At 42.0% G+C, this 133,395-nt stretch overlaps 3 protein-coding genes across 7 annotated transcripts in view; 1 reads left to right on the plus strand and 2 right to left on the minus strand.

Moving 5' to 3' along the window:
- The first annotated feature begins 494 nt into the window (after positions 1–494).
- On the plus strand, positions 495–39,756 carry LOC118393421 (golgin subfamily A member 7-like). Of its 3 annotated transcripts, XM_035786076.2 has the most exons (7): positions 495–513; positions 637–759; positions 11,085–11,210; positions 22,080–22,232; positions 32,964–33,065; positions 34,207–34,264; positions 36,019–39,756. In XM_035786076.2, exons 2-6 carry the CDS (start codon positions 751–753, stop codon positions 34,246–34,248), a joined length of 432 nt encoding a protein of 143 aa, XP_035641969.1. In that variant the 5' UTR covers positions 495–513; positions 637–750; the 3' UTR covers positions 34,249–34,264; positions 36,019–39,756. The 3 variants fall into 3 exon arrangements, with proteins under 3 accessions (XP_035641969.1, XP_035641968.1, XP_035641967.1); XM_035786075.2 differs by lacking the exons at positions 495–513; positions 637–759 and adding an exon at positions 1,593–1,708; XM_035786074.2 differs by lacking the exons at positions 495–513; positions 637–759 and adding an exon at positions 1,987–2,123.
- A 9,951-nt stretch (positions 39,757–49,707) lies between these two features.
- Positions 49,708–114,749, minus strand: loxl2b (lysyl oxidase-like 2b). 2 transcript variants are annotated; one of them, XM_035786079.2, is made up of 14 exons: positions 114,563–114,749; positions 105,837–106,205; positions 105,206–105,381; positions 92,451–92,662; positions 78,120–78,336; positions 64,392–64,575; positions 61,259–61,410; positions 59,297–59,464; positions 58,049–58,214; positions 57,493–57,733; positions 56,740–56,855; positions 56,193–56,329; positions 55,758–55,869; positions 49,708–51,821 (listed from the first exon to the last, which is right to left on the minus strand). In XM_035786079.2, exons 2-14 carry the CDS (start codon positions 106,195–106,197, stop codon positions 51,751–51,753), a joined length of 2,313 nt encoding a protein of 770 aa, XP_035641972.1. In that variant the 5' UTR covers positions 106,198–106,205; positions 114,563–114,749; the 3' UTR covers positions 49,708–51,750. The 2 variants fall into 2 exon arrangements, with proteins under 2 accessions (XP_035641972.1, XP_035641971.1); XM_035786078.2 differs by having other exon boundaries at positions 105,837–106,238.
- An 11,551-nt stretch (positions 114,750–126,300) lies between these two features.
- Positions 126,301–133,395, minus strand: part of hdr (hematopoietic death receptor) — an 8,674-nt gene continuing 1,579 nt past the window's right edge. The window contains exons 2-10 of one of the 2 annotated variants that reach the window (XM_035787466.2): positions 133,074–133,239; positions 132,747–132,875; positions 132,464–132,575; positions 132,152–132,243; positions 131,797–131,889; positions 131,498–131,538; positions 130,551–130,805; positions 129,174–129,210; positions 126,301–129,018 (exon numbers count right to left, since the gene is read on the minus strand). In XM_035787466.2, coding sequence (XP_035643359.1) covers positions 128,729–129,018; positions 129,174–129,210; positions 130,551–130,805; positions 131,498–131,538; positions 131,797–131,889; positions 132,152–132,243; positions 132,464–132,575; positions 132,747–132,875; positions 133,074–133,239 — 1,215 coding nt within the window. In that variant the 3' untranslated portion in view covers positions 126,301–128,728. Of the gene's footprint in view, positions 129,019–129,173; positions 129,211–130,550; positions 130,806–131,497; positions 131,539–131,796; positions 131,890–132,139; positions 132,244–132,463; positions 132,576–132,746; positions 132,876–133,073; positions 133,240–133,395 lie in introns of both variants that reach the window. The other variant, XM_035787465.2, reaches the window with a different exon arrangement.

Consider the following 133,395-nt stretch of genomic DNA (forward strand, 5'->3'; position numbering starts at 1 on the left):
CACAGCCTGGTAAAGGGTGCAATAAAATGTGTAATGGTGGGGGTAGGTAATGTTAAGGCAATATTTTTCACACCTTCACATGGTTGTATTGGCACAAAAAGCTGTAACACTAATCCACCATGAAAATTCTTCATGCCTATCAGATAAAAAAAATAACTTGCTAATGACTAGAATGAGTCCTCAATTTTCTCATCATAGACTAAAAGCCCCATGCTCCTAATCTCTCGAATTTGATTGTGTCTATTAGATTAGAGTTGAGAGACATCGCTATTTGGTTATACAGACAAATAAGCACAGCGGTTTTTTACTGTCTACATTCGTTTTTTAACATTTTTTTGTTTTACAGACGTCTACTGGGCAGTGCCAATATGGGCGACCGATGGCTTCAAACCCTCTCAATGACCAAGAATGAGCATCAAGATCAGGGTTTAGGCCTATATACATCGTTGGTTTGAGAGTAGCTCTGGTGTAGGGCGTAGTTCGCGATGCCATGGACCAGAGCTAGTTGGAAAAGTAGAAAATTAACTCAACATCTGTTTCATTTATCCAATAATGGGCACTGTATATATAAGATTCATAAATTCTATCTATAAGTGTGATAGCAAATTAAAGATTTTTTGTTCGTTATTCCTACAGAGTGCATTGCAGTTTGCTGCTACGGAACCTCGTGAATTGGACAACTTGTATCCGGACACATTAGTTGCTGTACTCAGTTTAGAGCTAGCGGAAGGTAAACAGAGAGCTGTCAACATGGCTGAGGTAAGGGATTTTGTGATCAGTTTTAATCATAAATACCCCCCAGCAGTCTGTAACAATACACTTTCGTCATCTGAATAGTATAATCGTTACACATTTGCTAATTCAAATGGATATCGTCTTTACCCCTGACTAACTGTTAACTAGCTTGTTAGCTAACTCGGCTAAGTTAGTATTTAAGGTTAGCTAGCAAGCCTGTCGATAATAGCTAATATTATACAGCTAAAGAATGGTGGGTTGTCTGTCTTTGATATGATTAAACTTAGCATTGTAATTGTATTAAATTATATTAGCCAACTCGTGTTTGGTGTTATTTTTCTAACGAATGTGTGAAGCAGATTGAGAAACGTCGATTTGCTTCTGAGTTAACGTTAGATAGATAATGACATTGCTAGTGCTTCTTTACAGTGGAACTGACAGCGTTTAACTACTTTGTACAAACCAATTGTATAAGATGTTTCAAAAATAGGTTATATTTGACAAAATTCCATGACGTACAGTAAGGCATTGTTGGCAGAATAGCTGGATAGATGGATGCAATTCAATGGATGATTCACGTAATTCACCAATTCATTTCTTGGTAGTCCAAAATTGTTTGCTATCAGGTTTTAAATCACAGCTGGGCTGTTAGATTTTTTACTGCCTACACCCATTCGGGATGCACTGTTTCAATAAAAAATGTACTCAATATTTTGAGTAACAAAAACGGTCCACTGTCACTAAGGCTAGGAATGTCAATACAATCAAACTAGCAAGAGCAATGATCACAAGTCAGTCATAACGTGGCTAATAGTCTAGCACATGTGTCAAACACAAGGCCAACCGGCCGAATAGGACCCTTAAGCGACACACAACCTGCTACAAATCACCGTGTAAAGGAGAAACGTGTAGGCTATTTAACTACAATACATTTTGAGTGCACAATACAGCAAATATGCATTCAACCGCACAGGTGAACATGTTTTAAGTGTACGTGTTACAATAACCTATAGCTCGTTTTTTATTTTTGTATTTAAAGTTATTAAATCCTTTTTGATTAGGGTCGCAGCACCGTATGCACATTGCATGCAAAGCAGCAAGCGAAGGCTGGACAAATATTGACCTATTTTGTTTTAATATGTTAAATTGCTATATACAGCTTCCTATGTACATAAGTGGACATTATAAATTGAATTTTTTTCTACTAAAACAATGGCCCGTTTAGGTTGCATGTTTAAAAAACAACAAGTAGGCTATATATGGCCAGTGTGCTGATTGAGTTCGACACTTCTGAGCTAGCGTGTCTACTTATGTGGCTAGTTATTTATTTAGCAAGTTAGAAACACGTTAGCTAGCTATCAGCTGGGAGGATGTCATTGGAGGAGTGGGTGAGTGACTGACCCTTTCCCCTCGTCGTTTTTTGGTGGCTACAGCTAGAGATGCAGGTGTCGTTTGGTTAGCTAGCAAGACATGTGAATTTAATTGCTTTGCTAGCTAGCTATGCTGAACTTGAACAACTGTTATCCACAGTTAGCATATCTCTTAGTTGTAAATCAAATGTATTTGTCATTTATCAAATGAGCGGACAGGCAGGCAAGTTCCTATTCAGTTGTGAAAACGTGGGTTGGGGCAGGCAAGCTGCAGAAGGACGAGCAGGCTACTATTCCCCGTCGTTTATCATTGCAATTTTGACGGCCAACTGAAAAAGTTTGAAAGGGCTTATCTAATGTTCCCTTGTTCGATTTTTAGCTCAACTTGCTCTGGCTAGAATTAGTTGTTGATCTTGTTGTTGATGTGCGTAGGCAACTGAGGGGTAGAGAGCCTACTTGTTCATATACATATATGTATATACATATTTGCAGAAGTCCATTCAGGTGTATTTTGTGGCTTTTGACGAATTAGTTCTAGTTATTTAAAGTCACACTATTGCTACTCCCTGTAAACACACAGTCCAATTCAATGTGAATGATGGCAGGGCCGTGTGGCAAATGGTATACTTGCATATAAACCTACTTTAGCTCTGATTGGGTATGGCTCACCGGTCTGCATAGACTTCAACCCTTGACAAGACGGATGTTTTTTATTACGTTTTATTTACTTTATTTATTTATTTACTGCAGTGTCTATTAATTGTCCAAATGCACTGCCGCTTTCCCACTGTGTATTGCTATAACATTTTCACAAATGCCTTACTATACGTTATTCTGAAACATTCTATGAAAAATGTGAAAATGACCATATCTAAGTACTCGCTTGTCAGATAATGTAACAAAAATACCAAATAATTAATATTCTTCCTGGGGGTATATATGAACAGATTTAATAAAAATGTGTTGTTGCTAAAACATTGTCAGTTCCACTTTTAAATCAGATCCAACAATAACACATTTCCTCATTCCAGTCTTTTTTATCTGGAAGTTGAATAAGTTTCCCCCTCATAACTATTATAACTAATGGCTAATATTATAACTCTTAATGTAATATAACTAACGCTAGTCACTTATTACAATGCAATGGCAGTAACTTATTGGCCCACCTTGTGTAGATGGTTGTAGGGTAGACAAGTCAGCATATGAGAGTAGAAATGTAATTGTGGATTTGATTGTGTTCACTTACTTTAGCTTAGCTATCAAAACTCTAAGAAGGAGTTATTAAATGTCCCTTATCTGTCTGTGTACTTCACAATAACACTATTCAGATAGCTATGCTAGCTAATTAGTTAAGTATTTCATGAGAGTGAGACTGTTTTCAGAATGCAATGTTGAAAAAAACAAAAAAGAAACATCCTAAGCTATTGGTGCTGGTTATTTAAAATGTTAGGAGAGAGAGAGAGCGCGAGAGAGAGAGGGATGGACGGACCGACCGACCGACCATGGGACTATTAGCCAATAGGTGTAACTATTTACATTTTAGTCATTTAGCAGACGATCTTATCCAGAGCGACTTGCAGTAGTGAGTGCATACATTCTTTTACTCTTCTCTGGCATGTTATGTGAATAGATTTTTCCTTCAGACAAAAATAACCCTGAAATGGCTAAAGCTCCTATACTCTCCCACCAATTAGAACATCATTGCTTAGATAAATTCCGGTAACCTAGCTAGATAAACATGTCAGATTAGAGTTGATGATATATTTTAGTGTTGTCTGGGAAGCAGCCAGAGACCACTGTTAAAACAGCTTGGCGTAATGATGGATTATGCATCTAATAGCTGTAAAATATTAAACATGGTGACCAAGTTTTTAAAATTAGTTTTGTCATTTTTTTGTTGGAGTGTGACAGGTACAACATTCATACCAATTCATATATTCAGTTCATATAACATGCTCCTGTGTGCTGCCACTCAAAAGAAAAATAAAAGTAAAAAAGAATACAGAGAAATTATCATATTGATCACATAGGATTTGTGATAATAAACTTGGTGCGTAAAGAAAAATAAACAAAAAGGGCCACCACCCTCAGCTCCCCCCAGAAACCATGTTTTTCACCCCTTCCCCCCACCTAGCAAAACAGGTTGGTTGTCTTGTCATTCCCTACTCCCCCATATATCTCCCCCCCACTTAGATTCCACATCCAACCCCCCCAGTGACTACAGAAAACCCAACCCATACCACCCCTTCCCCGTGGGCCTGAATGCATAGAAAGTACAAAATATATAAATGGATATGCATACTTTTTCTTTCCACTGTTTATATGTATGTATGTGAACCCTTTGGAATTACCTGGTTTCCTTCATAAATTTGTCATCAAATTTGATCTGATCTTCATCTAAGTCACAACAATAGACAAACATAGTGTGCTTCAACTAATAACACACAAATGGTTGTATTTTTCTAGTCTATATTGAATAAATCAATTAAACATCCACAGTGAAGGTTGGAAAAAGTATGTGAACCCCTAGGCTAATGACTTTTCCAAAAGCTAATTGGAGTCGAATCAATGAGACGAGATTAGAGATGTTGGTTAGAGCTGCTTTGCCCTATAAAAAACACTCTCAAAATGTGAGTTTGCTATTCACAAGAAGCATTGCCTGATGTGAACCATGCCTTGAACAAAACAGATGTCAGAAGACCTAAGATTAAGAATTGTTGACTTGCATAAAGCTGTAAAAGTTTACAAAAGTATCTCTAAAAGCCTTGATGTTCATCAGTCCACGGTAAGACAAATTGTCTATAAATGGACAAAGTTCAGCACTGTTGCTACTCTCCCTAGGAGTGGCCGTCCTGCAAAGAGTACTGCAAGAGCACAGCGCAGAATGCTCAATGAGGTTAAGAATCCTAGAGTGTCAGCTAAAGATTTACAGAAATCTCTGGAACATGCTAACATCTCTGTTGACGAGTCTACGATACATAGTTTTGACGTCTTCACTATTATTCTACAATGTAGAAAATAGTAAAAATAAAGAAAAACCCTTGAATGAGTAGGTGTTCTAAAACTTTTGACCAGCAGTCTTTGATATATACAGTGGGGCAAAAAAGTATTGTCAGCCACCAATTGTGCAAGTTCTCCCACTTAAAAAGATGAGGCCTGTAATTTTCATCATAGGTACACTTCAACTATGACTGACAAAATGAGAGAAAAAAAATCCAGAAAATCACATTGTAGGATTTTTAATGAATTTATTTGCAAATTATGGTGGAAAATAAGTATTTGTTCACCTACAAACAAGCAAGATTTCTGGCTCTCACAGACCTGTAAGATACTTACAGACTTACTTCTTCTTTAAGAGGCTCCTCTGTCCTCCACTCGTTACCTGTATTAATGGCACCTGTTTGAACTTGTTATCAGTATAAAAGACACCTGTCCACAACCTCAAACAGTCACACTCCAAACTCCACTATGGCCAAGACCAAAGAGCTGTCAAAGGACACCAGAAACAAAATTGTAGACCTGCACCAGGCTGGGAAGACTGAACCTGCAATAGGTAAGCAGCTTGGTTTGAAGAAATCAACTGTGGGAGCAATTATTAGGAAATGGAAGACATACAAAACCACTGATCATCTCCCTCGATCTGGGGCTCCACGCAAGATCTCACCCCGTGGGGTCAAAATGATCACAAGAACGGTGAGCAAAAATCCCAGAACCACACAGGGGGACCTAGTGAATGACCTGCAGAGAGTTGGGACCAAAGTAACAAAGCCTACCATCAGTAACACACTACGCCATCAGGGACTCAAATCCTGCAGTGCCGGACTTGTCCCCCTGCTTAATCCAGTACATGTCCAGGCCCGTCTGAAGTTTGCTAGAGAGCATTTGGATGATCCAGAAGAAGATTGGGAGAATGTCAGATGAAACCAAAATATACATTTTTGGTAAAAACTCAACTCGTTGTGTTTGGAGGACAAAGAATGCTGAGTTCCATCCAAAGAACACCATACCTACTGTGAAGCATGGGGGTGGAAACATCATGCTTTGGGGCTGTTTTCTGCAAAGGGACCACGACGACTGATCCGTGTAAAGGAAAGAATGAATTGGGCCATGTATCATGAGATTTTGAGTGAAAACCTCCTTCCATCAGCAAGGGCATTGAAGATGAAACGTGGCTGGGTCTTTCAGCATGACAATGATCCCAAACACACCGCCCGGGCAATGAAGGAGTGGCTTCGTAAGAAGCATTTCAAGGTCCTGGAGTGGCCGAGCCAGTCTCCAGATCTCAACCCCATAGAAAATCTTTGGAGGGAGTTGAAAGTCTGTGTTGCCCAGCAACAGCCCCAAAACATCACTGCTCTAGAGGAGATCTGCATGGAGGAATGGGCCAAAATACCAGCAACAGCGTGTGAAAACCTTTTGAAGACTTACAAAAAACATTTGACCTCTGTCATTGCCAACAAAGGGTATATAACAAAGTATTGAGAAACTTTTGTTATTGACCAAATACTTATTTTCCACCATAATTTGCAAATACATTTATAAAAAATCCTACAATGTGATTTTCTGGATTTTTTTTTAGTAGTTGATGTGTACATATGATGAAAATTACAGGCCTCATCTTTTTAAGTGGGAGAACTTCCACAATTGGTGGCTGACTAAATACTTTTTTGCCCCACTGTATGTATATGTATATATACATATATGTTTGTGTTTGGCTTTATCTGAGATTATTCTTTACACAGTAAGTGTATTTGTCTAGGCCTCAATTGTTCCTTGACTTACTCCATTCATTATCGTTGTCGTTAATTCTGTTATGACTTCTAATAGTTACTGTATCCACTGGCGAATTGGGAGAGAGTGAGCCAACATTTCTTTTTGCGGCAGTGCTGCCTGACAGCAGTAATCACCTCTGATTGACTGAGAGATTGAGGAAGCTGTCAGCGTTAAGTAATATTGTAGATGCAAAGCATTAAATATTTACATTCATGCTCCTTAACATTTATTATGTAACTTTGTCCAAGCAGCATTTAAATGCAGGGCGCTCACACATCATATGAAGTATGTAATTTTGAGGACATTTCATCAGTACAAAACAAAGTTGTAGTGAGTGTAGGGCAATTCCACGTTAACAAATTGTCGCTCATACTCAGGTTTTTTACTTTAAAAGTATGCCAAACAAAACCATTGATTACAAAGTTAAACCATACAACCATATGCACAAGGACTACTTTTAACAAGTTCCACTGACAATTTCACAAAAACACATTCTAAGAACAATGCAGATATCAAGTTTGGTAACTAAATGACTGGAAATAACTCCCTCAGTTTTTTATGTGATCACATATTCCAGAAACGGTTAATTTATTAAATCTTCAAATTAATTACTTAATTAATACTCAGAATTAAGATTGAAAGATGTCTGCAGAAAGGATGGGGTGTCAGCTATTATATGACACCTTGAGTTTGAAACCTCTATTTTGTTTAATGGAACTACAGTAAATAAAGTGGATCAACACCTGGTAACAGAATGATGGTAACATCATGGGTCCCTGATCTGTACTATAGAGAAATGCATAATTATGAATGTCATCCTCTTCATAGTGATATATCCTGAATAGGTAGAAGAATGTAATATCCTCCTTTGCATGTTTGGTTGTTATTCCACACAATGGCTATTATTCTAATGAGCACTGCCCCAAACAAGACCAAATTTGATGGGACTGGACCAAATCTGTACCAATAATAGACGTCAGTATTTCACAAGTTTGGACATCACAGCAGAGTTCAGTACAGTAAAATGCAGTAGAGTACAATACAATAAATGATACTTTATTCTACTCTGTACAGCATAGTGTTGCCCGGTATACCGAAACTTCTGTACTTTTTCGATACTAGAACCTAAAAAACAGTTCGGTACTTCTGTCAAATGTGTCTCACGCCATCTACTGATTGAAATAGGATCAAGTCTGTCTATCAGCGCAGCCGATGTCGCCTTGTAGCGCGAGACCACCGTGCTTGCTCCACTTACCTATTGCTAGCTCTAGCCTGTCCTGAGGAACCACTTCACTCACTGGGAGTCTGGGCTGCATCACACTTGAATAATGCAAAACAGCATATAGAAATGTTGCAACTGTTCATAACTGTTCACAAGACAATGTCCATCACAGGCTAGACCACTTTACAATGCAAGAAGATACCGGTTGGCTTCCAGCTTTGTAGGCTAACTTTCCTTGCTAGCTTACAGCTGAAGCTAACATCAATTCAATACTCTAGTACTTTGTTAACACAAAATATTGCTCATTTCAAAATATTGCTGATTTCAAAGCTGATCGTCACCATAAACTTTATTTATTCACTTCTTCTTCCCACCTCATGTCTCTCCCAGTCAAGATCCTCTTTGCTCAATCCTCAAACAGAGAGAAATAGTAATGACGTCTTTTTGTAGGCAATAACTGCTATGGTTCGTTGGTCAAAGCCTATAGGAAAATGAATGCCATTTTTGCATGCACACACTCCTATTAAATATGCATTCACCTGTATTGTGAATAGACCTAGGCTACATTTTGATTTACCCAGTTTATCAATAGACTAGAGATTTACCTTTTAAATAAATGATTACCATTATGATATGTAGTTAGGTTGATAAAAAGCCTAAGTCAAATTGATTGTATGATTTGTACAATTGATTCATTCATGCATACATTCATAAATAAAAAATGACTAACGTAGTTATATTGAACTCAAAAGATCCGTCTGGATCAAGTGCCATTCTGTGAATTTAGCTAATACGCCTTATTTTTTTCCACGGTACTACATTTTGGTATTGAGTATCGTGATACTAAATATGGTATCGGTATCGAAGTCAAAATTCTGATATTGTGTCAACGCTAGTACTGTATTGTACTGACCTCTACTCAACTTTACTCAACTTTTCTTTACTGAACTGTGCTGTCCAAAGGTGTGAAACAGATGTTTATGGTTGGTTCAGATTTGGATTGGCCAAATTTCAACAACATTTCAACGTCCGTGAACATCCGGCTTCAGTCTGTGCTCAGTGGGTGAGAGGGCTGTTACAGTAAATGGAAAGAGCGGGGACTCATGGAGAGGTGACATTAACTGGAGAGAAGAGAGACTGGGTGAGAGAGAGGGAGGGGTTGTTCAGACTGTTTTTATACTCCTGCTTTAACCACATCTTGATTGAAAGAGAAAGCAAACCGTTATGAGCTGAACATGACAGTATACAAGTGGAAGGGAGGACAGTAGCAGGTGACCCAACGGTGGATTGTCACTACTATGAATTCCCATTGTTGCCGATTCAGTTGCAGTCATTCTGTTGCATCTTTTTGGGGGGTGGGGGTCATTCTGTTAGCGATTTGGTAACAGAATGATGTGTTTCAACCACTTAACAATCTGGTTTATGATTTATTATCAGTAAAAACCCTACTACTAATTGGTAGGCTACCTTAGTACTTCTGTGAACTTTCATTATCCTCCCTTGTCATGAGGGAGAGATTAGAAAATATCTTCAAGATATGTGGGTTTTTGGTAACAGAATGACAAGACATTAGGCCATATTTCTTGAACTTACAGAAGGCACTTTTTTTCTGCAAAACAAAATAAAAATGTTGGCATGGTCTTTACTTCAACACACTATTGTGTCTTGATGTATTGCTAATACCTTTTAAAGCCCCTTTTCTGCTAGCCATTTGTTTTAAGCCCCATTTTTCATCGGTTTGAACAGAAATCAAAGCAGTTGCCATTTCTAATATTTAGGATGGAAAATGCTTGAGAAATATTTATATGCCTCTATCTAAAAAATATAGACTTTTAGCTTTCATTTGACACAATCTGACGTGTTCCTCTGAACTTCACATGTTACTGGTCAAGTTTTTAAAACTTAAATTTTTTTTTTTTTTTTTTTTACATAGAAATGCCTTTATGCTACAGTAGTCTGAGACACTACTGAAGCTACAGTGTGGTTTATGAAGGACCTCACAAAGTATATCATTTTAGCACAGCACACTGTAGGCTAATCATTATTCCGAGTCTTTGTCCCAAATGGCACCCCATTCCCTATGAAGTGCACTACTTTTTATCATGATCCATTGGGCTCTGGTCAAAAGCAGGCACTATAAAGGAAATAGGGTGCCAGTTGGAATGCAAGCCATCCCTCCCACTCCGCTGGGGGTCATTTAGGTTGATGGTCTCCCAGTCTGGTTGTGGTTTCCATTATGAAACATGTTAAAGTTATGAATGATTAACGTTAGCCGTCCTAATTCATTGCCTTCTTGTTGGATCAGATAATAGGGTGGTATTCCATGTCATTTGTTTCCTTATACTGGTGTTTAAGCATTGCCAAGTCTAATTTGTGATTAATAGGTTACACGTTTTGTTTTCAACAGTCCTCCATTTGTCAGCATTCATTATCTATCAGTATTCCTGTCTAATATAAAACAAGCTGCAGGGCAGCCATAGCGTCCACTCCCTACTGCAATCTGTTTTTCAGTAAAATGGCAGCCATTTTATATTATTTACAAATCAATCAAATTGTATTTGTCACATGAGTTAAAAAGTAAGGGGGAGGGGAAAGGTAAATAGTAACACAATCAAATAACAGTAATGAGGCTATATACAAGGAGTACTGGTACCAAGTCAATATGCAGGGGTACAAGGTAATTGAGGTAATATGGACATGTAGGTAGGGGTAAAAGTTACAGAATAGGGCTCTCGGTTAAACAAATGAATTATGCTTGTTGATATGGTAGTTTGTTCTAGCTACTTCATGCCAACAGATGTTGAATAGATTTGGCTAATAGGCAAAAAAAAAATTGTCGTAGAAATTCAAATTGTCTGGTGTGCACATCTTGGCTATGTCATCTATGTATGCGATCTAGGCCTAAACATTAATACATTTTTTGTTAAATCCTCATTGAGCTCTTCAACTAGCCTAAAGCCCATTTTCCCTCTCCTTCCTTCCAGACTCACAGCTTGCAGGATATGAGGCAGCAGGCGGCTATCGCTGCCAAAGTGTTCATCCAGAGAGACTACACCAATGGCACTGTCTGCCAGTTTCAGACCAAGTTCCCTTCTGAACTGGAGACCAGGGTATGCTAAAGCACTCTGATAACACTGATCTGAGCATATATGCATAGTGTCTCAGAGTAGGAGTGCAGATTTAGGATCTGTTTGTCCTTTTTTAGATAACAATGAATAAGATTGCATGGATAGGCAGTACCTGATCCTAAATCAGCACTCTCCCTTATCTGCAAAGCCTTCTTGCGAGATCTATTTGATAGATCAGACCGACATCAGGGCTCTACAGTGTGACAATTTTACTCGCATATGCACCAAAATAATTTGTTGTACTGATCTAATTTGCTGTGCTGATCTTGCTATTTAGGAGCACCAGTGCGCCTAGAAAAAGTAAGGATTTTATCTTCAATACCTCATTGTGCTCCAAATTTATTTGTGTGCGCCTACATTTTTCAATATAGGCGCATACGTGCACCTTGTAAAAACGGTCAGCGTAGAGCCCTGGAAGTATAACATGATTATTTCCCGTGTCCAGCTCCTGCAGATATACTGTGCATTTGGAAGGTATTCAGACCTCTTGACTTTTTCCACATTTTGTTACATTACAGCCTTATTCTAAAATGTATTAAATTGTTTGTTTTTCTCATCAATCTACACACAATACCCCATAATGACAAAGCAAATGTATTAAAAATAAAAAACTGCTATCACATTTACATAGGTATTGTCAGCAGCAATTACAGCCTCGAGTCTTCTCTGGTATGACGCTACAAGCTTAGCACACCTGTATTTGGGGAGTTTCTCCCATTCATCTCTGCAGATCCCCTCAAGCTCTGTCAGTTTGGATGGGGAGAGTCACTGTAAAGATATTTTAGTTCTCTCCAGAGATGTTCGATCCGGTTCATGTCCGGGCTTTGGCTTGGCCACTCAAGGACTTGTCCCAAAGCCACTCCTGCGTTGTCTTGGCTGTGTGCTTAGGGTCGTTGTCCTGTTGGAAAGTGAACCTTCCCCCTAGTCTGAGGTCCTTGTCTTGGCTGTGTGCTTAGGGTCGTTGTCCTGTTGGATAGTGAACCTTCCCCCTAGTCTGAGGTCCTGAGCGCTTTGGAGCAAGTTTTCATCAAGGATCTCGCTGTACTTTGCTCTGTTCATCTTTCCCTCAATTCTGACTAGTCTCCCAATCCCTGCCGCTGAAAAACATCTCCACAGCATGATGCTGCCACCACCATGCTTCACTGTAGGGATGGTGCCAGGTTTCCTCCAGAAGTGACACTTGGCATTCACTCCGAAGGAGTTCAATATTGTTTTCATCAGACCAGAGAATCTTGTTTCTCAAGGTCTGAGATTCCTTTAGGTGCTTTTTGTCAAGCTCCAAGCTGGCTATCATGTGCCTTTTACTGAGGAGTGGCTTCCGTCTGGTCACTCTACCATAAAGGCCTATTTGGGGAGTGCTGCAGAGATGGTTGTCCTTCTTGAAGGTTCTCCCATCTCCACAGAGGAACTCTGAAGCTCTATCAGAGTGACCATTGGGTTCTTGGTCACCTCCCTGACAAAGACCCTTCTCTCCTTATTGCTCAGTGGTGCCGGGCCGACAGCTATTGGGGAGTCTCTGTGTTTTCAAACGTCTTCCATTTTAGAATGATGGAGGCCACTCTATTCTTGGGGATCTTCACTGCTGCAGAATTTTGTTGGTACCCTTCCCCAGATCTGTGCCTCGACAAAATTCCTTCGACTTCATGGCTTGGCTTTTGCTCTGACATGCACTATAAATAGACAGGTGTGTGCCTTTCCAAGTTATGTCCAATTAATTGAATTTATCACAAGTGGACCCCAATCAAGTTGTAGAAACATGTCAAGGATGATCAATGGAAACAGGATGCACCTGAGCTCAATTTCTAATCTCATTGCAAAGGGTCTGAATGCTTTCTTATTTTTAATACATTTGTTAAAATGTTTAAAAACCTGTTTTCGCTTTGTCGTTATTGCGTGTTGTGGGATTGACGAGGGGGGTAAATGATGTAATCCATTTTAGAATAATGCTGAAAATGTGGAAAAAGTCAAGGGGTCTGAATTCTTTCAGAATCTCTCATCTCCTTTCAGTTAGAGCCGTGTGGGGTTAGCAGAAGGCTAGGAGCAGAAAACATCAAGTGCAGCTGATGACTCCAATACACTTTCACTGATCTAGTATTTACCCTTTATCCTGTTATGCTTGAGAGCAGTGACTGGTTTAAAAAACAGTGTTTGGTAATGATCCAGGGAATGGAATGAAGCAGGTCCATGAGGAAAACTGTCTCCACCTGTTCCATGCCCACATAAAAAATGTGCTGCTAGCAAAATGGGGGGGTTGACATTCATGTGTCACATGAAAAGAGTAGTTTTACAACACAGCTTTTGGGTTTAATGGCACTTCCCTCTTGATTGGGTGGTCTCTCTTTGGCACACTTGTTTTCCTGTAGGATTCACTACACATACCACTGCTGAAGAAATACATCATACTACTCCTCAGGGAGTCCATCCACAGCTACAGTGCCTCATCATAAAAAACCTTTCCAACATTTCTCCCATCCCCTTGCTCGAATAGTATATCATAGACAATGTACTGCCAAACATTTTAAGTGAGCTTGTTCTTTTTTATACAGTCATATTTATTTCACCTTGTCAAGATTTTATTTTCTTTCTTTTTCAAATCTCAGGAGTGACAAAATACCTCGTTCATCAATTTAATAAAATACTTAATTTTATTCAACTTTGGATTCATGTTGCTCTTTAGCTGGAATAGATCATGGGGCAGCACATTGTGTTGACGATTTTTACCTCTATTTAAGGTTATTTAATTGTTGTTATTATACATTTTTACATGTTCTTTTTCTATCTTAAGTTTAGGGAGAAGAAAATGTCTGGAAAATTGTTCATTGTATTTGGCAGATAGCTAGCCAGACCTGCCAGGGACAGTGAAATAAATTGATAATGCTGTCAAATTTCCTCCACTTCCAATTTGCACATGTTGACCTTTCCCTTTTTTTTCCCCCTTCTTCGAATTCACAGATCTACAGTAGATCGCTTGATGCAAAGTAGGCTAAATAAGTTGTTTAAGATGGTATCTGGGTCATTCCATCACAAAAAGCACAAGAAAGAGGATTTTGACACCCACCATCTCAAAATCTTCTGAAATCGTTTCTGTAGTTATTTTGTTGAAATATAGTTTGATCTCTGATTACATTAAGCTAATTGATGGCACCCAAATCGGTCATTTTAGGATTCACATAATATTAAATGATGGGCTCCCGAGTGGCACAGTGGTCTAAGCCACTGCATCTCAGTGCTATAGGCGTCATTACAGACACCCTGGTTTGAATCCAGGCTGTATCACAACCGGCCGTGATTGGGAGTCCCATAGGGCTTTGGCTGGTGTAGGCCGTCATAGTTAAGAAGAAATTCTTATTTACAGACTTGCCTAGTTAAACAAAGGTTACATTTAAAAAATATATATGTATACAATATCATTACATTATGTTTGACAAGTAGTATGAAGCAGCGGCTTGGAGGATTGTTTATTCATAATATGTAATGTATTCTCAGTGAATTTGAAGTAGCTTTCATTTCCCCCCATAAATAAGTGTGAAAGTACCAGTACCAGTTTTGCCCCCTCTAGATGCCGCTGTTCCTGCTATTGCCACACCGTTTTATCTACACTGATCAAAAATATAAACGCATCATGTTAAGCATTGGTCCCATGTTTGATGAGCTGAAATAAAAGATCCCAGAAATGTTCCATACGCACAAAAAGCTTATTTATCTAATTTTGTGCACAAGTTTGTTTACCTCTAACCACCACAAACATCCTATGGCTTTCTGCATTAGCATCGAACAGCCCCCGTGATATGCAACTTTTCAGGGAAGCTAGAATCCAATATACACAGGCAGTTAGCTTTTTCAAGCAGAAATTTGCTTCCTGCAACACAAACTCAAAAAAGTTCTGAAACACTGTAAAGTCCATGGAGAATAAGAACACCTCCTCCCAGCTGCCCACTGCACTGAAGATAGGAAACACTTACCACCGATAAATCCACTATAATTGAGAATTTCAAGAAGCATTTTTCTACGGCTGGCCATGCTTTCCACCTGGCTACCTCTACCCCGGTCAACAGCACTGAACCCCCCCCACAGCAACTCGCCCAAGCCTTCCCCATTTCTCCTTCTCCCAAATCCTGTCAGCTGATGTTCTGAAAGAGCTGCAAAATCTGGACCCCTACAAATCAGCCGGGCTAGACAATCTGGACCTTTTCTTTCTAAAATGATCTGCCGAAATTGTTGCCACCCCTATTACTAGCCTGTTCAACCTCTTTCGTGTCGTCTGAGATTCCCAAAGATTGGAAAGCAGCTGTGGTCATCCCCCTCTTCAAAGGGGGGACACTCTTGACCCAAACTGCTACAGACCTATATCTATCCTACCCTGCATTTTCTAAAAGCCAAGTCAACAAACAGATTACTGACCATTTCGAATCCCACCATACCTTCTCCGCTATGCAATCTGGTTTCAGAGCTGGTCATGGTTGCAAACGGCCAGCTCCTCAGTCTCAGTTGCTAATATATGCATATTTTTTTGTATTGGATAGAAAACACTTTAAAGTTTCCAAAACTGTAAAAATATTGTCTGTGAGTATAACAGAACTGATATTGCAGGCGAAACCCTGAGGAAAATCAAAACAGGAAGTGGCTTCTATTTTGAAAACTCCATGTTCCATAGCCTCCCTTTGCTGGATTTAAAGGGATATGAACCAGATTCCTTTTCCTATCACTTCCTCAAGGTGTCAACAGTCTTCAGCATAGTTTCAGGCTTTTATTTTGAAAAATGAGCCAGAACGATAACATCGCGTCAAGTGGTCACATGAGTTTTGCTCGCGCAACAGAGTTTGGATAGGTATTGCTTTTCCCTCTCCTACTGTGAAAGACATTTGCGGTTGATATATTATTGATTATATATTTTAAAAAGAACCTGAGGATTGATTATAAGAAACTTTGACATGTTTCTGTGGACATTATGGAAACTTTGGAATTTTCGTCTGCATTGTCGTTCTGCATTGACCGCTCTTTCCTGTGGATTTCTGAACATAATGCGACAAACAAATGGAGGTATTTTGGATATAAAAATTATCTTTATAGAACAAAAGGAACATTTGTTGTGCAACAGTCTCGTGAGTGAAAACATCTGAAGATCATCAAAGGTAAACGATTAATTTGATCGCTTTTCTGATTTTCGTGACCAAGCTTCCTGATGCTAAGTGTACTTAATGTTTTGTCGTGCGATCGCTAAATCTACACAACCGCTTGGATTGCTTTCGATGTAGAGCATAATTTAAAAATCTGACACGACAGGTGGATTAACAAAAGGCTAAGCTGTGTTTTCCTATATTGCACTTGTGATTTCATGAATATTAATATTTGTAATAATATTTATTGAATGTAGCGCTATGCTATTCAGCGGTTGTTGATGACACTTATCCCGTTAGTGGGATTGCAGCCATAACAAGTTAACAACCCTCCAGGCGAGCTTCAATGCCATTACAACTCTCCTTCCGTGGCCTCCAATTGCTCTTAAATACAAGTCAAACTAAATGCATGCTCTTCAACCGATCGCTTCCTGCACCTGCCCGCCCGTCCAGCATCAGTACTCTACTGGATGGTTCTGACTTAGAATATGTGGACAACTACAAATACCTAGGTGTCTGGTTAGACTGTAAACTCTCCTTCCAGACTCACATCAAACATCTCCAATCCAAAGTTAAATATATATATGCCATTTAGCAGACGCTTTTATCCACAGCGACTTACAGTCATGTGTGCATACATTCTACGTATGGGTGGTCCCGGGAATCGAACCCACTACCAACTGTGCTACAGAAGGACCAAATCTAGAATTGGCTTCCTATTTCGCAACAAAGCATCCTTCACTCATGCTGCAAACATACCCTTGTAAAACTGACAATCCTACCGAACATCAACTTTGGCGATGTCATTTACAAAATAGCCTGCAATACCCTACTCAATAAATTGGATGCAGTCTATCACAGTGCCATCCGTTTTGTCACCAAAGCCCCATATACTACCCACCACTGCAACCTGTACGCTCTCTTTGGCTGGCCCTCGCTTCATACTCGTTGCCAAACCCACTGGCTCCAGGTCATCTACAAGACCCTGCTAGGTAAAGTCCCCCCTTATCTCAGCTCGCTGGTCACCATAGCAGCACCCACCTGTAGCACGCACTCCAGCAGGTATATCTCTCTGGTCAAAACCAATTCTTCATTTGGCCGCCTCTCCTTCCAGTTCTCTGCTGCCAATGACTGGAACAAACTACAAAAATCTCTGAAACTGGAAACACTTATCTTCCTCACTAGCTTTAAGCACCAGCTGTCAGAGCAGCTCACAGATTACTGCACCTGTACATAGCCCATCTATAATTTCGCCCAAACAAACTACATCTCCCCCTACTGTATTTATTTATTTTGCTCCTTTGCACCCCATGTCTTTCTATCTCTACCTTGCACATTCTTCCACTGCAAATCTACCATTCCAGTGTTTTACTTGCTATAGTGTATATACTTTGCCACCATGGCCTTTTTTTTGCCTTTTCCTCTCTTATCTCACCTCATTTGCTCACATTGTATATAGACTTATTTTTCTACTGTATTATTGACTGTATGTGTGTTTTACTCCATGTGTAACTCTGTGTTGTTGTATGTGTCAAACTGCTTTGGCCAGGTAGAAATTGTAAATGAGAACTTGTTCTCAACTTGCCTACCTGGTTAAATAAAGGTGAAATATAAAAAATATAAAAACCTCTGTTAGTGAGCATTTCTCCTTTGCCAAAATAATCCAGCCAGGTGTGGAATATCAAGAAGCTGATTAAACAACATGCACCTTGTGCTGGGGACAAGTTTTGAGGGAGTGTGCAATTGGCATGCTGACTGCAGGAATGTAAACCAGAGCTGTTGCCAGAGAATTTAATGTTAATTTCTCTACCATAAGACGCTATAAGTGTTGTTTTAGAGAATTTGGCAGTACATCCAACTGGCCTCACATCCTCAGACCAACTGTAACCACGCTAGCCCAGGACCTCCACATCCAGCTTCTTCACCTGTGGGATCTTCTGAGACCAAACACCAGGACAGCTAATGAAACTGTGGGTTTGCACAACCGAATAACTTCTGCACAACTGTCAGAAACCATCTCAGCGAAGCTCATCTGCGTGCTCCTCATCCTCACCAGGGTCTTTACCTGACTGCAGTTCGGCACCATAACCGACTTCAGTGGCAAATGCTCACCTCCAATGGCCTCTGGCACGCTGGAGAAGTTTGCTCTTTACGGATTAATCTTGGTTTCAACTGTACCGAGCAGATGGAAGACAGAGTGTATTGTCTTGTGTGGAAGAGCGGTTTGCTGATGTCAACAGAGTGCCCCATGGTGGGGTTATGTTATGGGCAGGCATAAGCTACGGACAACAAACACAATTGCATTTTATCGATGGCAATTTGAATGCACAGAGATACGGTGATGTGATCCTGAGGCCCATTATTGTGCAATTCATCCACCGCCGGCCCCATGTCGTACACAATTCCTGGAAGCTGAAAATGTCCCAGTTCTTCCATGGCCTGCATACTCACCGGACATGTCACCAATTGAGCATGTTTGGTATGCTCTGGATCAACCTGTAACGATAGCATGTTCCAGTTCCCACCAATAGGTATCTGTGACCAGCAGATGCATATCTGTATCCCCAGTCGTCCACAACATTAGGGCCTAATGAATTTATTTCAATTGACTGATTTCAGGAAAATCTTTTGAAATTGTTGCATGTTGTGTTTATACTTTTGTTATATTTTTCTGCTCTCTTTTATGAAATTAATCACAATTTTCTTTGTAACTTTGGGTAGAAAACCAATAGTTTCTGTTCATGATGGAAATAAATTGTGTGGTTATCCTCACAATTCTAGCTAGTCCACAATTAAAATAATTCACTTTATTCTTCTCTTAGGCTAAATCTGTGTCCAGGAAATGGCCCCTGTATGTGTGGTTTATTCCCCTTTGAAAAAGTTTGGGATTAGTAAGACAAGGGATGGGCAACTGGCGGCCCGTGGACCAATTGTTGAGCGTTTAGGTGCAATTTAGAAATTTCGTTGTGCATCCAACAGTTTTTCTCTTATGTCACTGACAGTCACTCAATCAACAATTTATTTTTTTAGATTGGTAAATTAGTCTGACGGCCAGTTATCTAAACTTCTAGTAATCATGGTCAAATTTTAATTTTTTAATTTTAATTTTACCTTTATTTAACCAGGCAAGTCAGTTAAGAACATATTCTTATTTTCAATGACGGCCTGGGAACAGTGGGTTAACTGCCTGTTCAGGGGCAGAACGACAGATTTGTACCTTGTCAGCTCGGGGGTTTGAACTCGCAACCTTCCGGTTACTAGTCCAACGCTCTAACCACTAGGCTACGCTGCCGCCCCACCGGATTGGGCGGGTGTTCCATTGACTAACAATTGACTATCTCACTCATATCATATTAAAAACTGCAACAACAAAAAATCTCAACAATATGGCCAAAATGTTGAAATTGTAGGAAATTAGCTGTAAAACTGCAGGCCTTCATGACAAGTTCCAATCTTTTGTGTCCCCTCTATCAAAGTTGCGCTTCCCTGAGTTAGACCATTCCTGGTGAGCAAGCAAACCATTAGACTACAGCAGTTCGAATGGTTTCGATGGGTCTTCAATTGTAAAAGTCACAAACACACACTGTATAGTGTTGTAATGGTATTGGGTTGGGTCTAATGTTAAATGTCACTTATCACACATGTATAACAAAAAAACACAAGACTACCATGAAATGGTTTCTAATTGTATTTTTGTATTAGGGTAGTCACAATATTTAGTAACTGCCCATTTCTCCAGGAAATATTTGGCCTTATATGAGAATTGCACCATATGGAAAGTCCTTTCAGAGAGCTGCCACTTGAACTATTCAAGGAGAGCTGGATTAAAGCATTAGGTTGCTAAGAGAAGGACAAACTAAATTGCTTTCATGGAAGACTGACTTGACTTAACCACATAATATATTTTCATCATGAGCAAAAGCTATTGGTTTTCAACCCAAATTTGCAAAGAAAATGTTGTGATCCATTTGATACACACAAGAGACCAACAAAAAGGATCAAAGTGTGTGGCAGTAGCAGGAACAGTGAGATCTTGTGGGCAAAGCCTGGTACTTTCACACTAATCTTTGAGGAAAAATGCAATGGCAAATTTCAATGGCTACTTCAATTGCTAATTTCTTTAAACAGGGGGTGACATCAACACATTTACTGATAATATATTATATAGTCTCAATAAACAATACTCCAAGCCACAGCTTCATACTACTTGTCAAACAGAGAAATTATACTGGCTATTGGGGTGGGTTTGGTGTGGGTTTTGGGTGGGCCATGGCTTTTTATGATTTATTTGGATTCCTTGAATCTTAATCATTGTTAAGAGGTTTGTTCCGAATCGAATGTTGGGTACTATACTATTTATTGAATATTATATGAATACTATCAATTGAAATGGCCAATTAACTTATTTAGAAACATTCCTGCAATATTATTTTAACTACAGAAACCATTTCAGATCAATCTGAGATGGTGGGTGACATGGCACGATTAATCTATCGTCTAATACTACTACCATAGCACATACTTCCTAAAGTGCACATCTACACTTTTAAAATCACAGCATCTAACGTAATGGAAAAATTCTCAGACGAAGGAGAAATGTGGTTTGAATCCCAGCCTTCAGATGGGGAAATTAGAGGGATAACAAAGACTCCTCACGGCGGGCACCAAACATGCCTAAGACCACTGATCTGTTGGAGCTTGTTGTTACATTCCTTGGGCACATGGGAGCATAACTTGGAGGCTGTTCAGAGGCACAGAAGGCCTGGCTGCTCCCTTCATCTGGTCTGGTCTGCAGTCCGCTCTCTCAGGCTGTGTCCCAAATGATACCCTATTCCCTATAAAGTGCACTACTTTTGACTAGAGCTCAATGGGCCCTGGTCAAAAGTAGTACTCCTATATACGGTGCCATTTGGGATGCAGTCTCACTCCATTAGGCCTGCTGAGGAGACCAGAGTGGAGACTCACGCCAACACTCAGTCAAAACACCCTTCACTACTTCCAGTGGTCCAACGGCCCTTGGCCTCTCCTCAGTGGAGCAGGCCTGACCTGACGTGATGAGTGAATGGTAGTGTTAGCCAGCCCTTAGTTCCACTCTGTCCGGAATTATGGAGTGTAATGGCTTCAACTCTGTCAGAACCACATTGCATCTCTCATATCGGCAACACTAGAGCTAACATCACCAGATTGATGGAAACACTGGGAAAGTTGTTTTTTTTACTAGCTAGTCTCTGCCAGTAGATAAGAAGAGACAGTCAGATTCCTCACTAGAGGTTTTGGTGTCTCCTGCTGCGGTATAAAGTGAAAACATGCGGTGAGCACACGGCCAAGCCTTCCTAATTATTTTGCCAAAAGTGGAGAGAGATGCAGCATTCTCTGATTAAAAACACGATTCGAATCAAACCACTCATCATTTATACCGAGGATGAAAAGGATGAAAAGAATGTATAATTAACTTTCCATTTGTTAGCTATCTAACACTCCATTTGATCATCTAAAATAGTAACTATGTGATGTATTTTTCTATCTTGATTGCCTTTCTTTAGATCTCACCATGTGTATCATCCTCAGAAACAGTTTTTGCTTTTACTTGGGTTGCTTTGCAAATGGCGCCCCTATTCCCTCTATAAAGTACACAACTTTTGACCAGAGCCTTATGAGCCCTGTTCAAAAGTATCACACTATATTGGAAATAGGGTGCTATTTGAGACACAACTTGATTGGTCCCGTGTTTCAGATTGACAAGCAGCAGTTTGAGGAGACTGTGAGGACGCTGAACAACCTGTATGCTGAGGCAGAGAAGCTGGGAGGCTCGTCGTATCTGGAGGGCTGTCTGGCCTGTCTCACAGCTTACACGATCTTCCTCTGTATGGAGACACACTACGAGAAGGTGAGAGACCTTCACTAATCCACACAACTAGGGTTGGAAAATTATGTTAACTTTCTCAAAATTCCCAGGTTTTCCCAAAATCCTGGTTGGAAGATTCCCGGAATCAGAAGAGAATAAGCAGCAAATGCAGAATGCTCCAAGCAGGATTTCTGGGAATTTGGGGAAACATACTGGAATTTTGTAACTCTATGTGTGCTGACTACAAAGCTAGTGCTGACTAGGTAAAGCCAAAATACACCCAAGTAATGCTTTGGAATTCTCTGAATTATATTGTGGACCAACACTCTAGAATAGATTGTAAACCAGTCAGCAGCCATTTTCTGGAGTCCGAAAGAAATGCCCCCTCAAAAATGGCTTGATATTATAAGTGCGTTTTGATCCCATATTGAAGGCCTCTATTACGGTCATGTAATCCATCAAGATATTTGGTCAATGGGTTTAGCTTTCATGTTGCAAGTTAGTGATTTAGAATTAGTAAGGGGGAACCCAAACTAGTACAGTGATCACATTTCATGGAAGTTGAAATGAGATGTGAGGTATTGATATTAATATGATTAATGGCAGAGAGCAGTACAGCTCTAACAATAGCGCCCATACAAGCAGATGTATACATAATCTAAAATGTGAAAACTGTTACTACACACAAGCATTTTTTCAGATCCAACTCTACCGGTTGGCACATACAGTGGTTGCTCAACTAAAAGTTTTGTGATTATGCTGAGGTACTTAGAGGTAATTTGTGGTTTAGGACGGTACCCTGCATCACCACTTCATTGCTCCAGACCAGCGCAAGGGGGAGTTGGAGCACTAATTATGCTTTTGGGTCCTTCTGTGTCTCTGACAATGAATGGGCGACATAAACCTAAATAGAAACTGATAATTGTGCACGACTTAAGTATTACTTACTAAAACTGTTGTTGCACTACGGTCTAAGGCAGTGCAAGCTGTCTTGCTACAGATACTGGTTCAATACCCATGCCGGCCTCGACTGGGAGACCGATGAGATGACTGTAGGTTTTTGGTTTCTCCCCCTCTAAAAACAGAAATAAATCATTCTAAATAACAAACTGGCTTTATTTACAAATTAGTAGCAATGTCTCACCCCATGTTCAAGAATGGCCTTTTTCTTGCTCATTTTACGTTATTTGAAAATGAAATAATGTCCAAAATACCATTTAAAAAAAATAAAAAAAAAAAAATTGATTGTTAATTTAGAATGATATAAAAGCCCCTTGGATATTCTCACAGATATATTATTAACCCTGTTATTGGCAGGACAATATATATCTGTCATAGCTCCCGAGGGCACACAATGGGATTGCCTTGCAGTTCTCCAGCTGTATCCACTGAAAATGCACGAGGTTCAAGGCACGAGGGCAGGGGGCACGGGATGGGCTGCAGAGCACAGAAGACAGACTGCCCATGGGGAACAGAGGGGGAGGGTGGGTGGACCCCCACCCCGCCATACTGGGTAGCACAGAGCAACACTTTAAGGGGCAATGCATTAATAATGGAGTTGACTAGGGAAACGTTCCCGCTATTCAAGCAGGTAACTGGACAATGGACTTGCCTAGATGGAGGGTAGGGGGAGAATTCTATCGTCAAATGTATTTCTAAGTTACGTTCCAAGTTAAGTAGCATTATTATTATGTATCACATACGACCGTGATTGGGAGTCCCATAGGGCGGTGCATAATTGGCCCAGCGTTTCTCTCCCTCTAAATATAGAAATACATGTTTTGGCCTTTACAAATATTATTTTGGCCTTTATTCAGATTACAATTGCTCACTTTCGAAATAACCTCCAAAATATCATTATATATTATCAAGTTGATGGCCGGCACCTACATAAAGCTGATTGACTCACTCATTCATGGCTTTGGATCAAAATAAATAGTTTAGTTTATTAATTCGACCATTTAAAAAAACAAGCACACATAAAACTTGAAAAGGCCATAAATGCACATGAATAAAATCATTGAGGATAACACACAATAGAGTCTGGGACTTATTTCCATTGTGGTCCTCTTGAGACAAGATGGCTAGACAAGATCGAACACAGTTAAACACAGTATGGCAGTGAAATAATAAAACAAAAACAGAGAGGAAGAACATATATTTCACCATTCCATTAAGTACCAACATTCTTTCTGATAGTCTTTAATAAAGAAATGTTTTGGTTATCCTGACCTGGACACCGTGTACAGTATTATAATAGCCCATTATTAGAATCCTCAAATGTATGTGTAATTATTGGCGGAGAGTCACGTCATATTTTTCGATATAGTGTAGGTCTGCCATTGGCGACATGAGTCTCACTAGTGTTGAGTCATGTGCTGTTAAAAGTGGTGTAGGTGTTATTTAGTTAGACAAAAATGGTGTAGAAATGTTATGCTCTTAGTGTAACCTTTATTTAACTAGGCAAGTCGGTTATAAACCAATTCTTATTTACAAGGACAGCCTACTCCTTCCTCCCCATCGTGGTATTGAACCCTGGCCTCCCACAAGCCCGCGCGCGACACAGGGATTCTTTAGCTAAATAGCCCGGGACTGTGTAGCCTACTCCCGACCGTCATGTTGTACAGCGCCATATTTTCCGTTTCATCCTAACGGAAACCCAGAGGGTTTTTAGTTTTCCTTGAATATAAGCACCATAATATTAAGCAAATTAATTAAGCAAGTACCAGTCAAAAGTTTGGACACACCTACTCATTCCAGGTTTTTATTTTATTTCTACATTGTAGAATAATAGTGAATACATCACAACTATGAAATAACACATATGGAATCAGTTAAGAACAAATTCGTATTTAGAAGGACAGCCTACTTCCTCCCTGTCGGGGAATTGAACCCGGGGATTCTTTAGCTAAGTAGCCCAGCACTGTAGCCTACTCCTGACCGTCACTTTGTACAGCACCATATTTTCCATATCATCCTTAGGGAAACACAGAGGTTTTTCTTGGAATAGAAACACCATAATATTAATCAAATGAATTAAGCAACATTTCTTAAAATCAGTCCCATTATAGTATGTTCTTACAAAAAAGGTTTTAAATTCTCTAGTACAGCCACTATTGAAGGCTATAAAATGCTTCTCAAAGATGCCCTCTGGTGGTCAAACTAGCAATAACATTAATGGCACCAGTGGTTGGCACTTAAATAACGTTTCATATAATCTGCGGCACCACGCAAGCTGTGCTGCACTACGCTGCAGTTTTTACAGGACGAACCACTGCACAACCATATAGGAATTTATTTATTCCTGTGATGCATTGACTTAGGCTCCTCGTGGGAGTCATATGAAATCAAATGTATTTATAAAGCCCTTTTTACATCAGCTGATGTCACAAACTGCTTATACAGAAACCCAGTCTAAAACCCCAAACAAGCAATGCAGATGTAGAAGCACGTTGGCTAGGAAAAACTCCCTAGAAATGCAGGAACCTAGGAAGAAACCTAGAGATGAACCAGGGTCTGAGGAGTGGCCAGTCTTCATCTGGCTGTGCTGGGTGGAAATTATAAGAGTACATGGCCATTAAAACCAGATCGTTCTTCAAGATGTTCAAATGTTCATAGATGACCAGCAGGGTCAAATAATAGTCACAGTGGTTGTAGAGGGTACAACAGGTGAGCACCTCAGGAGTAAATGTCAGTTGGCTTTTCATAGCCGAGCATTCAGAGGTCGAGACCGCAGGTGCAGTAGGGTGAGAGAAGGAGGGAGAAAGAGAGAGCCGAAAACAGCAGTTCCGGGACAAGGTAGCACGTCCGGCTAACAGGTCAGGGTTCCATAGCCGCAGGCAGAACAGTTGAAACTGGAGCAGCAGCACGACAGGGTAGCACGTTAGCACATCTGGTGAACAGGTCAGGGTTCCATAGCCACAGGCAAAACAGCAGAAACTGGATCAGCATAGAGAGAGTGTGCATACTTAAGTTCACACAGGACAACAGATAAGACCGTAGAGTTTCACCAGATAGGACAGACTGACCCTAGCTCCCCCAGCACAGACTATTGCAGCATAGATACTGGGGGCTGAGACCGGAGGTGTGAGGGGACACTGTGGCCCCGTCCGACGATACCCCGGACAGGGCCAACCAGGCAGGATATAACCCCACCAACTTTACCAAAGTACAGCCCCCACACCACTAGAGGGATATCAACAGACTACCAACGTACTACCCTGAGACAAGGCTGAGTATAGCCCACGAATATCTTCTTGACCGCACGAGCCCGAGGGAGAACATAACCGGACAGGAAGATCACGTCAGTGACTAAACCCACTCAAGTCGAGTGTAACGGAAAAAAGCTTGGTAAGACGTGATGCACCCCTCCTAGGAACAGCATGAAAGAGCACGAGTAAGCCAGTGATTCAGCCCACGTAATAGGGTCAGCGGCAGAGAATCACAGGGGAAAGAGGGGAGCCGGCCAGGTGGAGGCAGCAAGGGTGGTTCGTCACTCTAGTGCCTTGCTGTGCACCCCAATAAGAAATACGTGTTATGTCTCATTAATCTCTCCTTCCTCCTGATTTGTGCCAGTGTTAATTACATCAACACTTTTTTAGGACGAAAAATACGTCAACCACCTATTTTTCCTTATTAAAACTATAATGATGAAGTGTTGCAAATTACTTTTCATTTTAGTCAACGAAAATGTGACGACATGTGAATTCCACGTCAGACTAATGGCCATTAATTTGACATGACGCTCCTTTTCATTTGTTTTGTCCAATCATAAGCATGCATGAAGTATATTTCATGTCAATTCTGACTGAGAGGATGCATCTTTCAGTTGTGCGGTCTGATTGAGCTGATCTGCCCAGCTCTCCCACACAGATCCCAGGCGGTCACTTCCGTCACTTATCAATCTTTTGAACTGATGCAAAGCCAGGATACCTCAACTAGAGACCATGTTTACTCTCTTACTTTCATGTAGGCTATTTTTGCTTTAATCACACTAGAAGCTCTGTTTCCCATGTGCGCTGTTATTCATTCATCTATGTTGCCGCTTTTTCGTCGTGGTCCGCAAATACGAGCTGCAGTTGCTTTTTTCCTGTGGCAAAAACAAATTAGTTAAACATTATGAGTAGAGTAATACTTCTGCCATTTTTGCAAAGCTCAAATTCTCTTCTGTTCAAGGAAACCACTGTTATTTACCCCCTTGATTATGATGGGGAGAAAATCTGAGCTGTAAATTGTTTCCAAGATGGCGTAGCAGTTAGACGTCTTTGTCTTTGTCCTGTCGTGTCCCTTGTATATATATTTTTCTTTGCATATCGTTTTTAAATATTTTCCTAAAACTCATCTTCTAAATATTCTCCTGCAACCCGCCTCACCCAATGTGGAGTGGATCTGTTTTTTTCCTAAAGTATTTCTATTTACTTCAGATCTGGAATCCCTCAACTGAAGCTAGCCAGCGAACTAGCTACCAGCTATCAGTCAGCAAACCACTGCTAGCGATTATCAGCTAACCTTTAGCTTGGAAAGCTCTCGACAGTTCGTACAATGTGATTCAAACCAGAGCATAATGGACCTATTTTTCTCTCCATATCCCTGGATTCCTACCGCAAACTCTGAACCTTTTCATCTGGATCTTCGCAACTAGCTAACTGCAATCCCTGGTGACTACTCCTGGCTAGCGTTTCCATCCCGGAGCAAGCACCAATTAGCCTGAAGCTAGCCCGGTTGGGCTCCTGGGCTACCACCAAAGCCCACTCATGGGCTACAATATACGGACCCCTTCTACTGCCGGTACTGGGCACGGAACCCCGCCGATCCTCTACGACTGGAATACCGTCATAATCTGCCCGAGGATTCCAACAGGCCCCTCAGGCGCGACGTCCGCTAAAGGCCCATTCTGCTAACCGCGGCCTGCTAGCTATCTAGAGCTACTTGGAACCCTAGTAATCCACGACTGGTCTATCGACGTCACCGCACGAGGAGGCAAAAACAGACTTGCCTCCATCGCGACGTCCCCCAAAGGCCCTTCTGCTAACTTGCTAGCCCCGGTCTGCTAGCTTGTTAGCCCCGGCCTGCAAACTATCTGAATCGCTGTGTCCCCAGCCAGCCCAACCACTCAGTGGACCCATATGATCACTTGGCTACGCATGCCTCTCTCTAATATCAATATGCCTCGTCCATTACTGTCCTGGTTAGTGATTACTGTCTTATTTCACTTTAGAGCCTCTAGCCCTGCTCAGTATGCCTTAACCAACCATGTTGTTCCACCTCCTACATATTTTTTATTTTAATTTTATTTCACCTTTATTTAACCAGGTAGGCTAGTTGAGAACAAGTTCTCATTTGCAACTGCGACCTGGCCAAGATAAAGCATAGCAGTGTGAACAGACAACAGAGTTACACATGGAGTATACAATTAACAAGTCAACAACACAGTAGAAAAAAAGGGTCTATATACATTGTGTGCAAAAGGCATGAGGAGGTAGGCGAATAATTACAATTTTGCAGATTAACACTGGAGTGATAAATGATCAGATGGTCATGTGCAGGTAGAGATATTGGTGTGCAGAAAAGTAAATAAATAAAAACAGTATGGGGATGAGGTAGGTAAAAATGGGTGGGCTATTTACCGATAGACTATGTACAGCTGCAGTGATCGGTTAGCTGCTCAGATAGCAGATGTTTGAAGTTGGTGAGGGAGATAAGTCTCCAACTTCAGCGATTTTTGAAATTCGTTCCAGTCACAGGCAGCAGAGAACTGGAACGAAAGGCGGCCAAATGAGGTGTTGGCTTTAGGGATGATCAGTGAGATACACCTGCTGGAGCGCGTGCTACGGGTGGGTGTTGCCATCGTGACCAGTGAACTGAGATAAGGCGGAGCTTTACCTAGCATGGACTTGTAGATGACCTGGAGCCAGTGGGTCTGGCGACGAATATGTAGTGAGGGCCAGCCGACTAGAGCATACAGGTCGCAGTGGTGGGTGGTATAAGGTGCTTTAGTGACAAAACGGATGGCACTGTGATAAACTGCATCCAGTTTGCTGAGTAGAGTGTTGGAAGCAATTTTGTAGATGACATCGCCAAAGTCCAGGATCGGTAGGATAGTCAGTTTTACTAGGGTAAGTTTGGCGGCGTGAGTGAAGGAGGCTTTGTTGCGGAATAGAAAGCCGACTCTAGATTTGATTTTCGATTGGAGATGTTTGATATGAGTCTGGAAGGAGAGTTTACAGTCTAGCCAGACACCTAGGTACTTATAGATGTCCACATATTCAAGGTCGGAACCATCCAGGGTGGTGATGACATCACCTGGTTTAAACGTCTCTAGAGACTATATCTCTCTTCATTACTCAATACCTAGGTTTACCTCCAATGTATTCTCTTCCTACCATACCTTTGTCTGTACACTATACCTTGAATCTATGCTATCGTGCCCAGGGACCTGCTCCTTTTACTCTCTGTTCCGAACGTGCTAGACGGCCAGTTCGTATAGCCTTTATCCTTACCCTTATCCTACTTTTCCTCTGTTCCTCTGATGATGTAGAGGTTAATCCAGGACCTGCAGTGTCTAGCTCCACTCCTACTCCCCAGATGCTCTCATTTGTTGACTTATGTAACCGTAAAAGCCTTGGTTTCATGCATGTTAACATTAGAAGCCTACTCCCTAAGTTTATTTTATTCACTGCTTTAGCACACTCTGCCAACCCGGATGTCTTAGCCGTGTCTGAATCCTGGCTTAGGAAAACCACCAAAAACCCTGAAATCTCCATCTCTAACTATAACATTTTCCGCCAAGAAAGAACTGCCAAAGGGGGCGGTGTTGCAATCTACTGCAGAGAGAGCCTGCTGAGTTCTGTCTTACTATCCAGGTCTGTCCCCAAACAATTCAAGCTTCTACTTCTAAAAATTCACATTTCCAGAAACAAGTCTCTCTGTTGACGCTTGCTATAGACCACCCTCTGCCCCCAGCTGTGCCCTTGACACCATATGTGAATTGATTGCCCCCCATCTATATTCTGAGCTCGTGCTACTAGGTGACCTAAACTGGGACATGCTTAACACCCCGGCCATCCTACATTCTAAACTTGATGCCCTCAATCTCACACAAATGATCAATGAACCTACCAGGTACAACCCCAAATCTGCAAACACGGGCACCCTCATAGATATCATCCTAACTAACTCGCTAAGTAGAGGATGCATGGTTATTCTTTAAAAGTGCCTTCCTCACCATCTTAAATAAGCTTGCTCCATTCAAAACAAATTGAGCCAGGAATAGATATAGTCCTTGGTTCACTCCAGACCTGTCTGCCCTTGACCAGCACAAAAACATTCTGTGGCGTTCTGCATTAGCTCCCCACAAATGTAAAATCATTAGATTGGTTTACGCACAGATTAGCTTGAGGGAGTTTCCTTATGCCAGTCATTGCCTTTCAAATCCATGAAGGGAAGTGAACAAGTGTAAGCAACATTTGGGAACATGTATAGAGGTGAAATAGTGTTATGTACAGTGCATTCGGAAAGTATTCAGACCCTTTGACTTTTTCCACATTTTGTTACTTTACAGCCTTATTCTAAAATGTATTAAATCGTCGCCCCCCCCCCCCTCATCAATCTACCCACAATACCCCATAATGATAAAGCAAAAACAAGTTTTTAGACACTTCTGCAAATGTATATTAAAAGAAAGTATTCAGACCCTTTACTCAGTACAATGTTGAAGCACGTTTGGCAGCGATTACAGCAAGTCTTCTTGGGTATGACGCTACAAGATTGGCACAACTGTATTTGGGGAGTTTCTCCCATTCTTCTATGCAGATCATCTCAAGCTCTGTCAGGTTGGATGGGGAGAGTCACTGCACAGCTATTTTCAGGTCTCTCCAGAGATGTTCGATTGGTTTCATGTCCGGGCACTGGCTGGGCCACTCAAGGACATTCAGAGACTTGTCCCGAAGCCACTCATGTGTTGTCTTGGCTGTGTGCTTAGGGTCGTTGTCCTTTTGGAAGGTGAACCTTCACCCCAGTCTGAGGTCCTGAGTGCTCTGGAGCAGGTTTTCATCAAGGATCTCTCTGTACTTCTCTCTGTTCATCTTTCCCTCGATCCTGACTAGTCTCTCAGTACCTGCAGATTAAAAAATCCCCACAGCATGATGCTGCCAACACCATGCTACACCGTAAGGATGGTGCCAGGTTTCCTCCAGATGTGACGCTTGGCATTCAGGCCAAAGACTCCAATCTTGGTTTCAACTGACCAGAGAATCTTGTTTCTCATTGTCTGAGAGTCCTTTAGGTGCCTTTCAGCAAACTCCAAGCGGGCTGTCGTGCCTCTTACTGAGGAGCTGCTTCCGTCTGGCCGCTACCTTAATATCCTGATTGGTGGATTGCTATAGATAGATGGTTGTCCTTCTGGAAGGTTCTCCGATCTCCACAGAGGAACTCTGGAGCTCTGTCAGAGTGACCATCGGGTACTTGGTCACCTTCCTGACCAAGGCCCTTCTCCCCCGATTGCTCAGTTTGGACGGGCAGCCTGCTCTATGTAAAATCTCGGTGGTTCAATGCTGCAGACATTTTTTTGGTACCCTTTTGTGCCTCGACACAATCCTGTCTCTGAGCTCTACGGACAATTCCTTTGACCTCATGGCTTGTTTTTTGCTCTGACATGCACAGTTAACTGTGGGACCTTATATAGACGGGTGTGTGCCTTTCCAAATCACGTCGAATCAATTGAATTTACCACAGGTGGACTCCAATCAAGTTGTAGAAACATCTCAAGGATGATCAATGGAAACAGGATGCACCTTAGCTCAATTTTGAGTCTCATAGCAAAGGGTCTGAATACTTATGTAAATAAATATATTCTTTTAAATGTTTTATAAATGTGCAAAAATGTTGCTTTGTCATTATGTGTTATTTTGTAGATTGAGGAAAAAATGTTAATTAATCCATTTTAGAATAAGGCTGTAAGAACAAGAAAGTGCTAAAATTTCTACAAACCTATTTTTGCTTTTGTCATTATGGTGTATTGTGTGTATATGTATTTTTCTTGAAACCTATTTATTTAACTTGGCAAGTCAGTTAAGAACAAATTCTTATTTACAATGACGCTCTAACCCGGACGACGCTGGGCTAATTGTGCTCCGCCCTATGGGACTCCCAATCACGGCCAGTTGTGATACAGCCCAGGATTGAACCAGGGTCTGTAGTGACGCCTCTAGCACTGAGATGCAGTGCCTTAGACCACTGCGCCACTCGGGATGAAAGAAGTCAATTTTAGAATAAGGCTGTAACGTAACAAAATGTGGAAAAAGTCTAGGGGTCTGAATACCTTCCAAAGGCACTGTATGAATTAATGTTTGTAAAATGTAAAAAATAATAATAAATGTTTTTAAAACAAATGATAATAATAAGTAAACGTTGAGAGATGACAGTCTACCAGTAGGCTACCCCTTGTTTGGTGAAAGCAAATGTTCTAGGTTAAAAGTACATTTGATGTAACAAATTCTAATAATGTAGTCTTCTATCATGTAACTATTCAAATCTAATGTATTTCTATAGCCCTTGAGCTGATATCGCAAAGTGCTGTACAGAAACCCAGCCTAAAACCCCAAACAGCAAGCAATGCAGGTGTAGAAGCACGGTGGCTAGGAAAAACTCCCTAGAAAGTCCAAAACCTAGGAAGAAACCTAGAGAGGAACCAAACTATGTATATTCAACCAAAACTATGTATGACAAGGTAAGTTGGAAAACTGAGAGCTTTTTCTTCTTATTGTCTCTTTTCAGGTTTTGAAGAAGATTGCTAAGTTCATCCAGGAGCAGAATGATAAGATCTATGCTCCACGAGGTCTGCTCCTCACTGACCCTATTGAGAGAGGCCTCCGAGTTGTATCCTTCTTCAGAAAGCAGTGTGATAGCCATTAAAGCAACGTGTCTACAAAGGTAACTCAGACTTCCATCCAAAATGGCACCCTTTGAAGGGCACTACTTTGTAAAGTAGTGCACTATATATTGGGAATAGTGTGCCTTTGGAATGCTACGTTCACGGGATAAAAAAGGTACTATATTTAGAATTAGAAGATGTTGTGCTTTTTTTCAGTGATATTTCCTTTATGCGTTTCTTAGGTTTCGTCATGCAGGCTGATTTATATTTGAGTCAGGGCTGGGCTAGCTCCATGTTGATATGTGCTGTGTAGTACTAGTTAGAACAATGAAGTTTCACATTGACCTGCTGCTGGTGTGTGACCGAGTTGGTATTTGGTGTTTCCACATGTGCATCCCAAATGGCACCCTATTCCCATTACAGTGCGCTGCTTTTGACCAGAACCCCATAGGGATTAGGGTGCCATTTGGGACACGTTACCCAGGGCTCTGTGTGGTGTGCTCCCCTCTCGAACCCCTGCCTGTAAATGGAAACCAGGAGTCTGGGCAGCTCACAGTGGTACCCTGTAATAATACCAGATAAAAGTTATATTTAATCAATTTCATCTGCTCAAAATCAGAGGGTGCAGAAATGGTCTACGTTCTCCAAGTGTATGGGGTGCAGCCTGAGTGACTGACTCAACATCCAAAATGAATTGTACTGAGGGCTGGAGCAGGCAGTGAAATATGACTGAAATCGTTTACAGCTGAGGACCTCCTGTATGATTTCATTGTCTGCATCCCAAATGGCACCGTATGGGGCTCTGGTCAAAAGTAGTGCACTATTTAGGGAATAGGGTGTCATTTGGAAAGCAGACCTTGGTTTTATGGCGACCTCCTGGATTATTTCTCCAGCACTGCAGAGCTGCTGATTTTGGCCTGGGAGCGGCTGTGATAGCAGAGTGGAGATTGACAGGAATGTCACACCTGCCCTGTTCCCCCCCCCATGTCTTCTCAATGCACCTGAACAAGTAATGTCTGCATTTTTTGAGTGTCTGATTTGATGTTTTGACTATTGCTGCCCAAGTGCTTTACTCACAGCAGTATGCGTCTGTAGATGTCATATTTTAGAGGAATTCTGCATTGCCTTTAACTAAACATGATCAAGGTTGAAGTAACCATCTTTGAAGACAGGAGCCTGGGCAGATAAAATCTACAGTACTATGGTGAGTTTCAAGACACGGTCATGTCACACAGGATGTGTATAACAGATCGCATATGCCTCATGTATTCATGGCCGTTCTGTATTACTTTCCAAATTACTCTGGAGCAATCTGAGGAAGAATACTGTCAAGAAACTGCTCAAAGGGTGAAATCTATAAGTATTTGAGTAGTGAGTGCGTGAGAGCAAATTCTTTAATCTAATGATGGATAGATGTGGCATGTTATTGAATTGAAATATGGCTGCTCTTGCTTTCCAAGACTGAAATTTATATTCTTCTTGGTTTCACCCCATGCTGTTACGAAAATCATTGAGACCAAGTCATTGTCCCACAGCAATTTGTATTTACTCTCATGCTGTGCAGTTCCCATCTACCATGCTCTCTACAGTATCACGCCTCTCCGTTATGGGTTTCGAACATCGGAGAGTTAATTAAAATGTACTGGCAGACAGCACAGGGTTTTTCTCCCAATGTATTTCAAGAGGACTACATGTGTCATGAAACTATTCGCCTCAATCAAGCACATCTGTCCGCCTTGTGTAGGTTATTGCATATGACAAAGAACATAATTTCCCCCATTTAAGATTACGACTATTTTCAACAACAAGTGTCACGCTGCGAAACTGTTTGCGAACTCTTAATGACAATGTCTCAACCTGGTGTTTTTTTTTTGTTGGGACATTTCAGTCACGCCAAACCCAAACTGTCTCTGATAATGTTGTACATGAAGAGAGAGCAACAATTCTTTAATGGATCTGCTGAAGAACATGGCCCTAGTTGTTCATCAAGTGCTGGTTCAGCTCTGGCCTGGTGGAACAAAGTGCATACAGGGGTTATTATTTTCATTAGAAATTCCTGACGGGCACCTCTATACATGTATTTGTGAGGAATGTAAACTGCTCTTTTATAAGTAGCTGTTGAGAGAAGTCCGTTGGACTGTTGCCATGGTCTTTTAGGCAAGCTGTCCTTCCGTCCGTGCAGCAGGCCCACTGGCAAGGCGCAATGTGAAGTGTTGCGATAGCATTGTCCCGCTACTCTGCTGCATGCTCTTTCTTACATAGCAGAGCAGAAAGCCCCGATGGCGGACCTCAGTGGACCTGTTGTGGAATTTCACTGTTCGGGGTGAAGTGTGTGATTGAATGGTCCTCTGGTGTAATTGCACTAGACCGCAGTGTAGGAAAACAGGCGTTCAGCAGTTAATGGTTTCAAAATGAGTCATTAACAGACGGCGGTGCCAAGTCTATCTCCCTATGCTCCTCCACCACAGTGCTCACTATTCAGGAGCAGGACCAATGCACTGTGTGTTGTACTGGTTCTTCCGGGTGTCAACCTGCCAGCACACTGACTGGCACTGCTTAAGAGAGCGGGCACCTGGACTATCTTGACCTTCAAATCATTCATCTTTGGAGAGAATAAATGCTGTCAATTGTGAATATGTGAAAGGGTTTATGATATTTCAAATAAAGATACATGTTTTCTCTGAAGAACAACTTTGAAATGACCGAACAGAAGTTGATGATACAGTCAGGTAGTAACTAGTGCACGGTGATGTATGATGGTGGGTGTTTAGAGCCAGAGATGAGTAGCTAGCTAACTGTGACATTTCTTTGGCAGATCCCAAAAAATAAACTATGGCTTCACTAAAAACGTCACTAAAGTTTATCTGCATCATACTGGCTGCTGTTTTGTCTTAAATTTTTTTTTTATTCCTGCTGTTTAAGGGTGGTTTTTCTCACTGACCTTCTCACTTTTGGCAGATCCCAGACTGACTGGACAAAAGCTCTTGAAGGGCTGGTTCTATCTGGTTCTGGCTCTGCTCAGCATCACCTGGGGCCTCATTTATCAAAGGTGCGTTCACACAAAAAATAGTCTGAACCTTGCGTATGCCAGTTTTCCCTCAAATGTTGGTATTTATCCATTTTGAACTTGAAGGGAAAGTGTGCTCATCTCCACGGAAATCTCAGACCAGCCGTACGCACAACTTCTAGTGGTAGATCAACATGTATCGCAAGCAAATATATAATAATGATAGGCTAATAAAAACCATAAAGGCCTAATGATAGAACAGATGCATTTGCCGTTGGTAAGGAGATCACATAGCAGCATGTAGCCTAATGCATCTATTTAAATTTGACAGTGTGTAGGATACAGTATTGCCACATCAGAGCCTATACCAAGGCAGGAGATAGAAACACAATCATCTACTTCAAAATATTGAACAGGAATTAGTATTTTCCATAGAAATGTGCTGTAGCATTTACTTTTGAGCTGTTCGAATAGGGAATCAAACTTTCAGAATGTGCTACCAGTGTTTGGCACTCTCTCTATAGGCGGCATGCATTTTTTGTTTGAAAAAGGTAAGTATTCTGCCCTCAGCTCTACATAAAAGTGATAAAATTGGCCATTGCACTTTTCTTTTAGAAACTGTCATGGCCCAGTTCCAACATCTCCAAATCATACATCAAATGAGGGTGTTTTTTATTACCATAAAAGGTAACAAAAACGTTTGTGTATGTTGTGTGCAGTAGTTTGATGAATCCCAATCATTTAGTTGTGCATGCAAATCCTAGCATCCCCACGTACGGCAGAATTTAGTGAGAAATGTACGCACGGTTGATAAATGAGGCCCCTGGTCCTGGGTAGGTGAGACCACCACCGCACCTTCAGACTGAGGACCACCTAAAACTTCAGCCTGCAGAACATCATACCAGCCCTACTGGCTCCCATCCAGGATCCACATCTACTTTCTGACTACTGCGTCTCTACAATCTCCCCTGTACTCGACTCCCTCCACACTGTTCTATACTCCACTCAACTAACGCATGTACAGTATATGATGCTGGGGCTGTATTACACATTAAAATCCTAAAGGCCCCTCTAAAGTGAAATAAGATTTGACAGTTAGGTTGTTTTCTGTAATACATCCCCAGACTCCTAATCTTCTAAAAATGTATTTCCTATCTCTGTATTTCTAACCATTTACTTACTGCATCTTACGTCTGTTTACTTTTGCTTGTACAGAGATCGCTTGCTTTACAAAACCAAATGGCCCAAATTATGCTTGCATTCTTCTTGCATGTTGCGTCAATGCTCCGATGGTCCTTTTGTAAAACGTAAATGTGCCGTGCACAGTGTTTGTTTGGTAACTACTGTTCATTTTGCCGTGCGTTGATTGACTTGTTTGTATGTGTGTGGGTAGGCTATGTCTAGCTATGTAAGCACATTTGATTGCCTTCAAGTGAAGCGTTAGGCCGAGAAGTGCTCTTGTTTGTCTCCAGTGCCTGTAGTTTCTGTGAATATTGCCTCTGTCAGCTCAGTGGGTTCAGGTCAAGTGTATCTTAGCATACTATTTTAGCAGCCATCTTATTTAGCTTATCCTAACTTTTGCTCGTTTTATTTTCGGCAGCAAGCATGTTAAAAATCGAAGACTATTCCTAAACAACCTCAACTTCTTGATTTCTTTGTTTTTGTATCGATCAATTGTATGAATGAAGGACATTAGATTGTTAACTTTTGGTGATGATATAGATATACATTGACAATACGTGGGTTAAATACAATGATTAATATAAACCCTGGATTGCTGGTGTATTGGCCAATGAAAGGCTTTGAAGCCAAAGGTCAGCCATAGTGGCACTCCTCAGAAAAAGCAGTTTTCAATTAAATGTATCGAAGACAAAATTACATGTATTTAAGTATTTTTTTATTGTAGTGGGGACGGTAGCATTAGAACTTTAAAAAAAAATTATACTTTGACAAATGTTTTTATATATACAGTACCGGTCAAAAGTTTGGACACACCTACTCAAGGGTTTTTCATTATTTTCTACATTGTAGAATAATAGTGAAGACATCAAAACCTTGAAATAACACATATGGAATTATGTAAATCAAAATATATTTTATATTTGAGATTCTCAAAGTAGCCACCTTGATGGCAGCTTTGCATACTCTCAACCAGCTTCACCTGGAATGCTTTTCCAACAGTCTTGAAGGAGTTCCCACATATGCTGAGCACTTGTTGGTTGCTTTTCCTTCACTCTGTGGTCCAACTCATCCCAAACCATTTCAATTGGGTTGTGGTCAGGTGATTGTGGAGGTCAGGTCATCTGATGCATCACTTTCCTTCTTGGTCAAATAGCTCTTACACAGCCTGGAGGTGTGTTGTCCTATTGAAAAACAAATGATAGTCCCACTAAGTGCAAACCAGATGGGTTGGTGTATCGCTGCTTTAAGTGTGCCTTGAATTCTAAATCAATCACTGACAGTGTCACCAGAAAAGCACCATCACACCTCCTCCCCCATTCTTCATGGTGGGATCCACACATACGGAGATCATCCGTTCACCTACGTCTCACAAAGAAGGCAGTTGGAACCAAAAATCTCAAATTTGGACTCATCAGACCAAAGGACAGATTTCCACTGGTCTAATATCCATTGCTCATGTTTCTTGGGCCAAGGAAGTCCATTCTTCTTATTGGTTTCCTTTAGTAGTGGTTTCTTTGCAGCAATTTGACCATGAAGGCCTGATTCACAGTCTCCTCTGAACAGTTAATGTTGACATGTCTGTTACTTGAACTCAGTGAAGCATTTATTTGGGCTGCAATTTCTGAGGCTGGTAACTCTAATGAACTTATTATCCTCTGCAGTAGAGTTGACTCAGGGTCTTCCCTTCCTGTGGAGGTCCTCATGGGAGCCAGTTCCATTATAGCGCATGGTGGTTTTTACGACTGCACTTTAAAGACATTGTCAAAGATCTTGAAATTTTCCAAATTGACTACTTTGTGTGTGGCTACTTTGAAATCTAAAATATATTTTGATTTTTTTAACACTTTTTTTGGTTACTGCCATATGTGTTATTTCATAGTTTTGATGTATTCACTATTATTCTACAATATAGAAAATAGTAAAAATAAAGAAAAACCCTTGAATGTGTAGGTGTGTCCAAACTTTTCTCTGGTACTGTATATATTTGTATGTTTCATAATTATTTTGTATATTTAGCTTACATAATGTAATTTTAAAGTATGCTTTACGGAGTCTGTAATGGAATAAATGTGGCTCAAACTAATTTGGACTTTTCTACAGCTTCCAAAATATTTTTTTTACCATGGTTGGGGTGTCAAGATGGAGGTGTGGTGGCTTCAAAACAGCTCCTTGTCAGTCATCTAGTTTATAAGTAATTGGTTAAATTTGACATTGCTCCATGGAATTACATCCATTTCATAATGTGTTTTGAATGTTAAATGCTGAGTTTCTTCTGTCTGACTGAAATCTGTTAGTGCTATATTACAGATAATCTAACACTACAGAAATGTCCAACTATAGATTTTCTGGAACATTTTGAGGTAGGTTATAATGAAAGTCAGATTACTTATTCTCATATATTGTAAATATTATTTCAATGTATTCTGAAAATGGCAATGTTGAGCAAAATGAAAATGTATTTAATTTGGCCTTTTTAACATTAAACTCATTAATTTGATAAATTAGTATACCTTTTTATACGTCATTTTTTAAGTTCAAATGCAAACTGTTTCTTAACTTGTGAATTGTATCATAATAAATCAAACGTATACTTCTTCTACACTTCTGGATGATGCAGAAAATCATTTAGATGTTTTAGCTTAAAGGGGCAATTCCACAGTTGAAACAATAACAAAGTGTTCTCCCCACCACTGTTTTGGTAAAAATCTCAAATTCATAGACAGAGGTTAGAGCATTGGGCCAGTAACTGAAAGGTTGCTAAATTGAATCCCCGAGCTGACAAGGTGAACATCTATCGTTCTGCCCCTGAACAAGGCAGTTAACCCACTGTTCCTTGGCCGTCATTGTAAATAAGGATTTGTTCTTAACTGACTTTCCTAGTTAAATAAAGGTTCAATAAATAAATAAAAAATCTTAAAGGATTGACAATCCATAACATCAAAAGTATAGTTTTAAACATCTTTTGAAGCTATGCAGTGTTTACATTTACAAACTTGGAGTAAAAGCTTATATTTTGGGTTCTGATGGGGTACGACAGTTGAACTAAGTTCACAAGATATTTATTAGTTATACTCTTCAAGAATCAATGGGTACATATTATGAATTAATACGTCCAGACATGGTTGTTGCAACTTCAATTTGTACACAAACTGTATGATAATCTGTAATAGAAATGATATCTGTAAATGTACATATTCACGTCTTCTTTTGGGACAGCACATTCGACTGAGGTTGGCCCTCTTCATCAATCCAATAGTAGCATGGATGCACAAGCACTGGTTTCACACAGCCTGTGTGTGTGTACTGATGTCTGGTCAGAGTGGGTTTTTTTAGAGGGAAAAGTTGCAACTTAGGGGCTTGAAAAACAGGACTTCCCAGAAAGCTGCTTTCAGTTCCAGGTAATATATTCTCTTGTCCACAAGATTTATAGAGGAGGACCAGCCTGACTAAATCTCCCAGAAAGTGGTAGTATTTCTCACCGTTAAACTAAATATTCCCAGAAAAGTCATTCTGGGTATAACTAAGGAGGTGAAGCAATTTCGAGTAAGATTGGACAAAGGGACACAGTCAGCATCCCAAACGGCACCCTATTTCCTATGTAGCCTATGCTCCGGTCAAATGTACTGCACTACATAGGGAATAGGGTGCCATTTAGGATGCTGGCACAGAGATAGGACTTTCCCATGAACTCTGAGGTTACTCTTGACCGTAAGAGAAATTAGACACAATCACCTGTTCTGGTTCCCTGTCCTCTCTCAGGCCAAGCCTGAGAAAGAGACTGCTGAACCATCCCCTTCAGTTTTAGCACGCACAGAATCTATTCACCCAAGCCTCGCATAATTAACCTTTTATCACATGAATGCAGCTCTTTGTTACCTCATAGAGCAGAAGGAGATTTTCCCTGGCCCACATGTGTCTAGTCAACCGAATGTCTGTCGTTACCCACTGAACTCCGTCTCAAGTTACCTGTGACATTCCCCCTCCTGGTGGCACAGCACGGTAGGTGGTCCTTCCTCCCTGGTTACAAAACAAGCCAGACTTTTGTGTGTGTGTGTGTCACAAACGTGTGGTTGTTGCGTGCATGTCTAGTGTGTGTATTTACTTGGTGGAGACATTCTGGTTTGGGGTTTCCGGTCTTCAGATGGCTCTTGCTACCATTATCCGCCCTGGTGGGAAGACGTGGATTAATAGAGAGACTGGCTACAGTATATCAGGGTAATGGGTGGTCTTGGTAGATGGTAAGGGATTAAACAACCACTTGGATATGTCGCCTGCCTTCGCCTCTAACATCTAATCAGTCTGGAGGACTAAAAACTAAAAGTGCCAGAGGAGGTGTTAGGTGTGTAATTGATGGTCCTGGCTGAATCCCATCTTCCAGGGTAGCAGGCTATGAATTGCTGAGGCTAGCTGCTACATCTATGTGTGTCCCAAATGGCACCCTATTCCCTTTATAGTGCACTAGGCAACTTTGACCAGGGCCCATACTGCACTTGTCAAAGGTAGTCTACTATATGTGGAATAGGGTGCCATTCGGGACACAGGCTCTGCTTTAGACCTGGAGCATTTGTCTGAACCAGAAAAGCTGCTTCACAGTCTTCTTAACAGCAGCCCTGTTCCTGGGGCTGCTGGCGATGAACCTTTATTAGTCCTGCTGCTGAGTAATACAGGGCTGCTTACATTAGCACAGGAGACAGTCCAAACAAAGAGCAATGAGGCCTGGATTTACTCCAACCAATGACAACAGGAAGTCCATCTCTAGTTTTCACTGAACACCAGTTACCCAAGTGAACAGCTCCATTTTAAGTGCATACAATGCTCTTACAAAGCTGTTTTAGTGCAGAAAGTCAAAAACTATTGTAGTACTTCAAACTCATTCTGACATTTGCCTTAAGGACTATTATGTCCGTTGTGGTTCAGTTGATAGGGCATGGCACTTGCGAACGTAAATGTAGAGTAACTGTGTTGCTCACCTATTTAGGTATAGCACAATGCATAATTCCCTAACAAAAGGCATGGATACATACATGATAGAGTTAAACTAGTTGTGAGAATGTTGCTGATGCCACACAGAAAAAAAATGTCACTCCTGTTGAACTACTGCAATGTAGATGTTAAAGGACATCCCTTGGCCATACTGTAGGAGTGATAGGAACGTCAGCAGAGCAATGAATAACAAACTGTAGTGTGTGTAAATGTAACAGTACTCTTCTTGCGTTGTGTACAATCATCGACACGAACTCCAACTTGTAGCACCAGTCATGGAGCTTTATTCTGATAAAAACAGCACAAAATTGCACGTCATGCAATGCACAGTTCACCATCCAACTCTGCACGCGATGCACTGTACAAAATACACCAAAAAACGCTGCATCGTATGTGTGATGTTAGAATAACATTTACAAACAAATTGATATAAATTGTACATTTAAATCATCACTTAGTAGTATAGAAATCACTTTTGACAGTGCAGTGCTTTTGCAACCAACAAATTACAGCTGGTTTGGTGCTTGCTCACTGGGACGATTCTCATGAAACATCCTCCCTGGTAAGCAAGCTACGGAAACCAGCCAATAAGATGCCATGTTGAGTAGGTGAAGGCAAGACAAAACTAAAACCAAAAACCCATTGGCTTAACAATAAAGTGGCAAGGGGAATCACCACCTTGTTACACTCCCCCCTACTGAATTTCACTTGCAAACAAAAATAATAAAAATACCAAACTACTGTGCAAACATATCAGGAACAAAGACACAACATATGTACCGAATAATCCAGAGGGAGAAAAAATAAAGTATAGATATATTTTTATACCTAATAGAGAGAACGAAAAGGTAAAGCTGTGTATATCGAGGATGCAGACCTTGCTTTAAAACAGTCACTAAATATTCCAGTCGTTAGACTATTCTCCTTGAGAATTAGAGTGAAAAGTGGTGGATCAATCCCCTTAGCCATCATCATTTACATTACATTTACATTTAAGTCATTTAGCAGACGCTCTTATCCAGAGCGACTTACAAATTGGTGCATTCACCTTATGACATCCAGTGGAACAGCCACTTTACAATAGTGCATCTAAATCTTTTAGGGGGGGGGGGGTGAGAAGGATTACTTATCCTATCCTAGGTATTCCTTAAAGAGGTGGGGTTTCAGGTGTCTCCGGAAGGTGGTGATTGACTCCGCTGTCCTGGCGTCGTGAGGGAGTTTGTTCCACCATTGGGGGGCCAGAGCAGCGAACAGTTTTGACTGGGCTGAGCGGGAACTGTACTTCCTCAGTGGTAGGGAGGCGAGCAGGCCAGAGGTGGATGAACGCAGTGCCCTTGTTTGGGTGTAGGGCCTGATCAGAGCCTGGAGGTACTGAGGTGCCGTTCCCCTCACAGCTCCGTAGGCAAGCACCATGGTCTTGTAGCGGATGCGAGCTTCAACTGGAAGCCAGTGGAGAGAGCGGAGGAGCGGGGTGACGTGAGAGAACTTGGAAGGTTGAACACCAGACGGGCTGTGGCGTTCTGGATGAGTTGTAGGGGTTTAATGGCACAGGCAGGAGCCCAGCCAACAGCGAGTTGCAGTAATCCAGACGGGAGATGACAAGTGCCTGGATTAGGACCTGCGCCGCTTCCTGTGTGAGGCAGGGTCGTACTCTACGGATGTTGTAGAGCATGAACCTACAGGAACGGGCCACCGCCTTGATGTTAGTTGAGAACGACAGGGTGTTGTCCAGGATCACGCCAAGGTTCTTAGCGCTCTGGGAGGAGGACACAATGGAGTTGTCAACCGTGATGGCGAGATCATGGAACGGGCAGTCCTTCCCCGGGAGGAAGAGCAGCTCCGTCTTGCCGAGGTTCAGCTTGAGGTGGTGATCCGTCATCCACACTGATATGTCTGCCAGACATGCAGAGATGCGATTCGCCACCTGGTCATCAGAAGGGGGAAAGGAGAAGATTAATTGTGTGTCGTCTGCATAGCAATGATAGGAGAGACCATGTGAGGTTATGACAGAGCCAAGTGACTTGGTGTATAGCGAGAATAGGAGAGGGCATGGAACAGAGCCCTGGGGGACACCAGTGGTGAGAGCGCGTGGTGATTCATTCTCGCCACGCCACCTGGTAGGAGCGACCTGTCAGATAGGACGCAATCCAAGCGTGGGCCGCGCCGGAGATGCCCAACTCGGAGAGGGTGGAGAGGAGGATCTGATGGTTCACAGTATCGAAGGCAGCCGATAGGTCTAGAAGGATGAGAGCAGAGGAGAGAGAGTTAGCTTTAGCAGTGCGGAGCGCCTCCGTGATGCAGAGAAGAGCAGTCTCAGTTGAATGACTAGTCTTGAAACCTGACTGATTTGGATCAAGAAGGTCAGTCTGAGAGAGATAGCGGGAGAGCTGGCCAAGGACGGCACGTTCAAGAGTTTTGGAGAGAAAAGAAAGAAGGGATACTGGTCTGTAGTTGTTGACATCGGAGGGATCGAGTGTAGGTTTTTTCAGAAGGGGTGCAACTCTCGCTCTCTTGAAGACGGAAGGGACGTAGCCAGCGGTCAGGGATGAGTTGATGAGCGAGGTGAGGTAAGGGAGAAGGTCTCCGGAAATGGTCTGGAGAAGAGAGGAGGGGATAGGGTCAAGCGGGCAGGTTGTTGGGCGGCCGGCCGTCACAAGACGCGAGATTTCATCTGGAGAGAGAGGGGAGAAAGAGGTCAGAGCACAGGGTAGGGCAGTGTGAGCAGAACCAGCGGTGTCGTTTGACTTAGCAAACGAGGATCGGATGTCGTCGACCTTCTTTTCAAAATGGTTGACGAAGTCATCTGCAGAGAGGGAGGAGGGGGGAGGGGAGGAGGATTCAGGAGGGAGGAGAAGGTGGCAAAGAGCTTCCTAGGGTTAGAGGCAGATGCTTGGAATTTAGAGTGGTAGAAAGTGGCTTTAGCAGCAGAGACAGAGGAGGAAAATGTAGAGAGGAGGGAGTGAAAGGATGCCAGGTCCGCAGGGAGGCGAGTTTTCCTCCATTTCCGCTCGGCTGCCCGGAGCCCTGTTCTGTGTGCTCGCAATGAGTCGTTGAGCCACGGAGCGGGAGGGGGAGGACCGAGCCGGCCTGGAGGATAGGGGACATAGAGAGTCAAAGGATGCAGAAAGGGAGGAGAGGAGGGTTGAGGAGGCAGAATCAGGAGATAGGTTGGAGAAGGTTTGAGCAGAGGGAAGAGATGATAGGATGGAAGAGGAGAGAGTAGCGGGGGAGAGAGAGCGAAGGTTGGGACGGCGCGATACCATCCGAGTAGGGGCAGTGTGGGAAGTGTTGGATGAGAGCGAGAGGGAAAAGGATACAAGGTAGTGGTCGGAGACTTGGAGGGGAGTGGAAGAACAGCATCTAGTAAAGATGAGGTCGAGCGTATTGCCTGCCTTGTGAGTAGGGGGGGAAGGTGAGAGGGTGAGGTCAAAAGAGGAGAGGAGTGGAAAGAAGGAGGCAGAGAGGAATGAGTCAAAGGTAGACGTGGGGAGGTTAAAGTCGCTCAGTGACTTTTTAAAACATCCAAGTATTAAAATAAACGACCATAAGAGACTATCATATCCGTCCCATTACCATCCTGCAACCTCTAATCATGGTCACAATGATGTAAAAGCAAAACAAATAAAAGATGTCAATACCATTGACCCTCTATTCACATATGTAACCTTCAAGAGCAAACTTTCTGCTGATTCATCATCTCAATCAGTCTTGACACTGATTTAAATAGTCTTCCTGCCCTTGACCTAATACGACCCCAACTACCTTCAACTGCATAAGGGGTAACAGTGTTGTGTACTGTTGCAATAGTGGGTCTGTCAACACAGTCAGTGCGTAACTGATCAGGTAAGGAATGGTCTGCGTTTGGTAGGTCAGGACGGATATCGTGAGCAGACTGGTCAATTAGCTCACTCACTACACTGTTACGGTCTCGGTCAGATTCTTGAAGATTCTCTGATCGAGGCAGACCTTCCAGCTGCAGTATATCATCCACAGAATCCAAAGGTGGAATATCCTGAGCATCCAAGGATCGCACATCACCCTCCAGGCTTGTGTCACCTGTTCCTTCAGAAGGCAACTCCGACACCCACACTTTTGTTCTGTACTCAGCACCATCATCCACTGCAGTGTCCATGGCAGCTGAGACCACAAGGCTGTCATTCATGTCCACAGACTCTGTTAATCCAGACATGTCTGTTCCATTATCAACGGCAGCATGGGGAAGAGGAAGAAAGTTGACTGGCATTATCAGGTTGCGATGTACCGTCTTCTCCTGTCCAGTGGAGCTGTTCTGAATCTTTAAAGTGTGACTGTCAGCATTCAATCCAGTGACAAGGCAGACAGTATCCTCCCAACGGTCAATGAGCTTCCGCTTTCCTCGCTCCCCCTTGTTACCCAGCAATACTCGATCCCCAATCTCCACTGGTGCTCCTCTGTCATTAAGGTCAGCATGCCTCTTCAACTGCTTCCCTGCAGATGCCTGTGCTGCATTCATGGCTTCTTTCAGATCTGTCCTCAAAGACTGAACAAACTGGTCATAGTCGACAACTTCTGGGTTCTCTATGACAGAGCCAAAGACTATGTCAACAGGCAGTCTTGGCGTCCTCCCAAACATTAGCAGGCAAAGCCTGTGGTCTCGTGGATTGTACAATTGTATGCAAACGTGAGGGACTTCAGCGCCTGAGGCCATCTGTGCCTTGCTCTCGTCGGCAGGGCCCGGATCATGTTTCCCAACATCTTATTCATCCTTTCGCAGGACCCGTTCCCCTTCGGATGGTACTGTGTGAGACTTCTGAACACCTGCAACACTCAACAGTTCGGCTATTAAAGCGCCCTCAAAGTTGGCTCCTTGGTCTGAGTGTATACGGCGAGGCATCCCGTAGACACAGAAATAGTTGTTCCACAACTGATGAGCTACTGACTGGCTCGGACACAAGAAGACATGAGCCAATTTGGTAAAGTGGTCAGTAACAACGAGCACATCCAAGGACTTGTTTGAAGAATCTTCTGCAGACCAGAAGTCGATGCACACTAGTTCAAGAGGCTCAGTTGTTATTATGCTCTCAAGAGGAGCTCTGGCTTCCGGATCAGGAGTCTTGCTCACCACGCATCTCCTGCAGCACTTCACATAAGATTTGACCTCCCTCTTCAGGCCATGCCAGAAGAACCTCTGTCTTGTCAGGTAGACTGTTCTCTGTTGGCCAACTACATCATGGACACCCTTCAACACCATTGCGTTCACGGAGGCTGGAACCACATACAGATACTTTTTCCACTTTGTAACCACATTCTTCGAAACACGATACAGTTGTTAAGGGAATTTTTTTAATCAATAATGACTAATTATGTATACATTTCAATCGGGATGTACTAATCAGAATACTATTGTTACTGTATATGTATGAATTTTCTTTTTAATCCTAGTACTGAATATAGTGAGTGTAAATATAATCAAGAATTAGAACAATGACTGTCTGTTTCTTGGTAGAAATTAATGAACTTATCGTCAGACTGGCTAGAATGCTTATGTACACAGGAAGACCTTGGCTCAGTCATAAATTATATTAAATTGGTAGGGAGACGATGTGGGAAGGCTTGAGATACTGCCTTTGTACCAGGGTGGGAGAAGAGATGGGACAGTTCGAAAACTAATGACGTCATTTTCAGTTTATAACCTGTTGTAAACTGTATCGTGTTGAGTACTCGTGAATAAAATCTGCTGTTTGACTTTAAGACTGGGCTCTGTCCATTACTATAAAATAAGGGTCTTACAAATCCTTATGAATTGACAGTGTTTAATTTTAATTGGGTGTTAGAGCAATTTAATTCCTGCAACAACAGTACACACATCTTCATGGTCAACTTGTCCCAACTTCCGAGAAGACCCAAAACCTCAACACTCATGGGCACACTCTCTCCGGGATGGTCTTCTCCCCCTCTCCACAAAGAAGATGACTCCTGCTGATCACGTTGTCATCACGCTGCTTACTCATCAGTAGGTCTTGTGGCAGAACATCGGCATCGGTCTGCTCTGATGGCATAACAGCCTGTGGAAGCTGTGGCAGCAGCAGTGCATGTGAGCCCACTTCACCCACCCAGCACCTGTGTGAATGAAGAACAGCTGCAACTTCATGTCTTGATAAAGCAGAGGGGGGGGGGGTCAGTCAACAGTAGTCTGACAGCTAATGACCACTTCTTCAGAGTCAGAGACTTTGTCAAAGGGGTGGCTGGACCAGCGAAACACATCTTGCACTGTCTGTGCGCACAGCGTTAGCTTCAGCTAGTACGTCTCGTACGGGACCCTTGTCAGGCGATGGAGTGCACTGGGTCATACGAAGGGCTCTCTGCTCAAAGCATCTGCAACAACATTTATTTTTCCAGGGATGTACTTGATGTCAAACTCGTACGGTGCCAGCTTGGTGACCCATCTCTGTTCACAAGCATCAAGCTTTGCTTTGGTCAGAATGTATGTCAGAGATGGGACTCGGGCCTTTAGGTAAATCAACGGAGGGATTTCTGCATATGCCCACTTTAACAACATCGCGGGCCCTTTCCATAACCTGAACTGCTTGGTCCATCATAGATACGCCCCTCTTACGCATGTAAACCATGACCATATCCTCCCACTCGTGCACTTTTCAGAGCCATCCCCCCGAAAGTACACCGGTTCCCTGATATGACTTCAATACCAGGTTCAGGCCTGACACATCCATACCCCCAGAGCTGCATGCATTCCCCATAACATTGTCCCCAACATGTCCAACAATTGCCTTTGACCCAAAACAGGAGGAAATGTTCTCCCCAATGGAATGACCAATCTGCTGTACTATGTCTGCTATGAAACCCATGGAGACCTCCCCACTCCCTGTATTCGGCAAAACTCTTTCATATATATCCTTGGGCGTTTCCGTGGGTAAACTATCATTAAAACCCTCCAGTTTAGGCATAGGTGTAGAAGAATCTGGAATTTTGGCTGAACCCCTACCAACAGATGGTGACAGATTAAATGTTAGGAAACCCCTACCTCTCCCAACACCTTCCATCTTAACAATGGGAAATCGACACACTAATAAAAAATTTAAATAGCAAAGAAAGTATATATATTTTTTAACCTCATGTCAAAATCTAACCTATATCTAGTACACTGGTAAAACTCACCCTACTTATATCAGATATACGTTAGAATTGCAAATAAACAAGTAACACAAGTTGTATCGTTTATCTGTGGAGAGTCTCAGCCAGAGAAATCATACATTTCGATAATTAAAACGCTGCAGTAGCGCCCTCCTGTGGCAAAATGCGATATCGCCATAAACTGCACCAGCAACGTCTTATTGGATTCTTCAACGGCAACCACGGCGAAGTTCTGGGATGGAAATACAGCGACGGATGATCCGATCCAGAAGAACGGTCACGGCACCACTGTAACAGTACTCTTCTTGCGTTGAGTACAATCAATCATCGACACGAGCTGCAACTTGTAGCACCAGTCATGGAGCTTTATTCTGATAAACAGCACAAAATTGCAATGCAATGCAACATGCAATGCACTGTTCACCATGACGCACGCTGGTTTGGTGCTTGTCCACTGGGCAATGTAGTTAACAAAATAATATAACAAGTACAATATACAATATAATATTTCGAACAATGTACCTGATAGAAACAGCACAAAATTGCACGTCATGTACTTTTGTGCAAAATCGGACGTTCCAGCTAGTATTAGCTGGAATTCTCTACAACAAAATGCATAACAAATATGCACCAAAAAACTGGGGGATTTTTCCCGTTGGTCCCAGGATTCAAACTGGCAACCCTCCAGTTTCTGGCTCGGCTCTCTAGCCTGCCGCCCCCTGACATGTGTGATGAAGGTGGCATTAGGCCTAATTTAAATGTATAGATCTGAAAATACAACCGACAACTTAGATTTGTTTGCTCATTAAATCTTACCTTTTAATATAGTTAACAAAGCAAATTATGGATTTAAACACTCCAATCAAGTATACAGTTAGCATACATAACATACTTTAGCGATTCAGCTGTCACTGCACTGTACCCTCATAAAACAGAGGATGACAGTTGGGTAGCACCATTATAAAAAGTACAACAAAATAATGAGTCACTCGCACACACATTATTGTAAAAGAAGAAAAACAATGAAAAGAAAATCGATTTAAAATCCCTGACTTTTACAACAATAAGTTACTTATGATGTTTGCTGGAAAATATGAGATTGTTCATGAACGTCGAAAAGGAAACAAACATGTATTTTCTCACTATGAGGCACTGAGGGGGATTAGTTGTATCCCTCCATTTTAACTACCGTACCACCACCACTCTGTTGTGGTGTGGAGCAGACTAATGTCTGCTATTTGGTCACAGTTTTTACAATGGAAAAGGAACTTTTCAGGCACTTGGGACTGGTACTGGTTTTATTACAGATGTCAGAGTGAGAGAACGCCACAGAATAACTTCAAATAGAGCATGTTGAGCATACTGATGACATCTGAGGGAGTACCCTGTACCACAGCTGAAAAGATTGGTGAGGGTAACAACCCTGCACTTCAAAATTATGTTGTCTAAATTTCCCAAGGAAGAGGAAATCGAATAAATTATTAAATCAACTTGCTGCACAATTCTAAGTGAGAAAAAAGGCACAGGTCATCTCTTGGAATAAGACTGTTTGTTAAACATTTCCCAACAGCAATGCACTTACTGGCAGTTAGTTATTGCATCCTATTATGGTATTGTACTGTACTGTATCCTCAATAAGCATCTTCATTAAGCTACTCAGAGAGTAGCCTACATGAGGCACCTACTGCATAAAGCCATTACAAACTATTATTAGCTAATGATCAATAAAGTCTGTAGTGTTCCCAAATATGCCTTTGTTCATAGTCCAAGAGAGACAATTATTTGTCAGAGATATCCAAACTCCGGGAAAATGACCTTTAGAATTAACGTTTTATCATATTAAAAAAAGAAGGTTTTTTAATAAAGTTCCCAGAATTCCCTTTTATAATGCACTAATTTTGTCCAGGGCCCAAACATTGTGCACTATATAGGGAATAGGGCGCCATATGAGTCTCATCATCACCTCTAGTGGGGAGCAGTGGGGGATGTACATTTCATGTCTCCAACCCAAGCGTGACAGAGAAACTCTCAGTCCCGTATTGACCTCAACCAGAGAGCTGGGACTGGGAGAGGCTACCTGGTTTCGGGAAGACCGAAGGATACATCAAATGGTCTGCCTAAGAAGGAGAGGGGATTTCTGCAAGAGGTGGGCAGTGGGTTGCTTCTTTAGGCATAACCAATGAGTGCTGTTTATACACTGTGGCACTCCCCACTAGGAGGGTTCATAACAGCTGTAGGCGTGTATTGGCAACACAATAAAATAGTTATCCTGGATTGCTGACTGGGAGGGAGAGACAGGGGGAGAGAGAGAGAGAGAGAGAGGGGTTTGGGGGCTTTTTGGCAGTCTCTCTGTGGTGGTGATGATTCTGTTATCCTCTTTCATCCTTTTATCTGTGTATAACCTGGTTGTTCAGTAGCCCAGGGAAGGACTCCTCAGTCTCAGTGCTTAACGAACCACCTGGACACAGGAAAGGAGACAAATGTTCACCCAGTGTTACAATTCCAAATGTCACAACACTCAACGCATTACCCAAAGTTCGTCAGACGTCTAAATGTCAAGATGAAAGCAAGTCCCACTGTTATATCTAGCTTAGCTGTAAAAGAACGCACGTCGGCGCTGTTAAACATTGTACGCTTTATAACATGTGCCACTCATTCTGACAACCCATTCATACGTAAAGCAGCACACGGTCTTAAACCATAACAACCCACACTCTGACGTACAGCACGTCGTACCAGACATAACAATCCACCCCCCCTTTCCAAAACCAGGGACTGGTACCAACGAAAAATGTCCATAGAACCTAGAGTGATACCTGTAAGAAAGAAACATTAACCCTTAAAACGGAAGAGGTAAACAACGACTCTCCAAACTAGACACTTCAGTCCATTAACCTGGAGGTTGGCGAAGACACCGAATGGAGCCTAAGAGGGAATGGAGGTTCAGTAGCCCTCCAGATGAGCGGGGCGAGTTCGTGCCCGCATAGGCCGTTCTTCAGCCGCCACCGCTTGTGGCTCTGGCCCTTCGGGAGCCCACAGAGGCTGGGACTCAGGTGGTAGTAGTGGAGGTCCATCAGGTGGTGTCTCTGTTTGCCTTGTTGAAACCCTGTTTCATTGTTCTTTGGTACCTGCCTGCTTTGCTTGGATGCGCCTAGTCGCCGGTGCTGCTACGCTCTGTGTTCTGAGTCTGTCCAGTGGCAGTTCCATCTCACGACCAAGCATGAGAGATCCCGGGGAGACCTGTGTTGTTGTGTGTTTGCTTGCTCTGTAGCGCTTGAGAGTTTGGGTCAAGGCAGTACAGAACGTGCACCCCTAGACCAGGTGCGCTCTGATGCCGTTCTACAGCGTTTGGTTGAAACGTTCCACCCCTTCTTTAGCTTGTTGGTTGTAGTAGGCCGTGCAGATGTGTTTGATTCCCTTGTTGCTGAGATAGGAGGAGAACTCGACAGTTAGTTGGAGCCCATTGTCCTTGGTGAGGGTGAGGGGTAGGCCCCACCTTGTGAACAGGCTGTCTAGGATGTCCATGATGGCCTGTGCTGTGACAGTTCCGACAGGAAGCACTTCTGGCCACTGAGTTCATACGCCACCACCAGGAAGCACTGATGGTGAGGGACTGTGTGCCCATGGATCTTGCAACAGATGTCCAGGGTTCAGGGCGGACCTTCCTGTTTTCCCACTGAGGAGGCATGCAGCACAATCCCTAAATAGGGCTTCAATGTCGTGGTTGATGCCTGGCCACCCCTCAAGGTCTCGACACCTTCACTATGCCCAAGTGACCTTTGTGGGCTATGGATAGAACACGCGCATGCAGGCTACTCGGGACCACAATGCACAACCCCCCTCGAGAGCCACAGACGTCTTCCCAGCAAGAAGGTTTGTGCTTCACCCTGGCAAAAGGCACCAGCTCTTCCGGCACACGTGCTGGCCATCCAGTGCGTATGTAGGTGTGCAGGGTAGACAGTGTGAGGTCCTGTTCCGATGCTTGCTTCAGTTCCTCCAGTTCAGTTCTCAGTTCCTGACACGGCTGGCTGAAGGGGAGCGTAGAGCATTTGTACGAGCTCTGTTTTGTCGTCTGGCAATACAATCGGAGTAGGAGTGTCAATGGAGCGTCAGAGGAGGTCTGCAACCATGTTATCCCTCCCCAGAGAGAACTTCAGCTGCTTTAGTCATACTGTCTGAGGCGGTTGGCCCATCTGTGCAGCCGAAGTGGCTTGTGGCCAGTTCCTGAGGCTCACAGTAGCGTCGTGAGAGACTGGTGGTCAGTTCGGAGCGTGAACAGCCGGACGTATAGGTAAAGGTACCACTTTTCGCACGCCCAGACACAGGCCAGTGCTTCTCGTTTGACCACAGAGTACCGTTACTTAGTGGGGCTCAGGGCCCTCAAAGCAAAGGCGATGGGCCTCTCAATGCCATTCTGCAGCTGTGAGAGGACAGCTCCTAGTGCTCCAGCTGAGGCTTCACAGGTGGCAATGGTGGGGCAGACAGGGTCAAAGTGAGCTAAGACTGGGGCTGTGGTGAGCTGGCTCTTCAGTGAGCGGACCGCGTCTGAGCAGGCCCGTGTTCAGGCCCATGGCTCGTCCTTCTTGAGGAGCTGGCGAAGGGGCGCTGTGGTCTGAGAGTAGTGGGGCAGAAACCGGAGGTACTAGGCTGTCATGACCAAGAATGAGGCCACCTGAGAGGCTGAGGTAGGTTCTGAGATGCAGTGGACGACTTCAATTCAATGATTCTCTGCCTCTAACCCTATTACAGGGGCTGAGTCACTGGCTTACTGGGGCTCTCTCATGCCGTCCCTGCAGGGGGTGCGTCACCTGAGTGGGTTGATTCACTGTTGTGGTCATCCTGTCTGGGTTGGCGCCCCCACTTGGGCTGTGTGATCTTTGTGGGCTATACTCAGCCTTGTCTCAGGATGGTAAGTTGGTGGTTGAAGATATCCCTCTAGTGGTGTGGGGGCTGTGCTTTGGCAAAGTGGGTGGGGTTATATCCTTCCTGTTTGGCCCTGTCCGGGGGTGTCCTCGGATGGGGCCACAGTGTCTCCTGTCCCCTCCTGTCTCAGCCTCCAGTATTTATGCTGCAGCAGTTTGTTATATCTGGAGTACTTCTCCTGTCCTATTCGGTGTCCTGTGTGAATCTAAGTGTGCGTTCTCTAATTCTCTCCTTCTTTCTTTCTCTCTCTCGGAGGACCTGAGCCCTAGGACCATGCCCCAGGACTACCTGACATGATGACTCCTTGCTGTCCCCAGTCCACCTGGCCATGCTGCTGCTCCAGTTTCAACTGACCTGAGCCCTAGGACCATGCCCCAGGACTACCTGACATGATGACTCCTTGCTGTCCCCAGTCCACCTGGCAATGCTGCTGCTCCAGTTTCAACTGTTCTGCCTTACTATTATTCGACCATGCTGGTCATTTATGAACATTTGAACATCTTGGCCATGTTCTGTTATAATCTCCACCCGGCACAGCCAGAAGAGGACTGGCCACCCCACATATGCTCTCTCTAATTCTCTCTTTCTTTCTCTCTCTCGGAGGACCTGAGCCCTAGGACCGTGCCCCAGGACTACCTGACATGATGACTCCTTGCTGTCCCCGGTCCACCTGACTGTGCTGCTGCTCCAGTTTCAACTGTTCTGCCTTGTTATTATTCGACCATGCTGGTCATTTATGAACATTTGAACATCTTGGCCATGTTCTGTTATAATCTCCACCCGCCACTCCACAGCCAGAAGAGGACTGGCCACCCCACATAGCCTGGTTCCTCTCTAGGTTTCTTCCTAGGTTTTGGCCTTTCTAGGGAGTTTTTCCTAGCCATCGTGCTTCTACACCTGCATTGCTTGCTGTTTGGGGTTTTAGGCTGGGTTTCTGTACGGCACTTTGAGATATCAGCTGATGTACGAAGGGCTATATAAATAAAATTGATTTGATTTGATTTGAATGCTCGACATGAGTGGGCCAATGCCTTTGGCCGACAGGCGGACTCCCACAAACTCAACGGCTGGAGCTGTAAAGGTGCACTTTTCGCCGTTCAGGGCCAGGTTGTTTCACAGTAGAGGACTGAATACACCACTCTGACATTTTATGACATGTGCCACTCATTCTGACAACCCATTCATACCGAAAGCAGCACACTGTCGTAAGCCATTACAACATACAGTAGCATACATAACACCCACGACAGCAGTTGTGTAGATCCAACAACTGCGCATGCCTCCACCAAAAATGAATGGCATATAGCTGGGTCAATATATCTTGACATTAGTCTACTTCTGAAAACATCTAACGTTCATTTATGAGTGAAATGATCTTTTAATTCAAGCAGGGTGGTGGAACAATGCAGTAACACAGAATGTCTGATGTAAAACAGTCGCTCTACCAATGCTTGGTGCACCATTGCCTCACCGTTATGACAGCTGTACATCCATATACGGTGCCCGTCGTATCTGCATCTGCACTTCATGAAGTTATTGGAGTAGTCGGACTCAGGCACCTCATAGTTAGGGTTAATAACAACCTGTGGGACAGAGGCAAATGCTGTGAGTGGCCATATTGACAATCTAAAAAGTGTCTGGCAGAGACAACTAGTCCAACATGGACACGACGAGGAAGCCAATCCAACTCTACAACTAACAAAATACTCAGTTTGCATACTGCATGAAAACCTCAATCGATAACATAGAATAATAGTGGTGGCATGACTTTGGTTACGGCCAAAATGGCACCCTATTCCCTGTAGTACACTACTTTTGACCAGAGCCCTATCAAAAGTAGTGCACTCTATGCGGAATAGGTTGCCATTTGGGAGTTTTACAGCATGTAACCAGCAAAGTCACTTACCTGGAATATGTAATCTCCGGGCTTAATGTCTGTGATGTCGATCCACTGGCAGTCAATATCATGTCTGTACGTATCCCAGCAGCCCACAGTGATGCCTTGTTCCCCAAAGTTGGCACACTCATATCTTTTCTCAATACCTGCCAAAGTTATAATCAATCAAAGACAAACAGGTAAGCACATACTTTTGCACGATGGATGCTTTTGTGAGTGACAGTTGGGCTATTGCTCAGAGTTGGATGGATATAGGCTGTATTATATTCCGCTTGGAGTGAGGAACACCGAGTAGACGAGGGCTTTCCACACTACTGAGCTGAACAGAGCGTAGCCAAACCTACTGAAAATGCCTATTTACACATCTGCCATAGTTACTGGAACCAGGCTGAAAGGAATGACACAGTTTGGTTCAGGTTGGCATAATAGTGTAAAAAAGGGTCAAAGGTTGCCGGAGGGTGGCATGAATGGGGAAGTTGTATGGCCTCGGTCAAAAGTAGTGCACTGGGGAATAGGGTGCCATTTGGGATGCACGCCTGTCTCTCCAGGCTCTTACCCTCTTCACATTCGGTGTCCTCCAGACAGAAGCTGGCCTTGTGTCCCTCTGCCACCTTGGTGCCGTTGAGGCTGAGCAGGTCGTAGTGGGTGAACACCTCCATGCTGTGATAATGGCTGGACACAGAGAGAGACACGTTTATTCAACTAACCTCTAGTTTGCAATCGCAGTGCAATCACAGTGAGGTGCCTAGTATATTCTCCCTGGAGCAGATAGGTTTTTATACAAGAGCTCGAGACACTGTTGAAACACATGGCACCAAGGCCAAAGAAACCGAAAATAAACATTTATTTTAAAAATGGTATATATTTAGTGATTCTATGTACAATCCCACAGGGCCGTTGGCAGGAGGCTGATTGGAGCGCCACTGCATGCTGTCATGTTTTGGCCACCTGAGGATACACCAAGGGTTTGATGTGTGCAGAGCTGGTGACTGTGTGAAGCTGCCAACATTGCACAGTTCATCCAATGCCTTGACCACAACCATCTGAGACGTTTCAGTCCATGGTCCAATTACAGGGCAGAGAACTTATGGAAATGGGAAAACGTTCAGTGGAACTTTCTCTAAACATGTGGTTTTTTGGTTGTTGCTTCTGACAGTTATTTCCAAACAGTGCTAAAATAACCAATCCTGTCGAGCGACACAACTGTGAGGTTAATAAAACACCAATTTAAACAACAACAAAAAAAGAAAAATGATCGTACAATTTCACAGACAGACAAACAGACAGGAAAATCCATGGAGCTACTTGCCTGTGGCAGTCATGCCACACCCAGGAGTGGCGTTCAGCCTTGGGACGGAAGTCAGACTGCCCGTTGTTGTGGATCTGGGAGGAGAAACGCAGCAGGCGGCGGTGAGAGCCGGCAGGGGTCTCGCTGGAGGTGGTGGATAGGCAGTTCTCCTCATAGGCACACTGCAGCATGAACATGGGCCTGTCCTCCATATAGGTGGTCTGCTCCACTATCTGGGGGTTCAGCACCAGGTCAGGGGCAGCTGAGGGGAGAGCAGGGAGTTGTGGCGGTTACAGGTTCGAAATCAGACCATACTTTACCCTCACAATTTACTGTAACGTGTCGTCCTGGTGACTACGGAAATTACAATGTTACAGACCCGCACTCACAAGATTGAAAGATGAGATTGCAGGTAGGATGAGCCTGAAGGATGCTTATAATAGCCATTAAGTCATAGTAGGCCAGGCGGGACAAATGCATGTTTTAGCATGCAAGCAATCATCCTCTTTCAATGCAAGACATCTAGTCCAGGCAGACGACTGTCTGTGAGGAAAAGACAGTATGAGTTCCCTCTTACTCTCTGAGCAGGAGACTCCGGCAGCATTGCGTCCCCCTCCTTTAGGACAGGTAAGATGAGCTCCATGGTGCAGGCACTGGGAAAGGGACATCTCAGTGCCAGAACATCGCACTCCACTCATCACCACAGGGTCAGCACTCACCTCCCCTGGCCAGTACCACGTCTCCTACAGGACAGGAACACAGCATGATAGCAGTCATTGAGTGATTGAGATCAGACAGAGAATTTGTGGAATTTTGTCATAGGTTGTGTTTGCTATGCTAATATATTATTATATTTATATGTTCAAATAAGTCGTTGGATAATTCAACAGTACATGTATGTAGATACCAGAAAGTGTAAATGAGTTGAAAAATGTACCGGTAGTATTCACATTCACTATGGATTCAAGGAGGACAGCAAGACGTACTGTTTGGGCAAAGCAGTTTTTCTACCAACCACAAGAGGGTTGGTATCTATCTGCAACATTAAAGCTGATCTACCCATAAAATTAAAAACTTTTAAAAATATATATAAATATATATTTCTTTTTTACCACAAGAGGGGGCAACCTGTTCATTATCTCTCTAGCTATGCATTGGTGGCACTGTTCCTTGGCTTAGTTCTTCATTTATCCCTGAAGTGTAGCCATCACAAACATTAAAACCAACTACAGACTACAAAGTAGACAAGGTCTAATTGTATTCATACGTTGTGTTGTATTGTCATTCAAGAGTAAACAGTAATCATTCCTCATAAATCTCTGTTCTATAGCAACCATCATTTCCACCATTCCAAGGTTTACAGAGATTTTCCAAACCCACTATTACTGTTATCAAGCAGTCTAGTAAAAATCCATTTGACACAATAAATACTGTGCTGTCTGATGGGAAGGTCTGCGTAATGCTTCTCAGGTGCAAACAGTTAAGAGATGACGGTCCTACAACACCGGAGGAGGTATTTGTCACCCGTAGCAACTAGAGACATACACACACACAGTTTTAGAAGACTGAATGAGGGCCCTAATTTGGGAAAGCTGTCTTTTGTAACAGAATTGATGTCAAAAGGACAGATAACAAGGAATTTATTTGATTCACAACAGGCTGATGACCTTTTTTCAGTAGGGTAACTGTACAGTGCTGTAATGCTCAGTAAGAGAGCACTGCTGCATGTTCGGACAGGTCGTCAGAATTAGGACTTTGTTCTTAATTGATTTACCTGTATAAATAAAGGTTCGATAAGTAGACATTTCAAAAAAACGTTTCTCACCTGGAAGGCATTGCTGGCGAAGCCGAGGTCAAGCTGTCTGCACACGACCATAGCCTCGATGGTGCCCCAGCCATCACTGCACACCGTACCCCATGCCTGGGAGCCGTTCCTCTCCACCAGCACCTCCACACGCCCCTCGTTTGGGTTACGTCCCCCACTCAGACGCAGCTGCACAGAGAGACACATGAGAGGTATTTAGCTACAAACACACAGATAGCAGCAATAGGAATACTACTTTGTCCATTACTGCACTATACAATGTTTATATTTTATGAAAGAAAGAAATGTAATGTAGGAACATTTTCAATCTTATTGACTATAGTGATGAGAACAGCACATACAGTGAGGAGAACAAGTATATGATACACTGCCGATTTTGCAGGTTTTCCTACTTACAAAGCATGTAGAGGTCTGTAATTTTTATCATAGGTACAAAAATCCAGAAAATCACATTGTATGATTTCTAAGTAATTCATTTGCATTTCATTGCATGACATAAGTATTTGATCACCTACCAACCAGTAAGAATTCCGGCTCTCACAGACCTGTTAGTTTTTCTTTAAGAAGCCCTCCTGTTCTCCACTCATTACCTGTATTAACTGCACCTGTTTGAACTCGTTACCTGTATAAAAGACACCTGTCCACACACTCAATCAAACAGACTCCAACCTCTCCACAATGGCCAAGACCAGAGAGCTGTGTAAGGACATCAGGGATAAAATTGTAGATCTGCACAAGGCTGGGATGGGCTACAGGACAATAGGCAAGCAGCTTGGTGAGAAGGTAACAACTGTTGGCGCAATTATTAGAACATGTAAGAAGTTCAAGATGACGGTCAATCACCCTCGGTCTGGGGCTCCATGCAAGATCTCACCTCGTGGGGCATCAATGATCATGAGGAAGGTGAGGGATCAGCCCAGAACTACACGGCAGGACCTGGTCAATGACCTAAAGAGAGCTGGAATCAGTCTCAAAGAAAACCATTAGTAACACACTACGCCGTCATGGATTAAAATCCTGCAGCCCACGCAAGGTCCCCCTGCTCAAGCCAGCGCATGTCCAGGCCTGTCTGAAGTTTGCCAATGACCATCTGGATGATCCAGAGGAGGAATGGGAGAAGGTCATGTGGTCTGATGAGACAAAAATAGAGCTTTTTGGTCTAAACTCCACTCGCCGTGTTTGGAGGAAGAAGAAGGATGAGTACAACCCCAAGAACACCATCCCAACCGTGAAGCATGGAGGTGGAAACATCATTCTTTGGGGATGCTTTTCTGCAAAGGGGACAGGACGACTGCACCGTATTGAGGGGAGGATGGATGGGGACAACAACCTCCTTCCCTCAGTAAGAGCATTGAAGATGGGTCGTGGCTGGGTCTTCCAGCATGACAACGACCCGAAACACACAGCCAGGGCAACTAAGGAGTGGCTCCGTAAAAAGCATCTCAAGGTCCTGGAGTGGCCTAGCCAGTCTCCAGACCTGAACCCAATAGAAAAACTTTGGAGGGAGCTGAAAGTCCGTATTGCCCAGTGACAGCCCCGAAACCTGAAGGATCTGGAGAAGGTCTGTATGGAGGAGTGGGCCAAAATCCCTGCTGCATTGTGTGAAAACCTGGTCAAGAACTACAGGAAACGTATTATCTCTGTAATTGCAAACAAAGGTTTCTGTACCAAATATTAAGTTCTGCATTTCTGTCATGTCATGCAATAAAATGCAAATGAATTACTTAAAAATCATTCAATGTGATTTTCAGGATTTTGGTTTTAGATTCCGTCTCTCACAGTTGAAGTGTACCTAAAAATTACAGCCCTCTACATGCTTTGTAAGTAGGAAAACCTGCAAGATCGGCAGTGTATCAAATACTTGTTCTCCCCATTGTAAAGTGTCCGTTAAAGATAGTCAGGTAAAGAGCACAGGCTAACACACAGACACAGGCACACAGACACAAGCACACAGACACTCACCCTCTCCTGGAAGCCCATTGCTGGGACGTTACACCTCACGGCTGCATCCTCCTCATGGCTGCAGCCCAGCGACTCTTTGTTGAAGAAGCACTCTGTGATGGACTTCTCAAAGCCAGAGCACTCAATCTCATTCATATGGACTGGGCCCATGCCTGGGAAACACACAAGGGAGAATAATACTGGTAAGAGATGGGGCAGAGACTCTTGGAGTTGACTCTTTCCCAGATGTTCAGGGAAGCTAAAACAACAGTTGAGTGTGGCCAAAAAACGGGGTGGTTCCACGTTGACAGGTAAATGGAACTGCGGTGAATCTAAGTCCAAGTCCAAGACTTGGTGTTTCAGTCAACAAGCTCATGGGAGACCACGCATTTGAATGCATTGCAGGATTGCAGGGTCTTGTCAACACTTTATTAGATGAGTTTCATTATTGAAGGTTAAAGAGAATGTTTCCATGTCTGTTCTAGCTGGTCTGCTATTAAGACGTGTCTTTCTGTAACTTATTTTCCTGGAGGCCTTAGATACAGAGATGGTGTTCCTTCCTCCTTGACATGAGTAAATCATGTGGGGAAAATATTTTTTCCAAAAGGAACAACCAGTCCAGAATTCTCTCTGGATGCTTCTCAAATGGCACCCATATCGTCACTGTCTGATGAAAACCGTGTAATAAAATGTTTGGCGATTTAATTTACTTTTATACATTTATTGAAAGCAGTAACTCCCTTCAATGAACATGTCAGGACTCCAGGACCCCAAAAAATGTATTAAAAAAAAATCCAAACGTTTCAGAAATGTTTGTTTTGTTAATGGGAAAATTGTATGTTTTGAAAAGTTCCTGTTTTGGAGATAAGAGGTTTTCATCAGACAGCAACGATATAGTGTACTACTTTTCGTCAAAGGTAGGGACTATGTAAGGGATAGGGTGCCATTTGAAACTTAGCCCATCTGCTGTTTCCATGTTCCATAATGTGCCATTATTCTGTCATTTACTACTCCTTTTTTCAGTCTCATGCCTGTGTGGACGAGCTCAGAGATAAAATTAATAATAGCTGTACCTATTCGGAAAACAGCAGTGTGCAATTCCTTTCAACCCTGTTATAGTGTCCCGTGTAGCTCAGCATGGCCCTTCACTTCAGCCTCACTGAAAATAGGTGAATTATTTAAAGACACAGTTAAATCAAATCAAACGTTGTCACATACGCCGAATACAACAAGTGTAGACCTTACCGTGAAATGCTTGCTTACAAGCCCTTAACCAACAGTGCAGTTCAAATAAACTAAAGTAACACAATAAAACAACAATAACGAGGCTATATACTGGGAGTACCGGTACCAAGTCAGTGTGAGGGGGTACAGGTCAGTTCATTTGGTCATTTGTACATGTAGGTAGGGGTGAAGTGACTATGCACAGATAATAAACAGTGGGTTGCAGAAGTGTACAAAACAAATGGGGTGGTGGGGGATGATGTACATAGTCCAGTGGGCATTAGTTGTTCAGCAGACTTATGGCTTGGGGGTAGAAGCTGTTAAGGAGCCTTTTGGTCCCAGACATGGCGCTCCGGTACCGCTTGCCGTGCGGTAGCAGAGAAAACAGTCTATGACTTGGGTGACTGGATTCTCTAACAATTTTATGGGCTTTCCTCTGACATTATTATTATTATTATTATATAAATCCTGGATGGCAGGAGGTTTGGCCCCAGTTATGTACTGGGCCATACGCACTACCCTCTGTAGCGCCTTACGGCCAGATGCCGAGCAGTTGCCATACCAGGCAGTGATGTAACCGGTCAGGATGCTCTCGATGGTGAAGCTGTAGAACTTTGAGGATCTGGGGACCCATGCCAAATCTTTTCAGTCCCCTGAGGCCTGAGGGGGAAAAGGTTTTGTTGTGCCCTCTTCGTGACTGTCTTGGTGTGTTTGGACCATGATAGTTCGATGGTGATGTGGACACCAAGGAGCGTGAAACTCTCGACCCGCTCCACTACAGCCCTGTCGATGTTAACGATTAGTTATCTGTAAGATCTGCTGAATACCTCATTTTGACTGTGAGTCAGCGATACCTACTGTATATGGGGAGGGTCCATGCCTTTATGCCTCCGTTATTGGTCTGCCTCTGCAGAAAAAAACATATCCATGGTAACTAATATCCCCGCAGGTAACACTGAGTGAGAGAAAACTGGTCAATAAATAGTATGTCCTCGTTTTGGCAGGGCCCATGTCCCTGGAGGGAAAGACGAGGTCTAGAATAAGGGAGTGGATACATGATGTACTCTTTAAATATAGTATTTCTCTCCACTACAGCCTTTCAATTACAGTCCTGGAATATGGCCAGTATGGCCTTGCATTGTTCAGCTCACTGTGACTCAGTGAGCCTGTATTCACAAAGAATCAGAGTAGGAATGCTGATCGAGGAACAGGTCCCCCTTTTTCATGTTATCTCAGTCTCTATGATCCAAAAGGCCAAACTTATCCTCGATCAGCACTGCTACTCTGTGAAGCGTTATGAATATGGGCTCCGAACTGCAGAGAACAAATAACAAGTTTAACTGATCCATTCAATTTCTATAACCCAGCCTGATCCGGTCCTCCAGCAGACTTCCTGTTTTTCAGGTCAGGGTTAGTGACGGCTCAAAAAGTCGGCAAATAAGGGATAGTATTACAGACTGTTAGATCTTTTGGACATTTTCCCTTTGCAACATTTGGTGAACACATGTAGTTATAAAGATACAGTACACAATGAAGCTGTTCATGTAGATGTTTCTTTGTATTCCAGGAATTCAAGTGGTTATCTCAGATTTCTACTCAGACTTTGCGCAGTTAGGCCAATGTTGTTTGATTGACTGTCGATTGAAAATGGTGAAACAAACCCAATACTCTTGGACAGCTACTCTAAAAATGACCAGACAAACTTGCACGACCTCTAATCTGATTTTGATGACCTATGTAATAACAAAGGTGTGTTTTTAATCTATTCAAGGCCTTTTACATAGATCAAACATTATAATAGTCAACTTCATCTTCAGCCCAGTCCACTGCTAGTCTGACCAATATGTTGGAATGCCCATCATGTACTTGGCCAGATGTAATGTTGTGATTGGCAATGTTATTGTAAGTAGGACTGAGTTCCAATCCCTACCCTGTCCAAGCCGACCACCAGACAGGGCCTCCTTGGCACTCCCGAAGCCCAGCTCTCGACACACCACCGTGGCTGACAGGAGGCTCCAATTATCATCGCAGATGGTTCCCCACTCGCCGTTCTTTAGCACCTCCACACGACCTTCCCCTACGATGGCCCCACCTCGCAGACGCACCAACGTTTGCTGCAGGAACAAGAGGGAGATCAGACTCATAGTAGGCTGAGTTATTCGAACACTCAAAGCAAGGCATATGCATTAAGTCACATGAACACATATTGAAATATGAAAGACAACAGAAGGTACAGAAAAGCAGAATTACAGAGTTCAACTTTCCATAAATGAATGAATCCTTATAGAGAAATAAATAACTGTCTAGAGGTTGCCATCTATAAAGAGTTACAAAACCTCAGTTTTGAATTGGCTCTTTCCCAGACTTTCTGAGAAGCTAGAAGAACGATTGAGTGAGGGCTGTGAGGCTACAGACTGGGTGGCTCCAAGTTTACACAGTGGTACATGTTACTCCCATTTACAGTTTTGGCAAATTGGAAGTGGAAACATTAGTATCATAACCGTATCTTATTTACTCCGATTTGTAATTACAGACAGCAATGCACTGACACTGATTTGTGGTTTGTGTTCCCATACCAAAAAAGGAAACTATAACCTATGTTTATTCCCAGTATACATATAATATTCTAAATAGGTATCTGAAAAACATAAAATACCAAAGCCATCATAGAATGTTTTACATATTCGAAAGCAGTAAGTACTTGAGTGATGCCTGAATATTTCTTAGGTGAACCTGTGGCAGGGAAAGAGGGAAATATGGTTTTGAAAATGGGATTGACAATTTGAACCAAACCAAGGACAGGAATAGCATTCTCAAATGTAGAGAATTAGCTTATTAGCAGTGTGCCATATTAGCAGTGTGCCCAAACAACTCTGGCATCACAGCGAAGTCTTATTCTGCCTCAAGGCTTCTGCCTCAACTAGTTCAGGATCCTAATACTTCAGTGTAAAAATAATACTTTCCCACTTGGAACAAACTGGTTGAATCAACGTTGTTTCAACATAATTTGTCAATGTATGGTGACGTGGAATCTACGTAGAAAATACATTAGATTGATTTGGAAAAAAGTAATCAATGTAAACTGTGGTTTTGAGGGTGAAATTTCAACCATACGATTATGTCATCATGGTAACCAAATTTCAGCATAGACAAACCTTGTATAAAATAAGTTGAATTCGTACCTTTAAAACAACGTCAGATCATCAACATTATATCCACTATCAGAAAAATAGACTGGGCAGCACCTCCTACTGGAGAATGTATCCATCTACAGCTACCCTTTGGTCTCCCAAAGGGTTTTAACCAAACCCAGTGCTGTTTATCTTTGATATTTGTCACAGACTATTAAAACCGGTTTTAAAACTTCTTACGGCTGAAATCCCGTTAACAGGATCGATTTGACAGCAGCCAGTGAAAGTGCAGGACGCCAAATACAAACAACAGAAATCTCATAATTAAAATTCCTCAAACATACAAGTATTATACACCATTTTAAAGATAAACTTGTTGTTAATCCCACCACCGTGTCCGATGTCAACAAGGCTTTACAGCGAAAGCACACCATATGATTATGTTAGGTCAGCACCTAGTCACAGAAAAACACAGCCATTTTTCCAGCCAGAGAGGAGTCACAAAAAACAGAAATAGAGATAAAAAGTCATCACTAACCTTTGATGATCTTCATCAGATGACACTCATAGGACTTCATGTTACACAATACATGTTTTGTTCGATAAAGTTCATATTTATATCCAAAAATCTCAGTTTACATTGGCGCGTTATGTTCAGTAGTGTTTTGCTTCCAAAACATCTGGTGATTTTTCAGAGAGCCACATCAATTTACAGAAATACTCATCATAAATGTTGATGAAAATACAAATGTTATACATGAAATTAAAGATATACTTCTCCTTAATGCAACCGCTGTGTCAGATTTCAAAAAAGCTTTACGGAAAAAGCACACCATGCAATCATCTGAGTACAGCACTCAGAGATCAAAACAAGCCATACAGAAAACCCGCCATGTTGTGAAGTCAACAGAAGTCAGAAATAGCATTATAAATATTCACTTACCTTTGATGATCTTCATCGGAATGCACTCCCAGGAATCCCAGTTCCACAATAAATGTTTATTTTGTTCGATAAAGTCCATCATTTATGTCCAAATGCCTCATTTTTGTTCGCATGTTTAGTTCACAAATCCAAATTCATGAGGTGCAGGCACTTAGTTCAGATGACAGTTCCATTACAGTTCGTAGAAACATGTCAAACGATGTATAGATTGAATCTTTATGATGTTTTTAACATAAATCTTCAATAATATTCCAACCGGACAATTCCTTTGTCTTTAGAAAGGAAAAGGAACGCAGCTAGCACTCACGGGCGCGCGCGACACTGAGCTCATGGCATTCTGCCAGACACCTGACTCAAACAGCTCTTATTCTCACCCCCTTCAAAGTAGAATCCTGAAACAAGGTTCTAGAGACTGTTGACATCTAGTGGAAGCCTTGTGAAGTACAATCGGACCAAATTTAACACTGTATATTGGATAGGCAAAGACTTGAAAACCTACAAACCTCAGATTTCCCACTTCCTGGTTGGATTTTTTCTCAGGTTTTTGCCTGCCATATGAGTTCTGTTCTACTCAGACATCATTCAAACAGTTTTAGAAACTTCAGAGTGTTTTCTATCCAAATCTACATATCTTAGCTTCTGGGTCTGAGTAGCAGGCAGTTTACACTGGGCACCTTATTCATCCAAGCTACTCAATACTGCCCCCCAGCCATAAGAAGTTAAAACAAAAAACACTCAGAGTAGGTTTTAGGGTGATGCTAAGACACTGCCCAGACAAACTCTGAACCAGGAGTAAAATCAACTCATAAATGTTTATTTCACCTGGTAATCACGACAGTTTGAGGTACAGCAAAGGAAAGATAGTGATGACGGTCAATGACATTGTTGCAAATGATGGGGAATAACCAATTGCAATGAGGCATCGCAAGCTGGGAACTCTATAGCACGCTTCAGACAATCACGGTGAATGTGACTGTACATATTAATGTTGCAAGGGTAAAACGTTTGATATAATTTCGCTTGACACAATCACTTCTCTTAATTATCGCCTAATGTGTTGGCTTGCATAACCTTTTTTTAAACAAGATTTTCTGGTTGTTAAAAGCTGAATTTTGACAGTTGTACCATTATATCAACACACTCGTCACCACCGTTTAACAACCAATGAGGTATATAAACCCTGGATTGCTATTGCTATATATTGGCCATTGAGAGGCTTTGAAGCCACCGGTCGGCCACATGCGACTCATTTCAGGAAACTAGACTTATGTCGCACGTCACTACTTCACAGGAGAGCCATTTGAACGTAAACAGGATTTTAAAAATCAAAATGCATTTTTTGGCAGAAATGCCTTCTGGAACATGTGAACTTTCATGTGCCGTAATAACAAACGTGTATGCCATCTATAAATACAAATACAATTGTTAAATTACGAGCCTAGTTGGTTTAGCCGCAGAAAAATACATGATTGGCTGAGATAATGGGTGGGCTGGACATGCCGAGAGATAAGTTCGGATTGGTCTGCCATGTAGCATGCTTCTGTCTATAACATGAGCTGGTCAGTATGTGTAGGTAATCCTTTCTAACGCGGCTTGTTGAAAGATATAACGTAGTAGAACTGCAAAGCTCTCCACTTTCTGGAGGACTGAGTTTTGAAATCAGTGGAATGCACAGTGGAATTAGAGTATGATAGCTTAGGAGATGGAGAAAATTCTGGCGTTTGAATGCAAATATGCAGACGGAGTCATTTGCATGGCTAGTTATAGCTAACACTGAACCTGGTTGATTAGCTATTTGGGGCGGCAGGTAGCCTAATAATAGTTTTTTTTTTTATTCAGTCCAAATTACGGTGTGCCGTGTAAAGGCATGGGGACGAAGGCCAAACAAACACGTACACAAAACACAGGGTTGAAACCCAAACAAAAGTGAATACACACGCGCACAATAATTAACACACAGGACGAGACCTGTAATCATCTGCGCAATCCACAAGGGCACGGAAACACAAAACACACAGCACAGGTACTCACACGCACCAACGGCCATTGTAACAATAATCAATTACAATAATCAATTATTCTCTGCAGATCATTTCAAGCTCTGCCAGGTAGGATGGGGAGTGCCACTGCACAGCTATTTTCAGGTCTCTCCAGAGATGTTATATCCGGGCTCTGGTTGGGCCACTCAAAGACATTCAGAGACATGTCCCAAAGCCACTCCTGTATTGTCTTGGCTGTGTTCTTAAGGTCGTTGTCCTGTTGGAAGGTGAACCTTCACCCCAGCCTGAGGTCCTGAATGCTCTGGAGCAGGTTTTCATGAAGGATCTCTTTTTTCTCTGTTCATCTTTCCTTGATCCTGACTAGTCTCCCATTTCCTCCAGACATGACACTGGGCATTGAGGCCAAAGAGTTCCATCTTGGTTTCATCAGACCAGACAATCTTGTTTAAGGTCTGAGAATCTTTTAGGTTCCTTTCGGGCAAACTCCAAGCGGGCTATCATGTGCCTTTTACCGAGGAGTGGCTTCCGTCTGGCAATTCTACCATAAAGGCCTCATTGTCCTTTAGTGCTGCAGAGATGGTTGTCCTTCTGGAAGGTTCTCCCATCTCCACAGAGGAACTCTGGAGCTCCGTCAGAGTGACCATGGGGTTCTTGGTCACCTCCCTAACCAAGGCTCTTCTCCCCTGTTTGCTTAGTTTGGCTGGGCGGACAGCTCTAGGAAGATTCTTGGTTGTTCCAAACTTCTTCCATTGAAGAATGATGGGGGCCACTGTGTTCTTGGGGACCTTTAATGCTGTAGAAATGTTTCGTACCTCTCCCCAGATCTGTTCCTCAACACAATCCTGTCTCGGAGCTCAATTCCTTCAACCTCATGGCTTGGTTTTTGCTCTGACTGTCGACTGTGGGAACATATATAGACAGGTGTGTGCCTTTCCATATAATGTTCAATCTATTGCATTTACCAAAGGTAAATTAGGTTGTAGAAACATCTCAAGGATGATCAATGGGAAACAGGATGCACCTGAGCTCAATTTCGAGTCTCATAGCAAAGGGTCTGAATACTTAAAAAAAAAAATGTTTACCCTTTTTCTCCCCAATTTCGTGGTATCCAATTGTTAGTAGCTACTATCTTGTCTCATCGCTACAACTCCCGTATGGGCTCGGGAGAGTCGAAGGTTGAAAGTCATGCGTCCTCCGATACACAACCCAACCAAGCTTCTTAACACAGCGCGCATCCAAACGGGAAGCCAGCCGCACCAATGCGTTGGAGGAAACACCGTGCACCTGGCAACCTTGGTTAGCGCGCACTGTGCCCGGCCCGCAACAGGAGTCGCTGGTGCGCGATGAGACAAGGATATCCCTACCGGCCAAGCCCTCCCTAACCCGGACAAGAATAGACAAATTGTGCGTCGCCCCACGGACCTCCCGGTCGCGGCCGGTTACGACAGAGCCTGGGCACGAACCCAGAGTCTCTGATGGCACAGCTGGCGCTGCAGTACAGCACCCTTAACCACTGCGCCAATCGGGAGGCCCTATTTGTAATACGTTTGCAAACATTTCGAAAAACCTGTTTGAGGAAATTGATTGATGAGGACTTTAAAAAAAAATTATTTAAAAAATATATTTAAAAAATATTAAAAATATTTTTTTTAAATCAGGGGATGGTAGGGGACGCCATGTGCGACTGACGTGTTTTCGGTTTGCTCCGTGGTATTCTTAAAGTTTATGTGAATTCTGCAGCAGAACCGTATTTATTTTCAAATATTAATTTGGTGATCCCTTTCCGTAAAAACCAAGACTACTTTGCTTCCGAATGTCAGCATGTCGACCAAACATAAGGCCAAAAGCATGACTTTGAGAAAACCCGGCCTAGAAGACCCGCTCTCATCACCGCCCTCTCCTGAGTCTCCTGAGTCTGTGGATAGTAAGTAACCCACTTGTGGTACAATTATGTTTAGATATAACAGGCTAGTCTTGTATAGTTGGTGAAACTATTCAGGCTTATTTGATGTGATCTAATGTTTTGATCATCTAGTGTGCGTGCCTTATCTCGCTCACCTATTTAGTTTGTTTACACATTGTCTCAGTGACCCAAAATATTTTTGGTTATTTGTTTACTGCATCCGTTTGCATTGACCCAGTAAACAGTAAATGTCTCCCGAGGCTACACGGTTTTTGGGGCCTCAGTTTAATCTTAAAAGTTTTGAGCGGCATTTATGCCCAGCAAACGTTCAACGTTGTGCACACATAGTTTTTTGGTGTTGGTTGTAAGCTGTCTCAGCTTCAACTAGACTACTAATATATTTACTATTATTTTTGATTGTCTTACTATGATTTCCTTACTTCAAATTAGATTTTTGGCTGAGAGCCTTTATACATTTTATTTATTTTCTCTCTCAATGCCTGTTATAAGATTGGGAATACAATTATATACATCTACAAGTGGTACTTTTGTCATTCCATTTGCACAGGGGATTCGCCTTTTTTGATTTGAAATACAAATCTTTCTTTTTGCTGCTTGATCCACAAACAAAACGCAACTTTAAAAGAGCGGGACTGTGGGTTTAGGTTTAAGACCGCACTCTCACAGACATACTGTGCGAAGAGAACATGTTCTATTTAGGCTTGTACCTCGTTTGGGGAGGTATTGTCTGGGATGGGGGGAGGGGGTGGGGGGGCAGGTTGAATTGTTCAGTTCTAATGTTGTCATTCTGTCTTTTTATTTTTTTTTTCTGTACTTTTCCCAAACATTTACCACCGTACATTATTACTCTGAGACAGGTTATTCTGGGGGTTTTGGGTGCTCGTTGCTTTTCCATTCTATGCTCTAATGACAGGGTTGAATAACGGGAATGCCCAGAGGGGCGAAATAATACAATCAAGTACATTTCTTGGAATACCAAAGGGGTTAACAACCCGGTGAAGCGTAAGAGGGTGTTGACACACTTAAAGGGTTTGAATGCAAATATTGCATTTCTACAAGAGACTCACTTGAGGACTGGTGAGCATTTTAGGATGCGTAAGGACCGGGTTGGTCAAGTGTTCCATTCAAACTTTCACAGTAAATCAAGAGGTGCTGCTATTCTGGTTGATAAAGCTACTCCCTTTGTAGCTTCTGAGGTTATTGCTGATCCTAAGGGAAAGGAGAACAGTTCCCGCTCAGCCCAGTCAAAACTGTTCATGCTCTGGCCCCCAATGTGGAACAAACTCCCTCACGACGCCAGACAGCGGAGTCTCACCACCTTCCGGAGACACCTGAAACCCCACCTCTTCAAGGAATACCTAGGATAGGGTAAGTAAGGGTAAGTAATCCTTCTCACCCCCCTTCTCCCCCAACAAGATTTAGATGCAAGTGGCTGTTCCACTGGTTGTCATAAGGTGTATGCACCAATTTGTAAGTCGCTCTGGATAAGAGCGTCTGCTAAATGACTTAAATGTAATGTAAATGATACGTCATAGTAACCGGTGAACTGTTTTCTACCCCTCTTGTTTTGGCTAGTGTTTATGCTCCCAATTGGGATGACACAAGTTTCATGTCTTCCTTTCTGTCTGCTATTCCCAATTTAGATTCTCATTTGTTGATTTTAGGGGGGGGGATTTCAACTGTAAAATGTCCCCAGTTCTTGACAAGTCCTCACAAACAAATACAGGCCCATCTAAATGTGCCCTACTTATTCAATCCTTTCTTCAGAAATATGCTATGTTTGAGGCCTGGCGTTTCCTACATCCTACAGATAGACAGTATTCCTTTTATTCTAATGTTCATCAAACATACTCCCGGATTTATTACTTCTTTTTGGACAAAAAACTTCTGCCTAACCTCCTGCAGTATACTTACGAGAGTATTGTTATCTCTGACCATTCACCATTAGTGCTTGAACTAGAGTTTCTCCAGCGACCTCCTATGTGTTATCAATGGCGTCTCAACCCCATTTTACTCTCAGATAAGGAGTTTGTCAATTTCATTTCTTCTGAAATCACCTTATTCCTAGAAACTAATTCAACACCAGGTATGTCCTGCTCTACCATATGTGAGTGTCTCAAAGCATACCTACGTGGTCAAATGATTTCTTATACAGCCAACCAAAACAGAGTTCGCTCCCAGCGACTTCGGAACCTGAGCGAGTCCAATAGCCACACTGGATGAGAAGTACGCTACGGATCCTTCCTCTGATCTGCATAAAGAGCGCCAACTACTCCAATCTGAATTTGATGAGCTTTCTACCAGGCAAGCTGAACAGTTACTCTTGCGAGCTCGATACAAAGTCTATGAACAAGGCGACAAGGCCAGTAAACTCCTTGCGCATCAGATCCGTAAATCTGAGGCCTCACGTTTAATCCCACAAATAAGGACCCTGTCTGGTGCCACCACAGTTATACATAAAGAGATCAATGATCAATTTAAACAATTTTACTCTGCGCTATATACCTCTGAATCCCCTCAAGGCCCCTTGCTGATTGACTCCTTCTTTAATGGCTTGAATATGCCTTCAATTGATACAGACTCCCATGACTGTCTAGAAGAAGAATTTACGCTTGAGGAGATTGCAACAGCAGTGTACGCAATGAAAAGTGGTAAATCACCGGGTCCGGACGGTTTTCCAACCAAATTTTACAGGACGTTTTCTGGTCTGCTTTGCCCATTCTTGTCTCGATTATTTGCAGAGTGCCTCAATACTTCAAAGCTCACGCCTAGTCTTTATCAGGCTTCAATTTCATTACTACTAAAGAAAAACAAAGACCCCCTGGAATGAGGATCCTATCACCCAATCTCGCTTTTAAACTGTGATTACAAAATCCTAGCTAAGCTTTTAGCCATCCGTATGGAAGGCTTGCTGCACCAAGTAATACACTCTGACCAGACTGGCTTTGTGAGAAATAGGCATTTATTTTTCAATATTAGGCGCCTTATGAATATACTGTACTCCCCAGCGTCGGAGGACCCGTAGGTGGTGGTCTCACTTGATGCCGAAAAAGCGTTTGACCGCGTTGAGTGGGATTACCTAACAGCTGCCCTTTATAGATTTGGCTTTGGCCCCAAATTCATTGCATGGATAAAGATTCTTTATTTTTCCCCCATGGCTTCGGTATGGACTAATAACTTGTCCTCTGACTATTTTCCCTTGCCCCGCGGATCCAGACAGGGTTGCCCACTCTCCCCCTTGTTGTTTGCTTTGGCAATCGAGCCTCTCGCCATTGCACTACGCTCTAATGATGCCATTCAAGGCATAATCAGGGCGGGCTGGGAGCAGAAAGTCTCGCTATATGCTGACAACCTCCTTTTGTTTATCTCCAACCCCGATACCTCATTGCCACGTGCCCTATCTGTTCTTAAAAAGTTTGGATCAATCTCAGGGTACAAGCTGAATCTAGGCAAGAGTGAGCTTTTTCCGGTAAACAAGGCTGCTTTAAAGTGCTCTTTTACAAGTTCTCAGTTTAGGATTGTCCGGGATCAATTCACTTACTTGGGAGTAAAAGTGACAAGGAAATATTCTAATTTGTTTCAGGAAAACTTTGTTGCTCTAGCAGACAGATTGAAACAATCTTTTACATTTTGGAATTCGCTACCCCTTTCTCTTATCGGAAGGATTAATGTCATTAAAATGAATGTGTTGCCCAAATTTGTATATTTATTTCAATGTTTACCCATTTTTATTCCAAAATCTTTTTTTATTTCACTGGATCAAACATTCATGCATTTTATTTGGGATGGCAAGGTACCACGGATTGGTAGAAAACATTTACAGAAGCCTAGGTCATTAGGGGGTTTGTGTCAGATGTAAAGTGGAACCAGCCACACTGTTGCATATGTTTTGGGGCTGTCATAAACTGTCAGGTTTCTGGGAATTCATATTTAAATGTTTCTCTGATATATATGACACTGTTATAGATCCGTCTCCCCTTACAGACCTTTTTGGAGTACTGCCCATGGGTACCCCCCTATCAAGAATCCAGTCGGACACTGTTGCTTATACAACTCTTTTAGCTAGACGGCTAATACTACAGAACTGGAAGATGGCAGCTCCCCCATCTTATAAATATTGGGTGAGGGATGTGTTGTGCTCTCTGAAACTAGAAAAAATCAATTAAATTCACGTGGGAACCCCAAACTGTTTGATGAGGCTTGGGCTCCATTCCGGTCTTACTTTAAACAGTCCATCCTCTGATGGCATTCCAATTAATACTAAAATAAGTCTGTGACTTAAGGGTTGGAGGAGCTTCTCTCTGTGTTTTTGCTGGGGGGCATTAAGGTCCATGTGCTTATTGATTGTGATCCGCAGATGCCTTGTTCATCTTGCCCAGGCAGAGACTGAAGTGTGAGCTTGTTTTTCCCAGTTATTTTTACATTTTGTTCACGCCTACATGAATAATCATTTTTTAAATTTTATTTTAAAGCATTGTAAACTTTTTTCTGTCCAGTGGATGGTCGGTCTGTGGCCATGACTCTCTGTGAGTGGTTGCATTTCTCCACCCTTATCCCTTGACTGTTTACAGGAACAATGCTGAGGTGTTTGCTCTTTCCCTGTACTATAGATTGCCCTTTAACCTCTGTAGCCTTCTGCCTGGTGTGTTTAACTTGTCTAAAGTATGGTATCTTTATAAAGCAATTTTTTTATTTGTATTTTTATTTGTATTTTTTTTCTAGTTGAGTATATTATTTATATTGCTTTGTCTTGTCTGTGTGTGTGTAAAACTTAATAAACAGAGTTTAAATAAATAAATAAACTATTTTAAAATAAGTCTAACGTAACAAAATGTGGAAATAGTCAAGAGGTCTGAATACTTTACGAATGCACATCTCCTTTAAATGTTGATATTAAATATTACTTTTGAAATACAGTAAAAAGCCTAAAGTTAAGGCTATCTTACAAACTAATGCAACATTCAACCTTTAAATGAGTAACACTTTCATTATCACATTTTGAGGTTACTGTAACTATACATTTCTTCTTATGTAATCATATAAAGCTGCACGTTCAAGACAGCGTGCATCGGTCGTCGCAGGTCTGTGGATATCTTCACAATTGTTTTAATAATTTGTTCAGAATATCAAACAGCATTGATCACTTGCACAATGTACTTTTAATGTAATTTCAACTGCAATCCCGGTCATTTGGTTCTGCTATTAGATAAAGCTGTTGTGAAATGTACTCTGGATCTGGACAACCTTGAGGCAGAGCTAAACATGTATAATGGTAATATAATGCGTCCCAAATCGCCACCTATTCCCTTTATAATCCACTACCTTTTACCAGGGCCCATGAGGCTCTGGTCAAAATTAGTGCACCATATAGGATAATGGTTGCCATTTGGGACACACCCTATGGGATGTCCCTGGTTATGCACAGCTTGCTACAAAACACTGAGATGTGGAAAGTGACAGAGCAGGCAGGCATGCATTCTAATGTAAGATCTTAATTTGAGCCAGTTTGCTACAGCAGGAAAATATTTCTGCAGCAACAGGAAATGTGAATTATTATGTGGATTATAATGAATGGACATTTTGATACATTTTTTGTAAAGGAAAATCAAGTCTGAAATTTCAAAGTGGAAATGACAAACTTCAGAAGCTTTTTTAAACCTCCAATACACTACAAATTTGACATTTCTTGCATTGCTTTTAAAAGTTCTCTTGCAACAAGGTGATCAAATTCAAACTAGTCGTAAACAACAGCTGTAGACTAACAGTGAAATGCTTACTTACGGGCCCTTCCCAACAATGCAGAGAGAAAAATATAGAAGGTAATGTACATATACTGTAGGTAAGGGTAAAGTGACTAGGCAACAGGATGGATAATAAACAGTAGCAGCAGCTTATGTGTTGAGTCAAAATAGTTAGTGCAAATTAAGATCCTACATCTGTACAGCACTTGGATGTGCAAAATAGACGTGGGATTCCCACAAGATGTTTTCATTAGACCAGCATGAATGATCTCCTTCCCACAGATCCTGAGTCTATGATGATGAATCACTTGACAGTAAACATACAAAACTGCAGATGGGCTTAACAAAGCCAAGTAGCTAAAGTGTTTCTGAGTGTCAGTGTTTTTTAGTAATGCGTCTCAGAAAACTACATTGTCCATCGATCTCTCACAGGATTCATCAGATCAGCGATAAATTAACACACTCATATTGACAGAATATAGTTCGACCCCCACAGCTACAGTATTTCTCCTATCTACTGTATGTTTTATTTGCCATAGCAGAAATCTGACTGAATAATAGAAATAGAATCACTAGAACAGGTATCCCCAGTCAAGTCAATAGGTCTGGCTATATCCGGTGTTGTGATTACATTTCTATAGAAAGAATGCAGTGGTTTAGTAACTCCGTGGTGGCAAAACTGGCCTTTTCCCTTTATTCAGATTACAACATCTCACTTTGGTTATTTGAAAATGAAATCATCTCCAGAATATCCCTATTTTTTTTAAACAAGTCACATAAAGCTAGTTTGAAATTTTATTTTAATCCACCAGAAAGATGAATATTACAACAAATATTATGACTAAACTCAAATATATAATTGACATTTTATTTTTAAACATAATGTTGAGGGGGAAAAATTGCATAATATTTGTTAATGATATTATAAATAGGACTGGTGAAGTTGTCACACATGCAGCTAACAAACATATATGTAAATGTCTGCTATATCCAACATTATAACCAACTGATTGCAACATTACCGCAAAAATGAAGAAGCAAGTGGAAGGGAGAGAACATAAGGAACTTGTCTGTTGGCCCTACATTAAAGATCAAAATTGGTGAAAGAAAATTGTGACAAATAAATAAGTATACAGTGCCTTGCGAAAGTATTCGGCCCCCTTGAACTTTGCGACCGTTTGCCACATTTCAGGCTTCAAACAAAGATATAAAACTGTATTTTTTTGTGAAGAATCAACAACAAGTGGGACACAATCATGAAGTGGAACGACATTTATTGGATATTTCAAACTTTTTTAACAAATCAAAAACTGAAAAATTGGGCGTGCAAAATTATTCAGCCCCTTTACTTTCAGTGCAGCATACTCTCTCCAGAAGTTCAGTGAATGATCCAATGTTGACCTAAATGACTAATGATGATAAATACAATCCACTTGTGTGTAATCAAGTCTCCGTATAAATGCACCTGCACTGTGATAGTCTCAGAGGTCCGTTAAAAGCGCAGAGAGCATTATGAAGAACAAGGAACACACCAGGCAGGTTTGTTAAAAAAGTTTGAAATATCCAATAAATGTCATTCCACTTCATGATTGTGTCCCACTTGTTGTTGATTCTTGATTCTTTATATCTTTATGTTCGAAGCCTGAAATGTGGCAAAAGGTCGCAAAGTTCAAGGGGGCCGAATACTTTCCCAAGGCACTGTACCAGTTTCATTTAAGGGCCCAAAAATTGCCAGCTGTGCCATACAGGTTGCAAAATATTCGGGAAGAGATTTTCGACGTGCCGATTCCATGGCAACATGGTTCATGAACTAATACACAAAACAATGCCAGGTTCAAAACGTAGAGTTTTTCCAATTTAAATTATTATACAAAATTATTGCAACCAATGGAATAAAAATAAATGTATGTGGTGCCTACCTCTTGTCTAAAGGCCTTCCTGAAGCCTGTCATGGGGGTTGGGGAGAAGGCTCTTCCTGGCACACAGCTGACCACCACGGGCGTGCCCCCACCACAGGTGCTATTGGCCTTTGCTGCCACGGCATGGCCCAGCTTGCAGCTTGACACGTGGGCCTCGTTTCCAGTGCAGTTGACAGAGTAATCCCAGTAAGAGGGCTTTCTCCTGCGAGCAAACATCCTGAGAACACAGGGAACACATAGTCAAAAAACAACATTTCATACACAAGACTGCTATCCCTTTTTCCCCTAACACCTATAAACTACAGCAGCAAACATAACCGTATGTAGTCAGCCAGTGGGTAAATAACAGGGCATATCCGATTACAAAGGGGTTTCCGTATTAGGATACAGACGTGCATGTTTAGTCTGGGATGTGAACAACACGTGAGGTTAATTGAGGTCTTCCAGGCCTGTAGGGATGTTAATCCATTCCTTTCCTTTTTAATAGTTAGCCAACCAAAGTGTTTAATGAACGTTTAGGGCAGAACAGCGTGTGCTCATCCTGCGTCTATATCACATGTCTGAGAGGTGTACATGAAAGCAGATTAAAGAGGAGGAGACACGCACACGGCATTGGTTTTCCATTTGGAACGTGGATAAAGAATATTGCCGCTCACTGTCTGGAACCCATGCAAAGCCAGCGTTCATTGAGACTGCGGGCGACATACAGAAGTTGTGAGTGTAGGATGGAAAAATAGAACTTCGGGGGAAAAAGGACCGAAAAAGCAATCGCATGTTTGTTTCTATTGCTACGCTTTAATAGAAAACTGCAATTTACACAGTAATGTGGGGGATTATCAACAATAAAATATTGAGAAAGCATTATACTGCAGCATACTGTAAATCAGGGTTCCCCAAATGGCAGTGATTTTATTCTAAGCAACAAGAAAAACACGTTTTGTTTTTAAATATATTCGTTTTAATTATTGGACATAAATGACTGCAAAAACACCAGCAAATCAGCTCCAAGTGATTTTAATCTAGGAAATCTGTTCCAAAGTATTTCCACAAATAAAAGAGGGATGGATATACAGTGCATTTGACTTTTTCCACATTTTGTTATGTTATAGCCTTATTCCAAAATGGATTTAAATAAAACATCTCAATCTCCTGTGACACGCAATACCCTGTAATGACAAAGCAAAAACTGTTTTTGAGAATTGTTTGGCAAAAAAAAAACTAAAAACAACTGAAATTTCACATTTACATAGGTATTCAAGACCCTTAACTCAGTACTTAGTTGAAGCACCTTTGGCAGTGATTCCTGCCTGGAGACTTCATGGGTATGACACAACAAGCTTCGTGCACATGTATTTGGGAAGTTTCTCCCATTCTTCTCTGCAGATCCTCTCAAGCTCTGTCAGGTTCGATGGGGAGCATCGATGCACAGCTATTTTCAGGTCTCTTCAGTGATGTTAGATCGGGTTCAAGTCCGGGCTCTGGCTGGGCCATTGATGGACATTCAGAGATCTGAGCACTCTGGAGCAGGTTTCCATCAAGGATCTCTCTGCTTTTTGCTCCATTAATCTTTCCCTCGATTCTGACTAGTGTCCCTGTCCCTGGCACTGAAAAACATCCCCACAGCATGATGCTGCCACCACCATGCTACACCGTAGGGATAGTGCCAGGTTTCCTCAAGACTTGACACTTGGCATTCAGGCCAAAGAGTTCAATCTTGATTTCATCAGACCAGAGAATCTTGTTTTTCAAGGTCTGATAGTCCTTAGGTGCTTTTTGGCTCCAAGCGGGCTGTCATGTGCCTTTTCCTTAGGAGTGGCTTCCGTCTGGCCCCTCTACCATAAAGGCCTGATTGGTGAAGTGCTGCAGAGATGGTTATCTTTCTGGAAGGTTCTTCTATCTCCACAGAGGAACTCTGGTGCTCTGTCAGAGTGACCAGCGGGTTCTTGGTCACCTCCCTGATGAAAGCCCTTCTCCCCCGATTGCTGAGTTTGGCCGGGCGACCAGTACTAAGAAGAGTCTTGGTGGTTCCAAACTTCTTCCATTTAAGAATGATGGAGGCCACTGTGTTCTTGGGGACCTTCAATGCTGCAGAAATGTTTTGGTTCTCCACCCTACAGAATCCAGTACAATACCGTATTTTTGGAGTGCAATTTTTTGGGGGGACCACTAGTCAATGCACGCCTCTTATAAGGCACACCTCGAAATATGATAATGAGCCAGAAACAACAATACCATTATTATATTTTGAGGCATGCCTTGTTGCAACTGTTAGTGTGACTCTGTACCAATTTAACTCATATGTGGTTATAATGCCACATCAATTTATAAAATATAAGGGCCAGATTGGAATGGCAGCAAGTTTTAAATATTTATTGCTTAAGTATTGTGTCATGTCCTTTTGGTCTCTTTTGCACTGCAGTTGCTGCCAGTTTAAAAGCCTTTGTTACGGCTTCTAGAAGTTCAAAGGATCTAAAACACCAAATATTAATTGATATGATGTAATGTGTAAGCACATTACCTAGCAGCCAACCTCGCTTGCACCAATCCCCATGTAATTCAGGTGAAATACTGTGAAATCTCCCCCCAATGAATTTAATTAATTAATTAATCCATTCATTAATGTATTATGATTATGGTAGCATTTACTTTTTTTTTTTTACAGTACAATACAGTCAATTCTACTGCATTGTACTGTATGTCATTACACAGTATTCACTTTGATACTGTATTTAGATTACAGGAACTCCTTTAGGGTGTACCTTTCATCAGCTTTAAAGTTTGCAGGTTCTATCATCTATTTTGAAAGATGCATTTTTTAAATGAAACATACCACGGCACGGATGACATGCATCTGGAAGATGTGTACTCAACCCTTATGACCTCCAAATGATTTGGAATATGCTACGTTAAACTAGAGGGCATACAGAGGCATTTGAGCAGAGGCAAAGTTTGGATTATGAAATAACTGTAGACATTGGCTGTGTGCCGCCGCCTAGACCAAATGCCAGACTATAAAAACAATCTGCATGTTTCATGGGTTTAAACCAGGTGCAGGCCGGGAGAGATGGAAAGTAGGGAGCTGCTGTGCTGTGTTTACCTAAGAGGAAACTTCTCTCCTTCTCTACCCCTACCGAGACAGTATATTCAAGGCTGCTTCAGATCTAGAGGCGAGAGCTAAGGTTTGAGTGATTAATAACCGCTGGCTATTCCTCTGCAGGTTTCCACGTGTATGTAAGAGTTAGATCTTTCCCCAGCCCAGTCAGTACCCCATTACGACTACTTTAAGGAATGCACTCATCCGGTATACACAGTATATATACAAAGGGGGGGAAGGTTACTTACAGTTTTTCTCAATTGCGTACAAGCAATTTTCTATAGCAGAACACCTATGATCAAATACATTTACAGAATTTCAGAAATGTTCTTGCTTTAGTACCTGACTTGCATATCTTAGGTGCTCTAAGGTCAGGTTGTAAGGCAAGAAAATGACTTTAAATACAAATGTCATCTAGGCAATGGTTGATGATTTTTATGATTTTTTTTTACAATATTGCAGACATTCAGAGATGTAGAGAATGATGTTGCGTTACTTCTAAGTCATCATCTTCGACATTGTGACCCTCCATTATGGAGCTTTGCTTTGGTGTGGATTGAGGCCTATGCACTCATATTAGTTGCGTTCCTCACGTCCTCCATTGTATTCATCTTTCCTTATTACTAGTGATAACGCTGATAAATGAATCCTTCACACAATGTCATTCTTTTTTTTTTTAATGATTTTTAAAATCAGAAATAATATTTGATTTAATGTGTATGAAATTGTTTGGTGAAGTATGCATAAAAGGAGAGTACTTGCCCATAATTCAGCACCTTTGGATAGTTGTTTTTCCAATTTTGATCATCATGATTTAGTGACTGCAACGAAATTGCATTGATCTACTGAGATTTTTTAGAGACAGACTATCTTACTGTTTTGTCTGCTAGGACTCAAGAGATAAGTATCGTTGCATTAATGATTTTGAAGGCAGACATGTTCTTTTGACGAATGTACACTATCTGCAATTTTGACTGTATAATATCGTTTTGATTAATGTATTTCTGTTTTGAGAAGGCAACATCATTTTGAAAAAGCATTTAATGTTTTGCAAAAGGCCAGAAATGTCTGTGCCGTGCAGACTCTGTTTTGAAAATCGACAACATTGTTTAAAACATTCTTTGAAGTATTGAGAAAAACTGTCAATTCTAAGAGATTGTGTGATGTGAAGCAGAATTACAGGATGTTTTTGTATTATTGCTCTGTATTAACCCCCTAGAGTTGATGTCCGCGCCCCACGGAAATATAATTAGCATTAACAAAAAATCCCATCAAAATCCATCTGGTTTAAGCTCGAGATATATGTTTTTTTGCTTGGGCTACGTCTCAATCCGCCAGGTCAGAGTGAGTAGGGATGACCTGTGATGTTCTCTTGATAAGTGTGTGAATTGGACCAATTTCCTGTCGAAATGTAACAAGCACTTTTTGGTGTCAGGGAAAATGTATGGAGTATAAAGTACATTATTTTCTTTAGGAATGTAGTGAAGTAAAAGTAAAGTTGGCAAAAATATAAATAGCAAAGTAAAGTACAGATACCACAAAAAAACGACTTAAGTAGTACTTTAAAGTATTTTTACTTAAGTACTTTACACCACTGATTAAGGCAAATATGTTCTCTATCCGATAAAGTGGAGCACCAATAATCAAAGAAAATGTATCCACAGCGAGAAGGTAAGAAGGTTAACGTTCTGGTGAGTTGTACGTTTGGTGAATAATGGCCTAAAGTGTCAGTAGCATATTTGGGTGTGAAAGAAACCACATAGGTTCATAATTTCCACTATGAGAGAACTCTTATTTAATTTTTATTTGTTTTGTTATTTTTTGTTGGGGGGCTTACAGGTGCATTATCCATTTCAAAGTACAGTATACGTTTATAAAACATGTACTGTACCCACTATCTACCCTAGCAACTAGGGTTGCTGGTCAGTCACTCACCACCATCAGCAAGGGTACGGATTCCATATTTGGACCATTGGGGGCGATGCAAAAGGCCACCCTCCAGATCGCAAGGGGTTATTGTGAAAGGAGTATGGGCATGACATTTTGATTTGCATCAAATTTAAATTGTGTGCGCAATAGTAGGACAAAAGCATAGTTTACATTGTTTAAGGGATATATCAGTGAAGACCACCTCTTCCAGGGCAATAGGAGACGCCATATCTTTCTATACTCAGCCAGGGGACTGAAGAATCATGTCTAAACCAATTTAGGATGGGATGAAATGCTAGTGCCTGAAAATACCATTTAAAATTTGATATGGATAGTCCCATGTCTTTTCCCATCTGCAAGTTTGTTAATTTTATCCTTGTCATATACATTTTGTAACAAGGGAAGCATTGAACTACAGAAATGAAAAAAAAAATGAAAAATTAGTGCTATACTTACATCCCTTCCCAATGAACCTTTGTGAACGTCTGTATTAATCATTTGAAGTAACAGTGGAACTCAACAGACCTCAGGAGGAATACCGTCACAACCAGGTGATTTGCCTTTATTCATGATACCTAATTCCCTTTTGAGCTCATGGAGAAACATTTGGTATTTCTGTTTTTTGACATTTGCGTTTCTGAAACCTGTTTTCACTTTGTCACTATGGGGTATTGTGTGTAGATTTATGAGGGCTGTAACGTAACAAAATGAAGAAAAATAAAGGGAACTGAATACTTTCCTAATGCACTGTACCTGGCCACCGCGGGGGAAATGTCACCATATGCGCAGCTATGAGCCTCAAATGGGGTCATCCACCGCCATGCCACCCTTGCACTATAGAACACTGCCCATCTCCTTAATTTCCTGAACACCTTACAGTACACGTCAATCTTTTTCACCCAGAGCAGAGAGTGCCAGGTGAGCAGCAAATGTATGTTCTAATTTGGGACGACATACGTTTCCATCGGGCTACTCAGGTCAGCAACTGCTTCCATGACTATCCCGGGTTTATCTCCCACCATATTGCCAATTCTCAACCCCATTGAGGAGTTGTTTTCAGCATGGCGTGGAAGGTGTATGGTCGCAAACCCCGTGAAGGTATGGCCCTTCTCCAGGCAATGGAGGAGGCCTGTGGTGACATTCCAGCAGAGTCCTGTCATGGGTGGATGCGTCATGCCAGAAGATATTTCCCCCACTGTCTGGCCATGGAGAATATCACCTGTGATGTTGATGAAAATCTGTGGCGGGACCATTACATTTCCATTTACATTTAAGTCATTTAGCAGACGCTCTTATCCAGAGCGACTTACAAATTGGTGCATTCACCTTATGACATCCAGTGGAACAGCCACTTTACAATAGTGCATCTAAATCTTTTAAGGGGGGGGGGGGTGAGAAGGATTACTTTATCCTATCCTAGGTATTCCTTAAAGAGGTGGGGTTTCAGGTGTCTCCGGAAGGTGGTGATTGACTCCGCTGTCCTGGCGTCGTGAGGGAGTGTGTTCCACCATTGGGGAGCCAGAGCAGCGAACAGTTTTGACTGGGCTGAGCGGGAACTGTACTTCCTCAGTGGTAGGGAGGCGAGCAGGCCAGAGGTGGATGAACGCAGTGCCCTTGTTTGGGTGTAGGGCCTGATCAGAGCCTGGAGGTACTGAGGTGCCGTTCCCCTCACAGCTCCGTAGGCAAGCACCATGGTCTTGTAGCGGATGCGAGCTTCAACTGGAAGCCAGTGGAGAGAGCGGAGGAGCGGGGTGACGTGAGAGAACTTGGGAAGGTTGAACACCAGACGGGCTGCGGCGTTCTGGATGAGTTGTAGGGGTTTAATGGCACAGGCAGGGAGCCCAGCCAACAGCGAGTTGCAGTAATCCAGACGGGAGATGACAAGTGCCTGGATTAGGACCTGCGCCGCTTCCTGTGTGAGGCAGGGTCGTACTCTGCGGATGTTGTAGAGCATGAACCTACAGGAACGGGCCACCGCCTTGATGTTAGTTGAGAACGACAGGACCAAACAACAGTATTTGTTTCTTGCCTTATGATTGTGATTTTACTGTATTTTGACAGTTTCTTTATCTATTCCGTACAATTATTCTAACATACTGTAGCTCAGTTGGTAGAGCATGGCGCTTGTAACGCCAGGGTAGTGGGTTCGATTCCCGGGACCACCCATACGTAGAATGTATGCACACATGACTGTAAGTCGCTTTGGATAAAAGCGTCTGCTAAATGGCATATATAGTACAGTAGTACAAATAGGACTATTTTTCTTCCTTTGCATATGCAAAATATATTTACTGTATGTTTGCATATTTACTGTATGTGTGCTTATGTAGCCGATGTGAAATTGCTAGCTAGTTAGCGGTGGTGCGCGCTTGTGGCGTTTCAATCGGTGACGTCACTTGCTCTGAGACCTTGAAGTAGTGGTTCCCCTTGCTCTGCAAGGGCCGCGGCTTTTGTGGAGCGATGGGTAACGATGCTTCGAGGGTGACTGTTGACGTGTGCAGAGCGTCCCTGGTTCGCGCCCAGGTCGGGGTGAGGGGACGGGCATACTTACAGTATGCTGTTTGTCATGTATTGATTCATGTTGAAATATAAAACTTGCATTGGTGTTCCTTTCTTGTTTGAGTACATGCAAACAATATACAGTGTGACAACAAAATCTTGGTCTTCACACTGAAATAAGCTCTGATAGGAGTGTTTTGAATATGTCACACCGGTTGTCACTAAGTTAGATACATTTGATGTGTGTGTGTCTCATTTGTATGCAGAGTTTCATTTTGAAGATAATAGCTAGTTTTACCATTCTTTTTATCTAAATTTTAATTGTTATTTTTAGTGTTGGTAAGCCCATGGGTATAAAATAAAAAGCATGACCCACAGGGCAACCCACTCATTGGCCGCTTCCCACCCAGAAGAACCTCTCTACAAATCATTCCCCCTTCCCCTTGTTTTGTCACATAAACTACTAGAATTGTAGCAACCAGGAAATGGCGGAGCAATTTCAGCATAGTACATCTTTAAAACAAAGTCAGATCTTCAATGTTATATCCACAATTAGAAAAAAAAGCAGTCTGGGCAGCATCTCCTACTGGAGCATTGATCTATCTACAGCTACCCTTTGGTCTCCCATCCAGGGTTTACACCAAGCTCAGCTTAGCGATGATCTTTGTCAGTAACTATTACCAATGTGCTATCGTAAAATTGATTGTTAACCTTTCTAGCGCAGGCGTTTCGCTAGCGGAACCCCTCAACAACATTCCACTGAAAAGGCAGCGTGCAAAATTCAAAACTATTTTTTAGAAATATATAACTTTTACACATTAACAAGTCCAATACAGCAAATGAAAGATAAACTTCTTGTTAATCTACCCACCATGTCCGATTTAAAAAAGGCTTTACAGCGAAAGCACAACATATGATTATGTTAGGTCAGACCCAAGTCACAAAAACACACAGCCATTTTTCCAGCCAATGATAGGAGTCACAAAAAGCAGAATATAGATTCAATTAATCACTAACCTTTGATGATCTTTGATGATCTTCATCAGATGACACTCATAGGACATCATGTTACTCAATGTTTTGTTTGATAATGTGCATATTTATTTCCAAAAATCTCAGTTTACATTGGCGCGTTACGTTCAGTGATGTTTTGATTCCAAAACATCTGGTGATTTTGCAAATAGCCACATCAAATCCCAGAAATACTCATAATAAACATTGATAACAGATACAAGTGTTATTCACAGAATTAAAGATAGACTCCTCCTTAATGCAACTGCTGTGTCAGATTTCAAAAAAACTTTACGGAAAAAGCATAATCTGAGTACGGAGCTCAGAGCCTAATCCAGCCAAAGAAATATCCGCCATGTTGGAGTCAACAGAAGTTAGAAATAACATAATAAATATTCACTTACGTTTGATGATCTTCGTCAGAATGCACTCCCAGGAATCCCAGTTCGACAATAAATGACTGATTTGTTCCATAAAGTCCATCATTTATGTCCAAATAGCCACTTGTTAGCGTATTAAACCCATTGATCCATCTTCAGGAGGCGCAAGCACTACGTCCAGACAAAAACTAGAAAAGTTCCATTACAGGTCGTAGAAACATCTCTAACGATGCATGGAATCAATCTTTAGGATGTTTTTAACATAAAACTTCAATAATGTTCCAACCGGAGAATTCCATTGTCTGTAGAAAAGCACTGGAACGAGAGCTAACTTGCCTGAGCCTGAGACATTCTGCCAGACCACTGACTCATTCAGCTCCCATTCCCCCCACCTTTATAGCAGAAGCCTGAAACAAGTTTATAAAGATGGTTGACATCTAGTGGAAGCCTTAGGAAGTGCAACTTGACCCCATAGACACTGTGTATTTGGTAGGCCAAGCTTTGAAAAACTACAAACCTCAGATTTCCCACTTCCTGGTTGGGTTTTTCTCAGGTTTTGCCTGCCATATGAGTTCTGTTATACTCACAGACATCATTCAAACAGTTTTAGAAACTTCAGAGTGTTTTCTATCCAATACTATTAATGATATGCATATATTAGCCTCTGGGATTGAGTAGAAGGCAGTTTATTCTGGGCACACATTTCATCCAAAGTGAAAATGCTGCCCCCTATCCCAAACAGGTTTAAAAACAAAATAGATTCACTATGTAAGTTACTCCAAATGGTAGAGGAAATTAAATGTGACCATCCTTTATCAATAATGTGTTATCAATTATGCTATTTAGGCCTATATATCATTTGTAAAGTCATCAACAGCTATTGTTTAATTTCAACCCAGAATTCAGCAAAAAAATAGAATTGGCCTAGGGTTTCAAGCTCTGGTTGATTTCAAATGTAATGATATTTAGTAGTGAATTGTGTTTGGTTGTCAATGCAACCAAATATCAACATTTGAAGAAGATGTATGTTCTGCTTCGATAGGTTTAACTCCAGTTTGTCTACAAAATAATTGATATGTTGGATTCACGTCTCCATCTCAACCAAAAATCTAAATTAAAGAATAGGACTAAATCAAATCAAACTTGATGTAATGTGCATTTAAAGTTTGATTTGATTTTGTCCTATTCTTTATCACTATATCACTTCTGAAACACAATAAATAGCCTATTAACTTTTCCGCAAGGTAACAAATTATATGTTGGGAGTCACCTCTCAAACTAAACCAAAAATAAAAGTTAAAGAATGGGATTAAACCAGTGGCTCAGATGGAACTATAAAGCAGTAGATACATCTCCTTTAAATGTTGATATTTAGTTGCGTTTTTAACCAAACACAATTGAATATTACTTTTGTAATACAGTAAATAACCTAAAGTTAAGGCTATTTTATAAACTAATGTAACATTCAACCTTAAAATGAGTAACACTTCAACGGACACATTTTGAGGTTACTGTAACTATACATTTCATCTTGTGTAATCATATGAAGCTGCATTTTCAAGATAGCATGCATAGGTCGATTCTGTGCAGAATCTCAAACGGCGTTGATCACTTGCACAATATCATTTTTATATAATATCAACTGCAATACAAGTCATTTGGTTCTGCTATTATATGAAGCACACTGATAACACATTAATCTAAATCCAAGATGGCGTAGCAGTCAGACGTATTTGTCTTTGTCCTGTCCCTTGTATATATCTTTTTATATCTTTTCCTTCGAATATCTTTTAAAAATATTTTCCTAAACCTCAACTTCTAAATACTCTCCTGCAACCCACCTCAACCAATGTGGAGTGGATCTGTTTTTTTTCTAAAGTATTTCTATTTATTTCAGATCTGGAATCCCTCAACTGAAGCTAGCCAGCTAACTAGCTACCAGCTATCAGTCAGCAAACCACTGCTAGTGGTTATCAGCTAACCTTTAGCATGGAAAGCTCTCGACTTTGGTGCTTGCTCTCGAAAATGTTCAGAGCATAATGGACCTATTGTTTTTGCTCCATATCCCCGGATCTCTGAACATTTTCATCTGGATCTTAGCAACTAGCTAACCGCAATCCCGGGTGACTACTCCTGGCTAGCGCTTCCATCCCGGAGCAAGCACCAATTAGCCTGAAGCTTGCCCGGATAGGGCTCCTGGGCTACCACCGAAGCCCATTCCCGGGCTACGATATCCAGATCCCTTATACTGCTGGTACGGGGCACGGAACCCTGCCGATCCTCTACGACTGGAATAACAATATAATCTGCCTGAGGATTCCAACAGGCCCATTCTGCTAACCGCGGCCTGCTAGCTACCTAGAGCTACTTGGAACCCTACTAATTCACGACTGGTCTATCGACGTCACCGCACGAAGAGGCAAAAACAGACATACAGTGGGGCAAAAAAGTATTTAGTCAGCCACCAATTGTGCAAGTTCTCCCACTTAAAAAGATGAGAGAGGCCTGTAATTTTCATCATAGGTACACTTCAACTATGACAGACAAAATGAGAAGAAAATCCAGAAAATCACATTGCAGGTTTTTTATGAATTTATTTGCAAATTATGGTGGAAAATAAGTATTTGGTCAATAACAAAAGTTTATCTCAATACTTGTTATATACCCTTGGTTGGCAATGACAGAGGTCAAACGTTTTCTGTAAGTCTTCACAAGGTTTTCACACACTGTTGCTGGTATTTTGGCCCATTCCTCCATGCAGATCTCCTCTAGAGCAGTGATATTTTGGGGCTGTTGCTGGGCAACACGGACTGTCAACTCCCTCCAAAGATGTTCTATGGGGTTGAGATCTGGAGACTGGCTCGGCCACTCCAGGACTGTTTAAATGCTTCTTACGAAGCCACTCCTTCGTTGCTCGGGCAGTGTGTTTGGGATCATTGTCATGCTGAAAGACCCAGCCACCTTTCATCTTCAATGCCCTTGCTGATGGAGGGAGGTTTTCACTCAAAATCTCACGATACATGGCCCCATTCATTCTTTCATTTAAATGGATCAGTCGTCCTGGTCCCTTTGCAGAAAAACAGCCCCAAAGCATGATGTTTCCACCCCCATGCTTCACAGTAGGTATGGTGTTCTTTGGATGCAAATCAGCATTCTTTGTCCTCCAAACACGATGAGTTGAGTGTTTACTCCCTTATCTTACCTCATTTGCACTCACGGTATACAGTGGGGAGAACAAGTACTTGATACACTGCCGATTTTGCAGGTTTTCCTATTTACAAAGCATGTAGAGGTCTGAAAGCATAGTGATAATACAATGGAAATGGCTGTCTTTTTGATTGTGTGAATATAGGTTGTAATCTCATTGATTAACATCTCAACCAAATTACTCAATTGTCCACCTTGAAATTACGTGATTTGCAGCTATTATTCAAATGTGCAGTTGGTTTAAGATAACAGTGGTGATGATGTTTTCAATGTGATTTTTCTTTGTTTTTATCATCTGCTATCGCCCACAAGTGAATCTTGCTATTTTTGAGAGTCTAGGATTGCGCGCACCAGCGAGGTACACTACATATACAAAAGTATGGATTTGGATATTTCAGCCACACCCGTTGCTGACAGGTGTATAAAATTAAGCACACTGCCATGCAATCTCCATAGACAAACATTGGCAGTAGAATGGCTTTACTGAAGAGCTCAGTGACTTTCAATGCGGCACTGTCATAAGATGTCAGTTTGTCAAAAAAAGTCAGTTCGTCAAATCTCTGCCCTGCTAGAGCTGCCCCAGTCCACTGTAAGTGTTGTTATTGTAAAGTGGAAATGTCTAGGAGCAACAACGGATCAGGCGCGAAGTAGTAGGCCACACAAGTACACAGAACGGGACCACCGAGTGCTGAAGCACGTAGCGCATAAAAATCCTCTCACACTCACTACCTAGTTACAAACTGCCTCTGGAAGCAATGTCAGCACAATAACTGTTCGTCGGGAGATTCGTGAAATGGGTTTCCATGGCCGAGCAGCCTCACGTAAGCCTAAGATTACCATGTGCAATGCCAAGCGTCGGCTGGAGTGGTGTAACGCTCACCTCCATTGGACTCTAGTGCAGTGGAAATGTGTTGTCTGTAGTGATGAATCACGCTTCACCATCTGGCAGTCCGATAGACGAATCTGGGTTTGGCGGATGCCAGGAGAACGCTACTTTCCCCAATGCATTGTGCCAACTGTAAAGTTTGGTGGAGGAATAATGGTCTGGGACTGTTTTTCATGGTTCAGGCTAGGCCCCTTAGTTCTAGTGAAGGGAAATCTTAACGCTACAGCATACAATGAATTATAGATGATTCTATGCTTCCAACTTTGTGGCAATAGTTTGGGGAAGACCCTTTCCTGTTTCAACATGACATTGCTCCTGTGCACAAAGTCAGGTCCATACAGAAATGGTTTGTCGAGATCGGTGTGGAAGAACTTGACTGGCCTGCACAGAGCCCTGACCTCAACTCCATCGAACACCTTTGGGATGAATTGGAATGCAGACTGGGAGCCAGGCCTGATCGCCCATCATCAGTGTCTGACCTCACTAATGCTCTTGTGGCTGAATGGAAGCAAGTCCCCGCAGAAATGTTACAACATCTAGTGGAAAGCCTTCTCAGAAGAGTGGAGGCTGTTATAGCAGCAAAGGGGGGACTTACTCCATATTAATGCCCATGATTTTTGAATGAGATGGTTGATGAGTAGGTGTCCATATACTTTTTGGTCATGTAGTAGTGTATCATGTTACAAAAAGGTGTGCGTTGCCTCAAAATATTCGATTCCACCCAAGCGCACACACACATGCTAAATAACGGAGTGAAGTAAGTGGAGAGCTTAAGAGTCAAGGTTTCTATGTCGTGTACCAATAATTAATCTTGACTAAAATGAGGTATGGGTCTTTTACTGCATTGTTGCACTGGGCCTAGGAGAGTAACTGGGAGAGTAAGTGTAAATTATACATTGACCGCCCCAGCCTTAATACATACATGTCTGAAGATGAATAAAGGCCTGTGCTTGATCAAAACAAGGTCTCTCAAGTTGACATAATAAGCATTTTGCAAGAAAAACATACAGTATGTACAGTAGCGTCCTGTCCAGGGGATGTACTTGTACATAAGGCGGCCTCACGCTACAGAAACAGGAGATGGGCCACTCTGGCTCGGACAAGGCATACTTACTTATAAGTACAGTTGTCCTGCTCCATAACACTCCATTATAATGGACACTGCTGCTGCCACGCCCCATCCATAGAGACGAATACAGTATTAATCTCTACACTCCCATCCCTTTAGCCAAGGACAGGAAGAAACAGAGGGAGCTCATTGTGGCCTTAAGTCCCCAAAGGGGACAAAGAGGATTCAGTTAAGGAAAGTCCTGGCTCTCACTCACTTGTAGACTCTGGCGTTGTACTTCCTCTCTGCGGGGAAACCGAACATGCCACAGATGACTCTGCTGTTGTGCTTGGTCCACTCCACATCACAGATCTGCTTCCACTTCCCCCCGTCCTTCACCTCCACGTAGCCCTCAGTCACTGGGATGCGCTTGCGGTATGACGACAGAATGGCCCGGATACGCACGTCCTCCACCTGAATGTTTAAACTCTGTGAACAAAAACGTGCATATTTGAGTGTCAGCTAATACAATATCTCTGCTATGGCTTTCAGTGATTGAATGAGCAAGGTATTGAGCATATCAGATACGTTAATAGGTGGTAGGGTTCATTTCACATTCATAGACCAAGAGGCATCTGTATTGTAAAAGTGTAAGTCATTATAAATTATAGGTCTCTTCCCCTGTGGTCCTCCATGGCCCTCTCTTACTCTATGGTCTTTTCCTTATCATCTTCAAAATAACCACTCCACATGTGAGTACATTTGGCCGTTTTCCCTTGTTACATAATCGTATACCGAAGGCATCGACCCCCCCGGCACTCTAATTGCATTCCCTCGTAAAGCCTCTACAGTATACCCAAACCTTTTTACAATCCCATCACCTAATTAATGACAGCTCAGACCCAGCTGTAACTGCAACTGCTTGGCAACAAAGAAATCAAAGGTGTGACCATGGCAACTCATACAACACTTCCTATCACATTTTAAAGGGTGTCACTGGAAAGATGCTGGTAGGTGACGAAAGCCCAGTCTGGGGTCAAAACGTTGGCCTATTAAACACTTCTGATACTTTTTTATCAGTGTGCAGATTCATGTTTTGTTGGAGATAGAGGAAAAACACCCACAAAGCATTATCATTGTTTGTAAAAATCAATGGCAACTCTCCACCAAAGATCTTCCATTTACTGTAATATTACAAGAAATAAGATTTGAATTTTGTTCCACTTATTGAACCATCTGTGGTGAGAGTGACATGCTGACTTGCCTGAGGTGTTTCTCTCTTCTCCTGCAAGCATTACCAGATCAATACTGTATCATTTCAAAGGCAGCGTATATCTGTCTACATGTCTGTCTGTGTCAAAAAGTAACTTGGAGACCTTCCTCTGTGATGCCTATTGGGGGTGTTTGAATAAACAGCCTCTCTTCCAAAAACCCCAACCCACATTCCTGCGCTATGTGACTGTGTAGGCCATGGGCAACAGAGGAGAGGAGAGAAGTACTGTCTGATGGATATTTGTCTTTTCTTAGCGGATAGGCTGAGAAAGGTCTGGCTGAGACACAAATCAAACCCAGGTCCTGTCCTCTCAGGCTTAAAGCCACTGGCTTGTGTCTCAAATGGAACCCTATTCCCAAAGTAGTGTACTACTTTTGACCAGGGCCCATAGGGCCAGTTACATCTCCATGGAAAGGTTTTCCTGAAATGTCATCGACATCATTCCACAGAAATGTTCAGATGCCACCAAACCACAGAGAAACTGAAAAAGATCAGTCTACTCTTTCCTCGACTGTTTTTTTCCAAAGACGACCACATTAACTCCAACAAGTCCCACCATAGTGCTGGTGTGTTTAGGACTTCTAACCCCTTTAAAACATTGTGTGTTTAAGCTTCAGACTTCTGGGTTGTATCATTGGATTTGTCTATTTTCAATTTCATCTGCAACCATTGATACAGTACCAACCATTAGTCTGTTTTATTAATGGGGGCTGAGCTAAAGCGATGTTTGTGAGACAAGGGTGGATCCTGAAGGGGCCCGGGGCCAGGACTTTTTACAAAAACCTCTGTAGAATGTTTTGAGCTACAAACTATTTTACTATCTATGAAACTCTAAGACTCTCATGAACACACAGGTAACATGTTTTGCTCTACGATGCTCACAAGGTTCACAATAATTGCTAAACGGTAAGGGGTTCTTCTACATAGAAGATCGTAGGAAATCCCAGGACAGTTTCGAGTTTCATTAGTTGTATGTACAGGATACACATGGTATAACACCGTCCAACGAAATGGTTACTTACAGGTTCTTTCTCAACAAGTCTACAACAATAAGAAATAAGAAAACATAATAATAGGAGCATAAAGTAAATGGCTCAGTAGAATAGAATACATATTTAAGCATAGAGTGCATTTGGAAAGTATTCTGACTCCTTGACTTTTTCCACATTTTGTTATGTTACAGCCTTATTCTAAAATGGATTACATAGATTTTTTTCCATCATCAATCTACACACGATACCCCATATTAATACATGTTTGCAAATGTATTAAACATAAAAAAACTGAAATATCACATTTACATAAGTATTTAGACCCTTTACTCAGTACTTTGTTGAAGCCCGTTTGGCAGCGAATACAGCCTGGAGTCTTCTTGGGTATGACGCTAGAAGCTTGGCACAACTGTACGTTGCTGCACAGCAACGAGAGCCCACACCTCAACCCCATCAAACACCTTTGGGATGAATTGGAATGCCTATTGCGAGCCAGGCCTAATCGCTTAACATCAGTGCCCGACCTCACTAATGCTAGTGGCGGAATGGAAGCAAGTCCCTGCAGAAATGTTCCAACATCTAGTGGAAAGCCTTCCCAGAAGAGTGGTAGCTGTTATAGCAGCAAAGGGGGACCAACTACATATTAATACCCATGATTTTGGAATGAGATGTTCGACGAGCAGGTGTCCACAAACTTTCATTCGTAGGCTAGGTTGTAGCAGCCTCATGGTGGGTATAGCGATAAGGTGGGTATAGCGATAAGTTGAGTATCTAAACCTATCAATGTTAATATAAAAGCCATGCTCATAAATAAAATGTCCTCCCTAATCTTAAACAGCACCCGACCGCCACTGTCGTGTCTATAATACTGTAATAAGCTCACATCGTTGCTGTCACAAAGTTGTCACTGACTATGTGGAGATTAATTTCCCACTGAGCAAACTATTTATGTACTTACATCATTCATATACATTCATTTGATCAGGATCTTGCTTTGGAGGACGTAATTTTTTAATTCACATTTGTCAATAAAACGAATGAATGCAAGTCTTTATCTCAAATTGTTTCACATTCGACTTGTAGCCATGGTTGTCCTGAAAAGAACATGTTAAAATACTTCATTGTAAATATAAGGGCTGGACATGCATATAAAAGAAAGTCAGATGAATGAAAAGCCGATATTTGCTGGGATCTCGGCAGTGATTGGATTAACCAGTGAGTGGAGTGAAGAGATGCAGCATGCTGAGGATGTTAAACTATCTGGGGGTTAGAACCCTGTGACATGACGACATGCTAATTGAGGAAACTGTGGTGATCGCGACCTTGTCTGTTTTAGATTATCCCTGGTTAAAAGCAACCAAGGTTGCCTCCCAAATGGCCTGCTATTTCCCCATGTAGTGCAGTTGCTTTTAACCAGGGCCCATAGTGACTTTCAAGCAGGATTCCGCGCAGATAACAGACTTATCACCTCCTCCAGAACTTTACATTCATAGTGAACAGGTATAGTACTTAACAATCATAAAATGACCTGACTCCAAAACATATTACAGAGATGAATACACAGACAGAAGATACAACTGCTCTGACAGGCATGATAGAATAAAAATACAATTTCCTCCCAACAGACTTATACTGGCCGAGACAAACACTATCACTGGCTAATAACGCTAACATACAGGATTTACCTGTACGGATGAAGCAGTCTCTCAAGCTGTACTTAAACCTAACAGTCTTACATCGAAGCCAGTCATCAAAATATTATTCTGAATACCCCTCCTCTTTCATTTGTTTTGCTGTGAAAGAAAGGAGTGAACTTGTTTTCACTAACTGAAACTCACATCGCAACCCAACCTCCACCTTCCCTCCTTGCTATTGGGTACCCAACCCCTTTAATGATTGACTTCCTGTTAAGAGTTCAAGACTGCACTTTCCTCTGTGCCTCATTCAAATGTCTAGAAAATAAATGCCTGTTGATTGCAGCGGTGGTGTGGTAGAAAAGCACAGCAGAAAAGCAGCAGCCTGTGAGATACTTTGAACATATGTGGCTTGTTTCTATGTTTCCAGAAATTGGCAGCAGGGGAGGGGGAGGGTGCAGCAGATGGAAAAGCCATTAGTGGGATACGTCTTTGTGAGGAGGTAGAGAAAGGACCAAAGGAGAGGAACCTAGTGGCCCCTCTCTCTGGCTGTCTCATTGTTGCTATCATCCAGAATCAATTAGTTCATCTATGATGTCTATATACAGTGGCTTGTGAAAGTCTTCACCCCCCTTCACATTTGTCCTATGTTGTTGCCTTACGACGGGGGGGGATTGTATCATTTACACAACATGCCTACCACTTTGAAGATGCAAAATATGTTTTATTGGAAAACAAACAAGAAATAAGACAAAAATATATCAAACTTGAGCGTGCATAACTATTCAGCCCCCAAAGCCAATACTTTGTAGATCTCTGGAGGACTGAAACAGGTTTCCCTCAAGCATTTCTGTGCATGTAGCCATCTATCATTCATTCAATTCTGACCAGTTTCCCAGGCCCTGCCGATGAAAAACATGGTGTTCTCTGGGTGATGAGAGGTGTTGGGTTTGCGCCAGACATAACGTTTTCCTTGATGGCCAAAAAGCTACATTTTTGTCTCATGTGACCAGAGTATCTACTTCCATATGTTTGGGGAGTCTCCCACATGCCTTTTGGTGAACACCAAATGTATTTGCTTATTTTGTTCTTTAAGCAATGGCTTTTTTTCTGGCCACTCTTCCGTAGAATTCAGCTCTGTGCAGTGTACAACTTAGTGGTCCTGTGGACAGATACTCCAATCTCTGCTGTGGTGCTTTGCCGCTTCTTCAGGGTTATCTTTGGTCTCTTGGTTGCCTCTCTGATAAATGCTCTCCTTGCCCGGTCTGTGAGTTTTGGTGGGTGGGCCTCTCTTGGAAAGTTTGTTGTGGTGCCATATTCTTTACATTTTATAATAATGGATTTAATGGTGCTCCGTGGGATGTTCAAAGTTTCTGGTAATTTTTATAACCCAACCCTGATCTGTACTTCTCCACAACTTTGTCCCTGACCTGTTTGGAGAGCTCCTTGGTCTTCATGGTGCCGCTTGCTTGGTGGTGCCCCTTGCTTAGTGGTGTTGCAGACTCTGGGGCCTTTCAGAACAGGTGTATATATACTGAGATCATGTGACAGATCATGTGACACTTAGATTGTACACAGGTGGACTTTTTTTAAACTAATTATGTGACTTCTGAAGGTAATTGGTTGCACCAGATCTTATTTAGGGTCTTCATAGCAAAGGGGGTGAATACATATGCACACACCAATTTTAAATACTTTTTTAAAACAAGTTATTTTTTAAATTTCACTTCACCAATTTGGAATATTTTGTGTATGCACATTACATGAAATCCCCCCAAAAACATTTAAATTGCAGGTTGTAATGCTACAAAATAGAAAAAAATGCCAAGGGGGATAAATACTTTTGCAAGGCACTGTAGCAACATAATGACAATTAATTATAATGTAAATGAGAAAAGAATGTCTCATCAACTTTTAGTTTGTCAATCAAATATCATCTTTCAGGAAAGCTCATTGAGCTGTGATTCTCATTCGGTCCTGACTGCTCCATGAAATCAATGCAGTGCATTTGTAGGCCTACCATTGGTAGTTGAAGAGAATATGTCATTCAACTAAACAAGTTCAATGAGGTCCCTTGGAATGAGACCAGACTGAGTGTGTCATTCTAACCCTTCAGGCTTAGATTTGAACAGAATGTAACTGCCATGAGTTGAGTCTTTCAACTCATTTTCTGGTGTCAGAATGATTTAGAGCTATCTTACGCATTGACCACAGGACAGAAGAATCAGCCAACCCACTCTGCACACACTGGTTGAATCAACGTTGTTTCCCCGTCACTTCAATGAAATTACATTGAACTAACGTGGAATAGACATTGAATTGACATCTGTGCCCAGTGAGAAGCTCCAACCGGAGAGCAAACATATCCCCACAAGGGCTAACACTGACAATTGCAGTATTTGTGAGGGTTTATTATGTAGGCTACAACAGTCCATTCCCGGAATCATACACTAGAAAGTGAGCTCGGGGCATTAGTTCTGAAATGTCACATCCACAATGATGTTCGTTGCCCTTGAGAAATGAACTGAAATATGCATTTCAAATGCAACTGAAACCAATAAGACATGCCAATGAAACATGAGGGAAAACGAATGCAAACATTCAGATTCAAGTGTCACTTGCACTCACAGTACTGCGGCGCAATACTCTTTATGGCAAGGATGTCCGTTTGGAGCAATTAGACAATGGTGTGACTTAGTGTAATCTTCAATTATCCTACTTCTCATCATCTCAGGCCAGACTGTAACCTCAAGCCTCCACCAAAACACAGTGCTAATGCCAGCAAAAACAATGGCAATGGAGCCTGCAGCACATGGTTCCAATAGAGACCCTGAACTCCATTGACTTCTTCCAGAATATCCAAATATCCTTATGAAACAGGGTTACATAGACATTCCAAGTGAGAGAACAAATCATTTCTCTAGAACATCACAACAGTATTGAGCTAAAGTGACTTCCTGGGATCAAGTTTTCCCCTCCCTGGGCTTACTGCATCTGTTTCAAGATCACATGTGCTGTGCTGACCAGACCAGCACTGTTGGGTGCTGATTATTCTGTGAGCCACAACACAAATAGATGATTTGTTCTTTCCAGAAACAGTGTTTATGATGTGGCAGTGCAGGCAATTTACCTCACGTCTCTGTTTCACTTGTTCATGCTCCTTAGAAAACATTAAAAGAGCCTTTGTTGACAAAGTGGAAACCGATGTTCCACAAAAATTACAAATCCTGAAAAACTACAGTTTGACTTATTTGGCGAAAGATATAAGGCAATTATTATTTGTAGCTGAATCTGAGATAAATCATAGATAAACTACTTCAATTGGAAGAAAATGTCCTTAACTATTACTGTGTGGCATTTATAAATTAGACACAGAAGTTCATGGTTTGTGCCACACTGGCACAAACTCACACATTGACTGTAAAAACGAATCTTGATTTCCACAGCTATGAGTTGTAAGAGACTAAGGGCTACATTTAAGACTGTGTATTTCAGAGGATAAACTAAACATCCTATTCAGTTGAATTGTATTGTGGGAATGCAGTGCACTGGGGTGTAGACTTTTCATTGTTGTTACGTGGCCAGAGAGCTACCCATCAGTTATGTGAGAAGTTAATTCAGTTGTTCAAATTCACTTTACAGAACCCTACTATGATGACAAGGCCAGAGGTTTACAGGGGAAAAAGTGGATGGTTTGACCTTAAGCCTGAGGGGAAAAACTGAGGTAAGGAAGACGGAAACTATTGCTTTGGGAAAAACAGAGACTTTGTATACACTGTGTGTGAGAGAGGAAAGACAGACAGACAGACAGACAGAGACAGAGACAGACAGAGACAGACAGACAGAGACAGAGACAGAGACAGACAGACAGACAGACAGACAGACAGACAGACAGACAGACAGACAGACAGACAGACAGACAGACAGACAGACAGACAGACAGACAGACAGACAGACAGACAGACAGACAGACAGACAGACAGACAGACAGACAGACAGACAGACAGACAGACAGACAGACAGACAGACAGACAGACGGGGAGAGAAATAATATAGCATTCAACCCCAATTAACATTAGGACAGATTTGACCTGTCTGCCACAGTAGCCCTGCCTCCACCTAGCCTCCCAGCCCCAGCTCATGTCACAGCATGGTAGGAGATTCCTCCAAACCAAAGGAGCAAAAACAAATGGAAGTAAATAGATTGAAGTAGAACAAGGTTGTTTCAAGGCATGTTACCACATAAATCATCTAACTACAACAAAAATACTCCTTTATGAACCACCATCACACCTTACTTTACTATATATTACTTCCTTCAATAAACCTCAATCAACCACCTCTCCGGGGGATGTTTCAATAGCTGACGTTCAATTGAGCCCACAAATTTGAACAACCAAGAATAAACTTCTTTCAGACTGTATTCATTCTAGCTTCTAGTAGCCCACAGTACCCTGTTTGTTCCATGTCGGATGCAGAGTGCAGGCAATGAATGCATCTCAAATGTTTCCTAAATTGCTACTGCAACAGAACACATTGGTGTGTACATAAAGTCTGCATTGATAAATGCAGCCCAATGGTAAGCCAGCTAGGAAATGTACATAGCCAAGAATGACCTTTCATAAACATAGAGGAATGTTCAATGTTAAATCTGGTTGGAGCAGAATGTAGTTCATGTGCTTGATCACAGGTCAGACATCCCCACAAACACAAACTTCACCTCTAAATCATCTACAGTAAAAGCTGAACGGCAGTGAGAGGATACATTCCTAAGGATTATGGAGTAGGACAGGAGTTGTTATGGCACTAATCTTTATATACTGTCCCCAAAGTATATAGCTGTGACTATAGCTGAAGGAAATGGTGTATGATAAATGGAAAAGAAACAGAAAATTAATTCCTATTTAATAAGTCTTAACGGAAAGCAAACAGTGACTTCTCAGAGGAGCACTGGATCAAATCAAATGTTATTTGTCACATGCTTCTTTGTCTTGCAGAGAGGTTGTTGAGGGAGAGGTTGTTGTCCTGGCAGTCTCAGTCGTCAGGCCTACCACCATCGTGTCATCAGCAAACGTAATGATGGTGTTGGAGTCGTGCGCGGCCACGTAGTCGTGGGTGAACAGGGAGTACAAAAAGGGACTAATCATGCACCCAACGGGCCCCCGTGTTGAGGGTCAGCGTGGGAGGTGTGTTGTTGCCTACTCTCACCATCTGGGATCGGACCCATCAGGAAGCCCAGGATTCAGTTGCAGAGGGAGGTGTTCAGTCCCAGGGTCCTGAATCTAGTGATGAGCTTGGGGGGCACTATGGTGTTGAACGCTGAGCTGTGGTCAAATAACAGCATTCTTACATAGGTGCTCCTCTTGTCCAGGTGGGAGAGGGCAATGTGGAGTGCAATAAAGATTGCATTATCTGTGGATCTGTTGGGGTGGTATGCGAATTGGAGTGGGTCTAGGGTGTCTGGGTGTTGATGTGAGCCATGAACAGCCTTTAAACGCATTTCATGGCTACAGATGTGAGTGCTACAGGGCGAAACTAATTTAGACAGGTTACCTTGGCTTTCTTGGGCACAGTGACTATGGTGGTCTGCTTGGAAAATGTAGCTATTACAGACTGGGTCAGGCAGAGGTGGAAAATGTCAGTGAAGACACTTTCCAGCTGGACAACGCATGCTCTGAGTACGCATCCTGGTAATCCATCTAGCCCTGTTGCCTTGTGAATGTTAACCTGTTTAAAGGAATTACTCACATTTTTTTTATTTCACCTTTCACAAGTTCTCATTTACAACTGCGACCTGGCCAAGATGAAGCATAGCAAGGTGAACAGACAGCAACACAGAGTTACACATGGAGTAAACAATAAACAAGTCAATAACACAGTAGAAAAAAGAAAAACAATTTTGTTTAAAGAGTCTATATACATTGTGTGCAAAAGGCAATAGGAGGTAGGCAAATAATTACAATTTAGCAGATTAACACTGGAGTGATAAATGATCAGATGGTCATGTGCAGGTAGAGATACTGGTGTGCAAAAGTGCAGAAAAGTAAATAAATAAAAACAGTATGGGGATGAGGTAGGTAAATTGGGTGGGCTATTTACTGATGGACTATGTACAGCTGCAGCGATCGCTTAGCTGCTCAGACAGCAGATGTTTAAAGTTGGTGAGGGAGATAAGTCTCCAACTTCAACAATTTTTGCAATTCGTTCCAGTCACAGGCAGCAGAGAACTGGAAGGAAAGGCGGCCAAATGAGGTGTTGGCTTTAGGGGTGATCAGTGAGATACACCTGCTGGAGCGCGTGCTACGGGAACCAATGAATACAGCAAAGAGACGCTGTTTTTAAGAGTAATTCATGTCTACGTTGTTATTCAGCACTGTCAACACTTTTTAAAACACGTATAAGCAGGACGACGCTGGGCCAATTGTGCGCCGCCCTATGGGACTCAACCACAGTCGGATGTGATGCAGCCTGGTGTATAGTAAATTCTTTCGATAAGCTTGTGTAATTATTAGCAGCTTGTGTCTTTTTTTAACACGAGGAATATTTAACTTTCTCTGGTCATAGGAGAAACATCATGAATTGGTGCATGAGGCAGAATAATGCAGTGCGACTTGAGCTTCGCCATCAACTGGAAGACTTTTCTCAGCGGAGGGAGGGAGAGCGGAGGGACGGTGAGTTGGGTGAGAGGCAGCCTCATCGCTGCTCTCTCCCTCCTTCCCTCCCTCCTCTCAGGCTGACCATCAGATGCAGGCCATCAGTCCAGTCAAATAAAACAATAAAAATGATTGCGCCTCACAAGTAATACAACAAATTATCTATTACCAGTGTGATCATATACCTACATTTTTTTTTAAATATAATAACAAAATGGTCTGAGAAGAACAACATTGGCAGGGCAATTATACCATAGCCAATATGCAGTGATAATGTATTGGGCCTATAGCCTACCTACTGCAAAAATCTCATTGCTTCAGAACTGTTTTTAATAGGTTAACGTGGCATAGGTTTAAGTTTTTTAAGTCATGTTTAAAAAAAATCTGAGCGGTAGATCTCGGCTTGCATTTTGAATCGGAAAGTGATCTTGACTCAGAAAATGTTGGTGAACACTGCTCTAAAATCCAAAATGTGGGCGGAAATGTTCTCAGCCAAAGCCCCTAATTTGAATCCCCATACCTCTCTCATTATCCCCCACCACAGAACCACACTAGTCTGTCCTCATCGCTAACATTAGACAATGTATGTTCCAAATGGCACCCTATTAACTACAAAGTGCAATTTGGGACGCACACCAGTGTAACCTCAACCTGCAGCTGTGAGTCACCACCAGATGACCATTTCCAGATGAAAAGGTAAAGTCTCCATTAAGGCTGTGTCTGCACCCCAAATGGCATCCTATTCCCAACACAGTGCACTACTTTTGAACAGAGCCCTATGAGTCCTGGTCAAAAATAATACACTACATAGGGAATAGGATGACATTTGGAATCTGTGTGGAGGGCTTTGCCTAAGCCTGGCTGTGTTTCACAGAGCTTCTGTGTGGAGCTAGCCACACATGCCCCACGTCTTAGTGAATGGAAAAGCTGAGTCTGATATTCTCTCAGTAAATATCACAGCTGGAGAGATCACAAAGGGCTGAGTCTATACGTCTAGACCTCTACAGCACTGCTCTCTGGATCATTATCATCAGAGGTGGCATCACAGGTCCCAGAGTGGTGTGGAGGACAAAAACATCTGGGGCCCGTAGTTCTTCCTTATCTGGTAACCTCATCAGGTAAAACCTTATACAGTATGACGTGATTAATCTGTTGTAAGAAGGTTTAATATGGGATATGATAGAACCAGGTTTTTTAATCAGGTCACATGGTTAAAAAAAAAAAATCCTGGAAAAACTCCTGGCCTTGGGGAGGATGAAAATCCTGTCAAACTGCAGCAAACTTAATATTACTACACAAACACAGAGAAAGCAACATGATTAGACAATAAAACTCACACGGCTGAGCTTGATTTATGTAGGTTTATGTAGTCCGGCCCTAAGCAACTGTAAGCCTAATTCAAAAAGATCTCACAGTCTATGTCAGCTATTGTGTTTATTGACTAATTCCAGTGAATCATTTTGGATTGAAAAAGTCTAGGTAGCCTCGTCAGCCCAAGTTTGAAAATAAACCAAATTTGATCCCATTCACATTTTCTGACAAACAACTGGACTATAAATACACTATGTTACCGCTTCGTTTACCCTGGCCAGAGGGACAGGGCACATAGTAGGCCAGGCTAAGACTATGCAGCTGCTATTGTTGCTTCTGATTAAATCACCAAGTGAGCATTTCTTTGATCTGTTCTTCTGTCCTGCACCTGATGTGAATATTTGGATGTTGGATGTGCATATTTTTCAATGTACAAAAAACCCCAGAATCACCTTGAGGCATCCAGCTGTTACTCTAAAGTGCTGTCTGTCATCACTTGATTTCAGAGACATTTTAAAAATGGAAACCTATGGTTTGAGCTGAAACTCAGAGAGCTCTGGTCTGCACTCCCCTCATAAGATTGGTATGTGAACTCGAGGCCCTGCAGAGTGAGCAGAACAGCAAGATAACACTCTGCAATTAGCTGTAGGCTTGTTGGACATACTTCCATGAGGTGCGCAATGAAGCCTTTAAGAGCCCATCAGGATTACACTGACGGTTGTGAGTGCAACACCTATGATTACTTATTTAGTTAGTTACCAGTAGCCTCACTTTCTTTGAAAAACTTCACGTGAGCTAGTGCACATGACTGTAAAGTCATCATTTTGGGTTCACAATTTAGTTTTGGCTTGACTATTCACTTTTTTTGAAAGCCACATGTACGTAATACTTAGATGCTGTCAAAATGTGTGTCTTCACTCTGCACAGAACAGCTCAATAAAACCAGCTGTGAGGGCTTTCTCTGAGGAGCAGTCAGGAACCAAACTTTCTGGCCCAGTGTAAAAATGTCAGTCAACAACGTCAACCAAAGTCAAGTGTCTTTGGGGCCGTTTCCTGAACACAGATTAAACCTAGTCCTTTTTCTGACTAGGATTAGCCTTAATCTGTGTCTAGGAAACCACCCCTTTGTGTCTAACTAAGGCAGGCTTTATAGAAGGTAGATTGTTTACCTGCACATTATTGGCCATGGTGTTGATGAATTTAAATCCGGGGATCCTTTTGTCGCTGCACACCACACCTACGTCCTCTGTGTGCTTGCAGTCGGACACACCAATCCCGTTGGAGGTGCACAGTGCCAGGGTCTTCTCTTTTCCAGTGCACTGGACATTGTCAAACCAGATGCGTCCTGAAAAACATCAGGATTCTGAACACACTGTGGACATATCAAAAAGAACTCTGTAGGGATAAATCTCTCTTTCACCTGACCAGTTGTAGCTAGCGTGGTCAAACAGCCAAGCGACTTTGGAAAAGTGGACTGGACACTGACAGCAATTACACTGGCTACCTTATCCCTAACCGATCTAAGCTACAGATGTGCCTTGTTCATTTCGGTAAAAGTTGAGTCAGAACGTAGACAAAGAGCACTGCCGGTAATCCAAAACATCCAGCATTTATTCATGGAAAAGGCGGCCTGTCAGTGAAATATGTCAGAATAAACATAAATCCAAATGGCCTATTGAAAAGTTTCACTGGGACAATTGGTTAATCCTGGCCAATAAAAAAACATCCCTTAAAATAGTCTATTATTTCCCCTTATCTTTACACATATAAAGGTTTGAAGTGCAATGACGGACATCTTACCCTCTCCTTTCCCATATTTAGAGGACGGAAACCAGGAGACAGCCTCCAGGTAGCCCAACTCCCTGCACACCACCTGGGCGGAATGGATGGAGAAGTCATCATCACAGACTGTGCCCCACTCGCCATCATAGAAAACCTCCACGCGCCCCTCGTTGTGCTTGCGCTTGTCCCCTGCCAAACGCAGCTGTATCCTGGGTGTGTCAGGTGGCAGCTCCGGGGCACTGTACTGCTCCTGCTCAGGCTCTGGGTAGCCCTGTGGATAGCCGTGTGGGTAGCCTAGGTGTTCGTACTGGGCCCTGCACAGATCTAACAGGGCCAACAGGATGGTGAAGCAGCAGGGGAGCGACCAGGCGGCCAGCATGGTGGTGTCTGTCAAGTCAGACAGTAGACAGAAGAGGTTATCTATGGGAGAGTAGAAAGAGGTGAGGAAAATAACATTACCCATTTAAAATTCCTTTGGCTACTTTGTCATATGGTTTTTCACAGGGAGACTGCCTGGGGGTTTGGAATTCAGGATTGCAGCAAAGGAGATTAACAAGGGCAGCAAGTGCTTCACCTACATTCAAAGAATTACAGTAATAATAATTGACCCTTATCTAAGCCCCTCTTGGTTACTGTTGCAATCTCGGACAACATTTTCCCAGAAAGTCCAATTCACCACTCAAACCACAAGCAAAATCCACTCACAATGATCTCAAACTGTGTTTTTAAAAACACAATGAAATTAAACACAAACTACCCCTTGCTAATCAGGAGACACTCGGGTGTGTTGTGGTGGACTGTCATTACAATTGCTTCAAAGGAACCAGGTAAAATTATGCTTGCAGTGTATTTAGCCTCTGAATAGCTCAGCATTCACTGTCAGCAAGCAGTCACAGCTACTAACCACTTTTAAAGCTAACAAGCGGAGGTGGGTAGTGACGCGCTACAAGTAACGCATTACATGTACTTAAAGGCCCATTGCAATCAAAAACTGGATTGTGCTGTGTTTTATATATATTTCCACACTATGTGTGTGGACCACCTTTACTCCGCACACAGAGATACAGACAAAGCTCTCCCTCGCCCTCCATTTGGCAAATCTGACCATAATTATATGCTCCTAACTACTGCTTACAAGCAAAAATTAAAGCAGGAAGCACCAGTGACTAGATCAATAAAAAAAAGTGGTCAGTTGAAGCAGATGCTAAGTGACAGGACTGTTTTGCCAGCACAGACTGGAATATGTTCTGGTATTCCTCCGATGGCATTGAGGAATACACCACATCAGTCATTGGCTTCATCAATAAGTGCATTGATAACGTCGTCCCCACAGTGACCGTACGTGCATACCCCAACCAGAAGCCATGGATTAAAGGCAACAACCGCACTGAGCGAAAGGCCAGAGCTGACGATTTCAAGGAGTGGGACTCTAACCCTGAAGCTTATAAGAAATCCTGCAATGCACTCCGACGAACCATCAAACAGGCAAAGCGTCAATACAGGACTAAGATCGAATCGTACTGCACCAGCTCTGACATTCGTCAGATGTGGCAGGGCTTGCAAACCATTACAGACAACAAAGAGAAGCACAGCCGAGAGCTGCCCAGTGACACGAGCCTACCAGACGAGCTATACTACTTCTATGCTCGCTTCGAGGCAAATAACACTTAAACATGCATGAGAGCACCAGCTGTTCTGGGAGAGCGTGTTACCACGCTCTCCCCAGCCAATGTGAGTAAGACCTTTAAACAGGTCGATTTTCACAAGGCCGCAGGGCCAGACGGATGACCAGGACGTATACTGCTAGCATGCGCTGATCAACTGGCAAGTGTCTTCACTGACATTTTCAACCTCTCCCTGTCCGTATCTGTAATGCCAACATGTTTTAAGCAGACCACCATAGTGCCTGTGCCCAAGAACACTAAGGTAACCCTCCTCAATGACTACCGACCTGTAGCACTCACATCTCTAGCCATGAGGTGCTTTGAAAGGCTGGTCATGGTTCACATCAACACCAATATCCCAGAAACCCTAGACCCACTCCAATTTGCATACCGCCCCAAAAGATCCACAGATGATGCCATCTCTATTGCACTCCACACTGCCCTTTCCCACTTGAACAAAAGGAACACCTATGTGGGAATGTTATTCATTGACTACAGCTCAGTGTTCAACACAAAAGTGTCCTCCAAGCTCATCAATAAGCTAAGGACCCTGGGAATAAACACCTCCCTCTGCAACTGGATCCTGGACTTCCTGATGGGCCGCCCCCAGGTGGTAAGGGTAGGTAACAACACATCTGCCAAGCTAATACTCAACACAGGTGCCCCTCAGGGGTGAGTGCTCAGTCTCCTCCTGTACTCCCTGTTCACTCATGACTGCACGGCCAGGCACGACTCCAACACCATCATTAAGTTTGCCGATGACACAACAGTGTTTTCCTGATCACTGACAATGAAAACACAGCCTATGGTGAGGAGGTCAGAGACCTGGCCGTGTGGTGTCAGGACAACAACCTCTCCCTAAACGTGATTAAGACAAAGGAGATGATTGTGGACTACAGGAAAAAGAGGACCGAGCACGCCCCCATTCTCATCGACAGGGCTGCAGTGGAGCAGATTGAGAGCTTCAAGTTCCTTGGTGTCCACATCACCAACAAACTAACATGGTCCAAGCACTGCAAGACAGTCGTGAAGAGGGCACGACAAAACCTATTCCCCCTCAGAAGACTGAAAAGATTTGGCATGGGTCCTCAGATCCTCAAAAGGTTCTACAGCTGCACCATCAAGAGCACCCTGACTTGTTGTATCACTGCCTGGTATGGCAACCGCTCGGTCTCCGACCGCAAGGCACTACAGAGGGTATTGCGAATGGCCCAGTACATCACTGGGGCCAAGCTTCCTGCCATCCAGGACCTCTATACCAGGCGGTGTCAGAGGAAGGCCCTAAAAATGGGTTAAAAAACCTCCAGCCACCCTAGTCATAGACTGTTCTCTGCTACTACATGGCAAGCGGTACCGGAGCGCCAAGTCTCAGTCCAAGAGGCTTCTAAACAGCTTCTACCCCCAAGCCATAAGACTCCTGAACACCTAATAAAATGGCTACTGAGCCTATTTGCACCCCCCCTCCCCTCCTCTTTTACATCCCTGCTACTCTCTGTTGTTATCATCTATGCATTGTCACTTTAAATCCTCTACCTACATGTACATATTACCTCAACTAACCGGTGCCCCTGCACATTGACTCTGTACCGGTAACCTCCTGTATATAGTCTCCCTATTGTTATTTTACTGCTGCTCTTTAAATACTTGTATTTCTTATTCTTATCCGTATTTTTTTAACTGCATTGTTGGTTAGGGGCTCGTAAGTAAGCATTTCACTGTAAGGTCTACTACACCTGTTGTATTCGGCACATGTGATTTTAAACTTACTGTAAAATTGTGAACATGATAATAATGCCCCTTTAGTATAAGAGCTATTTGAAAAGACCGACAGAAATTTCAGCTTGTTTTGGTGGGAGGGAATTTTGGCCTTCCATGGTGACTTCACCATGCAGTAAATTAGTTAATAGACCAATAAGAAAAGACTTCGAAACCTCTCTGCCAATAGCAGCAAATTATCAGTTTCCCCTCCCCACTGAAACCACATCAAGACATCCTAGCAAAATACTTGCTTGAGAAAATGCTCTTTGCTAAGAAAACGATTGTATACTTATGTTTCAAAGTAGATTTGTTTAAGATTACCAAGAATCACTCCGTGTGACCCTGATTTACCCCACTGCAATTAAAGTTTTTGGGAGGAACTAGTACTTTTCTAGTTCTCTCTGTGGACTGTACTTGTACTCTTACTCTGCTAAATTGGACCAAATCCCTTCAGTTACGTAGATTTATATGATTATACAGTGCATTCGGAAAGTATTGAGACCCCTTGACTATTTCAACATTTTGTTACATTTCAGCCTTATTCTAAAATGTATGAAATTGTTTTTTTCCCTCATCAATCTGCACACAATATCCCATGTTTTTTTATATTTTGGCAAATGTATTAAAAATAAAGCCCGAAAATATCACATTTACAAAAGTATTCAGACCCTTTACTAAGTACTTTGTTGAAGCACCTTTGGCAGTGATTACAGCCTCAACTCTTCTTGGGCATGACGCTACATGCATGGCAGACCTGTATTTGGGGAGATTCTCCCATTCTTCTCTGCAGATCCTCTCTGTCAGGATGGATAGGGAGCGTCGCTGCACAGCTATTTTCAGGTCTCTCCAGAGATGTTTGATTGGATTCAAGTCCGAGCTCTGGCTGGGCCACTCATGGGCATTCAGAGACCTGTCCCAAAGCCACTCCTGCGTTGTCTTGGCTGTGTGCTTAGGGTTATTGTCCTGTTGGAAGGTGAACCTTCACCCCAGTCTGAGGTCCTGAGTGCTCTGGACAGGTTTTCATCAATGATCTCTGCACTTTGCTCCATTCATCTTTCCCTCGATCCTGACCAGTCTCCCAGTCCCTGCAGCTGAAAAACATCGCCCCGGCATGATGCTGCCACCACCATGCTTCACCGTAGGGATGGTGCCAGGTTTTCTCCAGACGTGACGCTTGGAATTCAGGCCAAAGAGTTCAGTCTTGGTTTCCTCAGACCAGAGCATCTTGTTTCTCATGGTCAGAGTCCATTAGGTGCCTTTTTGTAAACTCCAAGCAGGCTGTCATGTGCCTTTTACTGTGGAGTGGCTTCCGTCTGGCCACTCTACCATAAAGACCTGATTGGTGGAGTGCTGCAGAGATTGTTGCCCTTCTGGAAGGTCCTCCCATCTCCACAGAGGAACTCTGGAGCTCTGTCAGAGTGATCATCGGGTTCTTGGACACCTCCCTGACCAAGGCCCTCCTCCCACGATTGCTCAGTTTGGCCGGGCGGCCAGCTCTAGGAAGAGTCTAGGTAGTTCCTTCAACCTCATGGCTTGGTTTTTGCTCTGACATGCACTGCCAACTGTGAGACATTATATAGACAGGTGTGTGCCTTTCCAAATCATGTCCAATCAATTGAATTTACCACAGGTGGACTCCAATCAAGTTGTAGAAACATCTCAAGGATGATCAATTGAAACAGGTTGCACCTGAGCTCAATTCCGAGTCTCAAAGGAAAGGATTTGAACACTTATGTAAAATAACATAAGTTATTTATTTTATTTTAAATAACAAAAATTATTGATGTAACTGAACAAAATGTGGAAAAAGTCAAGGGGTCTGAATACTTTGCGAATGCACTGTATATATCGTATTTTTAATACAGACTAGCTAAAAAAATAAGTGAACATTTACCAATTATCCAATGGATTATGTACACTTTCTGGTAAAAAAGTGGAGGTGCAAAAACATAGGTTTGCACCCGTATTTTAATTTGTTCCATAGTTCAGGTGGCCAAGTGTAGGCTTTGGAGAAAATAAATGTAGACTAAAAGTATTAGCATGCCATATCATAGAGGAGGTGTTTAAAAAAAAATCTATGTCTACTCATTACCAATCACCCAGCAGCCACTGGCAATGAGCGCTCCGCTCATACCTACTTTTCTAATATGAACTTCCCCGGGCTCTAGAGAACAACATGAATGAGGTCTGGAAGCCAAGGCTGGGGGGGCTTAACAACAACAACAAACTATTACTCCGCTCTGGTCAGTCATGGCAGGATGGTATGTGGCATGAAGTCACAGAGAAAAAAATTGATTTACACTACCGTTCAAAAGTTTGGGGTCACTGTTTTTGAAAGAAAAGCTCATTTTCTTTATCCATTAAAATAACATCAAATTGATCAGAAATACAGTGTAGACATTGATAATGTTGTAAATGACTATTGTAGCTGGAAACCGGCAGAATTTTATGGAATATCTACATAGGTGTACAGAGGACCATTATCAGCAACCATCACTCCTATGTTCCAATGGCACGCTTTGTTAGCTAATACAAGTTTATAATTTTAAAAGGCTAATTGATCATTAGAAAACCCTTTTACAATTATGTTAGCACAGCTGAAAACTGTTGTTCTGATTAAAGAAGCAATAAAGCTGGCCTTCTTTAGAGTAGTTGAGCATTAGCATTTGTGGGTTAGATTACAGGCTCAAAATGGCCAGAAACAAAGACCTTCTTCTGAAACTCATAAATCTATTCTTATTCTGAGAAATCTATATGGGACAGCTGTCAATTTCTTGGTCCTTAAGTTAAAATGGTATACTTTTTTTTATTTATTACAATTTTCTATTGTCAATTTTGGTCTTTAATGGAGGGCTGACAGACAAGTTCTTTACATTTGTACTCATCAGAACGCTTGCCTCTTCATTTTTTTGCTGTAATGCTGCAATTAGTTGGTTATAATTTTGAGTAGAGCAGACATTTCCAAATGTTTTTGTTAGCTGTATGTGTGACATACTGTAACTCCACCAGTCCTATTTATGATATAATTTACAAAGAATATACCTTTTTAAACAATGTTTCTGAAACTCGCCAGTCTATTCTTGTTGTGAGAAATTAAGGCTATTCCATGCGAGAAATTGCCAAGAAACTGAAGATCTCGTACAACGCTGTGTACTACTCCTTTCACAGAATAGCGCAAACTGGCCCTAACCAGAATAGAAAGAGGAGTGGGAGGCCCTGGTGCACAACTGAACAAGAGGACAAGTACAATAGAGTGTCTAGATTGAGAAACAGACCCCTCACAAGTCCTCAACTGGAATCTTCCTTAAATTGTACCCGCAGAACACCAGTCTCAACGTCAACAGTGAAGAGGTGACTCCGGGATGCTGACCTTCTTGGCAGAGTTCCTCTGTCTAGTGTCTGTGCTCTTTTGCCCATCTTAATATTTTATTTTTATTGGCCAGTCTGAGATATGGCTTTTTCTTTGCAACTCTGCCTCGAAAGCCAGCATCCCAGAGTCGCCTCTTCACTGTTGACGTTGAGACTGTTACTTGTTATTCGACCCCTGCCTGCCTTGACCTGTCGTTTGCCTGTCCCTGTCGTTGCAATAAACATTGCTACTTCACACAGTCTGTACTTGGGTCTTACCTTGACTCCTGATTTTTTGTAAAGCATAACTCCTTTTAAGACTGCAGCAACATGTCACACAAGGCATTAAGCAATTCAACAATATAGTGGCTTTCAAGTTATGTAAACTAAAGGCTATGTATGTCTGGCAGTGGGGGTTGGATCTTTCCATTTTCCAGCATCTTTCTATTTTCTTCAATGTAACGCCTGGCAGTTGGTTACACAAGTTACAAAACATAGACGTTACAAAGTCAAGCCCACAGGGTCTGCATCTCCTCACAGCCTAATAACCATTCTAATGTTTTCATTAAACCACATGGATAAGATACACACAGAAGCTACAGTACTTTATGACAAATGTCATCTGGGATCTAAGATATATGACCATATCTTAAATTGAAATTCCTTCCTGCTTTTCAGCACTCAAAGATTTAGGGGCTCAAAGTGGAGTGCAGTACAGTATCACAAAAAAACATTCCTAGCGCAAATGTACGGTAAAGATTCAAAAGTATAAGATGGCCCACCCCATGAAATGGTGACCCCTTGGATCAAACAGAAGTCATTTAGCTTCCGCCAAACAAAGCAAGGTATCCAGGAAGCTCTGCCTCCATTTGGTATTCAGTGGAAACCAATATGTGCAGGCAGATAAACTAAACACAGCAGCATCCATCAACCACCTAGAACGCTTCTTTCACAAGAAAGACAACATTAAATCTATGCCGAGACATACAAAAAAAAATGGCCACTAGTTTTTACTTGTCATGTTTCCCCTCGAGAATGCTAGACCTAATTTCCACTGACTCGTCGCCGTAGGGCATCTAAGTCATAAGGTGGTGGTTCCGGGTTTAATATGTCAGGTCAGATAGAGTTGGAGCCTTCCCAATACCTGTGCTCAGGCCATTATAATGTGTAGAACTAACTGGATAATTATAGAAGCACTGAAAGGAGTCTTATCGTGCACTATGGGATGGTGAGAGAAGACGCTATAAATGCATTTACATACAGGCAGCTCATAGAATGTGTACCAAAGTTAACCAAACCATCAGCTTGAATAGTTATTCACTGTTCCTTCAAGGACAATACAGTAAACTAGAATCAAGCCAGAGAACTCCTGGCACATGGCATTGATTTATAGCACAGAACAGCACATCCAGGTAATAATACATAGGTATGCCATTTAACTAACATTCTCTGCAACCTAATTACACAACCACTATAGGCTATAGAGACTGCAATCACACATCATCATGTGAGAAATCAGTATGATCAGTGTCCACAAAAGCAGAGGCATTTTGTTTCTCTCGCCCCAAGTAACTGCAACTAAACTGTGGTTGAATACTGTGCACCTTTCATCTCACAAATCCCACAACTATCCATTCCTGGCATAAATATTATCAGCGTTCCCACAATATGCTGGCATCCTTATTTGTGAACATTGCGAAACAGACTGCAATGTATTCTCATTATCGTCTACAATCAATGTTACAAATACAAAAGTCTAGACATAGAAACCGTTAACAACCCAATTTCATTATCAACATGAAATCAGAGTGCATTTGGTTATACGTGGCATATATGAACAAGTAGCCAAAGTTGCTTAAATTTAATAAGAAGCACAAAGACCATATAGCATATCAAGCACATTTTTCCAGTAATATCCTTTAGTAACTGTTTCATTAACACAATGTTCAAGTTATTTCCAAAAGAAGCTCTCACCACAGACGATTATCAAAAAATGATCTTGATCCCGTTGAAGACTATATATGGCTGCCTGATCTGATGCCCAAATCACGAATGTATATTTTTACTCCCCAAGGATTAGGATTGCTACGTGACTTTCGGATGGTTTCTAAACTTTCACTCCCCCTTGCAATTTCAATGCCGCTTCCGACAAAGTTATTCCTTGTGGATCTGCCCAGTTACGCCCACTGCTGAAATGACCTCACCGATGGCCTGAGCAGTGAGCGCTGGAAGTGGAATAGCCGTAATTCCTGGATATTTGGAGTGACACTGGGACGACAACATCGCAGAAGGACAGCAAAATGCAGCTCAACAACTCTGATTTTGTGACACATTGGTACAAATTGGCACCCAGAACAACAACAAAAAATCACACCTTTATCATGAGTCAATGCTTGGCAGAAAACACACCCACATATTCTGTCCATTGTGCCCTACTGTACCTACCCATGCATGCCATTTAGTCCGCGACAGCATCTGGCAGTTACTCTTTGTACTGATCCTTGATAAACTGCTGCCACCATGTGCAAATGATATAGCCATCATGTTAAATGTGTATTTCATGAATAGGCCCACAGCAGCTGTAGTTTCCATTAACACAAAAGAACACAACATATTGATCGTTTGCATGGCCACATATTGAATGGTCAATAGAAATAATTGAACAGATTCTCAAATCCCAGACTAGCTTTAATGACGAGACTAGCCTAAACGCCATGCCCAACAGCAATGGCAGTCACAAAGAAATGCCATTGAGAGCAGGTTTGAAGCCTCCTTCCTCTCTTTTCTCTATCAGCTGTTGTCTTGAAGCAGTGACTGCATGTGGAAACGTTGAAGTAGGTTTCAAAAGATTACATAAAGGAGTTGAATACACCAGTGAATAAATGTTCACCCAGTATGTATATAGAATAGGGATATAACGTAGCTTCTAAAATGTCATTCAAATAACGAATCTGTTGGAGAGGAAGTAGGGTTGGTTCACAAGTCTTTCAATACAGTACTGTACATATAAACAGCATTAAATATGTTACAGCTTTATCTGCATGCAGTGTTGGAAAAATATGATTTGTCTATTACACATCATATATATTGGTCAGGACATCCGACTTGGCAACATGACATCAGATTTGTTGCACTCACCCTGTAGCTCATGTCCTCACTTGTAGGCTCTGGTCGCTTCCATTTCTGATTGGAGAACATCTTCAGAACGGCCAATCCAAAGGCTACCATCAAGACTCCGAACGAGTTGGCGACCAATGCCTCAGGTGGCAGGTTGGCATATGGCTGTGTCCCATTTGTAGTTCATTTTCGGAAGAAATAGAAGTTATTCTGAAGAATTACACTTTGAATATTTTTGTAATATTGTCAACACAGCTAGATATCGGGGCGGCAGCTTAGCCTAGTGGTTAGAGCGTTGGACTAGTAAAGGTTGCAAGTTCAAATCCCTGAGCTGACAAGGTACAAATCTGTCGTTCTGCCCCTGAACAGGCATTGAAAATAAGAATTTGTTCTTAACTGACTTGCCTAGTTAAATAAAGCTAAAATAAATTTCATTTTTTTGTCTGTACATTGTGGAAATATTTGTATACAGTACATTGTTTCCTCCAAGTCCTTAACACAAAATCTGAAATAAACCTAATTAGGCTCATATTCATAGTCTCAGAGTAGGATCAGTTTAGCCTTTTACATCACAATTTATAATATTGCATGGACAGGGGGACCTGATCCTAGATCAGCGCAATCTGAGACGCTATAAGAATATGGGCTTACATAGTGAACAATGTCTCTTACAATGCTAAGAAGAGTTTCTGGTTGATCCCTGAGATGAAGGACACGATTCTGAGTATCAGTATGCTGTCTCCCATCCACACATGGGCACGTTATAGCAGCTTGTGGAATGACATGGGTGAGCAGGGCAGGAGGAAACCAACAAGGGCCACCACCCACTGAAAACAAAACAAACATTATTTCAGCCTCCCACAGCCATAGAAAATGGCATAACAATTCTAACAATCACCATGCATGCCAAGTAAGGCATAACACAAGTAGGTGGCCAAATATGAATTCACAGTTGTTTTATGATAATGCCATTTTAATGTGTGCTTTGGCAGTGGCACATATACTAAACCTGACTGGTGAAGAGTGCTTTAGTGCAAATAACAATCCAAGGAGTAGAGGTTGGGAATGTCTTTGGAGTTGTGGAAGTCAAACACAGCACAGAGCCCCAGGACGGAGCAGACCAGAGCCAGTATCATGACACCAGCATGCAGCAGCATCCAGGGCAGTTTATTCTACCCCCAGGTGACTGAAAAAAAACACCTACAGTGCATTCAGCTACACAACCAAGATCTATGGGTACAACTAGTCAAGTAAATGTGTCTGAGATATGAAGAATAAGATCATACACATAACGTTAGCTAGCTAACAGTACACTTGAAATTTAACCACTTTCTGTCAAAATTAAAAATGTGTAATATCTGAAAATCTTACCAGTATGCATCATGGTTGGACGTGTTTCCTGTCTGATGCCATGCACGGTTGCCTTAGTTTGACAATGTAATCCAGACTAGTGGTGTTTTTTGTCCATATCCTTAGCTATCATATCAATTCCACTGATTTCAGAACTCGGTCCTCCAAAAAGTGGAGAGCATACACATAACGTTAGCTAGCGAGCCAGCCTGCCAACATTAGCTAGCGAACAGTACACTTTAACTTGCCATTAGGTTTATGCAGCTTTACTACGCAATACTTTAAAAAAAAGCTGCGTTCAACATGATTACCTAAACATACTCACCATCTGCAATAGACAGATGCGGGCTATATGGCAGACCAATCCAAACTCATCTCTCGGCATGTCCAGCCCACTCATTAAAAAAATATCTCAGCCATTCATGGCTAGCGGGAAGGCTCATAATTAAACAATTTTATTCGTATTTACAGATGTCATACAAGTTTGATATTAAGGCACATGAAAGTTCATATGTTCAAGAAGGCATTTCGGCCAAAAAACGTATTTTGATTTTTTTTTTAAATTACGTTCAAACAGCTATCCTGTGAAGCCGTGACTTGCAACATACGCCTAGTTTCCTAAATCGGGTTACATATAAAATATATTTTGATTTGTTTAACACTTTTTTGGTTACTACATGATTCCATATGTGTTATTTCATAGTTTTGATGTCTTCACTGTTATTCCACAATGTAGAAAAAAGTTTAAAAAATAAATTAAACCCTTGAATGAATAGGTGTGTCCAAACTTTTGACTGGTACTGTACATCTGCACAATTTATGAGAATAAAATCAGGACAAAAATCATAATAAACTGTAGTCTACCAAATATTTCAGAAAACACACCATGAGAAAATAAGTGATATACTCCTGTGAAATGGATGAACGTGTATGGAGAACTGAAAAATCAGAAACACAAACAATTGAGGAGGAGAGGAATGAATCCAATTGGATGACAGAAAAAAATGAAAATCAGAAGTTTTCTGTGGAAAGTGAAGTACCTGATGATGATTTTGGAGGACTTGACAGAACCATTAGGACTTATGGGAAGAGACTGCAACACAAGTCTTAGACAATTATGTGGAACCTGTGACAACTGATCCTTTTAGTTTGACAGAGTGTCCACCAACATCAGCGGCAATTGGAGATAACACACAGGATCAAGACAAAATAATTCACATGACAAATTAAATTACCGCTTTTAGTGAAATTGAGGACGCAGAAAAAAAAAGGACTGGAGGGTCTGAACCTCTGTCCGACAAGTATGTTGAAGAAAACGCTGAGAAAGAGGAGAAAACCTATGGAGAACCCACAACTCTTTCTGCTGAACAGAACAGGGATTATCCAAAGATGTTGATACATCTTGGCAACTTTTTTTTTGTGGGGGTGTATGTAATTCTGATTGTCTGCATCATTTCCAATCCCCATATATTGTTTTGTAAATATATATTTAAAATACACTACCGTTCAAAAGATTGGAGTCACTTAGGAATGGAATGTCCTTGTTTTTGAAAGAAGAGCACATTTTTTTGTCCATTAAAATAACATCAAATTGATCAGAAATACAGTGTAGACATTGATAATGTTGTAAATGACTATTGTAGCTGGAAACGGAAGATTTTTTATGGACTATCTACATAGGCGTACAGAGGCCCATTATCAGCAACCATCACTCCTGTGTTCCAATTGCACGTTGCGTTAGCTAATCTAAGTTTATCATTTTAAAAGGCTAATTGATTATTAGAAAATCATTTTGCAATTATGTTAGCACAGCTGAAAAATATTGTTATGATTAAAGAAGCAATAAAACTGGCCTTCTTTAGAGTAGTTGAGTATCTGGAGCATCAGCATTTGTGGGTTCGATTACAGGCTCAAAATGGCCAGAAACAAAGACCTTCTTCTGAAACTCGTCAGTCTATTCTTATTCTGATAAATCCATATGGGACAGCTGTCAATTTCTTGGTCCTTAAGTTAAAATGGTATACTTTTTTATTTATTACAATTTTCTATAGTCAATTTTGGTCTTTAATGGAGGGCTGACAGACAAGTTCCTTACATTTGTACTCATCAGAACGCTTGCCTCTTCATTTTTTGCTGTAATGCTGCAATTAGTTGGTTATGATTTTGAGTAGAGCAGACATTTCCAAATGTTTTTGTTAGCTGTATGTGTGACATACTGTAACTCCACCAGTCCTATTTATGATATAATTTACAGACTATACCTTTTTAAACAATTTTTCCAAAAATATATGTTTAAAAATCAATTAGCATATTTGAGTTTAACTATAATATTTGCTGGCCTCTTAATAAAGAAGGAGAAGAGGAGAAAGAGGACCATAAAGGTAGCGTTACAATCTCCATAGAGCATGACACTGTTTCTGTTGAGCCAAGGTTTCGAAGGACCAACGAAGGATGTAGAAGAAACAGAAGGCCATACAGACCTAGACATTATTGAAGAGGACAATGTAGACCATGTTTTTGGTAAAGCAACAGACAGTGAAGCTCAAACCGTTTCTGTTGAACCTGATGCCCAAATTCATTTTCAGATGGAGAGTACAGAAAATGTGACTGACCACTGACTGGGATGAAACAAGTACACCAATAGTAGAGTCAACTGCAATGATAAAATAACAGGATGAGGAAAATACAAATGACATGACAACTATTGGAATGATCAGTGGAATGTCTAGCAAATCTGAGAGCCCACAAACTGATGTGTAAATCAAAGTTCCAGAAACTCTTATCCACACAAAGAAATGAGGAGTAAATAGAGAGACAGTGGACAAAAATGCAAGTTTTACAACACATGTCAACAAGTCATTTTTCTAACCAGAAATGGATTTGGAGAGAAACAATGTACTGGGTATTCCACATTTACAGCGATAGACAAACATGATGAAGAAGAAAAAGAAGGCTATCAAATTACTGCCAAAACCAACAAACAGGCTCAAACTATACCTGTGTCAGAGGACAGTGAAATAGGAGAAACAGGTTAAACATCATCAGAGACTATTGAGGAGGTTGAGGAAGAAGACGTACAACAACTGTCAGTGAAGCTCTCGCAGCTTCTGCTGAATCTTATGCCCCAGTTCTAGGTCGAGCCACAGAACATTTTGAGAGGGAGAAGACAACAAAACCAAAGGTGACTGACTGGGATGAAATCATGACGAGTATCTAATATCAAAGGCAACTGAAATGATGACAACCAGAACTATATGACAACAACTGAAACAGTCAGTGCAACACCTAGTAGACGTGTGAGCCCCATCTCCGAAGAGGACATTACGTTTTCAGAAACTCCAACAAGAAATGAAATGGAATACAAGATGGAGACAGACTAAGACACAACAAGTGTCACTACACTACCAGATATGTGAACAAAACCAGAAATGTCCATGAAGAGCAGCAATCAACAGCAAGGTATCCAACATCTACAGATATACACAATCACAATTTAGAGGAAAAGTAAGCTATGGAATTAGTGTTACAACCTACAAAGACTCTGAACCAACAGCCAGGAAGTAAAGACGAAACAGCTTCTGTTGAATCCGATGCCCCGTTTCTTATTTCAGATGGAGAGTACAACAATCCCACTGGCCACTGATTGGGATGAAACAAGCACACCAATATCAGAGGCAACTGAAATGATAAGAGAAAGGGATGAACACAAGACAAATGACATGACAACTACAGGAACGATCAGTGAGATGTCTAGTGGACCTGACAGCCCACAACCTGATGCTGAAATCAAGCTTTCAAAAACTCCACCAACACAAGAATGTGAGGATAAGGGAGAGACAGAGGACAAAACTACAAGTTTCACTACACTACAGGAGAAGTCAGCAGGCAATATTCTACCCAGAACAAAATCAACAGAAATACACAAATATTCAACTTCTACAGAGACAACGTACACAAACATGTTGATGAGGAGAAAGAGGACTAAAGACACAATCAACAAAGAAGCTTCCAGTGTCTCTATTACTCGTTGAGGATATTGAAAAAACAAAGGGACGTTTTTTTACAGAAGACTACAACAGCAGTCAGTGAAACTCAAACTGCATCCTTCGATTCTGGTGCCCCGTTTTCAGAAGTAACAGCAGAAGGTTCTGAATGGGGAAAGAGCAACGAAGCCCCGAGAAACTGAGACAGAATAATCCACTCCCACTGCTTCAACATCCGAAGGTAATGAAGCAGAAAGAATAAGACATCAAGAGAAAATCTTTCCAGTAATTATTTCTACAACTGAAAAAGGCCATTAGAATGTCTAGGTGAATCCAATCTTGAGGATGAGGATAAAGGTGAAGAAACACTTTCTTTCACTGTACCTAAAGAGTCACAGGAAGATGTTAATAGGAGGAGAAACCGTATACAATGCAGGAGACGGACACAGAGTACACAGGAGAGGGTGGGGATATGAACGTTTTGAGGAAGAGAGCAAAACAGAACCACTTGTCACTAAGATGGGTGAAACCACTACTGGTACAGCAGTACATTAGTAGCAAATTAAAGCAGAGGAAAGGAGGATGAGGATAACAAAAGAAAATCAAGGTTTCAGAAGTGGAGTATCCTGGCTTGAACACAAAGTTAGCAAATCCCTTAAAGGGAGATGTTTTACCGTCTGAGGATGAAAAGGATCACATTGAACCGATAGAGTTTGACTAATCTCAGCTGCATCCATGTTTGGGATTAATTCATTGTACAGCTGCAGGTTTAAAGATATGTTCAGTGAGAATTTCTGCTCACACTGAATACAATGTTACATTTTACAATTTTATTTAACTTTTACTTAACTAGGCAAGTAAGTTAAGAACAAATTCTTATTTACAATGACGGCCTTTTGCCTCCTGCGGGCACGGGGGGCTGGGATTAAAAATATAGAACAAAACACGCATCACGACAAAAGAGACACCACAACACTACATAAAGAGAAACCTAAGACAACAACATAGCATGGCAGCAACACATGACAACACAGTATGGTATCAACATCACATGACAACATGGTAGCAGCACAAAATACGTTACCAACATTATTGGGCACAGACAACAGCACAAAGGCAAGACGGTAGAGACAACAGATTATTCTCTATTCTTGGAAATGCTATTACTGATTCAGCAGCAAATTAATTACTGGTTACTGGAGATTGGCTTTTAATTTTTCCTTTCAAAGACAATGATAAACCAATGAGTATTTTACCAGAGAATACAGATCAAATTGGTAATTCACATAAGGATTAAGATGGAGACCAATAGGTGGAAGATGTAATATGTGAAGAAGAAATACCTAAACCTAATTATAGTCACAGCCCATTACTGCTCACTAGTAACATACAGTATGTGAGAAGTTTAACACTTTTAACAGTAAGGAGGATGAAAATAACATTTCGATGGGAAGATTAGGCAAGCTGGTGATTCCAAGTCAAGTTCAGAACAGATGAAGCTAAAATACACGAGGAAAAAAATATTCATTATACCACAATTGAATCGCTGCTTCTTGCTAACGTACGCGAGCTGAAGAACGCTTTTAAAATTGAGAAGAACAGACACTTGTATTATTTTGGTGTGAAAATGAGGCAAGCTGGGGATTCCAAGCAAAGTTCAGCTCATCCATGTGTCGATTTGTATTTCTTATGGATCCCCATTAGCTGCTGCCAAGGCAGCATCTACTCTTCCGGTCCAGCAAAATTAAGGCAGATATACATTTAAAAAAACATTACAATACAATCACCACAGATTTCACAACATATTAACTGTAGTGCCCTCAGGCCCCTACTCTACTACCACGTACAGTTGAAGTCTGAAGTTTACATACACCTTAGCCAAATACATTTAAACTCAGTTTTTCACAATTCCTGATATTTAATCCCAGTAAAAATTCCCTGTCTTAGGTCAGTTAGGATCACCACTTTATTTTAAGAATGTGCAATGTCAGAATAATAGGAGAGAGAATGATTTATTTCAGCTTGTATTTCTTTCATCACATTCCCAGTGGGTCAGAAGTTTACTTCCAATAAAATAGTATTTAGTAGCATTGCCTTTAAATTGTTTAACTTGGGTCAAACGTTTCGGGTAGCCTTCCACAAGCTTCCCACAATAAGATGGGTGAAAGGCTTTGTGATGTCCACTCCAATACCTTGACTTTGATGTCCTTAAGCCATTTTGTCACAACTTTGGAAGTATGCTTGGGGTCATGGTCCATTTGGAAGACCCATTTACGACAAAGCTTTAACTTCCCATTTTTCTGGGGTCTTACTGATTTCTTTTGATTTTCCCATGATGTCAATTGTTGGAAAAATTACTTGAGTCAAGTTTGGTAACAAGACATTTGTGGAGTGGTTGAAACAAATTGTTTTAATGACTCTTGACTTCAACTGTATCTACAGCACAAAATCCATGTGTATGTGTGCGGATAGTGTGTATGTTATCGTGCGTCTGTATATGTTCGTAGGAAAACTCTCAAATACCATGGTCCTAGAACTAGTTTGCCCTCTTATAAGAATCTAGGAACTGCAAAAGTGAAACTCATGAAGAGTATGGGCCTAAACTCGACAAGGAAACGTCACTCCAACAGATGAGTAAAGGACCTAATGTATCATTGTCCATGTACAGTATGTTTGCAGATGTCTTATTAATCATGGCAGATCTTTGGCTGACTGTTTATGGAGAAAGTATAAAATGCAAACACATTAAGAATTTGAAGTTGTTCCATCCCTTCTTCTAAAATCAAAAACAGACACATTTGACAACTTTTTCAAAGAGCAAGATAAACATCTAAATATGCTGGATGTGGTCCCTTTTGAACATCGATTACATACAGACTGCTTGTGGATGGATTTGAAGAGGGCTTTGTGTAACATTCTTTAAGATGATTGTGTTGTGAGAATGAAGAAAAGCAGACCTAAATCTCCATCTTGAAAATGTACTTCTTAATAACTGATTTACTAATAGCATACAGTGGTTGAATTGATAACCTTTTTCGAAATGCATCACTTGTAAGTAATGAAGGTTACAGATTTACAGATACTACTAATACTTAAAAATTACTATGCTAGTAGATACTGTTATGTTTACTATATTTTTTTTGATAATTTACCAAATGTTAGGTTAACTACAGTAATTATCAAGTGTAATAGCAAACTGTAGCCCGACACAAATCAACTTTGCATTCTACTGTAAAAAAAAATATATATATATATCATACTGCATCTTGCTGTACAAGCAATTGTGTGCTACATTAGTAAAGTCAACTTGAATAAATGGTCCAAAGATGAGTCTCAGTCCACTTGCTTCCAAATAACATTTTATAACAATAATTTTCAAAATCAAGAATGTCACAAAATCATTGAATGACACAAAAGTCGAGAGATTCCTCTTCCATCTCCTCCTTTTCACTTTCTTTCCTGAACTTGTTCCTGCTGCTTCTCCTCCTCTTCCCCAGTTGTGTGTTGTCGACCAATCCTTTTACAAGCCTTGTATTTCCAGAAGACTCTGCTTCATCTGCCAAGCAGGGAGATGCTGGGCACCGTCCATGTTTCCCACAGTGCTGCTTGTCAAGTGCATCACAGGCCTTACTTTGCCTCTTGTCCAAGTCCAAGCCACGTAGAGAGTCTTCAGTTAAACTACAGGCACACTCACCCCTGCTCTGGAGGGCAGAATCTGTAGGCTTCAAGATGGGTAATTGGAATCGAGTTGCTTTACCGTGATTGAGAGGTTTTGAAAGCTGATGAAGGGACATCACGATTCTCTCTGTTTCAACCAGCTTTGCGTTCTGAGAGAGTGTAAGTCTCTTCAGTCTCAGGCGAGCACTGCGTCGGGGAGCGGTGCGTACTGCAGCGTGTCCCTCACGCATGGATCCTGTGCCCTTTTCCTCAAGTACTCTTCCACTGGGCGTTCTGATGCCGACTAGGATGACACCGTCTCCCCCAGTAGACAATTGTCTCTGTTTGATGAGATCCATGTTTCTAAAGTCCAGTGTCTCATCATCACCCTTGATGTTTTCTCTATGTGTAATGGACTCTGGAGAAGTGGTTTGGCTTGCTTGTCCCAGTTCCCCAGGATCATGATTAGCTGTGATGTTACTGCTCTGTGAGGATGATGTGCTCTCCTCCTGCTCGGTTCCTCTAGCTACAGACAGATGGATAGGGTCAGTCCCTGTAGCTACAGACAGATGGATAGGGTCAATCCCTGTAGCTACAGACCCATGGATAGGGTCAGTCCCTGTAGCTACAGACCCATGGATAGGGTCAGTCCCTGTAGCTACAGACCCATGGATAGGGTCAGTCCCTGTAGCTACAGACCCATGGATAGGGTCAGTCCCTGTAGCTACAGACCCATGGGTAGGGTCAGTCCCTGTAGCTACAGACCCATGGGTAGGGTCAGTCCCTGTAGCTACAGACCCATGGGTAGGGTCAGGCCCTGTAGCTACAGACACATGGGTAGGGTCAGGCCCTGTAGCTACAGACCCATGGGTAGGGTCAGGCCCTGTAGCTACAGACACATGGATAGGGTCAGGCCCTGTAGCTACAGACCCATGGATAGGGTCAGGCCCTGTAGCTACAGACCCATGGATAGGGTCAGTTCCTGTAGCTACAGACCCATGGATAGGGTCAGGCCCTGTAGCTACAGACCCATGGATAGGGTCAGGCCCTGTAGCTACAGACCCATGGATAGGGTCAGGCCCTGTAGCTACAGACACATGGGTCCCAGGGAGCTGTGTGCCACTGCCACCTGCTGTTCTGTTCTGAGAAGCCACTTTACGCCTATTTCTGTTTCCTCTCCGGGATGGCCTTGCCAAGGACTTCCTCTCAGCCTCTATACTGTGAGCCCACCTCCGTTGGTGGTTCCTGAAGCACACTAGTCTCCTGGCCTTGCCCAAGGAAATGCCAGTCTGCTGCATGAGCTCTCTGACGGTGCAGCTGTTGAGGTCAAATGCCCCAGCGTTCTTTGCCATCCTCATACCGAGTGCAGGTGCAGCAGAGACCCTTCCTCTCTACCTCTTCGTCTTGCTTCTAACAATGTATTGAAACAGAATGACATTTTGGACAACACACAATTATGACATCACAGAACATGTCAACCAAATAACAATCAATGTTACATCGCTAAGATGTCACAAAGAGTAAGCTTAGTGACATCATGTGATTGATTCTTGGGCAACATTTGAGCAATATCTGGTTCTAGTTAGAGACATTTTGAAAAGAGCACAAAATATATAAAACCTTTATTTCAAAACTGATGCATTAATATCCAACTTGTTGTATTGCTCTTAAAAAAATAACACTCACTGTAAAGAACATCTACATAAATAATGTGAAATTGTCAATTAAAAGGGACACTGCCATTGGCAACTGCACTTTGGCTCCAACTCAAGGGTATACTGACAAGATCTTTAAACTTCAGAGGAGATATGACAAGAACATAATGCAGAGGCAGTTGTATTTGAAATAATGAACGCAGACTTGGAGAGAGTAACTTAACTAATTTCATCAGTTGAAAGAGGCCATGATAAATACTACGGAGGATATCACAAAATACAGTGTACAGGACTAAAGGCTGAGGATGTAAGTTCATCATCATTAAAACAGCAGAAGAGAAAATTATTTCCATAGTGTCCACTAGGTGGAGTTATCTGCTCTGAACACAGATCTGTGCAACATTGCTCATGTTCAAAATGTCAGTGCCATCGAACACGTACACTGAAACATTGTTGCTTTAGTTCGTTTGATGGACATCACTCAACATACATGATTTGCTTAAGGAGCAATAGGACGTATTATCAGTGTGTGAAGACAGTACTGTGGTGGAAAACAAGGCAGCATTATTTCGTGACAAAACAAAGTCTATAGTTTGTACAGAATATTCAGCATCAATAGGTCTGGCTCTGTAGGACCAACATAAGAAAACAACCTTATAGGTAAATACACATTGACCAGTCCTTTAAATTTAAAAATAAATAAATACAACTGTTATGTTGAATCGTAAAGACACACCACTGGTGGGGCACCCCAAATGGCACCATATTTATATATAATGCATTACTTTTGACCAGAGCCCAGGTGCACCCCTGCTGTTTAAAATGCATTCAGGATGGTCCATGCATTTCATGGTGTCCTGACCACTACAGCACAGTAGACTACATCCAGTGTATATTCTTCCCTTCTACTACAGTTGACAGTGTTTACTCAACACCCAGGAGCTCTACAGTCGCTAGCATGTGCATAACTTATCATTCATTCCCTCTGCAGTTTCGCACAGTGAACTGATTCAACAGCCAGACAATAGGCCTGTCGCAGCAAGTACCGGAGATCATTTAACTAATCACATATACGGCTCAGTTATGACTCCTACTGTCTGTATTTTGGGTATTTTCCCCAGAACTCCCTAGAAGCAGGAACATAGTGCATTCAGACTCCTTGACTTTTCAGACCCCTTGACTTGTCCCACATTGTTACATGACAGCCTTATTCTAAAATCAATTCAAATTGTTTTTTTCCCTCTCAACCAACTCTCTCACACACACACACACACACACACACACACACACACACACACCATAATGACAAAGCAAAAACAGGTTTTTAGAACTTGTTGCAAATGTATAATTTTAAATATCACATGTATTCAGACCCTTTACTCAGCGTTCTGGAGCAGCTTTTCATCAAGGACCTCTCTGTACTTTGCTACATTCATCTTTCCCCTCATTCCTGACTAGTCTCCCAGTTCCTGCCGCTGAAAAACATCCCCACAGAATGATGCCACCAAGTTTTCCCCATAGGGATGGTGCCAGGTTTCCTCTAGATGTGCGCTTGGAATTTAGGTAAAAGAGGTTTAATCAAACCAGAAAATCTTGTTTCTCATGGTCAGAGTCCTTTAGGTACCTTTTGGCAAACTCCAAGCAGGAGTTTTATTGAAGAGTGGCTTCCACCTGGCCACTACCATAAAGGCCTGATTGGTGGAATGCTGCAGAGATTATTGTCCTTATGGAAAGTTCTCCCATCTCCACAGAGGAACTCTGTCAGAGTGACCATTGGGTTCTTGGTCACCTCCCTGACCAAGGCCCTTCTCCCCCGATTGCTCAGTTTGGCTGGGCGGCCAGCTCTGGGAAGAGTCTTGGTGGTCCTAAACTTCTTCCATTTAAAAGAATGATGTAGGCCACTTGAGGACCTTCAATACTGCAGAAATGTTTTGGTACCCCTTCCTATGTCTGTGCCTCGACCAAATCCTGCCTCAGAGCTCTACGGACAGTTCCTTTGACCTCATGGTTTGGTTTTTGCTCTGACATGCACCGCCAACTGTAGGACCTTACATAGACAGGTGTGTGCCTTTCCAAATCATGTCTAATCAATTGAATTTACCACAGGTGGACTCCAATCAAATTGTAGAATCATTTCAAGGATGATCAATGGAAACAGAATGTACCTGAGCTCAATTGCAAGGGCCTGAATACTTATGCAAATAAGTCATCTGCAAAAACGTCTAAAAACCTGTTTTCGCTTTGTCATTACAGGATTGTTTGTTAACTGATGAAGATTTTTTATTTAATCCATTTTATAATAAGGCTGTAATGTAACAAAATGTGGAAAAGGGGAAGGGGTCTTTATACTTTCCTAACGCAATTTAATTTTCTGCATATTAATTTACTGCATATTCATAATAACCATTTTCAATGGCTTTAGAAATAATATTTTCTGCTGATAACTTTTGGTCCAAATAAAGTAAGGCTTTGATTAGGTCATTTATGTCGGCTCGCATGCCCACCATTTCCAACCATACGTTTAACAGTTCATAGACTCGGTCTTCATGATGGTGTGCAGTGCTTTTTATAGCGTTGTCACAGAGTCCGATGTGCCTGAAGAATCTGTTATGGTAGTAAACATCCAGCTCTTCAAAAAGTTCAAAACTTTTCTTCAAGGACTCGTCACCTAAAAATAAAAAAGATAAAAAAGACGGCCCTGACATCAAAGCCCACCGTGCTGTACTGTATTAATCAAGCAGAGCAGAGTGGGTCATAGACAAGGCTAAATAATATTAGTATGTTAACTAGCCTATATCCATAAAATAGAGGGTATACTCTCACCATTCAAAGGAGCAAGTTTTCTGAGAAGGACATCTTCCTAGAAAACAAATTAAAATAAACATGGTCAGTCACAAATCATAAGTCAGGCTCCTAAACGAGGCCCCTGCACAAGCTCTGAAGTTTGGCTCTTGGAAGGTTGTGCAGGAGGGAAGGACCTCAACAACAGCTCTGGACTTCTTGTCTCTGGCCTTATTCCGTCCTTTCCTCGACCCTGCATTTGCATCTATAAATCACATTAATGTGCTTGGGCCTGGCCACTAGTAATGGTTAATTAAATCTTCAAAAACAAGTGTCAAAACTGCCTAGTAAGTCATCTGCCTAGTAAGTCTTCATCAAGATGGATGGTGGAAAAGGAGTAGCTCTACTTCAAAATGGGACACGGTTGTTTGGGGTCCATTTGCCCATGAGAGTAATTATGAATTGGGTGAACTAATGCTGTATACACGTCAGACAGACTGTGGCTTTCAAACAGTAAGTAAGTACAGTGCATTTGTAACGAATTCAGTGCATTTGGAACGAACTCTTTACGCCAAAGAGTTCAAACTTGGTTTCATCAGACCAGAGAATCTTGTTTTTTCATGGTCAGAGTCCTTTAGGTGCCTTTTGGAAAACTCCAACTGGACTGTCACGTGCCTTTTACTGAGGAGTGACTTCCGTCTGGCCACTCTACCTGATTTATGGAGTGCTGCAGAGATGGGAGAACCTTTCAGAAGGACAACCATCTCCACAGATGAACTCTAGAGCTCTGTCAGAGTGAACATTGGGTTCTTGGTCTAAAACATCTTCAATTTAAAAATGATGGAGGCCACTGTGTCCTTGGGGACCTTCAATGCTGCAGAACTGTTTTGGTACAATTACCCAGATCTGTGGGACCTTGAATAGACTGGTTTTGTGCCTTTCCAATCAATTGAACTTACCACAGGTGGGCTCCAATCAAAGTTGTCGAAACATCAAGGATTATCAACGGAAACAGGATGCACCTGAGCTCAATTTCGAGTCTCATAGTAAAGGGCCTGAATACGTATATAAATAAGGCATCTGTTTTTATTGCTTTTTATACATTTGCAAATATGTATAAATACCTGTTTTCACTTTGTCATGATGGGGTATTGTGTGAGGGAAAATCCAAATGCAATCCATTTCAGAATGTGGAAAAAGTCAAGGCTACAACGTGGGAAAAAAATCAAGGGGTCTGAATATTTCAGAATGCACTGTATATTGAGCAGAGAAAATAAAGATGAACAGAAAGTAAGACCAGATCCAGAAGAGGGTGGGAGTTCTAAAGAAACAATACAGATGTGGTTAGAAAAGAGATTGCGAGAAGACAAGGGACAAGGGGTAGGTAGGCATGAGCATGCCCTGTGCTGCTGCTCTCACCGTAGCCGCAGCGCCTGGCTGCCTCTTGGCCGAAGGGCTGGAAAGCGGGGAGGATGAGGGTAGTGCAGACAAACTGGACTGGGAGGAGTTGGTGGTGTTGTGGAGGCTGTCGCCCAGTCCATTGTCCTCATCGGCTGAGGAGGCGTTGGCGCCCACCTCCTGGGTCAGCTCCAGGAAAAGACGGAGCCGTGTGTCATCCTGCACAGCACTCCGGTTGTTCTGCCTCTCCTCAATTGACCTGTTGTTTTGATCATCCTACAAGATATGAAAAGTTAGATGTAGTCTAATAAGGCACATTTGTTGCTCTTCACTTATGTACTTTGCCATGTTTTCACAACAAGTTCAAACCCCTGAGCTGACAAGCTACAAATCTGTCGTTCTGCCCCTGAACAGGCAGTTAACCCACTGTTCCTAGGCCGTCATTGAAAATAAGATTTGTTTCTTAACTGACTTGCCTAGTTAAATGAAGGTAAAATAAAAAAATTCGATCAGCTCGTCTGAGCAATTTGATCAGAATTCATCTAATTCAGTATGCAGTGCTGATTGGCCTAGATTCAGACCAGAGTTAAGCGTGCGTAAATGGAACACAATTCCCTTATCATGCGCATTTCTCTCTATGCGTATTCTCTTGAGTCTGTCCGACAAAAGTCTCATTTGAAAAAGGTACACCGTATTTAAAGGGATGTCTGAAAACCCCATTGAAAATCTGTTGGCCAGCAAGTGGGAGTTTTTTCAGCAGTTGAATTAGATGTATTTCAGAGTGCGCAAGGTAGTCACACCTGCAGAGAATGTTACGCGAATGAATAAGGCAAGTCTGAATATCAAATACTGAGAAGTGCATAGGAAAGGCATGTGTAGGAATGACAAATTCCTAAGTCGGGATCAGCCCCATTGAGTCTGACACCGCGAATGTGAAAATAACTTTGGAATGAGACCGGTTGACTCACCACCTCAATCTTCAGCATCTCACTGGGATTATTCTGGGACTCTGGAACAGATGAAGTATGAAACACACAGGGCACTTTACTTTCAGGTACAATATTGACATGTTCTGTTGACAGCTTTAAGTGCATCACTGCTGACATGTGAGCTTTGAGGCTCTGTTCACGCTGGATGGCACCTTACTACCTGTATAGTGCACTACTTTTGACAAGGCCCCATAGGCAATAGGGTGCCATTTGGAAGGCATCCCGAGACTTCACTTTTGAAAGAGCAAAAGGTATTTATTTGATATAGATGACCTTACCTCTCCTTTTACAGCAATTTCGCCTCTTCAAAGAGACAGCAGCAATTGCAGCAGTGATACCCAGTACTCCCACCACAATCACACCAACACCTGCTGTTTCAACAGAGAGAAATTAATGTTTAATGTCACAACCCCATCCATCCGCTGTTGACCAAATAAGTGGCAGGGTTGACAATTCGTCGTTGTTTGAATCCCAGAACGCCCCTTGAAATTCAGAAATAGTCATTTCCCAAAATATACGCAACAATCATAATATTCTATTGCGTTGACACACAATAAAATCCTAATCCATAGTAATAAACAGGAGACAACGGAGCATGCAGCAAGGGGATGTCTGCTGTACCTGGTCTTGTACCTGGGATGGTGCTGGGTGCGGGCAGTCTGGTCTGACAGACAGTGTTGGACGTAGCAGTGCAGTTCTTCAGCCTCACCTCATTCTCTTCACATCTGAGATAAATGGGGGTTTCAACAAAGTATCATTTTAAAAGCCACATTAAAACCAGTTTAATTCCATTTTATTTATCGATGAATAAATGCCATGTATAGAAAAGCTAGTCACCACTGTGCAATAACGTCTACACAACAGTCTAATGAAGTAAAAATGGAGGTTAGGCTAGATTTAGTTTGAGAGCATCCACGTGTATGTTCACATATTCTATGGACATACCTTAAGCACTTTTTGCACACCTCACAGGCTTGGTCAGGGGCACAGAATGACCCAGGTTTACACTGGCACTCTCTGTCCTGAGTGATGGTGCATGCCTTCGTAGTCACCTGATCTGTGAGAGGAACATACAGAGATTGTACTGTTAAAGACATAATACATTTTTATTTTTAAAAAATTATAATAATCAGACACGGGATAGATCGGAGCCCAGCCATTTCATTTGTCATTCATTCTAATGGATCATGTTGAATTTGAAAAGGGTTAACTTGTTCAACAGAATTACCTGAGTGACACGTGGTGCACTTCAAGCACTGTCGTAGGCCGTTGCCATGTTCAGTGTATGTGTCAAACTCACAGGCCTCACACGTTCCTCTCTCCAAGGCACGTGTGCAGTACGCTTTGACATACGTACCTGAGGCCATAGAGAAACAAGAGTTACTGGGTTATCCAAACAGGCGTCTTACCTACCTGTCCTTACACAGACACTTGACACTGAACATGAATTACTGTAGTCGTATAACCATGGTCAATACAAGGCCAAAGTAGTGTACCATTTCAAGTGCACACACTGGTCTCAGTAGACTGAATCTTAAATCTCTATTTGTCTCACCAGCTAGGCAGTTTAAACAGCAGATATTGTCATGTGGGTACTCCAGGTTTTCCCGGCATGAGATGTCCCGCTGTGTCAAGTTTCTGACGCTGCCTCCTGTCCGTGTCAACTTAAGGCCAGACTGAGCTGCCACCATGGGGTTGAGGGCCCAGATTAGGAGGACAACCTTAGAGACAAAGATGAAGCACACATGAAAAACATTGTCATCCAGTTTTCACCTAGCTTACTTTAGACACCCATAACATCGAAGGAAAGTAGCCAAAGTTGGTGAGGAAATGACTGTTGTAAAAATGAGGTGTAAAATCTCAAATGGCACCCTATT

The sequence above is a fragment of the Oncorhynchus keta genome, chromosome 14, assembly GCF_023373465.1.
Source record: "Oncorhynchus keta strain PuntledgeMale-10-30-2019 chromosome 14, Oket_V2, whole genome shotgun sequence".
In the NCBI taxonomy this organism is placed as follows: domain Eukaryota; kingdom Metazoa; phylum Chordata; class Actinopteri; order Salmoniformes; family Salmonidae; genus Oncorhynchus; species Oncorhynchus keta.

Excerpts from the sequence above, each read along its gene's own strand:
- LOC118393421 (XM_035786075.2), top strand. Across the intron at positions 11,211-22,079 it reads CTTCTGAACTGGAGACCAGG|ATTGACAAGCAGCAGTTTGA; the intron begins GTATGCTAAAGC and ends CCCGTGTTTCAG. Across the intron at positions 33,066-34,206 it reads TTGAGAGAGGCCTCCGAGTT|GTTGAAGTAACCATCTTTGA; the intron begins GTATCCTTCTTC and ends AACATGATCAAG.
- loxl2b (XM_035786079.2), bottom strand. The coding sequence starts at position 106,197 with ATGCTGGCCGCCTGGTCGCTCCCCTGCTGCTTCACCATCCTGTTGGCC. Across the intron at positions 58,215-59,296 it reads TCGCCAGCAATGCCTTCCAG|GAGACGTGGTACTGGCCAGG; the intron begins GTGAGAAACGTT and ends CCTGTCCTGTAG. Across the intron at positions 56,330-56,739 it reads GGACACCGAATGTGAAGAGG|GTATTGAGAAAAGATATGAG; the intron begins GTAAGAGCCTGG and ends TAACTTTGGCAG.